Source organism: Hippopotamus amphibius, chromosome 6 (assembly GCF_030028045.1).
Source record: "Hippopotamus amphibius kiboko isolate mHipAmp2 chromosome 6, mHipAmp2.hap2, whole genome shotgun sequence".
NCBI lineage: Eukaryota > Metazoa > Chordata > Mammalia > Artiodactyla > Hippopotamidae > Hippopotamus > Hippopotamus amphibius.
Genome location: NC_080191.1, coordinates 130636153 through 130780331, shown reverse-complemented (window position 1 = coordinate 130780331; position 144179 = coordinate 130636153). Strand labels below are relative to the sequence as shown.

The window sequence follows — 144179 nt, the reverse complement described above, 5'->3', positions numbered from 1 at the left end:
AAAAAGCTAAAAAATGTCCATTCAGATTCTCTGCCCATTTTTAATCAGATTGTTTGGGTCTTTTTGGTATTGACTTGTATGAGTTGTTAATATACTTTGGATATTCACCCCTTTCTGAATATATGATTTATATTCTCTTCCATTGAGTAGGTTGCCTTTTTGTTTTGTTGATGGTTTCCTTCAGTGTGCAGAAACTTTAGTTTTATGTAATCCCATTTGTTCATTTTTGCTTTTGTTTCCCTTGCAGTTATTAAATAAGTCATGGGGTACAATGTACAGCATGGAAAATGCAATCAGTAATGTTGTATTAACTTTGCAAGGTGACAGACAGTAACTAGACCTATTGTGGTGACCATTTCACAACATATACAAATTTCGAATCACAATGTTGTACAACTCAAACTAACATAATATTGTAAGTAAATTATACCTCAGAATGCAATGCAAAACACCTCTTTTTGACTTGTTTTAAGTATCCTGTGAACAAAATTTAATTAAAAAAATCAGAATAAAACATCTATAATACTCCACAGTTAACAGGAATTCATAGAGAGCTGTAAGTTTAATCCTATAGTTTACTCAGTGAAAATGGATATAAGAAAATTCAATTCTTCATCTTTACGGTCTATTTTTTTTGCTATAAAATGACAAATTTAGAAAGTTAAGGAGGAGATTTTTAACACCAATCTGTGAAAATACATTCAGAAGCAATATGATGAAAGAATGTTAAGATCAACAACCAGAAAGAAGCATTTCCAGAAAGGCGAGCTCCTTACAAATATCACACTGTGGCCAGCCCAACTATGTCAGAAAGCAGGGAACTTGAGTTCTAAGGAAAATCAAGAGCTAGAGAACCAAATAAAACCTCCATTCCGTCCTATTCCACATAATAAACATGTTTGGTGGTCCAAAACAAAACTCCACAATAAAATACTGCATTATAATATTATTTTGAGCATTGTATTGATGAGGTAACTGAAACTCACATAATTACTAGCTATATGATCATAAAGATTCCTGACACAATTCCTTCATCTACAGTACAGGCATGGTTACAATTCTCTTCCATGGTTATTGTTTGGGTTAAATTAGATAATGAACTTAGAAAGCCTAGCATACATCAGCAAAAAGTCTACAAATAATAAATGCTGGAGACTGTGTGGAGAAAAAGGTACCCTCCTACATTGTTTGGGTGGGAAGGTAAATTGGTGTAGCCACTATGGAAAACAGTATGGAGGGTCCATAAAAAACTAAAAATAGAGATACGATATGATTCAGCAATCCCACTCCCGGGCATACATCTGGAAAACACAAAAACTCTAATTCGAAAAGACACACGTACCCCAATGTTCATAGCCACACTATTTATAACAGCCAAGACATGCATGCAACCTAAGTGTCCATCAATAGATGAATGGATAAAGAAGATGTGTTATATACACACAAAGGAATATTAGCCATAAAAAAGAATGAAAATATTGCCATCTGCAGCAACATGGATGGACAAAGAGATTATCATGCTGAGTGAAGTTAAGTCAGACAGAAATAGACAAATATTATATATCATTTATATGTGGACTCTAAAAAATAATACAAATGAATTTATTTACAAAACAGAAAAAGACTCACAGATGTAGAAAACTTACGATTACCAAAGGGGAGGGGAGTGGTATAAATTAGGAGTACAGGATTAACAGATACACACCACTATATATAAAATAAATAAACAACAAGGATTTACTATATAGCACAGAGAACTATATTTCATATCTTGTAATAACCTATAATGGAAAAGAATTTGTAAAAGTACATATATATATACATACACACATATATATGAATCACTTTGCTCTACACCTGAAACTAATACAATATTGTAAATCAACTATACTTTAATAAAAGAATATATATCAGAAAAAAAAGCCATAGGTTTTGACACAAAGATAGCCATCAATAAACGGTAATATCATAATGTTATTACTGCTGTTCATTTTACTAATGTTGTTATTAAAGTGAGAAAAGGACACACTCAAGATCCAAGCCCAGGTGCATCTGCACCCATACTGTGTATTTCATCTCCCCATGCTGCTGCCTAGACGGAGGGACTGAGGTACCTGGGAATTCAGCATTTTAATATGTCATTTAAGGATATCATAGGGCTGTTCAGAACTTATAAGAATTGGAAAGGCCATGTTTATACAGTGCAGAAAGGGAAGTGGGAGAAAGACACACTGAATAATGTGTCAAAGACTTAACTTCCTTTATTCCTTATGAAAGAATCTTTTTTATAATTTTGCAAAGAGACAAAAGAGACAATGCACAAATTAGTCCTTCTAAGCAGAATTTTAAGATTCAAAGGAGTGCAGCTTGCACATAAACATGAAGAACTGTGTGGTCCAACTCTGACCACTGTCCACCTGGATCATATTCCTCCTCTTGGAAAACAGGCAGTATAAAAAGAGTTATGCAGGCCAGGCCTCCAAAAGGTGCTGAGGAGAAATGCTTCCTTTCTTTTCTTATGAGGAAATATTGAGTAGAGATAGCATGATGGGGAGTGTAAGGGTCTGGGGGAAAGAACAGGGCATTCAGTGGTAAAGTAGCATACATTTTTTAACAGCTTTATTGAGGTCTAGTTGATATACCAAAAAGCTACACATATTTATACAATTTGATGAGTTTGGACATATTCATACACCTGAGATACCATCACCACACTTCAGGTAATAATCATTACCACCGAAAGCTTCCCTGTGTCCCTTTGGGTGGGGGTGTGTGTGTGTGTGTGTGTTAAGATTACTTAACATGAGATCTACCCTTTTAACAATTTTTTAAGTGCACAACACCATATTTTAAACTATAGGCACTATGGTATATAACAGATCTCTAGAACTTAATACGTCTTGTATAACTGTAACTTCATAACCACTGAACAACACCTCCCCATTTCCCCGGCCCCCAGCCTATTTCTTTGCTCTCTTCCTGCCCTCCATGTAAGGCGTAAGATCTGATTAGACACCATTTCAGATTACAGAAAGCTCCTGGGGTTTCGAACTAACACTATGACAGACCAGAAGAGACTGAATAGACATGACAATTAAACACAATATGGTATTCTGGATTAGATCTTGGAATGGAAAAAAGACATTACTGGAAAAAACAGTGAAATCTGAATAGTCTGGAGTTTATTTAATAGTAATATACTAATGCTGGTTTCTTAGTTTCAAAAAATGTATCATAGTTACATAAGACCCACAACTGGGGAAAACGGGTGAGAAGTATATAGGATTTCTCTGTACTATTGAAAATCTAAAATTATTTCAAAGTAAAAAGTTTACTTTATAGTGGAGAGCAGAAGTAAGGAAGAAAACTTTATCATTTGTGTTGCACTCAAAGAAATGAAAGACAAAAAGAAATCCATTGCAGTGATATTCAGAGTTGCAGTGCCCTGGGGCAAGGGTAAGTGAATGAGGGCAAAGAATAACTCTTTAGTAGTGACTGCTGAATGAAGCCAGTGTGATGACATTAAAAATTAAAACTATACAGCCAACTCCCCTTACTCTGATTTTATACTCACCTCTGATTAAAGTTGGAGAATGAACTGTAAATGGTCATGAGCCTAGGAATAAGAAAGACAGATTCACATCTTTCTTTTGCTGTGTGACCATGGACAAGTTACTTAATCACTGTTTATTTCCCTTACCTATAAAATAGGGATGAAATACTCACCTCATATGGTTATGATGGGGATCAGTTCAGATAATGCCTATAAAAATCTGTATAATGCTTGGCACCTAGTACAGGCTCCCTATTAGCTAAATGTTAGCTGATTTGTCGTTTTCACCGGACTAGTCTCTGGCCAATTGATAATTCTATTGTATTTATCAGTATAAGTTAATGATTTATATTATGATATATATGTAATTTTCTTGTGTGTTTGTTAGTATAAGTCAGTTCTCTATAGTGTTTATAAAAAAAGCTTACTTCAAAAAATGGGAAGCAAATAGGGAGAGTACATGGAAAAAAATTTAACTATTTTCAATAACCACATTGCTGGTGGTGGTGTATTATTCTGGAAATGATTTCTATGTAATGTGGGATAAAGCAGATGAACAAATATATGATATTATGTCATCTCCAAGGTACATGAGAACCAGGAATCTCAGTGTGAAACACATAGAGATGTAAAGCAGAAATGTTGATAAACACCCCATACTCCAGGCTTTGAATTGAAAATATCACTATGAACTCAGGAGGTATTTTCTCCAAGGAATAAACATTATTAGTAATAACAGGCATCACTTCCTATTTACGATTTCAATTGGAAGTGTTTCAGTGATTCGTTACTTGTGATAATCTTTTCTGCTGTGTGCTGGTAATTTAGCCTTTATTGGTTTAACAAATTTTCATTTATTATTTTCCTTAAATTTATATAAATTAGGACCAGTTATTAACTTTTATGATGCCTTTTTCAAATCTCTGATTTTCTTATTTGGTTCTTCTCTGTTCATTTTTGATATAGTAAGTTATGTTGCTATATGCTAGTACTGAGTCATTATGGCATGCCTGAAAGAAAATCTACTTGGTCAAATGATATCATTCTTTTGATACACTGCTGGATTGCTTCTTAAAAAGAACTGGGAGGTTTTTATTGTTTATCGCTTGGAATAATTTCAATAATATAGAAATTAACTAGTTTTAGATAAAATTCAAGCTACTACCAATCCATCTGGTCCTTATATCTTCTCTAATTACGTGTTATAAATTAACTTCCTCATCTGTTTCATCTTTACAAATTGAGGGAGTGTCATTCTCTTTTTTACCTATTTATATTCTACCCATGCCTTCTAGGTGTTTAAATATTTTGTCCTCATTGGCATACAGCAGTCACTCATAATCATTTTAACATTTCCCATGTTCTCTTTTCATTCCTAATATTGTATTTTTTTATTCTATGCAACTATGTGGGAGTTATTTGTCTCACTGGTCATCAAAAATTATCAGCTTTTTTTTAAAACTGTAGGTCCTTGTTGATTATCTATTTTAAATATAGCAAATTGTGCATGTCAATCCCAAACTCCCAATCTATCCCTCCCCCCAACCCTTCCCCCGGCGTAACCATAAGTTCATTCTTAAAGTCTGGGAGTGTGTTTCTGTTTTGTCAATAAGTTCATTTGCATCAATTTTTTTTTGATTTTGCATATAAGTGATATCATATGTCTTTTACTGTCTGACTTACTTCACACAGTATGATAATCTCCACGTCCATTCATGTTACTGCAAATGACATTATTTCATTCTTTGTAATGTCTGAGTAATATTCCATTGTCTGTATGTACCACATCTTCTTTATCCATTCCTCTGTCAATGGACATTTATGTTGCTTTTATGTCCTGGCTATTGTAAATAGTGCTGCAATGAATACTGGGGTGCATGTATCCTTTCAAATCATGGTTTTCTCTGGATATGTGCCCAGGAGTGGGATTGCTGCATCATATGATAGCTCTATTTTTAGATTGTTAAGGAACCTTCATACTGTTCTCCATAGTAGCTGCAGCAGTTTATGTTCCTACCAACAGTATAGGATGGTTCCCTTTTCACCACACCCTCTTCAGCATTTATCCTTTGTAGATTTTTTCATGATGGCCATTTTGACCCATGTGAAGTGATATCTCATTATAGTTTCAATTTGTCTTTCTCTAATAATTAGAGATGTTGAACATCTTTTTATGTCTTAGAGAAATATTCTAATGTCTACATCTTTGTATAACTAAAATGTTACACACACATCCAAATATGTACACATTCATAAAATTACTGACACCAGCACTTTCTATGCAAATATTTTATACACATTTTATGACAGAATTAATGTCCCAATATCCACATTAATGGAAAAGGGTGGAACAATAAATAGCCCAAAGTTGGTGGAATACAAAATCATATACATTTGACCCTGCCATGCATGACATACCTTGTAATATGAAGAAGGACAACATACATCCACCAACGCCTTTTTGAAGTGAGGGGGTTGAGTCGGAAGCCGGCTTTATCCCGTGCAAGCTGCAGGAAGATTAGTGAACAGAATGATTCGAGATGAGGCAAAAACAAGCAAAAAGCACAGGCATAGAATTGGAACGAAATTTCCTCATGGGGTTTACATAACAGCTGAAGATCTGTCACACTGACAGCAGTGGACCTGAATGCTTCTGGTTCATAAATAAACTGGAAGGTAGCAAAATGTCCCTCGCCTTATATTTACCACAGTAGGCTGTAAAAATGGCGCCTCAGTAGCCTCGCGCCGCCGTGGTACCGCCCACGGAGCACCACGATGACCTCACCACGTCAGAGTCGCGGCACGCATGCTGGATGGCGCGAGACGCAGTTTACGCAGACCCAAGAAGGTCCTGCGCGAAGGCGGGACAGGCGCAGGGGTGGAGGCGGGGTCAGGCTGGGGCCCCAAACCTGGGTCTCCAGAGCCCTGGTGGTCTCCCTAATGGAGGTAGTAGGGGTGTCCCGCGCCGCTGCTACTGCGCACAGACGTAGATTGTGAGGGTGATTGCTGATGCAAGTAAATTGAAGTAAATTTCAGTGATGATATTTGTGTATTTGTGTGTTTTTTCTTATATATATTACATTTGAAAATTGCCAAGAGAAAATTTGTATATCGTAAGATGGATCCAGCCACATCCTTGATTTGTGTACTTTCCCATATGTTCCTGCTGCTTTACTTCAATGACTACAAGGAATGTGATTTAAAAAAAAAAAAAAAAAAGGAGAGGACTTCTGCAGATGGTACCTAACAAAGGGACATTCAGATAATCTTTCCAAAACAGGGTTGGTGATTGTGTGCGGAAGTGACTCTTGAAGCACACTTCTGAGAACTCTCCTATCCATAGGCACCTGCTGGAAGAAATTGTCCTGCTAACTGAAATCAATAAGAGACGTTTTGAAAAAACCTCTAGAGTTATGTGAAAAAAACTAAAAATCCTAGTGCATGTAATCCAAATGGAGTAACATTCTGGACTGATCAGAGCTAGATTAAAAAGTTGTGTCTAAAAGGTGATTGATCTCCGCGTTGTGAGTGTACAGTGGGGTAGTTGGAGCCTTGCTTAGCCTGGATCAAACATGTCAGGAGAACGTGGTATGTCTTATCACTGATGTCATCATCCAGGATACTTTGAGTACATGGCAGGCTATGATGTGACTTATGATGTATTCACCTGGAGGCTCAATTCGTCCTGACACTTTTTTCCCCAAAGAGAAGTAGACCGAAGGAAAGTTGATTGGCGTCTTCCTGTCAGTACATCATCAATGGCAGGAGGCCTTTTTTCAATGGACAGGGATTACTTCTAAGAAATTGGAGCATAAGATGTCTGCTACCGGTTGAATTGTGTCTTTCCCCTAAAAGATATATTAGAGTCCGAGCCCCTCAGAATCTGACCTTATTTGGAGATAGGGTCTTTAAAGAGGCAGTCAAGTTAAAGTGAGGTCATTAAGGTGGGCCCTAATCCAAAATGATTGGTGTTCTTATAAAAAAGGAGAAAATTTGGATAAAGACATGTATAGGGACACTAGCTTGTGGTGACTGGATTTGTGCTTCCACAAAGCGAGGAATTACCAGAGGCTAAGAGAGAGGCCTGAAATAGATTCTTCCCTAGTGTCTTCAGAGGGAGCAGGACGCTGCAGACACCTTGGTTACAGACTTCTGGCCTCCAGAACAGTGAGACAATAAACTCCTGTTGTTTAGGCCACTCAATTTGTGGTACTTTGTTATGGCAATCCTAGCAAATTAATACAGTGCTGGAATGGATATTTGAGGAGGAGAACACCTAGATATTTTCTTTAGGATTAGGCACTAATTTACTTTGAATATTGTTACTTACTTATGTGTTGGATATGTGGTTTTGAAATCTACACTTTTTAAAAATTTATTTATTGAAGTAAAGTTGATTTGCAATGTTGTATTAGTTTCTGCTATACAGCAAAGTGATTCAGTTATACATATATATACATTCCTTTTCATATTCTTTTCCATTATGGTTTATCACAGGATATTGAATATATTTCCCTGTGCTATACAGTACAATCTTGTTGTTTATCCATCCTATATGTAATAGTTTGCATCTGCTAATCCCAAATTCCCAATCTATCTCTCCTCCACTTCCCTCCACCTTGGCAACCACAGTCTATTCTCTATGTTGTGAGTCTGTTTCTGTTTTGTAGATAAGTTCACTTGTGGCATATTTTAGTGGAAAGCTGCACTTTATATGTTTCTAGGAAGCACAGGGAACGTTATCATTAAAAGTTACAGAAGACTTGCAGAATTTAGATAGATGAAATCAAGAATTTTCTCTATATAATTTCCCCAGGTGTAACGAAGGTAGGTTATGGAAATATATCAACAAGACTTGGTCGAAGATACAAACTACAATGGAAAACTTTCTCTCGGTACCTAGAGAATATTTATCCTGATTATCAAATTCCACCTCACTATTTCTCTTTGGGAGAGATAGAAAATGCAGAAACAAATCAACATCTGAGAAACATAGCCAAAGAAGAGAATAAAAAGCTTGGAAATTCTAGCTCTTATGGTATGGGATGTAATCAGGTCTTCCTTTGTACTGCCAAAAAAGAAATTAGGAAAGATTACTATTGCTTAGATATTTCCAAACTTAGTGGCTTGATCACAATGGTCAAATGCCACCACGTTAAAGGTGACCAAGTTTGGGAATATGGCTCAGTGAAACTAACCCTGTAGCATGTGAGCAGTGATCAATGCCCAGATAAAGCCATGGAAGAGGAAAGTCAGATACTCATTGTTAGAGACTGCAATGGAAGCCTGTCCAGACTCCTTCAAAAAATCTCTCTTCCAGAAATGTTCTGAGACCAAATTCACAAAATAAATAAATGAGGATGGACTGGCTATCCTAACATACATCTCTTCACACTCTTAAGTAGGAAAAAAAAAATTAACAGGTTGGGGAGGTTGGGGTAGAAAGGTATAAAAAAAAGGAAAATGTTTTTCTGCTCTTTGGGGTGTAAGGTTTTTCAGGAATTAAAACTTAAATTCCTTGAGCTTTTCTCTAGCTGTGGGCCAGCCTTCCTGTCCAAGGATGTGAAACTATATGCTAGTGAGACTCACACTAATGCTCATAAGATTGAAAGAGTATTTCATCAAGAATCACTGTGAAGGGAGCTCCCTGGCAGTCCAGAGGTTAGGACTCGGCACTTTCACTGCCCTCGCCTGGGTTCAATCCCTGGTCAGGGAACTGAGACCCCACAAGCCTCGTGGTGACGCCAAAAAAATAAACTAAAATATTTATATAAAATATATTTGTATATTATATATATATATAATAGAATAAATAAAATGGGTATTAACAGCAACAAAAAAAGAATCACTGTGAAGAATCTTCAGACAGAGGGACAATGAACAAAATGTTCCTTCTGGAGAGCTGCACTTTTCACGGTTTGCTTGCACATCAGGTATTTCTGCTGAATATGCTATCATAATGAGGAGATTTCGAAGAGGTTTTTTTTTTTTTTCCTGGTAAGAACTGGTAGCCAGTATTCTAAACGATGACAAAAAACTGGAAAAAGAAATACTTTTACAACAACTTTAAAAATATGTTTACAAAGAGTTTAAAGGAAATTAAATCAGAAATAAGAAAGTATAATTTGTTATTTTATCAAATTTCTATGTAGATTTTATAAACCACAGTGGGGAAAATAACTGATTACAGTGACTTTTGCTTTCTTATGTGATCGTCATCATGTTATTTTTATCCTTTAGGTGCTAAAACTGAGCTGAAGGAAAATGGCTCTTTGCACATAACTTCTTTCTATATTTAAAAAATGTATGTGTTTTGTAGACTGTTGAAACTGTCATTTTTAATTGCCATCTGAAAAATGTAGGTTTTGTCATAATGTCTGGTCTCAACTGAAGAAGTTACATATCTCAGTTTCTCTTGGGTCAGCTGTGTTGCAGATTTTCTTGCCCCACCATCCAAACACACACAGAGACACACAGACACACACACACACACACACACACATTTCTTACCCATTTTTAACTTTGTAATTTACCTGATTATGCTTAAACCCAAGATTCATACTATTGTACTACAGATTTGTTTTCACAGCAATAAATATTCTGTTTTAATTTATGATTCCACTCAACAAAAGGCTTGCAGAAATGATTTATTATTTGGGTATTTTGAAATGATGTATTTGATGTTTTTTTGGAAAACCCTTTTCACTCCACTCTCAGGTAGGCTACATTGGTGAGTTCATATTTAGATTTGATTGTTATACTGAATTATAATGTTGATCTGTTGCTCTTTAAAAAAATAAAACTTGATGGAAAATGTGAAAAAAAAAATCCTCCTAAAAGATATCTAAATCCTAATCCCTATGAATGCTACCTAATATGGGGAGACAGCAGGGTAGTTGCAAATGTAATTAAATTAAGGATCTTGAGATAGGGAGACTACCCTGGATTATCTGGGTGGACTCTAAATGCAAATGCATGTGTCTTTCTACGAGGGAGGCAGAGGAGAAGGCCATGTGAAGATGGAGCAGAGAGAAGTTTTAAGATGCTGGCCTTCGAGATTAAAGTGATCTGTCCACAGCAAGGAACAGTGGCAGCCAAAGACCAAAGAGTCAAGGAGGCCCAGCTAGAGCCTGAAGAGGGAGCACGGCTCTTGCCAGCACCTGGATTTTGGCCCCGTGATACTAATTGTGGACTTCAGCTCCTTAGACCCCTGAGAGAATAAATTTCTGTTGTTCTAAGCCACCAAAGTTGTAGTAATTTAGTACAATGGCCACAAGAAACAGATACAATTACCTTGCATTTTTCTCCCCCTATTTTTCCTTTTCTCACTCACTACTACGATTGCTGTGCCTATCTGGAAACTATCTTCTCTAACTTGCCAGTAACCTTTCTTATTTCTCAACTTTAATAAGCACTTGTCCCTTTAGAACATACTTACAATAAACTATAAGTAAAGGGAAATAGACCAGATTAGATACATTTTGCCCATGCAGGTTCTGTGAATCAGAAAAATTAGTAACTAGTTCAAAGATATGCAGTGAACATTATAACATTCAAGTCGAGATTTAGACAACACGAATGATATTGTTCTTTGTACTACAACTCAAAGTGTCGCAAATTACAACCCATTAAGTGATGACCGTACATATTTTATATAATATATGTTTATAAATTCTTATCCAGCCAACTAACATACATATCTCTTATTATGAGACCTAGATTTAAATACAGTGGTGATGTCAAAATGATAAAGCTGCACGGAATCCATCCTCAAGATGGTCATGAGCAACTTGAACTCCAACATTTTGAAGTCTTGAAACATGCATAAGTCCATCATCTCTCAGGAGATCGTATTCACAGGTAAGAGTATAAGTTGATGGCAAATTCTGTAACTGGGAATCACTGGCCAACAAGGGTGATACTCTGATATTCATAAGAGCTGGCAATGAATAACTAGACCTTCCGAGAATTGGTTCAGTATAAACATGGTCTTTTCTATACCTCTTGGGTAAGAGAGCGCTCCAGTTAACAAACTTGAACAGATGTCTTGATTCCAAAAGCATACGTTGGTTTCTTCTCATTGCCTGGTGGAATCTTTCATCCTTGGTTAAATGCAAACGTATAAGTCTTATGGCTATGTCCCTTGTCACCATTATACCATGCTCATTTTCTTGGTAAGATGGCAAGTAAGTATCAATTAGTTGTAAGCAAGGGTAAAGTAAAGCTTGTATCTTGATTTTATGTTTTATTTCAAGATCACTCTGCACCTGAATAAAAAAAGTTTGATAATGTTCTGTAAGGTAAAAACTTCCAAAACATCAGGAGGAGGAAATTTAATTTTAATAAATTATGCAATATTGAGATAAACACATCTACATAAGTTGAGGTATGTTATAATTATTTTTACAATATTTATGTCTTTCAGTGACATGAAAAAAGTTTCAAGCTTATTTCAACAGTAAAGTTTTAAAAATTTTGGTTGTGTGTGTGAGAAAGAGAGATACAAACTTCCAGTTAAAAATAAGTCTCAGATGTAATGTATAGCATGGTGACTATAGCTAATAATACTATGTTGTATATTTAAATGTTGCTAAGATAGTAAATCTTGAAAAGTCTCATGACAAGAAAAAGTTCTAATCACATGTGGTGATGGATATTAACTAGATTTAGTATAGTGATCTTTTTGTTTTACATATCTGTAATTTTTGTGTTGTACACCTGGAACAAATATAGTTATATGTCAATTACATCTCAATAAAATTTTTTTCTAGAGGCATATGGCAGGAGGCGAGGCACTACTGGTCTGTACCCAATAGCAATTGGGGAAACTGGGAGCAGCAGCAGCAGCAAGCTTCTCAGTCTGAGGTGGTCACAAAAGTATCAGCAACCTGGCTCCACGACCACAGCAACAGCACTAACTATTGCTAGACTTACTTTAGCAAACTGGTGTCTTATAATCAACTGAGTTGGTGCATAGAATGAGTTCAGTATAGCAGGCAAGGGAGAAAATAAGAGAGAGAGAGAGATACATACATTTAATGGTGTTTCTGTCAAAAATCACCAATGGAAATCATCTAAATATGTTATTCCCAGGGGGTATTGACAGAATGTACAGGATTGTGAAAATTCTTGGCTGAAAGTAACCAAAGTGAATGGAAGAAATCAATATAACTATTAAAATAACCTTATTTTATTTTAAAATTAAAAATAAATGAATATTTAAATGTTTAAAATAAATATTAAAATTTAAAATATTATAAAATACTCTTCAAGTTTAACATATTATTCGGCTATTAAGCAAAAGTTCCCAACATCATACCATACATTTTAAGAAATACTATCCAAATGCAAAAGTGCATAAACAAATATAAAGAAATAAGCCAATGATAGGCAACAGCTTATGAAAAAACAGTGACGTGTTTGGGAAACAAAGGGACACAATTATGGAAAAAAAACAAAACTTGTCGGTATTCACAGGTTTTTTGTGCAAGGAAAAAAGGCAGAATATTTGACAAGAAGCCCTTTTTCCTTTCCAGAGGTAAAGGGTATCCTGAGGTCTCATCTGTTGTCCTGCAGGCTATCATAGACAACCTAGGAATAATGTCCAAGGAGCAAGTATCTCATCTAAAGTGTGGCATCTGAAACAATGGCATCTGGACAAATGAAAAAACCTGCTGCTGCTCCAGGTGAAAACTTAGGACTGAAGGATGGATCTCCAAGTCAACCTCTCACCACAATGGCTAGCTGAACCCAGTGGAGGGAATAAGCTGAAATTCAAGAGATACCTCAGAAAGGGAAGTGCACCTCCAGAATGCTAGATGTTTCAGAAGTTTAAAATGAAAATGAACCAGGATAAAGTTCCCTGACAGAAACTCCCCTAGATCCCAAACCTCTCCCAGTGACCCTCAGGGAGATGATCTATTGAGCAAAGGTCCATCATCAACATTTCACCCTCAATGTCCCACACTAGGGAAAAGAAACAGAGACCACATACATAGGGATGGGGCAGAAAGGAATCCACCAACACCCTTATGTGGCCCTCACCTTCCTTTCCAGAATGTCACATGGAATGAATTGCTTTCCTACAAAACATGTCACTATTTGCCACCTTTATGTCCCTATCATGCCACTTCTTGCTTTGCCATTTAACACTTTTTCCTGTGTCTCTCCTGTCCTCCAAAGCTCCTCTCAACATTAGCCACTTTCAAGATATTGGAAGAGCATCTCTGGTTAGATCCTCCACATTTGGCAATTCTGCCATAGTCTCAATAGCTATGTTATCAGCCTGGTGTGAATCTTTTCAGATATTTTCTATACATTTTGTATATACATATAAGCATATATTCGTGATTATGCATGTAAACACCTGATCAAAGTTACCTTCTTTTTCTCTCAACACCTCTAACTTCCTAAGACCTTTATCTCTTTCAAGCCAATGATCACTTTCCCCTTCTTATGAAAATGTACATTGTGATCTTCCTATTGGATTTTGAATTCACAAACATTGACCCAATATATAAGTTATCATCATATTTCCTATTAGGTATAAGATATTGAAATGCTCAATACAGATTTAAAAATTACAGAAAATGAATGAATAAATATTGCTGTTCAGTTTATAGTTTTTTTTAAAGGACACTATCCTTGGAACCAGAAATCACAGGATGTAAGAAGCAGTAACAAGCAGATAATAAGTAGGTCCCAACAATAACACTGAATTATTGAACTACCTATAGCTTACTTCTTTCCTTCTAGACCCGCATGGTCTCAAACATAATCAGCTAATTAGAGTGCAAAGGTGCAAATAAACATTAATACTGAATCATATATATTAATGCTGAATAAGCCCTGAATGGACCACCCAATGAAATGGACGTGAATATCACATAAATGGATGTGTATTTCTCATTATGTGGGCAACTCATATATACCTGAGTGCAAAAATATATGACATTGATCTCAGGATGTTATCATTTTGGAAAAACAAGACAAAAAGTACAAAGTCAAGAAAGTTGAGAGAACACATTCAGCTCATAGTAATATCCTTGAAAGTTAGACATCAGTAACTATTTAAATTGTCCATTTCACTTTTTATTACTTTTATTTTATTTTATATATATATATTTTTTATTTTTGGGGGAGGTACACCAGGTTCAATCATCTGTTTTTATACACATATCCCCATATTCCCTCCCTTCCTTGACTCCCCCCTGCCTCGAGTCCCCCCCACCCTCCCCGCCCCAGTCCTCTAAGGCATCTTCCATCCTCGAGTTGGACTCCCTTTGTTATACAACTTCCCACTGACTATTTTACAGTTGGTAGTATATATATGTCTGTGCTACTCTCTCGCTTCGTCTCAGTTTCCCCTTCACCCCCCACCCCCTCCAATACCTCGAGTTCTCCAGTCCATTCTCCTTGTTCTTGTCACTGAGTTCATCAGTACCATTTTTAGATTCCGTATATGTGAGTTAGCATACAATATTTGTCCTTCTCTTTCTGACTTACTTCACTCTGTATGACAGATTGTAGTTCTATCCACCTCATTACATATAGCTCCATCTCATCCCTTTTTATAGCTGAGTAATATTCCATTGTATATATATGCCACATCTTCTGTATCCATTCATCTGTTGATGGGCATTTCGGTTGCTTCCATGTCCTGGCTATTGTAAAGAGTGCTGCAATAAACATTATGGTACAAGTTTCTTTTGGGATTATGGTTTTCTTTGGGTATATGCCCAGTAGTGGGATTACTGGATCATAGGGTAGTTCTATTTGTAGTTTTTTAAGGAACCTCCAAATTGTTTTCCATAGTGGCTGTACCAACTTACAGTCCCACCAACAGTGCAGGAGAGTTCCTTTTCTCCACACCCTCTCCAACATTTGTGGTTTCCAGATTTTGTGATGATGGCCATTCTGATTGGTGTGAGGTGATACCTCATTGTGGCTTTGACTTGCATTTCTCTGATGATGAGTGATGTTGAGCATCTTTTCATGTGTTTGTTGGCCATCTGTATGTCTTCTTTGGAGAAATGTCTATTTAGGTCTTCTGCCCGTTTGTGGATTGGGTTATTTGCTTTTTTGGTATTAAGCTTCATGAGCTGCTTGTATATTTTGGAGGTTAATCCTTTGTCCATTGTTTCATAGGCAATTATTTTCTCCCATTTTGAGGATTGCCTTTTAGTCTTGTTTATGTTTTCTTTTGCTGTGCAAAAGCTTTTAAGTTTCATGAGGTCCCATTTCTTTATTCTTGATTTTATTTCCTTTATTATAGGAGATGGGTCAAAAAAGATCTTGCTTTGATGTGTGTTATAGAGTATTCTACCTATGTTTTCCTCTAGGAGTTTTATCGTGTCTGGCCTTACATGTAGGTCTTTAATCCATTTGGAGTTTATTTTTGTGTCTGGTGTTAGGAAGTGTTCTAATTTCATTCTTTGACATGTTGCTGTCCAATTTTCCCAGCACCACTTATTGAAGAGGCTGTCTTTTTTCCATTGTATACTCGTGCCTCCTTTGTCAAAGATAAGGTGCCCATATGTGTTTGGGCTTACTTCTGAGTTCTCTATTCTATTCCATTGATCTTCCTTTCTATTTTTGTGCCAGTACCATACTGTCTTGATCACTATGGCCTTGTAGTATAGTTTGAAGTCAGGAAGCCTGATTCCACCAACTCCATTTTTCCTTCTCAAGATTGCTTTGGCTATTCGGGGTCTTTTGCGTTTCCATACAAATCGTAAGATTTCTTGCTCTAGTTCTGTGAAAAATGCCATTGGTAATTTGATCGGGATTGCATTGAATCTGTAAATTGCTTTGGGTAGTACAGTCATTTTCACGATGTTGATTCTTCCAATCCAGGAACATGGTACGTCTCTCCATCTGTTTGTGTCATCTTTGATTTCTTTCATCAATGTCTTAAAGTTTTCTGCATACAGATCTTTTGCCTCCTTAGACAGGTTTATTCCTAGGTATTTTATTCTTTTTGTTGCAATGGTGAATGGGAGAGTTTCCTTAATTTTTCTTTCTGCTCTTCCGTTGTTAGTGTATAGGAATGCAAGAGATTTCTGTGCATTAATTTTGTATCCTGCTACTTTACTAAACTCATCAATTAGTGCTAGCAGTTTTCTGGTAGAGTCTTTAGGGTTTTCTATATATAATATGTCATCTGCAAAGAGTGACAATTTTACTTCTTCTTTTCCAGTTTGTATTCCTTTGATTTCTTTTTCTTCTCTGATTGCTGTGGCTAGAACTTCCAAAACTATGTTGAATAATAGTGGTGAGAGTGGACACCCTTGTCTTGTTCCTGTTCTTACAGGGAATTCTTCCAGTTTTTCCCCATTGAGAACGATGTTGGCTTTTGGTTTTTCATATATGGCTTTTATTATGTTGAGGTAATTTCCTTCTATGCCCATTTTCTGGAGACCTTTTATCATAAATGGATGTTGAACTTTGTCAAAAGCTTTTTCTGCATCTATTGAAATGATCATATGGTTTTTATCCTTCAAGTTGTTGATATGATGTATCATGTTGATTGATTTGCGTATATTGAAGAATCCTTGCATCCCAGGGATAAACCCCACTTGATCATGGTGTATGATTTTTTTAATGTGCTGTTGGAGTCTGTTAGCTAGTATTTTGTTGAGGATTTTTGCATCTATATTCATCAGTGATATTGGTCTGTAGTTTTCTTTTTTTGTGACATCTTTGCCTGGTTTTGGTATCAGGGTGATGGTAGCCTCGTAGAATGAGTTTGGGAGTGCTCCGCCTTCTGCAATATTTTGGAAGAGTTTGAGAAGGATAGGTGTTAACTCTTCTCGAAATGTTTGATAGAATTCGCCCGTGAACCCATCTGATCCTGGGCTTTTGTGTGTTGGGAGATTTTTCATCACTGCCTCAATTTCTGTACTTGTGATTGGTCTGTTCATGGTTTCTATTTCTTCCTGGTTCAGTCTTGGAAGATTGTATTTTTCTAAGAATGTATCCATTTCTTCCAGGTTATCCAGTTGATTGGCATATAGTTGCTTGTAGTAGTCTCTCATAATGTTTTGTATTTCTGAGGTGTCCGTTGTTACTTCTCCTTTTTCATTTCTAATTCTGTTGATTTGCATCTTCTCCCTTTTTTTCTTGATGAGTCTGGCTAATGGTTTATCAATTTTGTTAATCTTCTCAAAGAACCAGCTTTTAGTTTCATTTATTTTTGCTATGGTTTCCTTCCTTTCTTTTTCATTTATTTCTGCTCTGATCTTTATGATTTCTTTCCTTCTGCTCACTTTGGGGTTTCTTTGTTCTTCTTTCTCTAGTTGTTTTAGGTGTAAGGTTAGGTTGTTTATTCGATCATTTTCTTGTTTCTTAAGGTAGGACTGTATTGCTATAAACTTCCCTCTTAGAACTGCTTTTGCTGTGTCCCATAGGTTTTGGGTTGTTGTGTTTTCGTTGTCATTTGTTTCTAGATATTTTTTGATTTCCTCTTTGATTTCTTTAGTGATTCCTTGGTTGTTTAAGAGTGAATTGTTTAGCCTCCATGTGTTTGTACTTTTTGCAGTTTTTTTCCTGTAATTGATATCTAGTCTCATGGTGTTGTGGTCTGAGAAGATGCTTGATATGGTTTCAATTTTCTTGAATTTGCTGATGTTTGATTTGTGACCCAAGATGTGATCTATCCTGGAAAATGTTCTGTGTGCACTTGAGAAGAAAGTGTAGTCTGTCGTTTTTGGACGGAATGTCCTATAAATATCAATTAAATCGAGATGGTCTAATGTGTCATTTAAAGCTTGTGTGTCTTTATTTATTTTCTGTTTGGATGATCTGTCCATTGATGTAAGTGGGGTGTTCAAGTCTCCCACTATTATTGTGTTCCTGTCCATGTCCCCTTTTATAGCTGTTAGCATTTGCCTTATGTATTGAGGTGCTCCTATATTGGGGGCATAGATATTTACCATTGTGATATGTTCTTCTTGAATGGATCCCTTGATCATTATGTAGTGTCCTTCCTTGTCTCTTGTAATAGTCTTTACTTTCAAGTCTAATTTGTCTGATATGAGTATTGCTACTCCAGCTTTCTTTTGACTTCCATTTGCATGGAATATCTTTTTCCATCCCTTTCCTTTCAGTCTATATGTATCCCTTGGTCTGAAGTGGGTTTCTTGTAGGCAGCATAGAGAAGGGTCTTGTTTTTGTATCCATTCAGCCAGTCTGTGTCTTTTGGTTGGAGCATTTAATCCATTTACATTTAAAGTGATTATTGACATGTGTGTTCCAATGACCATTTTCTTAATTGTTTTGGGTTTGTATTTGTAGGTGTTTTCCTTTTCTTGTGTTTCCTACTTAGAGAAGTTCCTTTAGCACTTGTTGTAAGGCTGGTTTGGTGGTGCTGAATTCCCTTAACTTTTGCTTGTCTGGAAAGCTTTTGATTTCTCCCTCAAATCTGAATGAGATTCTTGCTGGGTAGAGAGTATTCTTGGCTGTAGGTTTCTCTCTTTCAGGACTTTCAGTATATCCTGACATTCCCTTCTGGCCTGCAGAGTTTCTGTAGAAAGGTCAGCTGTTATCCTTATGGGTTTTCCCTTATATGTTATTTGTTGCTTTTCTCTTGCTGCTTTTAATATTTTTTCTTTGTGTTGAATTGTCGTTAGTTTGATTAATATGTGTCTTGGTGTATTTCTCCTTGGGTTTATTCTGTATGGGACTCTTGGACTTGGTTCATTATTTCCTTTCCCATGTTGAGGAAGTTTTCCACTAGAACCTCTTCAAATATTTTCTCAGACCCTTTCTTGTTTTCTTCTTCTTCTGGGATGCCTATAATTCGAATGTTGGTACGCTTAATGTTATCACTGAGGTCTCTGAGACTGTCTTCTATTCTTTTTTCTTTTTCCTGCTCTGTGGCATTTACTTCCCCCATTCTATCTTCCAACTCACTTATTCGTTCTTCTGCCTCAGTCATTCTGCTGGTTATAGCATCTAGAGCATTTTTAATTTCAGTTATTTTGTTATCCATTGCTGTTTGTTTTTCTGAGTTCTTATGAACTGTTTCTTGTACTTTCTCGATTTTGGTATCGAGATTTTGTATCATTTTTACTATCATTACTCTAAATTCTTTTTCAGGCATTTTTCCTATTTCCTCCTCATTTATTTGGTCTTGTGGGTTTTTTTCCTGCTCCTTTGCCTGCATGGTGTTTCTTTGTTTCCTCATGGTTGGCCAAACTTTTGGGGTTGCTTGTCCTGGCGATAGAAGTGTTTATAGAAGACTGTCCAAGCCTCAGACTAATGTCCAAGTATTGGATTAAACGAATATTAAGTCTAGGAAACACATATATGTATAAGACACACAATTACTGAATCCGTTAGGACATAAGGCTCTAGAAAGACCTGACAGAACCCCAGTGTGCTATCAGATATTCAAAGAGAAACCCAACAGAAATTGACAACTGAAACAGAACAAATCAGAGACAAAAGCAAAAACAAACAAATAACACCCTACACATACAAACATCAATCCAGGGAGATTTTGTAAGCTAGGATCAAATATAGAAAAGAGCTAGAGTACCACCAGAGAGAATGGAGATTCTCAGAATGTAATTAGACAACTGTACTAAGAACTAAGATAAAGACAAAAGCCTAATATTAAATACCAAGGCAGTGCGTCATCTGGAGAATAGAGCAAGGAGTCTGAGCAGACCGATAGTGTTGCTTATAAGTATGTTAAGATAAAATAAACTTAAAATGGCTGGAAGAAAGGGGAACAGAAGAGCGTAATGTGGTTGGAAACATGCAAATAAAAAGAAAGGAATAGAAATGTATAAAAGATAGGGATGAAAGGAAAGTATGAGAGATATATTGTCCGTACTACCAAAAACTTAGCTAGATATAGAAGTATATAAAAAGGCAAAAAAAAAAAAAAAGAATAAAAAATATCATTAAAAAATTATGTTATAAAACTTGTAGATCCCTTAGGGCTAAGATCGTATTTAATAAAGAAAAAAAAAGAGAGAGAGAGAGAAAAAGAAAAAAAAAAATCCAGAACTGATCCCAGAATGGACCAGTTCAATAGGTATTGATACTACTATTTCTGTTTCCTTAGCGTCTCAGCTGTAAGTGTCCTTCTCCTTGCCTTGGGTTTTTTTGTGTTATTCTGTGACCAGCAGAGGTTCCTTTATTGTTCGTCTGTAAGCGTTGGTGTGTGGGGAGGGAGAGGGTACAATAGTGGCTCCTTCTCCTGGGAGTAAGTGAGCAGTGGCGCAATGTTGTTTCAGTCAGGCTTGGAGGTGCCTGTTGCAGAGGGACGCTGGTGGCTCAGGCGTACACAGAAAGTCTTAGAGTTGGGCCTCTCTTGGGGTTTTTTTCTTTTTGATGCTGTTGTTGGTTTTTTTTTTTTTTTTTCTCTCGGCAGCTTCCCTGCTGCTGGCGTTGCAAGGAGTTTTAATCTAGCCCCGCCCGAGTGCCTGAGGGTACTTGTTCTCCCTGAGCGCCTTAGGTGGCCCAGGGGCATCTCTCCACTGCCTGTTGCAGAGGCGCCAAAAGAGAGGGAGAGGCTATGCGCGAGGCTCCTCCCCCCGCCCGGGAGCCTGCAGCCTCCAGCCGCCATCATGGCCGGGCAGCTCTCAGGGACGGGCACTCCTCTCCTCTCCGCGGACCTCCTCCCTCCTGTCCTCTCGGTCCGTCACCCTACCGGCAACAATGTTTCTCCCCCTGAACCAGCTCTCCGGTTCCCACGCTCCCGCTCCCGGACCCGCCGTTCAGCCGCGGATCAATGTCTCGGTCCGGGAACGCTGAGCTGCACTGTGGACCCTCCGTATGTTTCTCACTCCCTCCCGTCTGCCACAGCTCCGCCGCTTCACCGTCTTTGAGCCGTCGTAGATGCCTACCTATTGGCTATGTCGGGCTCCCCGCAGCCCTTTCTGGTGTCTGAGGCCGTCTGCTGGTGTTCAGCTGGTTCTCTGTGGGAATGACTGCGTCCTTCTGTGCATTCCCAACGCATCTGTGGAGAGGGATGCACTCCACGTCTCTCTACTTCGCCGCCATCTTTTCTCTCCACTTTTTATTACTTTTTCAGTAAAATAAAGACCTTTGGGTAATCAGTAGTTAAATGATTATGGAAGATGTTCAAGAAAGCCCATTTTTGCTCTTAATTTTTTTAAGTAATTAACATTATTCCAGTGAGAACACAAGGGATATGATGCATTTAAACCTTATATACTTAAACACCATTAATCCTAAATTTATGATATTGAAAGTAAAATTCCCCTGTATAAATTATTCACTCTGTCGCTCATTTAATAAACTACCTAATTTGAATCTCTAATTTTTCAAGTTATAGGCCTTGCCACTGATATTATTGTCATTATGAGAGTAGTTTATTAGCATCATGGTAAAGACTGATCTCCTCAGTCTCCATGTTTGAGAGCAAACTCTGGGACCTGTTCATAAAAGACGTCTAAATTGTGGCAGAAAGCTTGGAGGGACATGTGGGTCAGCGCCATTTTCACTCCTGCATCAATATCTTTGTTCACAACCAACTCGCAGGAGTTGGGAGTCATGGCTGAGGGGTGGTTGGTCACAAAGTCAGAGAAGGAATGATCCATGACTTTCTGCCTTGCCCAGAGAGGCCTGTATCAGTCTATCAACTCAACTGCTTTGAAGCCCACTCAAAGCAGTTGTCTGTCATGAACAGTTGCGCCTGGTATCAAGCCTGCTGCAGGCTGTCTGAAGCATTACTAAATCCTCTCCCACTCGCCAAATGTCCTGAGATCATGTACTAGGGCATGGCACCGTCCTAAAGAATGGTAGGTTCCCCTGCCAATGGGCTATATTGCAGTCCCTGCAACTGAATCCCTCACCACCCACTGTCCCTCTCAACCCATTGGTTCACAAAAGTCCCTTCCATTTCGACTGCTGGTTTGGGAGTGTGTTATCTATCCAAAGCTCTGCACATCCATAGCAACTTATCCACTGCCTGTCATTCACAGAAGGATGGATGGATGCAAAACACATTGGCTTGTGGTGTTCCTACATTGCTGATGTCTTCTTGTTCACCAAACTTAGCAAATCTGCTAATTTTCAACCCTGTGCACCCAGCTTTAGAACAACTGTGCTTGCCCCCCCCAACACCACTGACTAATTTTCCTCACTATTGACCTACCCCACCCCCACACTACACACAATTTTCCCAAAACACAGATAGTCAGTGAGTATCTGGATGAACTATGGACAATAATGAAGGAATCCCAACATGAGAGGCCCTTCAGTCTCATTCGAGGACACATGTTCAAACCATACTGGAAACTGGAGGACTCCTACACCAGGCCTGCTATAGTCTAAATGTTTATGTGCTTCCAAAATTCATATATTGAAAATCTAATGACCAAGGTGATGGTGTGAGTAGGTAGCATTTGAGAAGTGATTAGGTTATGAGGTGGAACCCCTGGTGAATGGGACTAATACCCTTATAAAAGAGGCCTCAAAGAGCTAGCTCTCCTCCCGTCATGTGAGGATACAGTGAGAAACCTATGAGCTGGGAGAGGGCCCCCACCCAACCCCCAGAACTATGTGAAATAAGTTTCTGTTATTTATAAGCAACCTTGTCACTGGTATTGTTATAGCAGCTCAAATGGACTAAGGCGGGGCCCTTTAAAGAGCCCAAGATGACTAACTTACTCTCTTCCTTATGGATTCATCCTGTCCTTTCCTGCTGCTTATTATTCCCAAGAATCTCACCTCCCATTTATGTTCTAGAAGTAGGACAGTGAAACAGAGCATGTGACTCAAAGGTGCCGGGTTCATGGTGACCCATGTCCGGGTGCAATGCCCAGCCAATTGGGAAAGAGGAGTCTGAAATCAATGTTGCTCAACAGTTAAGATTTTCATATCTGGGTCTGAGTCCTGGATTTACAACATATTAGCTCTATGACCTTGGACAAGTTACTTAAACTTGTAAACCCTCAGTTTCCTGATCCCTAATATTGATATAACAATAGGAAGTATGGCATATGGTTTTTGTGGGGGTGAGAGAAAGCATTCATAGTACACTTCTGGGCATACAGTAAGTACCCAGTAAATGCTAACTACACTACTTATTGTCATTGAAACAAATGTTAAAGGAACCCAACAATTTATCTTTGGAATGCTTCAGAAAACATTTGTTGATCTTTGAGCAGGCAAAGCATAGGATATATTGGCCTAGCTCCATTTGTGTTTGAGGAGGCAGAAGTATTGTCTGAACCAGACAAACATCTTAACACCTGTATAAACCGTGGCTCAAACCACAGAAGGCTGCTGAAAAACATACCCTCCCCCCAACCATGTGTAAGTATTATTGTACAACGGAAGAGCACTGTCATATGCTGCTTCTTTTCACCATTTCAATCTCTAGCTTACTCTGGTCCTTACCCAATTCTCTCCTATTTTCATATCCCTTATTTCTCTAGAACACACAGTTTTCACCAGCCCCACCTCCACTTTTAGACACAAGCCTAGCTCCCAGAAGTTCACTTTGGATCGGAACCCACCTACTGCTTGAGAAATCATGATAACTAATATTCAATGAGCATGTACTACAAGCAAGACATTCTGCTTAGTGTTTTATATTGAATTTCCTCTTGTATATATCACAAAACACTCAAATCCACTTCCCCGAGCCCCTCTCTCATCCAAGAGACATCCACCTCGAAATTAGTTTTATTTATCATCCCCCAAGCTCAGTGCTGTAGTTCCCCAGGCCTGTCAGTTCCACTTCTTTTTATTTTACTAATTCATCCATTTTTCTCCATGCCCACTGCCACTATCCTAATCCACGACACTCGGTTTCTTGCTCAAAGTATTGCAATTCTTTCCATATACTTTCCTTTCCCACTTTCCAATCTACTCTCCATTTTGTTTGTTTGTTTGTTTGTTTGTTTTTGTTTTTTAAAACAAAATGCACTTTATTATATTTCATGATACTTTCAGCCAGAAATTCAAGTAGAATTTGGCGGGATTATTCAGGTGCTTCACATGGTATTGACTAGAGTCACCTGGTGTATTCTGGTGAGCTGATTGGAAGACTGGGCTCAGCGGGACCCCCATTCCTCCATACACAGTCTCAGGCTCTTCCAGTATTATCTCTTCATTTATTCTACTCTCCATTTTGTAACAAGAGTTATTTTTGTTAAACACCAATGTGATTGAAACTTTTCAGTGACTTCCTTGTGCCCTTGGAGTGAAGGAAACAAGCCTCACAAGGCCCTTTCATGACTTGCCCCACCAACCTTTCTAACCTCATCACTCACTATACTTTCCTCCTTTCCTCTGATACAACACTTATGGACTTCTTTCATTTTTTCAGACCAAGCGAAAGAAACAAACAGTGACTACATGAACAGGGAGGGGACAAAATGAATCCACCCACACTCTTCTCAGGCAAGTAAAAAGCCAGCCTGATTTCCAAAATGAGCAAGCACTTGCTACCTGTTCCAGCAGTGCACAGAGCAGTGTCTTTATTTAATCCCTAGATTTTTTTCTACAAAGACGTATTGAGGATTACCTGTGAGATTGTTTTCTGTTGCGCAATGGGACAGGTTAAGGGAAGTAGCTAATCAGATAAAACAGGTTGAAGAGAGGAGGAGTTCAAACCCTGGGTTATTCTGAAGGGTGGAGGGAGAAGACAGGTTGCTGCCAGGGTTTGGAAACATAAAGAATTTTTTTTAAAACATTGTTAAAAAAGAAGAAGAAGAAGAAAAAAAAATAAAAAGTATTGTTCCAGATTGCAAAACACTTAGAGTCTAACTGGGAATATACACATGAAACAAATAATATGATAATCCCTATACTGTAACTGTGTATAAACTGCTTCAGGTAATGTAGAGGTGATACAGAAGAGGTTTGCCTGGAGGAGTTTCAGGAGCTTATGCAACAGCCAGGTGGAGAAATCTATTTGGATACATGGGTTTTGAGCTCATGACAGTGGTTTCAATGGAAGGCATGGATTTGAGAGCCTTCAGCATGAATCAGAGCTGAAGCCGGGAGCTCAGGAAGAGTATGGGATGAAAGAATGATCAAGGGTTCAGCGCTGAAAATACCAGATTTAAAGAGAAGGAGTTCATCTCACATGAAGCTGAATGAAAGAGAAGTAAGAGGGGAAAAAGGAGAGTGCTTCTACAGACCTCATTGGAAGAAAGCATTTTCTAAGACAGAAGCTGGCGAGAGTTTTAAATGATGAAAAGAACAACAACAAAAATGCCCTTGGATTTAGAAAACAAAGATGATTGACACACTTAGCCACAGCAAATAAAAAGGAATGGCCAGGACAGAACACAAAGTGATGATCTGAGGAGGGTATATGAGTATGTAGAAAAAGAGTATAATTTGCTTTTAATTGAAGTTGGATACAAAAAGAAAGGTAATGATGGGACAGTAAGTACTCAGTAAATGCTAACTATACTTCTTATTGTCATTGAAACTGATATTAAAGGAACCCAACAATTTATCCAGAAGATTAGATGAACAGTTACGAAAGGCTTATTATCTTTGTCTTTTTGTTTTGATTTTAAGATGAGAAAGCCTAAATAGGATTATATGCTGAAGTGAAAGAACAAATGAAGTTAGAGATTTTGAAGATACCGTAAAGAAAAAAAACAACTTTTAGAAAAAGATCCCTGGAGAGGTGGGAGGTGGGAGGCAAGGAACCCAGAGGACATGGTAAAAGAAATGAAAGAAGACAGTAAATGTGTAAACATACACAGAGGAATTGTGTCTGATGGTTGGTTGGTTGATTTGTCTGTTGGTTTCAGAGATAAGACAGGATTTAAAAGAAGTGCATATCTGGTAGCCATTATCCATTATTTCTTTTTTTTTAATTAATTAATTAATTATATTTATTTATTGGCTGAATTGGGTCTTCGTTGCTGCACACGGGCTTTCTCTAGTTGCGGTGAGCAGGGGCTACTCTTCATTGTGGTGCATGGGGCTCCTCATTGTAGTGGCTTCTCTTGTTGCGGAGCACGGGCTCTAGGTGCACAGGCTCAATAGTTGTGGCTCATGGGCTCTAAAACACAGGCTCAGTAGTTATGGCGCACAGGCATAGTTGCTCTCTGGCATGTAGAATCTTCCCAGAGTAGGGCTCGATTCCGTTTCCCCAGCATTAACAGGCGGATTCTTAACCACAGCGCCACCTAGGAAGTCCCCATTCTTTCTTTTTTTTTTTTTTAAGAACTTTTATTGAGATACAGTTAACAGACAATAAACAGCATACATTTAGAGTCTACAATTTGGTATCCCAGTCTCCCAGTTCATTCCCCCCCAACCCTCCCTGCTTTCCCTACTTGGTGTCCATGTGTTTGTTCTCTACATCTGTGTCTCTCTTTCTGCCTTGCATTTCCTCTTTCATAGTTGTTAGCATTTGCCTTAGGTATGGAGGTGCTCCTATACTGGGTGCATATATATTTATAATTGTTATCTCCTCTTCTTGGATGGATCCCTTGATCTTTATGTAATGTCCTTTCTTGTCTCTTGTAACATTTTTTATTGTAAAGTCTATTTTATCTGATATGACTATTGCCACTCCAGCTTTCTTTTGATTTTCATCCGCATGGAATATCTTTTTCTATCCCCTCACTTTCCGTCTGTATGTGTCCCTAGGTCTGAAGTGGGTCTCTTGGAGACAGCATATATATGGGTCTTGTTTTTGTATCCATTCAGCCAGTCCGTGTCTTTTGGTTGGTGCCTTTAGTGCATTTACATTCAAGGTAACTATCGATATGTATGTTCCCATTACCATTTTCTTAATTGTTTTGTTGTTGTTTCTGTAGGTCCTTTTCTTCTCTTATGTTTCCTGCTTAGAGAAGTTCCTTTAGCATTTGTTGTAGGGCTGGTTTGGTGGTGCTGAATTCTCTTAGCTGTTGCTTGTCTGTAAAGCTTTGGATTTCTCCATCGAGTCTGAATGAGATCCTTGCTGGGTAGAGTATTTTTGGTTGTAGTTTCTTCCCTTTCATCACTTTAAATACATCATGCCACTCCCTTCTGGCCTGCAGAGTTTCTGCTGAGAAATCAGCTGTTACCCTTATGGGAGTTCCCTTGTATGTTATTTGTCGTTTTTCCCTTGTTGCTTTTAATAACTTTTCTCTGTCTTTAATTTTTGTCAGTTGGACTACTATATGTCTTGGTGTGCTTCTCCTTGGGTTTATCCTGCCTGGGACTCTCTGCACTTCCTGGACTTGGGTAGCTATTTCCTTTCCCATGTTAGGGAAGTTTTCAACGATAATCTCTTCCAATATTTTCTCAGGTCATTTCTCTCTCTCTTCTCCTTCTAGGACCCCTATAATGCAAATATTGGCACGTTTAACATTTTCCCAAAGGTATCCAGGCTGTCTTCAGTTCTTTTCATTCTTTTTTCCTTATTTTTTCTGCATCAGTGATTATCACCATTCTGTCTTCCAGGTCACTTATTCGCCCTTCTACCTCAGTTAATCTGCTGTTGGTTCCTTCTAGTGTATTTTTCATTTCTGTTATTGTGTTGCATATCTCTGTTTGTTTGCTCTTTAATTCTTCTAGGTCTTTGGTAAACTTTTCGATCTTTGCATCCAGTCTTTTTTCAAAGTCCTGGATCATCTTCACCATCATTATTCTGAATTCTTTTTTTGTAAGGGTGCCTATGTCTTCTTCATTTAGTTGTTTTTCTGAGGTTTTGTCCTGTCCCTTCATCTGGTACAAAGTCCTCTGCTTTTTCATTTTCTCTGTCTTTCTGTGGCTGTGGTTTTCAGTTCCACAAGACGAAACACTGCTCATACTGCTTGATCCTGCTGTCTGCCTTCTTGTGGAGGAAGCTATCTAAGAGGCTTGTGCATGCTTCCTGATGGGAGGGACTGATGGTGGGTAGGGCGAGGTGGGCAGAGCTCAGTAAGACTTTAATCCAATTTGGTGGGCAGAGCTCAATAAAACTTTAATCTGCTTGTCTGCTGATGGGTGGGGCTGTGTTCACACCTTGTTGGTTGTTTGGTCCGAGGCTACTTAGCACTGGAGACTACGGGCTCTTTGGTGGGGCTACTGGTGGACTCTGGGAGGGTTCACGCCAATGAGCACTTCCCAGAACCCCTGCTGCCAGTGCCCCTGTCTCCTCAGTGAGCCACAGCTGCCCCACACCTCTGCAGTCAACCCTCCAACACCAGCAGGTAGATCTGGTTCAGTCTCCTATGGGGCCACTGCTCCTTCCCCCTGGGTCCTGGTGAGCACACTGTTTTGTGTGCCCTCCAAGAGTGGAGTCTCTGTTTCCCCCAGTCCTGTGGAGGTCTTGCAATCAAGTCCCTCTGGCTTTCAAAGTCTGATTCTCTGGGGATCCCTCCTCCCATTGCTGGACTCCCAGGTTGGGAAGCCTAACATGGGGCTCAGAACCCTCACTTTAGTGGGTGGACTTCTGCAGTATAACTGTTCCCCAGTCTGTGAGTCACTCACCCAGCATTTATGGGATTTGATGTTAATGTGATTGCACCCCTCCTACCATCTCATTGAGGCTTCTCCTTTGTCCCTGGAGGTGGTGTGTCTTCTTTGGTGAGTTTCAGTGTCTTTCTGTCGATGATTGTTCAGCATTTTGCCATTATTTCTTTAAGAAAATATATTTTAATTTATAGGCAATAGACAACAATGAACATGTGAATCAAAACTAATTTCAAGCTGGAGGTCTCTTAGACGAGAGAGGGAGACCAAGGAAAGAGAGACAGAGACAGGGAAATAGAAATTCTTTACATATTATTCTTTATCTGGCTAATATAAATGCCTCTTATCCTTAAGCTTCCATGTTAAAAAAAAAAAAAAAAAAAAAGCAAAACTAGCTTCTTAAGGAAAATAATCCTCATTAAAAATATCCTTAACATAATCATACATGAACTGGAATTTAAAATTCTGTGGCCTTGAAACAGCTATAGTTCATTCATCTCTTACAAGGCAAACATATAAGTTAGTGGCAAATTAATTACATCATAACTGTGAATATCATTCCCACTGATGAGGAATAAAACTCATATCTAAAAAAAAATAAAATTATGATGGTTAAATGGCTCATGTCAGGATGGGACAAAACAGCTTTCTTACCTGCCAAACTGAACTTTATTTGTCACTTTAGAGTAAGACAACTTTGTCATCACAATGTAGAGGTGAACAGCTTTCAAAAGTTAAAAGGTAATGATTTCAAAGCCTTAAAAATGTCAGGCTTAACTTTCTCTATTCATAAAGGTGTTTTGGTTTTACAGACCTGAGGATGTTAGCCAATCTTTTATTTAATCTAGCAATCTTACTGAGATACATCTTTTCCTGAAACCAGGATGTTCCCTTGACATGTGTTCCACTTGATGGATTTAAGGAGAAAAAGAGATTTTGCTAATTCACCCGTAATAGAAGAGTTGAGGAATCTCTCCCAGTCTTAGGAGAGGGTTACTCAGTTCAAGGCTAACAAATGATGACAGACACCATCCTGGGACTACACAGTGGCTTCTGCAGTTCATCTTGATTTGATTAGGACAGATGAATAGAAGCTTCCAGAACAATGGTGATGCAAGATTCAAAGTAAGAGGACAAATGTTTCTGCTTTCAATGGGCTTCAGGTAGTCGGTGCAACACTTAGATATTGTGATCACATGGTGATAAAAAAACAAAAATGGCAGTAACAAGAGTGCTAAATGTCAGTCAACAAAGTGTCATCATTAATTACAGTTTCTGATTAATATGTACTATTAAGACTGTTTTGTAAGGAAAAATTTTTAAATATTTTTAAAGAAGCGTCAAACATGTAAGATCATATGTGACCATAAAAAAATTGTTTTAAATCAGATCACAGCCCACATTACCACCTTATGACAAATGATCCAAATTAGTAGGAATGGTATATTTAGAAAAGCCAAAAGTATAAACTTTAATACATACAGATATCTTATATCAGAGCTTCTTTTTTAAATTACCTATATTGAAACACATAGTTTTTAAAAATTGAACAGAGGGAACTTAATAAATTACTTCAAAATATCAAATCAATTCATACTATTTTCTAAAATGAAAAAGATATTTATATTAAATAAATAAAAAACAATGTATAGATTCCTTTAAAATAAAAAGTTTCCTTGACTATACTGACCATCCAGATCATTGTAACAGGCAAGCAACATTAGTGATTTTAGGACACATTATATAATGTTACCAAAAAATCTCAAAATTGTAGTAACAGTCATTGCCTTTTAATAATGGGAATATAATTGAAAAATGGAAAAGGTCCACAAAAGAAAATTATGTAAGACTCTATTTGCCCTCCTAATCCAGGAGAACATCTTTTTATATTGTGAATTTTATATGAAACAATGAGTCACCTTTTTGTATCCATATAGGAAAAACAAATCTAATATGCCCTCTTGAAGTCTTCTCAGAGTACACAGAAAAATGGTGATCTCTCAGTGGTATATTCTTATTGAAACTGAGTTTTTCAGGCCATAAATCTGTAACATACTATTAAACACAGAATGATGAGACTTTGAAAAATAAAAAAGCTTTATAATATATTATAATGTAGAAGTTCATTCTGATGACCCAGATCAAAAATAATCCTAGTACAGGGAGTAAAACTTTTTGATTAAAATGTCTCGTGTAGAAAGGTTAGCAGACAATGAAGAATGAGTAAGTTAAAGTATGGTCATAAAAATAAACAAGAAAGGGTAAAGGAAATCATGCTTTTATGTTATTTAAGCATACCCAGTTGTGATGCACTATTTCTAGCTGTAGCAATCTCTTTGAACAGATAGATAAGAAAGTTAAAGAGATATTATCTTCTCGAATAATTAATTAATTCAAAGATTAGAATAATGTCAAATTTTAATTCACTTCAAGAAAAACTGTGTACCGCCCTACAAAGTTTACTGAGAATTGCATTTGTTTTTGGTAGCTGTGTTAATATTTAGGATTGCCCTGCTGGAAAGCTATAAGGCAGGTCTTCAGATTTTTATAAGTCTCTATGACTACATCTAATTGTCATTTCAAAAGCTTTCTTCACTTACAAAGCCAAGCAAATATTACAATCTGCAGAGAGGAATTATACGTGTTGCAAGGTGTTGCTTGATCATTACTGGGTAATTGTTCAACAGTTTTCAGAATCTCCTCAGACACAAAACCAGTTTTAGGTAAAGATCGAGATCAGATTGCTGTGTGACTTGGCATAGTAATTGGTATAATAATCACAAGGAAGAGAGAGTTTCAACTTTCATTCTCTATCACACTTCCTACCCCAACGCAGCAAGATCCTTCTAATAAGTGACATATTATTTCAAATATATTGCAAATTAGTTCAGATTGGAAGAGATCTCAGGAATCAACAAGTTTAATGGTTTGCAAAATTTTGGGGGGCGGGCAATGAAATTCTCTTTTCTATTTTTTTCCCCTGAGAAAATTTATATAGAACTCTAAGTATGAAGGGGATCAAACTGGAGCATCTTGAGTTGAAGGGAGGCCCAAGGTGCACAGCCAAAGGTGGGGCTTTGCTACCACTGCCGTCCTGGCTCCACACTAGGGCTCTGTATGTGTATGTGTATGTGATGTCACAGATTGGCTTACATATATAGGTTTATGCATATGTGTATATACATGTGTGTGTATATATATATTTGCATGTGTATATGTTTATATAAAATATAAACATATGTGTATAATCTTCCTTCAAGTACTCCAACCCTGAGTATTTTATTTTCAAATTTAAGAGGAAAGAATTTCTCTTTTCAGGGAGGAGTTGGTAAACTTCCCAAATGATATAATGAGGCCAATAAAACACTTATCTCAAAACCTGACAAAAAATTTTTAATAAATAGGAATAAATCCCTCAAAAGCCACAAAATTTTTGATTTTAGGACGTGAAAACCAACAATATATTAAAATTTCAATTCACCATAACCAAGTGAGGCTCATGCCTGGAATACTACAAGAGTTGTTTAAGATCTGAAAGTCAATTGCTATAACTTACCACATTGAAGGAATAAAGGAGAAAAATCACATCATCATTTCAATAGATGCATTAAAAACATATAACTAATTCAATACCCATTTATGCAAAAACTGTCAGCAAACTAGGAATAGAAGGGACTTTCACTCTGACAAAAGCCAACTAGGAAAATTCTTCAGATGTTTATTAGTGAAGTGTGAACAAAGTCCTGCTAAGATCTAGAGCAAGGTAATTATAATCAATAATGTCGTGGTAGCCTTAGCCAGTACACTAATTAACAAGGGAAAATCAAAGCATAAAGATAGGAAAGGAGGAATTAAAACTGTCTCTGGTTACAGAAGATATGATTGTTTGTGTAGAAAATCCTAGAAAATTAAAAAAAAAAAAAACCTAGAATTTATAAGTGAAACTTTCAAGGATATGATTGGAAACACCAAAGTAAAAATGAAATGTATTCCTATATACTGTCAATAAACGTTTGGAAAATATTATTGTAGATGAAATTTTTCCAAAATAACTCAGGAATAAATTTGAGAAAAGATTTGCAAGACTTCAATACTAAAAAAGTAAACTATTTCTGAGGAAATTGAAGAGGACCTTATGCATTAATTGGAAGTCTCAATAATAGTAAGATGTCAAGCCTCCCCAAATTTATAGATATCATGCAATACCAATCAAAATTCTATTAGCCTTTCTTTTTTAGAAACTGACAAAATATCCTAAAATTTTTATGGAAAAGACATGCAACACTAGAAACAATTTTGAAAAAAAGAACAAAGTTGAAGTCAGCATAGTATTAGCATAAGGATAGACATATAGATCAATGGAACAGAAGAGAGAAGTCAGAAATAGTCACATTATGGTCAATTGACTTTAGACTCAAGCATTATTGTAATCTAATGAGAAAGGATGGTCTTTTCAACGAATGGTGCTAGAAGAACTGGGTGTCTGCATGGAAAAAAAATGAGCTTTGATCTCCATCTCCCAGTATAAAGAGATATAATGTACCTGTTGAGTGACTGCCGCTGCTAAGGTGTCCCCAGCACTGTCTCCTAAAACACAGATTCAGGTTGGATCCAGTGCATATTTTGTAAGAATTTTATCCTGAAGAAAAAACTTGACTGCAGTGATGCTATCTTCAAACTGAGCAGGAAAGTAGTGTTGAGGAGCTAGTCTATACCTTTAAAAAAGAACAATTTATGTAAATAATTTTTGAAAGTACCATTTATGGCTGTATCTGTGCATGTAGCTTTCAAATACCAAATGGATGCAATTTAACACCACACTCTCTAGTTTAATCTTCGAAATACCAAAACTGAGTTCTTTGCTAATTTCTTATATGAAAGACTAAAAATTGGTATTAAGGTTTTCAACCTTGTTTCTAAGGTCCAAGAATGACATTGCCTGTGAGGAGTAAGGAGAGTGTTATAAACTCCCTGAGAATATAAGCATAAATTGTAGTCCAAGTACATTTTGGATTGGAGATGCTCTATAGCTTATACTATATTCTAAATATAACAAGCCATCGAAGCATTAAAAAAAAAAAATAGCACCATGGGTTTTTGAAGGCAGCCGATCTGAGAGCATACTCTAGGCAAGTGTCCTATTTTTTTCAAAGTCATTAGATAAAAATTCTACACACTGGCAATGCACATGCTTCATCATGGATAATGCCCAGGAGTTGATTCTAGATAAAATTTTTGAAATATAAATAATATTTAGATACGCTAGAGAGCTTGCTTGTTTCTGGTAAATTCATTTGTACAGTAAACTATCACATCATTCCTTTAATGGATAGAAATGGATTTCCCCTCCCATATACATGAATCAGTAAAAACAGGAGAGTACTTCTATTAATCTGTTCTCAGGGCTAACTTTTTCTTTTTTGTTCTTCAGAATGCTAAAATTTGTAAATATCTGTACTTAACATTAAATGTTGGTGAGATGATTCTTAAATTTTTATAACTTGTACTTAGAAAATCCTAAACAAAGTATAATTTAAACATAGGTATGTACCAAAAAGATGTTCGTATCTATTACCTTAACTGCAGCACATTTAAACTTTTCAGAGAAAAGAACAAATCATAAGGATTTGATAGACTATATAAGCCAGGCACAAAGTATCACTATTAAAACAGATTTAAAATCTATAAGATTTAGATTACTTCAAAAGCTATGGAGGTAGAAAGAAAAATATCCTAACATTATAAATTAGAAATATCCCTGAAAACAGAAGTTCTTCCTTGTACTATAAGTAACCGTAACGACAATGACTGCAATTACTGTTTAGATCATTTTTTTAACTAAGTTTTCTCTCTAAACTTCCATAGCTTCCACCTAAAATACCACCACCAACAACACAAATGTCACAACTATGTCCCTATGTCATCTAAGAACTGTTGGATTAGCAGTCTCTAAATATGCTTTTGTTACTATGGACCAAGGAAGGGGGGAAGAAAAAAATTCCTCCTGAGAATGTTGGCTTCAGAAATCCAGATTATACCAGCATGAGTGAAAAAACACTGACCTGTCCTAAGACATTCTGGTATGCTCTAGAAAAATACAGAATGTAAGGTCACTTTCCATAAGAGTGGCTTAAAATTCTCAGTTGTTCCCAAACTTTACTTCCTCTATTACTTCTAAACAAGAATTATTCTAACATAAAGCATTCTATTATTAGCCCCAATACAGCCTACCATCCCAACATGTAATGGTTTATTCACTTCTTCCTATCTAGCTAAGTTACTTGGGGCATAATTAGGGCCTTATGGGACCTGAGTTTTATGTGTCTAGAGCAATAGTCTTTTCCAAAAATGCTCACCCTGGGGTGTCACTCAGAAATTCCTTCGATCAAAGGAGAATAATGAGATACTGGACCCCTTTGAGGAATGGTCTGTGTTGCAATGATGACAAATAAAATACATTAATTGAAAAAAAAATCTATCTGAGGCATAACTGACTTGATTTGGAAATCAGACCTATACTTGGTGAAGGCAAAAAATCACAGCAACCAAAAACAAACAAACAAAAACCATTCTCTTACTCCAGTCCCGCAACAACAACATCAAGTTTGTTTGCCATCCATCTGTTCAGGAAGTCAAAAGCCTTCTGCTCTGAAATGAAGAAATAGTGTCAAAGTACTCCCTGTAATTAAAAAGCAACAGAAATGATTATAGCTATGAACTTAGAGAGAAATGTGATTTGTGAGGGCTACACAGGAACTTTATTTCCTACCCCTGTTTCTATGCAGTGGGACCTGAATCAGCACGACGCACTCGGCAGGAGTGTCTCTTCAGTCAGGCTCTCCAGGGGCCAACAAAGATGACTTTATTAATTGGTGTTTTGAGGGAGAGAAGTTAGGTTCAGCCCATTCTACTTTTCTCCTGCCATCTGCTGTCTGCACACAATGATCCTCCCAAGAGCCTTTTGTGGCCTGTTGTGTTTTCTTCTGCTCTGCTCCTCCAGGCAGCAAGTTTCATAGACAAAACAGATGGGTTAATCTAACTGGAGTGACATATATACCTAAATGCACATTCTCCAAAGCCTTCTTTAGAAATAATGGTTATGTTTTCACTTACGTTTACTTGAATTTTGTATATGATCTTTCAACTGGTTCAGATTTCAGGGGAGAAAGAAAGTAATAGAGGTATTGAATGCCTAAAACCACAACACTGAATAATGTGGTTCCTTCCAAACCTCCACATTCTTTGAATATCCCACATGATGAAATGGTCCAAGAACCTTGGCATTTAAGACAGAGTCTAATGAAAAGCAGCTAGACTTTGAGAGAGGTTCTGGCAAGTCAGTGTGTGGACTCAGATGTACACATGCATTTTGGCATGCTGGGCACACAAGCCATTGGCTCTCCTTCCAGTATGGGCACACACACACACACACCTCTCTCCTGAGGTACCACAAATCCACTTTACCAGTGCCCTGGTCACAACCCTTTGGCAAGTCTATGACACTTGCTATTACTTTATTTACCACAAGATCCTAAAAATTCAGAGAATTCTAGAATCGTGATCAAATGCCAAACATTTCTAAGGTGTTTCCTGCACATTAACAAAACTTCAAAGTAAAAGCTAATTACATACTGGCTGTGTAACAACTGTGAAAACAGAAAAGTAAATGCTCTAATCTCTGAGGTAGAAAACATGATGTTTTCATTAAAGATTAAGTTGATAATTTGTAAGACTAGGCAATGCACAGGTGAACACTAAAATATACGAGATATAGAGACCTCTGACCCTCATATTTAAAACTCTCAGTGACATATTTCAAACCTGTCTTCATTTCTTTCTTCCAATATTTTTTACTTATAACAAAGGTCAGTTAATTTTTTTGTTTCCCATTCATTATCTCTAACTGTTCAAACTCATACAATATTTTTTCATATAACTTATTGGCTCATGTTTTTCTCTCTTTTATGTCCATTTATTGAATTTGTATCACTTGTAAAACCACGATACAAAAAAGAAAATAATGGGATAAATGCTGAAAAACAACAACTTCAAAAGTATGTAAAAAGTTTCCTAGAGAAATATTTTCTTATATTTCTTAGTTCTGAAAGCAATTTTCACAAGTTTTAAAGAAGAAAATATGGAAGTCTAGAAAAATGAAGAAAGGAAATTGAAATTTGCAAATACCAGAGAATAGTAGTAGTGTCTGTGTCCTAATCTGTACAAAATAGAAACCATCTAAGACCTTTATAGGTTATTTATATAAGTTCTGGCAAATCTACAAACAAATAATATGCAAATATAAAACCAAGACATAGAAAAAAGACACAACTGGAATTCAGCTGAGCAGAATGTTGTAACATTGTGCTCTGAAAATAATTCTGATAATTTTAGGAACTACTGGTTATAATCATTGACCTTATCAATGAAGGAGAAATCAATCTAACAATCAGGAATACTTCTAAGGATTTTTCAAATCTCCATTTGTGGGTATTTCTCTTGTGGTTACTGAAGTTCCAGGTAATATGTATATGAACACTTACATATTTCATAGACCTTATAAAAATGTTAGTGGCATTAAAGCATCTCTTTGGAGTATTCTGACCACCTTATATCTAATATAAATTAAATTATAGATTAAATTGAATTTATTGGAAACATTTAGGTGATGAAAAAGACAAAATAGTACTGGGAAAACATTGTGGATAATAAACCCTCAAGAAATCAACAACAGAAGTCCCTTTTAGTCATACAATATATTTTCTTTTCCAAAAGACATTTGTTGAACGTTCATTGTATGGAAAGTGCTTTGTTAGATACTAAGGGGTGATGCCACTTACTGGGGAAATTCTAAACAAACGTGCAACACAGTGATGAAACAAAACAAGGATTGTTGGTATCTGGCACATATAAGCTGCAAAGGACACATAGAAACACTGCTAGTCTTTTAAAGCCAGGAAAGACTACACACACGCACACGCACGCGCACACACACACACACACACAATAGTACTTTATCTGAATATGAAAGGGCGAGTAAGAGATTTCTTGAATTCAGTGGGAAGAGCATTCTAGCAAATCACAGTCAGAGAAAGATTTCTAAGAATACATGGAGTGTTTGGGGAATTACAGCAGCTCAGAATGGTAGAAACAAAACTATAGAGAGGAGTGTTTGCAAGAAAAAGTTAAAGAATGTAAGAACCCGGAAATCTGAATGCTATTCTAAAGATTTATTTCATTCACTGATGAGAATCACTGAAGAATTCAGACGAAGCCTTTTTCTAACATGTCACAATAATCATGACATGATCAGAGGCCCAAGTATAGAAAATAAAGTTGAGCAGGAAACAGGAAGAGACATCAGAAAGGAGTATCTGTAAAAGATCATGAAATAACATAAATTGTGTTAATGAGTTCAAGATGTTCAGAAGTGTAGTGAGTAGAAGATGGTAATTTAATGCGAGGGCTAAGGAACAGTAAAAAAACTGACCATTGTTATTTACTGAAAGCATCCAAGAGGATGAGATACTCTTTTGGGTGGATGGTAGTTTCTTATTTGTTTGTTGTCTAAGGCTGTTTGGACATAAGTGTTACATGAATTGTGTTTGGTCATGTTGAGCTTGTGATGTCTGTGGTTCGTCTGACTGTAATTGTCTAATTGGTAATTAAACACATAGACCCAGAACTCAGGAATAGTGTCAGAGAAGGGCATTCAGGACTGGATGTCAGTAGCATGTGGGTATTTGGAGAAGATGAGAGACTGAAAAAGACAGTGTATAGAATCTAAACCGGAAGATAGGGAGAGAATTCTGGGGGAGGAGAGCACTGATGAATAAATATGGAAACTCCATTATTTTGTTTGTTTTGTTTTGAAATGAGAGATGGGTGGGGCAAGGGGAGATTGAGAGAGAGACAGAAAGAGAAGGAGAGAGACTGATTGACTGGGAAAACAATGATGGGCAGAGGAAATCTAGGGGATATTTTGTCACAGAAAACAAAGGGAGGAGCAGCAAATGTCAAAGAGGAAAAAAGAGTGGCCTTCATCAAATGCAATGGCTTACGGAGCTTGAGGAATTCGTTAAAAGCGGGAACACAAGGAGATAGGGAAGGACTAGAGCTTATATGTATGGAAATTAATCTGAGAAGGAAAGGAAAATGAGAAGGGACTAATCAGAGAGAGGAATTCATGATCAAGTAGGGAAATTTTTTTCAAGGTAAGAATGACCATAACGTGTTTAGGGGGAGTCATCTCAAAATTAAAAAACAAAAAACATTAAGACAGAGGATTGATGGACATACTCTGATGAAGTCATAATAGGATAAGAGCCATGCGATATCACACAAAAGAAGAAAGACTAATTATGTCAAGAGAGGAGATACCTCTTCCTGTGAGAGTATTAGAAGGAGGGGAGCTAGAGATGAGGATGGTTGGTAACAAACTTACAGAAGGGGGAACTGAGCTAAGGAAGAAAGGTTCAAAAATTTGAGCGCGTACAATCCCTCATATCCTCTATTTCCTCTGAAAGAGCAATCAGCTTGATCTCTAGTTGACTGGGAGGCACTAGGAACCTGGAGCGATCAGGCTCAGAATCTTCATTGACAGGAATGAGAGAGAGAGAGAGAGCTGCCTGGATACTCTGAACAGGATTTCTGAGCCAGAGTAGGGCCCCCCGGTGGCAATGATCACCAGAGGGAGGCTAGCCTAGTGTGCTGTCTGGACCCACAGCACCAGCAGTAACTGGACACTGATTTATCATTTGAAATGCAAATTATCCAGAGCCCACCGTAGACTTACTGAATTCAAAATTCCACAAGTGAGGACCCAACAATCTTTTAACAAGTCGGATAGCTGATTCTGAGGCACTAAACTTCGAGAAGCACTATCTTAAGACTTCATACCTTACTGACTGTAGAGAATGACTGTTCTTCCCTTCCTTGTCACAGTGTGTGCTTTAGAATTCACTTTTTCAGTTTCTTCCAAAATCATCGGGAAGGAAAACAACCTTTATGAGGATTCCTGAAGGACATATAGATCATCTGCTTCCTGAGGTACTATAGAATTCACCTCTGAATCACAGTCTTACAGAGTCTTTAGCTTTACTGCAACCTGTTACCTACTTCTAGCATTGATATTACTAATTACACGTCTTGGAGTCATGTTATTAGCCTATATGTATAAGGATGATCATAAAAACCAATAGCTGACTGTAAGAAGAGTTTTAAGATGTTCATCATATAATAGAAAGTCTTTTTCTAAGGCCAGATTCTCATCTCCAAGTTTGGAAATTGCCCAGTTTTGTATTTTATTCATTTTTCACTTTATACACTGTAAAAAGGATAAAACAAACATGATAGAGGGTCCCTGTTTCTCTTGGTCTTCTACATTTGCACCCTTATTTTTACTGTATTACTGCCTACCTTCCCTACCATGTAAACTTTGAGTGGCTGGCAAAATATGAGCCTTGCGAAAGCAATAATATTACACTGGCTTTCAGGATTCCACCAACCAAACCAAGCAAGGGACATAAACACAGGTCCCACCCCCAACCATGAGTTTCCATTAAAGTTGAATATGCTGCCTGAACTGAAACTACAAGGACACACACTCAGTTTTTCCCAACCTTTAAAAAAAAAGCCCCACACACCATTATCCTTCCTCAACTGAGGAGTCATGTGCTCTTCAAATGTTCCCTGAGGCTTGACAACTGAATAAAAACTTTAACCTCTATTTGAGTCACACAAATCATTTTCTTTTGACAAGTCACTGTGAAATTGGTAACTTATTATGTGTTTTTTCCAATTGTCAGAAAGCTAGGGAGGAGAAAACCAGAAAGCCAAAATTGCAACCTAATCATTTTAGCATTCTGCATATTAATTTGAGGCTTTGTGTCTCCTTAATTTTCCATGCTTATTTTCCCTTTGACTAATCCTCAATACTAATATTTGGTTAAGTGTCACTTGCTACATTGCAACCTTTATAAGTTTCTCAAACTAATTAGAACCAAATGAGGCTTAGAGAAAGACAAAAGGTAAAATAATAATAATAAATTTAAAAAATAATTGATTTATTACTTGTTTATCTTTCTTCAATTCTATTCATTTGTTTAATTTTGTTTTAGTAAAATAGAATAGTGGCCTCCCATATACCAGCACCATTCTATGATAGCTTTCCAAAGTTTTTCTAAACGTAAATTTATACATGTTTTTGTTTTGAATCTGCTGTATATGCCTCTTAGAATCATCACCAGAGATAAGTAGGCAAACTAGACTTCATGAGAAGAGCTTATTATAATGCAGTTCTATTTTGTGTTCTCCTTTTAGAATCAAGATTAGCTACCATTCTAAGCTTCGCCACTGTTAGCATTATTATAACCAGTACCTACAAACTTAATCTTGTAGCCACCAACAATGTATGCTTCAACATCTGCATCACTTCAGTGTTTATGCTCCTGAATATATTCTTAACCCAAAGATAAAAAGTTTTACTAATCTGTTCATGTTCTACTTTCATTTCATGTAATTTCTTTCAATATAAAAGCTGAGGAGAAGAAAAAGCTTACCAAAAAATAAAACAAAGCCAGAAGTCACAATTTCCACGATATTTTATTGCCATACATGTCTATATCTATCTCTTCATTAGCTATCTAGTATTTATAGCAATACATATACATATTATACACATAAGTATGCACATATGCTTGTATACGTAAGTACGTATATTTATATTAAATATTAAATATTTCCTGTGTTAAAATTATACAGCCAGCTAGACTTTTTCCTCATATGACAAACTGCAACTTCCAAAACAAAGAGCACCACCATGAATGTAGATTACAGCTCGTCTTGGGGTTTCTGACTTTGTCTTTGGCAAGTACAAACATACTGAAATGTCATTAAAAGCTGTGTCAGTCACGGTGATATATTCATTTGAAAGTGGTTGGGTATAATCCAGCTTGATTATCATGGAAATAAGCTCTTCATATCTCATAATTCCCATATTTTCAAAACTCATAGTGTGTAGGAACAAAACAAAATTAAGCATTTTCATCTTGAAATAACATTAAATGCATACAAACAGAAAATTTAAAAACAAAACATAAACAACATAAGCTAACAGAAATAGGAAATTGTAAGAATTATTTCCAAATAATAGATTTGGATCTGTATAGATCTTATTACATAAATCTGTTGCCTTTAAAAATCTCAAATATTCTGTATTTTAGATTAAGAACTATATCATTCAAAAGTTGTCAATTAATTGGCAGGTTTTTTTTTCAACTTTTTATTTTTTTATTTTTTACAATAAACTGTTGTAATTATTTCTTAATTGTAAATTTTTTACCTAAAAAATTTCCATGTCTTATACAATCTTTAATTTTTTCTTGTAGCCGTGCTGTTATATTTTCATTTTTTATTGTTCATTTTATTTAATAAAAAATTTTATGATCACACTACTAATGATTCAAATGTCCTGGTTTTCAACTCCAAATGGATTCATGTCCTTCATACCCCACCCCTACTCCCACAATCCCATATCTGATATCATTGAAAAAAGCTCTTTTTGGTATTTCTAACCAGCATCTCTAGGACCTTTGTGACATGTCACTGTATGGTTAACTCCAAAGAAAAACCTTAAAAGTTATATGGCCAATTGCATATCAAACAGCCTTTATTACTACAATCATTCTAAAGAGTTTAAGGTATTACAGGGACTTAGAGAACATTTAATTCCTATAGTTTAATGATGAGGAAGTTTGCCAAAACTCTAAGTTGCAGCCAGTAAATGTCAAAGCCAAATCTGTGCCCATTTTTCTAGACCAGCTTCTTTTACCATCATTTACTGGCTGTATGACCTTAAGCAAATTACTCTCTGTGCTTCAATTTCTTGATCTATACAATTGTAGTAATAATAATAAATTGTTCAGTGGGTTGTAGTAGGTGAGTTAGAACTTCTCATGCACATAGAAGAGTTACGGTGTCTTTACATTTAGACATAAAATCCTTGCAAGCAAGAATTCTCTCTCTTCTGCACGGATGTAGCAACATTTACTTACTTAATTTTATGTAGTTGATTTATTCTGACAAACAAGCAATGATTGTTTTAAAATAGTAATTAATAGAAAGTTTATAAGCACTGATTTTTAGTCAACAAAGCATCCCAATATCCAGGAGAAAAAAATGTTAATCTTACCACAGATGCACAAGTTTTAGCAACTGCATCCAAGGCCATTACTTTCCAGCATTCTTCAATCTTGCTCATTATGGGTTAATATAAGAGGCAAAGAGAACACACAATATCCCAAAACAGAGAGCTTTGAACCTCATAATATTCCTTTTTCAAGTCTCTTCACAGTGCCAAGATTAAATTTTTTCCATAAATACTGAATAATAACTAGCAGAACAAATGTAGACTCGGGATGCTTTCAGGTAATATGATCATCTTAACAACAAGAGGCTAATTTTCAATTTAAACATTACAGCACCAGTAGAAACTTGTTTTGCAATACATACACTCTGGCACAGATGTCCAATTCATCAATTCTTGTCTGCATTATTAGAGTGCAATTAAAAACTCCCACAGTGTTTCTTCACCCTGTGATAGCATTATCAGCCCAAAGTATTTAAGGCCCAAATCAGAGTCTAAATGACAGTTCTGAATAAGCCATAAAGTACAACTCTGTGAATGGTTGGTTGCAATGTTTTCTAAGAAGAGGTTTTTTTAAAAAAAAAAAAAAAAGGTACCAGATATTTCCTCAAAATCCAGACTCATGCTATTAGCATGGACTACTAATAATGTTAAGAAACCCTGCTTGTTGTAATGGATCAAGCTTTGGGCCAAAAGATAGGGTGTAGGGTCTTGTGCAGTGCCATCATTCATTAAGCTGGAAATTTTTATTAGGCTGAGGTACCACAGGCTCAGTACAGGCACCTCAGAAACATTCTGTTTTTAAAGGATTACATAGTGACTTTATTCATATGGTTAAGCGGTAAATATTTAGATTAATCTACACCAAGATATTAGCCTAGGGTGACAGGAAACATCAAGTATAAGTATTGGACTCATGCTTCCTGCCACCTGAGAGCCCGAGACAGACCTGTGCATAGAGCTGATCACCTGGAGGCGCTTTACAGAATGCAAGAAACTGGAGATTTTCTGTCTGATATGTCAGGACCTAGTAAACAGATGAACACTCACAGATCAATAAACCCACATTTCTCAAGCTCATCAACCAGGGATCAGTACTTAGGGGAAGTAATTTTTAGTGATAGAATTCAGCTCAGCCAGGGGTCCAGTATAAGAATATATTGGGCCTCTTAAAAGCACGAGTGTTAATTCCAAAGCCCATCATAAGATTAATTATTAAAATGCTTATTTTTATTCATCTATATCCCAGTCTTCCCTGAATCCACTGGCACGGCTTTTGGTTTGTGAGGTTATGAAAAACTGTACACATTTCAGGATAAAATGTGCTTATTTTAGTTTCCCCACAGGTTTTCACCACAGTATCGTTATCAGTCAACTAATATCTGTGCAGTGTTCATTGCCCCTTCCCACACCTCAGTTCTACTCAGGTCAGGTGATTGCAAACACCTTTATAGGAAGCGATATTTTCTCATTTCCTTCAGCATAAAATCCAAATTCCTCAGTAAGGCATTGTATGTTTCCAATCATCTTCACAGAGCCTCTCCTCTTACCCTATAACGCAGGTCAACCTCAAATGCTGGACACTACCCTATAACAACAAACCATATCAGCCCTCTGGAGCTTTTGTCACATGTCTCTTCCTAGAATGAGCCCCCTCAGCTTCTCTCTGATCCCACCCCTTCTGCTTTTGATTTTCAGCTCAGTCCCTTCTGTGTTGCTTTTTGTGATCCCTAACAGGTGGGCTTGATCAATTTCCCTTTCTTTATACCATTCTAAAGAAGTGTAGCCTTTTGCCTTTGTCCCAATAACACCCAATAGAATTTACATAGTGGGCATAAAGCTTGACCTCTCACTAATGTGTGCATACAACTATTTCTATAAACACTGCTACCCACTGAATGTTTGTGTCCCTCCCCCTCATTAAGTACCCAATAGGTACCTAATGACCAAGGTGATGCTATTAGGAGGTGGGGCCCTAGAAAGATGATTATGTCGTGAGGGCAGAGCCATCATCAATGGGATAGTGCCCTTATCAAAGAGACCTCAGAGAGCTCCTTCTTCCCTTCTGCATGTGAGGACACAGCAAGAAGATGGCTGTCTATCAACCAGGAAGTAGGCCTTCCACAGATAGCAAATCTGCTGTTGTCTTGATTTTGAACTTCCCTGCCTCCATATATGTGAGAAATAAATGTTTGTTGTTTAAGCTACTTGGTTTATGGTATTTTGTTACAGCAGCCAGAATGGATTAAGACAAACCCAAAACAATATTGACATTAATGCATTACACAAAAGAGGCATTATAAATAAAACATAACTATTGTTTACATACAAAACAAACATTGTATTTTATAATATTGTATAATATATACAATATAAATATCTTTGTACTCTTTTTTTCTTTTTGTATCTCTGTGTTTTAACCTGGGACTACTTTACTTCTGCCTAAAGAACATCCTTTAATATCCTTTTATTGCTAGTGTGCTGGTGAAAAATTCTCTTCATTTTAATTTCAATACAATTATCTTTATTTACCATGATATTGTTGAAGAATATATTGTGGAGAGTGTAGAATTCTGGGTTGACGGGGTTTTTTAGCACTTATTTTATTATTTGTGGGTATTATTGTCTCTATTGTAAGGTCAGCTCTCATCTAATTATTGCTTCTTTGAAGGTTATTTACCTTTTTATCTCTGTGTTTTGTTATTTCTGACTTTAGTTTTCAATAGTTATATTATGATGTGTATATCAGAGGATCTTTATCATGTTTTACAGATTTTATCAGTTTTGAAAGTTACCAGCCTTCATTTTAATTAAATCAAATATTAGGATAAAATTTACCTATTTGAGTGTAAATTATAATAGTTTTCCATAAACTTATACACCTGTGTAATTCTCTATCATAATAAAATATATACCACAATTCCTTCACCTCAAAGTGTGTCTTGAACGCAGTAAGAGAGAGGAAACTTGTTCAAAAAAAGAGAGAGATCCTCAATAAGTTAACCAATCAACTTGCTATTAGAAACTTTGGTACCAGAAGTCATGGGCTGATGTACTGAAAGTGCTAAAAACAAACAAACAAAAAATCCCCCAAAACTATCAACTGAGAATTCTAGATCCAGCAAAAATATTCTTCAAAAATGGGAGAAATTAAGACATTTTCAGATAAGCAAACAGTAAGAAAGTTTGTTACCACTAGACCTGTGTTGCCAGAAATGCTTAAGCCTGTCCTTTGGAGTGAAATAAATGGTCACTAGACAGTAACTAAAGGATATGTTAAAAAATGAAGATCTCTGGTAAAGGTAAATAAATGGGTAATCACAAATGTTGGTATTATTGTAATTTTGGTTTATAACACCACTTTTTGTTTATAAATGTTTTAAAATACAAATTCATCAAAAATTTTTGTTATTGAACACACAATGCCCAAACACATAATCTGTGACATTAATAACAGAAGTAGGAATGGAGCTGGATCTGCGCAGAGGAGTTTTTGTATGCAACTGAAGTCAAGCTTGTACAAATTCAAATTTGATTGTTATAATTTTAGGATACTCAAATGTAACCTCTGTGGTAACCACAAAGAAAATATCTATAGAATATACACAAAATAAAATGAGAAAGAAATCAAGATGTTTCACTACAAAAAAATCAAACCCAAAAGAAAACAGTAATAGAGGAAATGAGGCACAAAAGGGTGTAAGGTATATAGAAAACAAACAGTAAAATCAAAACTAATTTTTCTCAGTAATTACTTTAAGTATAAAAGGTTTAAACCCTCCAATGAAAAAACAGAGATTGGCAGAAGTCATTAAAAAAAGTGATCCACCTGTATGCTACCTCCAAGAGACTTGCTATAGATCCAAAGATGCAAATAGGTTGAAAGTAAAAAGATGTAAAAAGATATTCCATGCAAATCATAACCAAAAGACAGTTGGATAGCTATACTAATATTAGACAAAGTAGACTTTAAACCAAAAAGGTTACAAGAGTAAAGGAAGTTACATATTAACAACAGGTTCATTATAGCAAGACAAGATAAAAGTTATCTTCTCTTTGATAAATTGCCAGAATTAAAGACAGAAGTTGATAGTTCTATAATAATAGTGCCTTCAATAACCACTTTCAAGAATAGAACAAGGGACTTCCTAGGTGGCGCAGTGGTAAAGAATCCGCCTGCCAATGCAGGGGACATGGGTTTGAGCCCTGTTCTGGGAAGATTCCACATGCCACGGAGCAACTAAGCCCGTGTGCCACAACTATTGAGACCCACGCACCTAGGGCCTGTGCTCCACAACAAGAGAAGCCACTACAATGAGGAGCCTGCACACCACAATGAAGAGTATCCCCTGCTCGCAGCAACTAGAGAAGGCCCGTGTGCAGCAACGAAGACCCAATGCAGCCAATAAATAAATAAATTAAATAAATAAATTTATTAAAAAATAAAGAATAGATAGAACAAGATTGAGGATTGTGGACAACATAGCAGAGTAGGAAGATCCTGTGATCATGTGGAAAACTCTTCCCCCATGGGCACACCAAATTTACAACTATTTACAGAGAAACTATCGAGAACAATCTGAAGGCAACCAAAAATATTTCCACAACTAAAGATATAAAGAAGGAACCACAACAAGATATGTAGGAGGGGCTGAGACATAGTATAGTCAACATAGTATAGACATAGTATATACATCTGGGTAGATGACTCACATAAAGGGGGATATTCACATTTGCATAGATTCTCCCCAAGGAGCAAAGAGTCCGAGTCCCACATTGGGCTCCCCAGCCCAGAATATTTGCACAGGGAAAACAAGCCCCAGAATGTGTGGCTTTGAAAGACAGTGGGGCTTGTGTACAGGACAGCTGGAGGAGACAGACACTCCAATCATCAAAGACTCACACAAATTTTCACATGCTCTGAGACCCGGTGTGGAGGCAGACATTTGAAATGAGCTGATCCAGAGGCCCTTGCTGATCTTGGAGATCTTACCAGAGGCAGAAGGCAACTGAGATATCCCCTGGGGAAAAGTTTGCTGGCAGCAGTCATTTTGAATAGGTTATTCTACCACTAGGACACTAGTGCTGGCAAGGGTCCATTTTGGAGCCCTCCATCTAGTCTATTAGCACTGGGGGCCTACCTTCACAGCAGCCAGCTAACACCAGTGCCAGAACTCCCAGGACCAGCAGCAAGCCACATGAGGGTCAGCCCTACCCACCAGCAGGCTGTCACCAGCCCCACAACACACCAGACCCTAAGCCAGCCTGCCCAGACCACAGCACCACCAGAAGACAGACATCAGTCCTGGGACCCCTGGGCCCTATAGCCAATAGCTCTGGGACCCAGTCCCACCTGACAGTGCAAGAACACAAGCTCCCCACCCCAGGACACCACAAATCCCACAGCCTGATGCACCAGGACCCAGCCCACTCACCAGTCGGCCAGCACCAGCATTGGGATGCCCAGGCTACGCAAAAAAAACTGTGCCAGAACCTAGCTCTACCCACCAGCAAGCTGACAGCCTCAGCACAGGGCAAGACCTGGCAGTCAACTGGGCCAAGATCCAGGCTTGCCTACCAGTGTGCCAACATTAGTCAGCCCCAACACAACAGAAGAGGGGCCCCTGCAGCCCACATGATGGGCAACCCTAGAGCATATAGCTCTGGTAACCAGAGGGGAATGTGCTGCTGGGCCCCATAAGATGTCTCATACATAAAGCCACTTCTCCAAGATTGGGAAATAAGACTAACCTACCTAATACATAGAAACAGAAATAAAAACAGGGAATGAGACAAAATGAAGTGCCAAAGGAATTTCTTCCAAACAAAGGAACAAGACAAAACCCCAGAAGAAAAACTAAGCAAAGTGGAGAATAGCAATCTGTCCAATACAGAGTTTGATGTAGATGATTTTACTGCTTTTGTCTTTTAACCTTCCTACTAACTTTATTCTGGGTCAGAGGGAGTGACATGATATATTTAAAGTGATGAAAAGAAAACACCTACAACCCAGAATACTCTATGTGGCAAGGCTGTCATTCGGATCTGAAGGAAAGATAAAGAGTTTTAGAGACAAGCAAAGGCTAAAAGAATTCAGCATCACTAAACCTTTCTATAGGAAAAGTTAAAGGAACTCTGCTAAGCAGGAAAGAAAAAAACACAACTAGAAATATGAAATTTATAAAAGGAAAAATTTCATTGATAAAGACAAATACACAATAAAGGTAGAAGATAAACCACTTATAAAGTTAGTAGGAAGGTTAAAAGACAAAAGCAGTAAAATCATCTACATCTGCAATAAATAGTTAAGGGATATACAAAGTAAAATATGTAAAATATGACATTAAAAACATTAAACATGGGGGAGGGAGTAAAAAATGCAGGGTTTTTAGAATGTTTTTAAATGTAAAAGATTATCAATCTAAAAATAACCACATATACATGTTGTTATATATAAACCTCATGGTAAACACAAACCAAAATATATAATAGATAAACCCCCTAAAAAAGAAAGGGATCCAAACATAATACTAAAGATTGTCATTAAGTCACAAGGGAAGGGAGTAAAAGAAGAAGAAAGTAATGAAGAAGAATTACAAAAACAACCCCCAAACAATTAACAAAAATGGCAATAAGTACATACCTATCAATAATTATCTTAAATGTAAATGGACTAATTGCTCCAATCAAAAGACTCAGAGTGGCTGAATGGATACAAATCCAAGACCCGTATTTATGCTGCCTACAAGAGTCTCACTTCAGATCTAAAGACACACAGACTGAAAGTGAGGGGATGAAAAATGTATTCCATGCTAATAGAAATAAAAAGCAAGCTGGGGTAGCAATGCTTATATCAGACAAAATAAACTTTAAAACAAAGACTCTAACAGTGGGCAAGAAAGGACATTACATAATGATAAAGGGATCAATCCAACAAACACATAAAACAATGTTAAATACGTATGCACCCAAAGTAGGAGCACCTAAACATATAAAGCAAATATTAAGAAACGTTAAAAAAAACGAAAAAGAAATTGACAGTAACACAATAATAGTAGGGAACTTTAATACCCATTACATTAGTGGACAGATCAGCCAGACAGAAAATCAAAGAAGCACTCACTTTAAACGTCACATTAGATCAGATGAATTTAACAGATACATAAAGAAAGTTCCATCCAAAAGCAGCAGCATACACAATTCTTTTCAAGTGCACATGAAATATTCTCCAGGATTGATCATGTTAGGCCACAAAACAAGTTTCCATAAATTTAAGATTGAAATCACATCTGGCTTCTTTTCTAACCGCAATGGTATGAGACTAGAAATCAACTAAAAAAATACCAAGAAACCACAAACACCTGGAGGCTAAACAATGTGCTACTGAACAACTAATATGTCACTGAAGAGATCAAAGAGGAAAGCATAAAATACCTGGAGAAATTGGAAACCACCCAAAATCTATGGGATGCAAAAAAAGCAGTTCTAAGAGGGAAGTTAACAGTGACACCACCCTACCTTAGGAAACAAGAAAAATACCTAATAAACAACCTAAGCGTACACCTAGAGGAACTAGAAAAAGAAGATCAAACAAAACCCAAAGTTAGTAGAAAGGAAAAATAATAAGGTCAGAGGAGTAATAAATGAAATAGAAGTTAACAAAAATAATAGAAAAGATGAATAAAACTAAGTGTTTTTTTGAAATGATGAACAAAATTGATAAACCTTTAGCCATAATCATCAAGAAAAAGAGAGGGTCCAAATAAATAAATTCAAAAATAAAAGATAAGTTACAACTGATAACACAGAAATATAACAAAAGATCATAAGAGACTACAACAATAATGTGCCAATAAAATGGACAACCTAGAAGAAATGGATAAATTCCCAGAAATGTACAATCTCCCAAGCCTAAATCAGGAAGAAATAGGGAATATGAACAGACCAATTACCAGTAATGAAATCAAATCAGTAATAAAAACATCTCCCAACAAACAAAAGTCAAGGACTAAATGGCTTCACAGGTAAATTCTACCAAACATTTAAAGAAGTGTTAATATCTATCCTTCTCAAACTATTGCAAAAAATCAAAGAGGAAGGATTGCTTCCAAACTCATTCTCCAAGCCCCACGTCACCCTGAAATGAAAACCAGACAAAATCACCACAAAAATTACAGGCCAACATCACTGATGAACACAAATGCAAAAATCCTCAATAAAATATTAGCAAACTGAATTTAAAAATACATTAAAAGGATCATAAACCACGACTGAGTGAGACTTATCCCAAGGATGTAAGGATGTTCCATATCTGCAAATCAGCCAATAATATGCACCATTTTAACAAACTGAAGAATAAAAGTCATATGAGCATCTCAAAAAACACAGGAAAAACTTTTGACAAAACTCAACATCCATTTATGATTAAAAAAAAAAAAACTCTCAACAAAGTGGATATAGAAGCAACATATCTCAACATAATACAGATCACAAATGACAAGCTCACAGCTAACATCATACTCATTGGTGAAAAGCTGAACACATTTCCTCTAAGATCAGGAACAAGACAAGAATGTCCACTCTTATCATGTTTATTCAACATAGTATTGGAAGTTCCAACCACCAATCAGACAAGAAAAAGAAATAAAACAATCCAAATTAGATATGAAAAATAAAACTGTCACTGTTTGCAGATGACAAAATACTATTTATATAAAATCCTAAAAACACCACCAAAAAAGCTATATATTAGAGCTAATCAGTGAATTCAGTAAAGTTGCAGGATATGAAATTAATATACAGAAATCTGTTCCATTTCTACACACCTACAACAAACTACCAAAAAGAGAAATTAAGGAAACAATCCTATTTATGATTTTATCAAAAAGAATAAAATACCTAGGAATAAATCTAACCAAGGAGCATAACTATAAAGCATTGATGAAACATTGAAGGTGATACTAATAAATGAAAAGGTATAACATACTCATGGATTGGAAGAATCAATATTGTTAAAAGACTACACTACCCAAGACAATCTACAGATTCAATTCAATCCCTATCAAAATACCAAAGGCATTTTTCACAAAATGAGAATAACTCTTAAAATTTGTATGGAAACACAGAACACCCCAAGTAGCCACAAATCTTAAGAAAGAAAAACAAAGCTGGAGGTAACCCACTCCTTGGTTTCAAATTATACATAAAGCTACAGGGGTCAAAACAAGATGGTACTGGCACAAAAACAGACACATAAATCAATGAAATAGAATAGAGTCCAGAAATAAACCCACACTTATATGGGCAATTAATCTATGACAAAGGAGGCAAGAATATACAATGGGAAAAGACAGCCTCTTCAATAAATAGTGTTGAGAAACTGGACAGCTACATGCAAAAGAATCAAACTGGGACTACTTTCTCATATCATATACAAAAATAAACTCAAAATGGATTAAATACTTAAATGTAAGACCTGAAACCATAAAACTTCTAGGAGACAACATAGGCAGTATGCTCCTTAACACAGGTCTTAGCAATACTTTTTTGGATGTCTCCTTCGGCAAGAGAAATAAAAGCAAAAATAAATGACACTACATCAAACTAAAAAGCTTTTGCATAGCAAAGGAAACTATCAACAAAATGAAAATATCACCTACTGAATGGAAGAAGATATTTGCAAACAATATACCTAATAAAAGGTTAATATCCAGAATATACAAAGACCTCATACAACTCGACATCAAAAAACAACCAATTAAAAAACAGGCAGAGGATCTTAATAGACATTTTTCCAGAAAAGATGTGCAGGTGACCAACAGGTAGAGGAAAAGATGCTCAATATCACTAATCATCAGGGAAACGCAAGTCAAAGCCACAATGAGATATCACCACACATCTATCAGAATGGCTATTATCAAAAAAGACAACAAATAACAAGTGTTGGCAAGGATGTGAAGAACAGAGAACCCTCATGCACTGTTGGTGGGAATGTAAATTGGTGCATCCCTTGTAGAAAACAGTATGGAGCTTCCTCAAAAAAATAAAAATAGAACTACCACACAATTCAACAATTCCACTCCTGGGTATTTACCTGAAGAAAATGAAAACACTAATTTGAAAAGCTATACGCATTCCTGTGTTCCCTGCAGCATTATTTACAGTAGCCAAGATATGGAAGCAACCTAAGTGCCCATCAATAGTTGAATAGATAAAGAAGATGTGCTATATATACAATGGAATATTATTCAGCCATAAAAAGGATTGAAATGTTGCCATTTGTGACAACATGAATGGACCTAGAGGGTATTATGTGCATATAGTAGACTCTTCCTTCTTCCTTGCCACTAACCACTGAGGCAATAAATGAAGAAACAGCTATAAAGAGATAGTCTATACATATGAATTGATGTGCATGTGTGTTTGCATACACCTTTTTTCCTTTATTTCAGTGGTGAATTCTACTGAGAAAGGGACACCTAAAGGTATCATAGAGCAGGTAAGAATCTCTTAAGAAGTGAATTGACAGCTGAATAGGTAATCTGCAGGTGTTTGTATGGAGAGAGGTAACAGGTACCATTTACTTGGCAGAAAGGCTTAGAGGTACATGAAAGTTCAGATTTGATTGGCTGATTAGAGAGAGCAGCCAAGAACACAGACATTTAAGTGTGGAGACAAAGACAGGCTCCATAAGCCATTTGTAGCAATCTGGGCTTTATTCTGAGGGAAGTGGGGACATGCTGCATGCTGTATAGGATGACAATATGTTCCTCTTGCCTGAGACTGTCACATATTATTCCCCTTCATATTTACAATGATCTTAGTGTGACCTCTAGTCGTTAGGTTGACAGGGAAGAAGTATTAGAAAGACAAACACCCACAGAAGATCTGATGACTCTGAATTGTGTGGCAGAGAAACCCTTGAAGAGAATGCAACATGAAGGGTTTTTCTGTTGCTTCATCAACTTAAAATCAGAAGGCAGAAATTCACAAACTAACCTCTAAGACCCATTAACCCTGACCTTTTACTTGAACTTTAGACTCACACAGTAATATTTCAGCAAGAAGGAGAAGTGATAAAAGTTTAAGCCCAACACAAAGCAAAGTGTCCAACAGCTCACGCCCATCGGAAAAATGCTCCTATCTACTGAATCTGCAGTGAGGAGGTGTCTTTCTCTAAACTTAGTATAGGGTGCCTGAGACACCAGGAGAGCATGCAGGGATGAGCCAGAGAGAGCTAAAAGTGGGTCAGAGTCTTCAGGTGCCTTTCATCCCATTTTCTGCACTCCCCCCACCACTGGCCTTTAAAGGTCTGAATTCCACCCCAGTGACCACCCTTCTTGGATCTTCCCTTTCCTATGGTGCTTAGATGCTACCTAAATGACCTCTAATTCTCTCCTAATCAAAAGCTACTTTCAAGAAGCTGATTTGAGCTGTTAAGATTAACAGCAACAGCAAAAACAAACTACAATGGACAGAATATGTCCATATATCAGGCAAACTGGCATGTTCTGATTAATCACAATCATCACTTCACACATCTAACCAGTGCCACCAAACCGAAAAAAGGAAAAAAGAAACAAAGAAAAAAAAATACTGCTGTGTTGGGTATGTAGCTGTTACTACAAATAATGACAACACATGTTCTGTACGGTGATCATATATATGCTACTGTTTCACTTCTCAGTCATGGTCAGAACCATTGGGAGGTAGGAAAACCAATGCATCATTGAAAATATGACCAAACGCCCTTAGACGGTATACCCCATACATCATCACATGCATCTGATTAGGCGTCAGTCCATTAAAAGTAACAGCCATATCTGAACAACACCCTTCTACTACCTGGTTGGGGTGATTAGTCATTGCCTCTTTAATGAAAAGCCTAACAGATTTGGTATTAAATATATCTTTTCCTTCAGAATCTTCGGCATTTTCTGTGAACACTCCAGCATACTTCAGGCAGACTGCTAGCTGCTTATCTTCAGATATCTTCCAAATCAACCCTCCCTTTTCAGGACACTTTTCAGAAATACTGAGAATGTTGTTAAGTCTTCTCATTGATTCTATACTTAAGACAATGCCTCTTTCCACAGTCACATATTCGAGGCCTCCAGATTTTATAATGTGGCCCACATAGAAAGGTTGTGATGGATCCTTTTTTATCAAAAAGCTCTTTAAGTTTTCAATAATAGCAAACGAGCAAGGAAGAACCAGTTGTATTGGTCTCTATATTTATCAAAAGCATATTTGTAAGCTTTTCGCATCATTACCCACATATTGTTTGTTTCCATGTTGACTGATTCAAACACTTCAACATTTTCAGAACTGAAGAACTCTGTTTTGTCACAGTGTTTGGTCCAAATCTCCTTCACTGCAGCCCAGAGACTCACATCTTTGGGTTTTACAAGGATGATACAGTAAACCCGAAAGCTCTTACTGAGTTCCATGCGTTCATCCTCTGAAATTTTCAAGATATCTTCTTTATTAGGAGCTTGTAGGTGATGATGCTTATGGTGGTGCATTGTCTTTCCATAATCAATCCTAATATGTCCCAGCATAGTCATCAAGGCACAGAAACACTTCCAAGGATGACACCCTTCAAAAACGAACTGCTTTCAGAAAGCATTCCCCCGCCTGGGCTAGAAAGACTCAGAGGCGGAAAGCGCAGCCACACAATGCTTTCATCTGACGTTCGCGCATGCTCAGTTACCTTCCAGGCTGCTCTAGCCGCAGGCGGTGTCCTCTCTTTGGTATCGCCTCCGGGCAGCGGGGCGGGGCAGAGGAGCTGCCTTGTGTGTACCCAGGTAAGACAAAGCGTTTCCATTTCGAACTTGGACCACATGTAATTAGGATACTGTATTCTTTCACTATGACTGGATCTAACGAGCCAGGATGATTCAACTCTGCCCACTGGCCTACCCTAGAACCTCATGGAAGATTTTACCCTGAACGATAAACGAGAAAACTCATTTTAACCTATCAAAAATAGATTTCTAGACTCATGTCAGCCTATCCAGGGTGCAAATTTCAAACCCTAATTACGGTAACCAGAAGATACAGCCTCTTCCTAGCATATAAAATTCCTGGAGTTTTCTTCTCAATGTTCTAGCAAGTGTTTCTTTGCCTAACAGATAAAAAGAGTCAGCATTTGTTCGCTTGATCATTGCTGCATTTACAGATTAACGTCTTGATTTGGTGTTTTGATTGTTTTATGGTAAGTTTGTAATTAACCTTAACAGTTTAAAGGGGTTCATTACATTCTTACCTACTTACCTTAATCGAAATCTTAGCCTTGAAATTGTGAACTCTTGAAATTGTGAACTCCTGAAAGTGTTATTAGTCAAGTCTGCTACTAAATTAAACCTGAAAAATTATGATGGTAGCATTCAAAACGTTAACGAATAGGAAATATTTCCTTCCTGTGATGGGAGGTAGAGAAATACCAACCCTACGGTGAATGCTGAAAATGATTTCTCATTCAGTACTCACACAGCTATGGGAACGTTATTACCCATGAAGGCATAGTGTGAAAATCATACATCAGTAAATGTATTTCCAAGTTTAAAAACTCACTTTCTACAGGTAGAATATGACTGGTGGCTATGAATCTGAACAAACTCCAGGGAAGTGACTCTGGGGAAGCAATTCTGCGACTGCAGGAGAAGAGTCTCACATTAAAGCTTATGTCCCTTACCCTGTACAACCCCCATGCCTAAAGGAATGAAGAAATGGAATATATCAAATGCACCAACTGCAAAACTGCAATATCGTTTGGAATTAAAACTAGGAGAAGTCAGAGATGAGAAGGGCCTGGACAAGAGGTTTAGGAAAGATTATGGAAAACAAAATTTCCTAGTTTTGAACTACCTCACAAATAGAGAGAGAGAGAAAGAGAGTGATTTTATGAGGCTACATTGCAGCTGTGGAGATGAAATGGCAGAGGTGAAAGGGTCAGCTATAGAGTTAAAGAAGTTAAGTGTAGGTGTCTAGAAACTTTCCAACCCAGAAGGATATCAGATGGCTGAAGTTTATTCTCTTCAATTTGGAATAAATTTGGAGTGAACCACTGTGGTAGGGAGACAAATGGCCCCCCAAATATGTCCATGGCCTACATGGAAAACAGGAATTAAGCTTAAGGGTGGGATTAAGGTTGCTAATCAGCTCACCTAAAACAGGGAGATTATTCTGGAATGTCGTGAATCACAAGGGTCTCTAAAAATGAAAGAAAGAAGAATCACTATCAGAGTGATGCAATGTGAGAAAAACTCGACTGGCCTTTATTGGTTCAGATGATGGAAAGGGGCCACAATCCAAAGAACACAGGCACCTTCTAGAAACTGGAAAAGGCAAGAAAACAGATTCTCCCCTGGAGACTCCAATAGGGAATGCAGCTATGCCAACATTGACTATAGCCCAGTGAGACCCATTTCCGATTTCTGACCTACAGATCTGTAAGGTAATACAGTTGTGCTATTTTAAGCCACAAAGTTTGTGGTAATTTGTTACAGCAATCACAAATACACACACCAGCAAGTATAACAGCAACTTGGGTTATAACTCATAAACTCACCTGCAGTTATAAAACATTACCACCATAGTATGTTTCATCTCTTCCCAAAGAAAATAAGAGAACAACCCTAAGAAAGTAAGAAAGATGCTAAAATGCATGTGACATGATGACTGAGTTACTCTTATCAGATCATGGGTGTTTGCCTGGCACATAGTAAAGCACTCAGGAACCGTTATTTATTGCTGTTAGAAATATTATCATTTATTATAATGACATTAAAAAATAAGAAACTTGGGGGTATGGGGCCCTTCCCGAGGTACAGGTCTTAGGAGATAATCAGTGGCGGACTTTAGATCTCCAGAAAGTAAGGGTACAAGACCTGGCAGCTGGGGTGTGGACCAAGAGAGAATACACAAAATTTCTGTCCCATTTTGCACTTGGACCCTCGTGTGTGTGTCTGGGAAGATCTCTTATTCTAGCAGTGACATATGTCCCTCCAGTCACCAGTGTTAAATTTAGGGGAGAACCAATTGGTTGAATGAAATGATGAATCAATAAAATTAATCCCATCCTCTTCTAAACCATTTCCCAGGAGCTGTCAGTAGCACTGCTCTGTGGACGGCTTTACACTTTATCATGTGCTATTCAATGAAATGAGAGAAGAATGAGACTTTCAGAAGCTGCACACTCAAGGTAACTTTTTGACTTTTGGCGATGGTTTTTTTGATGATTTTGCAGTTTTATCATTCAAGGCTGGTATTTACCAAGGTCCGTACTCCATCATTTTTGTCCTTCATTTCAAAACACTTTTTTAACCTTGGAGTTTTAGATTTAGGAAATTTGCGAAGCTGATACACAGAGTTTTCATACATCCCACACCCAGAAATCCCTTTTATTAACAGTTTCTGTTAATGTGATACATTTGTTAAAACTTAGGGAACAAATATTGAAACATTATTATTAATTAAATTCATACTTTATTCAGATTTTCTTAATTTTCACCTAATACCTCTTTTCTGCTCCAGGATCCTACACAGGATACCACCTCGTATTTACTAGTTATGTCTCCTTAGGCTTTTCTTGGCTGTGACCCTTTCTCAGACTTCCCTTGTTTTTGATGACCTTGACAGTTTTTGAGAAATATTGGTCAGGTATTTTGAAGTATGTTCCTCAACTAAGACTTTTCTGGTGTCTGCCAGAGGGCAGTCTAAGGGTACCAGCACTCAGGGAGCTGAGAAGAGGGATGCATGCAGAGATAGAGAGATAAAACACACACAGAAATTTTGTCCCACTTTGTAATTCTCTAGACTCAGGTCTGATGTCTATAGAGATCTTTTATTCCAGCAATGAGGCATGTCCCTACAAATACCATCGTTAGAAATTGAGGGAAGAAAGATCACATGCATAACTTATAGAAGGTTTAAAACTGACACCATCTTCTCCCAGACCCAAGAAAGGTGGACATTTCCCTGTTGGATGAGCTTCCAGCATCATTTTTTTTGGGCTATATTTAATCTTTCATTTTTCTTTCTCACTGAAAATGAAAAGGGCAAGAATTTTCTAGAACAAGTAGACAGCTTTTTACTTTTGGTTTGTGAGTTAATGAAGCAACATGAAAGCGAATCAGGGCAGAATGTGCTTATTACGGCTTCAAGAGGTTTTCATCACACAGGATCTGGGTCAAACTAATATCCATGGAGATTTGGAAGCTCTTCAGAGACAGACGTGGATTCCTGAGGTACAATCTACCTCAAGCAAGTTTGTAATAAATAATATTTCCCCCACTTTTCTCACAGTAAATACAAATGCCTGAGTTGGGCATTATATTTGTCCAGCCGTCTGGAGTTCCTATTCTCACCCTATAATTGAGGCCAACATCAACTACTGACAGCATTAACCATGTAAGGACACTGGAGCTTTTGTCACATCTCTCTGTCTGGAATAAAGCCTCTCATGTCCTCTCTCCTCCCACCCTCTGTGGAACAGCTTTTCATTTCTCAGCTCAGACCTTACCTATTTCTGAATCCTCACAGATAGGATTGATCACTTCCTTTTGTGTCCCCCCAACACAGTAGAGACTTCCAGCAGAGTACCAGTATCATGGTGCTGTACTTACACAGCAGGCACAAATCTCATTTTCTCAATGATGTGTGCACAAAATGGCAAGTTTCTTATTTCCTGTCAAAATTTGCTTTTCTCTATAAAGAAATCCATCTCTGGGTTTTATGTTGTTTGCATTTGCAAATAAGGACACCAGTCATATTGGATTAGGGCCTACCCTAATGGTCTCATTTTAACTTGGTTACCTTGTTAAGGATTCTATCTCCAAATAAGGTCACATTCTGTGGTACCGGTCGTTAGGCCTTTAATGTATAAATTTGGAGGGATACAATTCAACCCATAACAAGGAGAGAACACTTCCAAATTCATTTTATGCAGCCAACATTATCCTAATATCAAAATCAGACAAAGACATTACAAAAACAAAAATTCTAGATACCAATAGCTCTCTGAAACAGACACAAAAGTTCTAAACAAAATAATATCATACGGAATTCAACAGCATATAAAAGATGTTATATCTTCACCAAGCAGATTCATTCCAAGAGTTCAAGCCTGGTTCAACATTTAAAAATCAATGTAATTAATTATTTTAATGAAAATTTTTATAAAGGTGATTAAATGGGTACAAAAAATACATTTGACACAATTTAAGGTCAATTATGGTAATAAAGCTCAGTAAACAAGGAACTGAAGGCAACTTTCTTAATCTGATAAAAGGCATCTATAAATCTATGCAGCTAACTTATTGGTGAAAAGCCAAATGCTTTCTACCTAATGATGGTAGCTAGACAAAGATGTCTTCTCTCACAATTCACATTCATCACTATACTCAGAGTTTTAGCCATTGTAATAAGATAAGAAAAAGAAATAAAAGGCATCAGGTTGAAAAGAGAAAAGTGAAACTGTCTATATTCACAGACAGCCTTATTGTCTACATGGAAAATTACAAAGTATCAATAAGAGAAAACTCTCCAAGAATAATAAGAGACTCTAGCAGTGGCAGAGACTACAAAGTCAATATATAAAAGTCAATCTCCCATATACTAGCAATAAACAGTTGAAATTTGCTGTATAACAAAGGGAGTTCAACTCGAGGATGGATGATACCTTAGAGGACTGGGATGGGGAGGGTGGGGGGAGTCGAGGGAGGGAGGGAATATGGGGATATGTGTATAAAGACAGATGATTGAACTTGGTGTACCCCCAAAAAAATAAATAAAGTAAAAAAAAAAAATGAGAAAGGTGCCATTATAATAACAGCAAAACAAATTTAACAAGTACAAATTTAACAGAATGTGTTCAGGAGATATATATATATATAAACTTTACTGAAAAGTATTAAACACTGATGAAAATAATCCAAGAATACCTTAAAAAAGAGGAGAGTTATATCATGTTCATTTACTAGAATAATCAATATTGTTAAGATGTCATTGTAGCCTCTGTAAAGATTACTGACTAGCTTTCTTTCTTGAGTGATACCACAGTCCAGAAATTCTAAGTAATACAATAAAATTTAGATAATTATGTGCAGTTGGCTAAGGAACATTGTTGAAATAATAATCTGTGCATCGCATGTTGCAGGAAAGAATTAGACTGCAGCTATTAAGAATTTCCTTCTACCAAAAAAGCCAATCAATACACTTGAAATCAAAATGTCAAGCTGGTGACAAAATGTCAAGTTAACTTAAGTACATCTGACTACTCTATGACTCAAATTGGTAAGAGAATATGCTCTTCTCTCCCTACATACAAATTCCCTTAAAATTTTTATTTATTATCTTACACCTTCTCACTCATTACCATCCTTGTCACTACCTGAAAAGTATAATCACTTCACTTATTCTCTTAATACAATTGGCCATTTTTGAGAGCTGATCCATCAGAATGACACAGCAAAAGAACAGACACAATTTTCTTCATTTTACAGATGCAGATATAAGATCAGAATAAATAACTTTCCCAAGTCATATAATAATTGCTATAGCTTTGATTCAGACCTAGTTTAGCCAACATTAATTCCATAATTTTTTCCACTTTACTCCAAGATATCATAACTTAATCTTTGGATTACAATCTACTAAATAATGGGCTATATGTACATATTATATATTTATAAATTTTCATCTAGCCTAGTAATACACTTATCCCTTATCCTCTGCTTAGGCGTAAATGAAAAGGATACTACGAAGGTTGAAACTCCATGGAATCTATCTTCCAGGTGGCTAACTTACACTCCACACTTTGAAATCTCTTAACAAACATAAGGTCATCGACTATTTTGAAATCACATTGACAGGTGAAAAAGTAAGTTGACGTCAAATTCTGTAACTGGAAATCATTGATCAAGAAGGGTGATATCCTATTATCAATAAGTCCTGAAAATAACTATAAATAACTGGAAATAAATAACTTCCAAGAGTTGTTTCATCATAACTAATGCCTTCTCTATACAGAAAGTAATTTACTCTAGTAAACAAACAGATCTTGATTCCATTGGCATATGTTGAATTTTCCCCCTATTGTTTGGGAATTGTTTCTTCCTTACTTAATTAGTTCTATTGACAAATCACTTGTCAGAAATGGAATGTTCTAATTTTCTAGGTTGGATGCAGTTGTGCACAAATTGTATTTAAGCCAGGATAAATTAAATCTTGTTTCTCAATTTTGCTTTTTTTTGTTTCAGGATCACAATGCACCTGTCAAAATTATAAGAGTATGTGGGTCAGAGGCTGCCAAAATACAATTAAGAAATTTCATTTCAAGCATAGATAAGGATATGCTATGACACAAATCTATAAAAGTTAGTATAACACTTATTCATATTTTCACAATTTTAATCTTTCAAATACATAAAAAATCATGATAACTTCAACACTAATTTTATAGATGTATCTTAAAGAAAATTATGAATATATATATATATACACACATAGGTATAATCAGGAGTATTTCAAAGTACATATATAATGAAATATATATAATAATGAAATGCACTGATCATGGAAGCTAAGGAGGAATTTCCAAGTTCATATATTGTCCAAATGCAAACTGAATTTCACAAAGAAAAATATAACAATAGATAATAACTTTCCTTCTTGAGAGAGGCTGCAGTGTGGTAGGAAATAAGTGGAAGAAATTATAAAAAAAATTTTGCTAATATCCATGAATTTTAAAGGCAGGGCTTTGTAATTACAGCCTCTTTTTCTTTCCAGAGAAGAAAGTCTTATCCTTAGCTATTGGGCAAGGAGAAATCCCATAGATTTGGCTTTTCTTTCCCTCTGGCCCTGGAAACAGCAGGAGAGAACCTGAAACTAACCTCCCAGGAGCAATAGTCTCAGGTACAGACTGGCATCTGCAACAACAGATTCTGGAAAAATGGGTATACCTGCTGCCACTCCAGGGAAAAAGCTCAGCGTCTGGAGAACGTGTCCCTTAAGTCAAACTGTCACCACAGTTGCTATCTAATTTCAAAGGAGAGAATAAAGTGAAATGCAAGAGACACCTAAGAAGAGTGAAAGGAATCCAACCACCTATCCCAAGGTGATAGAGCTTCCACAAGTTTAAATGAAAATGAACGAAGACATAGTTTTCTGACAGAAGTTCTCTCCAGTCCCCACAACTCTTCCCAGCGACCTCAGGCAGCTGATTTACTGAAGCAAGAGAGAGCATCAGCCATCAACTTCAATTCAGAAGTTATTGGGCAGAAACTCACAAGGAATATATAAACTGGGAAAGCCCAGAGACTCCATCCCAAAATACTGAATTTCTCTCCTGGAATCATAATGGTGCTGCTACAATTCCATCCAGTCAGGGAAAAAAAAAAAAATTGTATTTTGTCCTGAATCAGCAAAAGCCACTTAATTACTAGATCGATCTTAAGGTAATGCTTCTCCTTTTCTTGTTTTTACTTTTAGAAAGGCCTGTGCATACACAGAAACATAAAAAATAAGTAAATAATTTAATTCTAGAAGGAGAATTTAGTGCATTTTTTAATTAATAAAGTGAAAGTAGAACTTTAGACTTGTATGTTTTAGCTGTCTAATATTGATAATTAAATAAACATCAGGAAATATTTGAAACAACAGTGACTGAGAATTTCCCTAAACTAATGTCAGGTACCAAACTATAGGTCCAGAAAGCTCAGAGAGCACTATCAGGAAAAATGCCCCCAAACTACACCTTAGGCATATCATTTTCATACTACAGAAAATCAAACATCTAAAAAATGCTCTGAAAGAAACCAGAAGAAAGGGAAAAAATATCTTACCTGTAGAGAAACAAAGATTTACTGACTTCTCTTGAACTCTGTGAAATTATTCTTTAAAAGTGAAAGAGAAATAGAGACTTTCTCAGGCAAACATAAATTGGGAGAATTCATTGCCAATAGATCTGCCTTGCAAGAAATGCTAAAGGAAGTTCTTTAAAGAGAAGAAAAATAGTACAGGTAAATAACTCAGATCCACATAAAGAGCACAGAAGAAGGAATAAGTGAAAGTAAAATTAAGATTTTTGTTTTTCTTATTCTTGATTGGTCTAACAGATAACAGTTTGTTTAAAACAGTAAAAACAATAATGTATTCAATTATGTATGGTTATGCATATATGATTATATATGCGTGTGTGTGTGTGTGTGTGTGTGTGTGTGTGTGTGTATGAAATGAAAGAAAGGAATTATATATGGGATGAGAGAGGAGTTAGGATTATTTTGTTATTATAAGGTATTCACACTACCTGTGAAGTGGTATAGTGTTATTTGAAAGTAGGCTTGGATTAGTTATAAACATATATTGCAAACTCTAGGGCAACCACTAAAAAAAAAAAAAAAAAGGAAAAAGAAAATATACTATGCTAACACTAATCAAAGAAAGCAGGAATAGTTATATTAATTTCAGACAGAGCAGACATCAGAGCAAGGAAAGTTAATAGGGATAAAGAAGGGAAATACATGGTGATAAAGGGATCAACTCTCCCAGAAGACATGTGTGCATCTAAAACAGGGCATCAAAAACCATATGAAGCAAACACAAAACTGCAAAGAAAAATTGATGAATCTGTCATCATAGTTGAACACTTGAATACCTATCGGAAACGAACAAATGCCAAGCTAAACATATTCTTACTATGTGATCCAGCAATCACATTGTTTGGTATTTACTCAAAGTAGTTAACAATTTATGCCCACACAAAACCCTCCACACAGGTACGTATAGCAGCAGCTGTATTCATGCTTGCAGAACCTGGAAGCAAACAAGATGTCCTCCAGTAGGTGAATGAGTAAATAAACTGTGGTACATCCAGACAATGCAATATTATTCAGCACTAAAAAAACAAAAAATGGGCTATCAAGCCATGAGAAGACATGCAGAAACCTTAAATGCATATTACTAAGTGATCGAAGCCAATCTGAAAAGGGTGCATACAGTATGATTCCAAGTATATGACATTCTGGAACAAGATGGAGACAGAAAAAATATCAGTGATTGCCAGGGGTTGGGGTTGGGGCAGGGGAAATAAATAGATGCAGTGCAGAGGATTTCTAGGGCAGAGAAAATACTCTGTATGATACTATAATGATGGATACAGGCATTAAACATTTGTCCAAACCCGTAGAATGTACAACACCGAGAGTGAAACCTAATGTAAACTATGGACTTTGCATGATTATGATGTGTCAATGTAGGTTCATCAGTTGTAACAAATGTACCACTTTGGGGTGGGGGGTGTTGTTAATGAGAAGGCTATGTATGTGTAGGGGTAGGGGATGTATGGAAATATCCGTTATTCCTCTTAACATTGCTGTGAATGTGAAACTACTCTAAAAAAAATAAAAGCTTTTAGAAATAAACATTGATCACTCTGAAGTTGAAGGACATATTAGATAATCAGGGAAGATAAACTACCGGTTTCTCTATGAGAACATCACTTGCTTATCCACTTCTTCCTCACTCCCTTTCAAATCAAGTTGTAGAAGCATCAGTGAAAGCAAAGATACAGAGAAGGTGAGGCACTAAAAATGATTAGAAAAATGGGACTCGGCACACATTGGGTTTTCAGTAGGAGGTGCCTAATGTATCTGATTGATATACTGCCATCTATTACAGGAAGCAGGACAGTATGTACAGGAACCAACTCATACTGACTCTCAAGAAATGATTGTTAAATATTCAGGTATTTTGCAAGCTGTTTGTTAAATACAGTCATTACAAAAAGTTAGATTATATAAACTTACAACTAAATTAAAAACAAAGGTAATAAATACTCAAAACTGATCACTTCCTGATTGATTTTATTACAATTTCCTATTATCTATGCTCATGAGGTTATTTATGTTTCTTGTATCTGCATGGTAGAAAAAATATATAATGGCGTGCTACTGCTCATCTCTTCCCAACTTTGCATTCAGGTATATCACATCGTTCGTTTGAAATCAGCCATGGTTGTAGTACTTACAGAACAGAACCAGAAAAACTACCAAGTTTGGGCTTTTTTGGAAGGCTAGTTATTAGAGATTTACCAGCACAGGACTCTCCTTGGTTTACTGCCAGGTACTGATCCCTCTTTTAATTGGCATCAACTTCCCATCACTATCTCCTCCTTTTAGTCTCCTATCATCACAATCAAAAAAACCAAAGCCCTCCAGTAATTAGTGTGCTTTGGCAAAAAGGACATGTGTTCATTTTTCTAGCTTTGTGACATTTTCTTCCTCTATAAACTTTCAAATATATTGAGAGACTAGTGGAAAATGGAGAGGGATACATAGAAAACTTGGAATTAATGGAGAGGAGGTAATTTTCAAAGTGAGGTTATCGTTTCTCTTCTCAGATAATGAGAGAGTGTTTTCATAACAAGCCAGGTAAAAAATTCTCTTACGAACCTGCCCCCACCCCCATTTCCTGCTCAGTGGGAGAGCAAGGTCACCACCCAGCCCAGCCATGAGGCCAATCTCAGCAGCCTCCCGTGGCCCAAGCATGCGTAGCCATCAGGTATCCTGGTACCTGGACTAAGGACAGTGAGGAGGTGAAGGCCAAACACTAACCAGAGGTTCCGGCAAAGCCATGTGTGTCATGGGGACTTGAACACCAGCTTCTCCTTCTCTATTGACTCAAGTCTCCATCTGGAACACTTTCCACTTAAGGAAATAATTTTGCATTAAGGAATTCAAAAATATTATTTCTAACTATATTTCCTCTTTATGGGGAGCCTATTTTGAATGAAGCTCTCAGACACTCTTTATTATCCAAATCACAAAATCCCTGAAATCCAGCAACTCAAAATGGAATATGGACAAGAGGAAGACACTAAATAGTAAAGTCACTAAACATATCAAGCAGGATAAAACATAAATAATCTACACATACATGCTATAAGAGAATATCAATGAAACTTTGCATGTAATCAAGTTATTTAACAACTCACAAATTTTCCCCCTTAGACAATACCATGCTATCTTTCCACTCAGTAGTCTACACCACAGGGAGCAAGGATTCTGTTGCCCTCTACATTGCATCAAGTCAAGTAAACATATCACTACAGTTCATGTGCCAGATTTATCCTGAAAAAGACTTTTTCAAAATGTAAATCACTAGAAAGTCTCTTTGTGCTCATCTGTGGTTAACAGGGCCTTCCATTTATAAGGGGGCAAGAGAGGAAATTTACTGTAAGTGCACTAATGTTTAAAAGAGATCAATGACCATAACTCTCCAGCATTCTTTAATATTGCCTGGTATATAAGTATAAATACCATAAGCAGAGAGAACACAAGTCAGTCCAAAGCCCACAGCTTTGCAACCCGGGTGTTCCTTTCTCCAGTCTCTGCACAGTTATTAGTTTAATATCATTCCAGGGCTTCCTAGGTGGCGCAGCGGTTGAGAATCCACCTGCCAGTGCAGGGGACACGGGTTCGATCCCTGCACCAGGAAGATCCCACATGCCGCTGAGTAGCTAAGCCCATGCGCCACAACTATTGAGCCTGCGCTTTAGAGCCGATGAGCCACAACTACTGAGCCCATGTGCTGCAACTACTGAAGCCCACGTGCCTAGAGCCCGTGCTCTGCAACAAGAGAAGCCATGGCAATGAGGAGCCCGTGTACCACAACGAAGAGTAGCCCCCACTCACCACAACTAAAAAAAAAAAGAAAGCCCCGCACACAGCAAAAAAGACCCACACAGCCAATAAAATTAATTAATTAATTAATTAATAAAAAATAAACATAGAGAAATGATTTAGAGAGTGATGACTTTTGAATATTTGTAACTTAAAAGGGTTTGATATGTAATTGACTTATGCATATATTAAAAATTTCAAAAAAAAATCACTCCAAATATCAATATCATGAATGTTGAGTAGCAAGGCAAAAGTAGAATCTTTTCAGGTAACATCATCTTAGTCACCTGGAATTACTGTTCAGTTCCAAGGCTGATAGTGACAGTAGTAACTGGTTCTGAAATTACACACTCTTTGAAACAGAGTCAAGTATGCATCATTAGCAAGCAATTAAAAACTCTCACAGTGAGATTTCACCTGTGACACCAGCCCAGGAGCACTTTTTTTTGGCGAATATAAATAGAGCACTGAATAAACTAAGAAACCTAATTTTATGTTTGGCTTCTTGCAGACTTGAGTAGAAGAGGTTTAAAAATCTGTCTAATAATATCTATCCTCAGGCTAACACCATGGAGACGAAACATTAAAAGTTAGAAACCACTGCTTAGTATAATGAACTGAGCTTTGGACAAGAAAACAGAGAATCCATTCTTATCCAAGATCCATCATTCATTCATCCAACCCAGAAATATTTATTTGATGCTTACCATATGTTGGATATGCAGTACATATTGTAGTTTAATCAAAGGAAAATCAATTATTCTGTAAGCAAATATTCATTATATGCCTACTTTGTACAAAGTCCTGTATTAGGCGAAGGATTACAAAATGAGCTAAAGCTGTCATAGTCCATATATTCCTGGAATTTGGTGTACTTGTTTTTCTGAGTTTCACTTTCCTAAGGTTAGTTTTGGAGTTCTTAATCCTATAATTATCTAAGTAATGCTGCTCCCAGGTTCTCCTACTAATTTTGCAGCAGAATCTGCTGCTGTTATCACTCTTCTTTCTGCTTACTCCCCCACCATATAATTTCTTACTGAAATTCTGCTTTCTTTTCTTTCTTTGCATCAGTTATAAACAGGAAGCAATATCATTGTTCAGAAACATTTGAGGAATACAGATAATCAACATGTGCAAAATGGTAAAGTTAATACAAGTGGATGGATATTTTTTGAGTAACCAAAATATTAATATTTGATGCACTTCCCGTTTTCCCTGCCTCACTCAACACTTCCCTTTTCCTCATTGTCCCTGATTTTTTCTTTTTTTTTTTTTTAAGAAGTTTTATTGAGATAGTTAACATACAATAAACTGCATATATTTAGAGTGTACAATTTGGTATTTTTTTTCTTATTAGTAATGTATATATGGCAATCCCAGTCTTCCAATTCATTCCCCCCAACCCTCCCCGCTTTCCCCACTTGGTGTCCATATGTTTGTTCTCTACATTTGTGACTCTATTTCTGCCTTGCAAACTGGTTGATTTGTACCATTTTTCTATATTTCGCATATATGTGTTAATATACGATATTGGTTTTTCTCTTTCTGACTCACTTCACTCTGTATGACAGTCTCTAGGTCCATCTATGTCTCTACAAATGTCCCAGTTTCATTCCTTTTTACAGCTGAGTAATAGTCCATTGTATATATGTACCACATCTTCTTTATCCATTCATCTGTTGATGGACATTTAGGTTGCTTCCATGTCCTGGCTATTGTAAATAGTGCTGCAATGAACATTGGAGTGCACGTGTCTTTTTGAATTATGGTGTTCTCTGGGTATATGCCCAGTAATGGGATTGCTGGGTCATATGGTCACTCTATTTTTAGTTTTGCAAGGAACCTCCATACTGTTCTCCATAGTGGCTGTATCAATTTACATTCCCACCAACAGTGCAAGAGGGCTCCCCTTTCTCCACACCCTCTCTAGCACTTACTGTTTGTCGATTTTCTGATGATGCCCATTCTCACCGGTGTGAGGTGACACCTCACTGTAGTTTTGATTTGCATTTCTCTAATAATTAGTGATGTTGAGCATCTTTTATGTGCCTCGTGGCCATCTGTATGTCTTCTTTGGAGAAATGCCTATTTAGGTCATCTACCCATTTTTTGATTGGGTTGTTTGTTATTTTGATATTGAGCTGGATGAACTGTTTATATATTTTGGAGATTAATCCTTTGTCTGTTGATTCGTTTGCAAATATTTTCTCCCATTCTGAGGGTTGTCTTTTTGTCTTGCTTCTAGTTTCCTTTGCTGTGCAGAAGCTTTGAAGTTTCATTAGGTCCTGCTTACTTATTTTTGTTTTTATTTCCATTACTCTAGGAGGTGAGTCAAAAAAGATCTTGCTGTGATTTATGTCAAAGAGTGTTCTTCCTATGTTTTCCTCTAGGATTTTTATAGTGTCTGTCCTTACATTTAGGTCTTTAATCCATTTTGAGTTTATTTTTGTGTATGGTGTTAGGGAGTGTTCTAATTTAATTCTTTTACATGTAGCTGTCCAGTTTTCCCAGCACCACTGACTGAAGAGGCTGCCTTTTCTCCATTGTATATCCTTGCCTCCTTTGTCATTCGTTGTCCCTGATCTTTTGCCTATGTAGGCAGCTAAGCTCTTCTTCCCCCATTGTCTCAAAGACAAGACTTTCCTATGACAATTACCTTTTACTCTGTAGGTCAAAGAACCAGTGTGAGAGTTGTTCCAGCTGCTAAAAATGTTCATCTATATTATGATTCAAGAAAGGAAAAGCAATGAGTGCAAATGAATCCATCGAACTCACGATTAGACTTGGGCCAAAACATCAATCGTTATCTAATCTCTATGTTCTCCTCCTCTAATGGGGATGTGAGTGGAGGAAGGGGATGTCATGATGGTGCTTTGGGTCACCAGATGTGTGTCAGCTCAGAATGTGTATCAAATATCCCATGCAATATTTGGATGTTTCCCTTCCCTCAGTGTAGTTATTCAAGTAAATGATCTTATGTCCCTTTGGGCAAGAACTGGGAGATTCACTGCTTAATTCATACACTATCTGTGGTACTGCAGGGTCCTTACAAAAGATAATCCAGTCTCTCCTTCAATATATAGCTTTGAATCTAAAAGGTAGTTAATTAAGCTAGCAATATTGGATCAGGGATTGTGAGGTCCCTTGGAGCAGCTGACATCAGTCTTCTGTACATCTTTATCTTGTCTGAAACTAGATAATCAAGGAAAACCCTATGAGCTACCCACAAATCTTGTGGCTCAGAACTCCTTGGTCTATTGGCCATTACTATCAATTTCTGTGGGACAAGGTCCCCTAGTGACCAAGCTGACATTGCTGTTCATTGGAGTAATTATGTCCTTCCTTCTATGCTGATGAAGTGCTGCCACTTGGCTCCTATTATTCCAGAGTTCCGTCATATCCACTGATGCTATAGAACCCAATATAGTCCTTTCTAAAAAATTCTAGGCATTTTAATAGGTGTAGAGTGGTATCTTACTGTTTAATTTGTATTTCCCTAATATCTAATAATATTATGAAGTTTTCATGTGCTTTTTTTGCTTTCTTCTGTTAGAGCATTACATGATTCGTCTGGTGGGGGGCCCTTATCACAAATCTGTATCCATATTTTTGGTGTAAAATAAGAGAAATGTGACTTTTGATCCTGCTATTCAGGGATAGACCTTTCTCCCAGATTGGCTTACCTAGAGATTCTTCAAAGCTACAGTGAACTGAATATTTCCTTTCCAGTTCAAAACTAAGGTACATATGAAGAGTCTTTGATCAGTTTACTCATCAAGTTCATGACACCAAAAATCACAGGGGACTTCCAACTGTGAATGAATTTAGGACTAAAATTTTCTGAAATGAGATATTGTACATAGGAATAAAATATATCTCTGAGAAGAGAAAATACAAATTATAAAGCCCAATATAGATGCAATATAGTGTTAAATCTTAAACATCACAAATCATGATGATGCTGTGCCAGGTTGAACTACAAATTTTATGATTTAGGTAGTTGTGTAACAGTTGACAGACTTCCGAGTTGGAGGTCAAGAGAGAGCTCTGATTTACAGAGTCCTCCAGGCATTATATTTTTACAGCTGCTATTCCCTTGGGCTTGGCTGTGCTTTCCCTACCTGTGGCACAAAGTTTTCCTCACCATATGGGCTTCTCTCCAGTACAGCCCTTTTAGAAGAGTCTTTCCTTCATCTTCCAGACATGATTTAAGCAATTCTTACCTGTATCTTAGTTACCCTTATAAATTGGCTGATCACATAGTCTTTATCAAAACAGGGACAGTTTTAGAGTAAAAATGGCTAATCACACCAGGAAAATGGTTATAATTCAGGACTGATTTGGCAAACCCGGATTTTGGGTCATTCTAATTGTTGATTTTCATTGCTACATTTGTTCCAGGACCTGCCCTTTCAAGTAAACAGTGGTTTGTTTATAGCAGGTATTTAGTAAACATCTTAATGAAATGATTAATTAGTGTGTAAGGAAGCTAAAGAGGAGAAAATTTCAAATCCACTGATAGCAATAGTGGCTGGAAACTAGAACAAGCAGAGATTAGCGATAAAGGACCGAGGCAATTAGTAAGAATAAAGGATGTCAAGAAGATTCTAAACAACATATGCATGCAACACACACAAATTGTAACAGGTTAAACCATGACTGCTTTTTGTAGAAATAAATTAGATAATAACAAAGTTTAAGCAGATGTGATTCAAGCAACTTAAGAAATTAAGGTTAAATCTTAAAGGCAGAGTACCACATGGTTAGTATTTGCTTCATCTTGTATCTCAAAGGATGGGAAAAGATATGTCAGTAATGAGTATGAGCTACTTTTTTCAGATAACACCAGATTGACTGGTACATAGTAAAGCATTGATGCTAATATCATCACCAAAATTAGTGCTACGGCTTGCTGCTCTGAAAGCAGGAGATTTTGATTACATCAAGGGGAGGAGCCATAATTGGAAGCATTAAACAGATTTCAAAAAGTTGTGGGTCTGAATTGGGTGGAGGTAAAGGAATTTGCAGAGGCAGCCTGGAGGTACCAGAAGCTGGGAAACAGAAGCATACAAAGACATGGAAGTTACTTGAAGAACCTGCCCCACATTATGTTAGCGCAAGTTTGTGTGCCTGAAGCACAGTGAGGCCAAACAACACTGAAATGTTGGAGTTTGGAGCAGAGAAGGGTTTATTGCAGGTCCAGGTAAGGAGACTGGTGGCTCATGCCTTAGAAGCCCCGAGCTCCCTGAAGGGTTTCAGCAAAGCATTTTTAAAAGCCATGTGAGGTTGGGGTGGGATGAATTGGGAGGTTGGGATTGCCATATATACATTACTTATAAGAAAAAAAAATTGAATTGTACACTTTAAATATGTGCAGTTTATTGTATGTCAATTATATCTCAATTAAAGTCCTTAAAAATAAATTAAAAAAATAAAAAGTAAAAGCCAGGTAAGGAAGGGAGGTCGCAGGGTATGTGATCAGCTCATGCACAGTTCTCTGATTGGCTAATGGTGAGGTAACAGGCTGATGTCACAGGGGTTAACATGATCCGTCCTTAGGATCCAGGAGGCCTGGGGCTATGTGCTCACGGTCATCGGTCATCAAGCAGTTAACCTCTTCCATTTGGGGGGGCGGGGGTTTCACAACTGTAAAACCACTAGGGAAATGTGCATCAAATACTGTTATCTAAGTACTTCAAAAAGGTGCTAAAGCAGAAGATATGGGGGAAGGCCTGTCCCAGGAAGGCCCCATAGGGTCCTTCTCTGTTACACTTATACTTTTGTCTTGGAAGATCTTCTGTGCTGCTTGTAAAGGCACAGGCCCTTGGGTCACCAACATTAAGAAAGGCCAAATGCACAAAATGGCAAAAGCAATAAGGCTGACTTTAATGTCTCCCAGTCTCAATAGATGTGGCTATTTTTCTCAGTTCCAGGAACTGGAATAGATATGTTCTGTGGCTGAATTTTACCAGCATCTTTGTGCCTCACTGAAAGAAAGGAATACTGCACAGTTCAAAGGAATTCTGAGGCTTTTTTGGGGAAATGGTAGCTCTGACAATTTGTGGGGTTTTTTGTTTTGTTTTGTTTTGAGTTTATGAGGCAACGTGAAAACAGTGTAGGGAAGAGTACAGCCCTCCACCTCCCCTCTGCCCAGAGATGTTCATCATGCAGTATTTATGTGCAACACCTATCTGCAGAGGGTTGATTTCCCTTCCTGCGCCTCAGTCCTGGAATGCACCCTGTCAGTACCTACACTGTCCCATTGGACTGGACCTCAACACCTTTATAGTAAGTAATACGTTTCCCCAGGTTCTCTCAGATGAAGTCCCAACTCCTCAGTACAGCACATAGTGCTGTTTGTCTCCATGTCTGCTATTACCTGATGACCCCCAACTGCATGCTCTGTGCTTGTCACTCTTCCCTGCCTGTAAAGTGCCACCTTATAGTCTTTCCACCCATTTTTGTAGAGCATGTAACCAGTGTAGGGGAGGAAAAGTAATTTTCCCTCTACCTTTCTGAATTCTTACTTGAGACTCCCTGTAATAAAGGACAGATTAATAGGAGAAAAACAAACAGAAGCTTATTAACATGTATACTTCAGGTATCCATGGGAGATACCCAGGGGAAAATTTGTAACTCCGCAAGGTGGCCTAAGTCACCAGCTTAAATACCATCTTCAGCTAAAGGCAAAATAGAGGAAGGTGTGGGGGATGCCAGTTATGGGAGGTTATTAGGAAAAGCAATGTAAATAGGGTAAGGTTGTTATGCAGACTTACGTTGGTGCCTTTTCCATTGAGTAAGAGTCTCTTGTGTTTTTTTTTTTTTTTTTTCTTTTTTTGGTGCTTTTAAATAGGTTCAGTCATCTTCCTTTATTGCTTCCTAGTGACAGTAACTTTTTTGTTTTAATTGGAGTATAGTTGCTTTACACTGCTGTGTCAGTTTCTGCTGTACAGCAAGTGAATCAGCCATAGGTATACATATATCCCCTCTTTTTTAGATTTCCTTCCCATTTAGGTCACCACAGAGCACCAAATAGAGTTCCCTGTGCTATACACTAGGTTCTCATTAGTTATCTATTTTATACATAGTAGTGTATATGTGTCAGTCCCAATATCCCAATTCATCCCCACCTCCCCTCCCCCTTTGGTATGCACACATTTGTTCTCTACATCTGTGTCTCTATTTCTGCTTTGCAAATAAGATCTTCTACACCATTTTTCTAGATTCCACATATATGCATCAGTATATTTGTTTTTCTGATTTACTTCACATCAGTCTCTAGGTCCACCCAATTTTGTTCTTTTTTCTGGCTGAGTAATATTCCATTGTATATATGTGCCACATCTTCTTTATCCATTCCTCTGTTGATGGACATTTAGGTTGCTTCCATGTCCTGGCAATTGTAAATAGTGCTGCAATGAACATTGGGGTGTGATGAATGGAATACTTATAAATGGAGTATTTCCTGCCATATCAATAAACAAAGGATGTCACAGTAATCAAGGATTGCAGCCCTCGCTGAAAAGAATACCTGCCATCAGACTGTAAGCCACTCCCTGCGGTGAGTCCTGAGGAAACTCAGGATGTGAACATGCAGGCCCCCAGTAGCTAAGGTGCATATGGAAAGAATGATTTCAGTGAGCCCAGAGCTTGCATCTCCCTATACATAGAACAGCACTAAATTCCTTAACTTGTGCCCCCCTCTCTGGGGAATAGGGAGAAGTCTTATAGTTGGGGCTCGTGGTCAGGGGTAGGCAATAAGAATCAAGGCAATAACAGTCCTGCATCCTTCTGATGGGTCGGTGCTGAGCTAAGTAGGAGTCCGCATCATCAACCTTTAGGTCCAACTGGTCTGGGGTCTCCATGCTTGTGGGCAGCATGCCGTCATTCATCATTAACTTCTCCCTCCTGGAGGGGGTTTCCACTTCTGCAAAATAGCTCAGAGATATTGTTGTGTGTGTTGTTTCTGGGGAAACAGGACCTGCCCCAAGGCTGCTCTTGACTGTTTTTCCCAGGTCTCATGCATCCCCTCCCTTCATTAATTAACAGCTGCTTGAATCTGCCCACTGGAACTCAGGGAAGGTCATGGAGGCTGAATGAAGGCTGTTTTCCTATAATCAAAGAACTAGGGAACACAGAAAGCCTTTGTGTCCAGGATGCCCACAGGGCCCTGCTCGGTATCACTGGTACAGAAAGGGAAACACTCTCACAAATAGGGATTGCCTTCACAAGTGTAAATGTCCCCTACAGAAGGACAGCTTCTGTTTCAGAGCTTCTCCTGTGTTTGCTCATTCTCAAAATCATCACCTCCAATAATCCTTATGCCAAAGAGGCATAGTTTGGGGAGGCATATTCTGCTACCCTTCAACCACCTTAGCCGGGTGATTACATTTAGCGTCAACAGTAATGCACTAAAAAGGATACAGCATCATTTCTATCATATTTCTTTCACATGCAAAAAGTATAACCTGGATTTAATAATGAGGAAACATCAAATTCAAACTGAGGGACATTCTCATTTGTCCCGGAGAACATTTGTCAGAGGGAGGAAACTACCAGCCTTTGCTACTCAAAATGTACTGCATGATTCCATTTACATGAGGCATCTAAAATAGTCATACTTATAGAACCAGCAACTAGAATGATGGTTATCAGGGGCTGGGGAAAAGGGGAAAGGAGGAATTGTTTTTCAATGAATATTAGAGTTTCTTATTCAAGATGAATAAGTTCTAGAGATTTACTGTACCACATAGTACCTACAATTTACAATATGGTGTTGTGTACTCTAAAATACATTAAGAAGGTAGATCTCATGTTAAATCTTCTTACCAAATTATACATGCACATTCCCACACATGCATAAGAGAATACAAGAAAATTTTGGGAGGTGATGGATATTGGATATGTTTAATACCTTGGTTGTGGTGATGGTATCATGGGTGTGTGCATATGTTCAAGCTCATCAGATGTATACATGAAATGTGTGCAGTTTGTTATATATCAACTGTAACTTGATAAAGCTTACAAAAACTTTTTTCCAAAGTCATGAAAGGTAGAGATTGAGAAAATGTCCCAAATGAAAGAACATCAAAAAAAGTAACTAAATGCATTGCATGATCTTGAATTATATCATGATCAGAAAAGGAGATTAATGGCACAATTTAATAAATTTGAATAAGATCCGTTGATTAGTTAGTTGTTTTGCATTAACACCAATTTTCTGGTTTTGATAACTCAACTGTGGTTATATAAAATATTAACATTTGGGGAAGCTTGATGAATGATAAGAGTAAACACAAGTGGAAAAATGAAAGAAAAAAAAAATCTTCCCAGTGCAAAGACTCCTGCTCCTCACCCCTTTCCTTTCAGAGCATTTTCTTTGGAAAACTTGCAGCTGTAAATTCTTTCACTATTCCTTTGAGATGTATGCAAATCTTTTTAAAACCTAAATACCTAAATAAGCCTTATGCCAGTTTTACAACCCCAGAATGTCTTTATCAAGGACCTGGGAAGGATCTCTCTGAAATGTAATCAGCAGGGAAGATAGGTCTTCTATCTCCCAGTTTCTATGGGAAGATAGGAGCCTGATTTCTGCCTAGTTCCAGAACTGCCTCCTGTCTTAAAGATAGGAGAATTTATTTTTCCTTTGGAGAAAGCCAATTAGCTAACACGAATGGTCACCCCCAATCACCAGGTGAATTTAGGTGGAGCTGTGTGTAACAAATGGTATCATGGAGTCCTTTTGTGGACTAGTTATTATTTATCTTGAGAACATGTATATAATGTGTGGTAACTGCGTGAGATTTCCTTCTGGGTTTGCAATCCCTTTATCAGATTGACTATAATACATGCCACATTCTGGTTTAATGCTTAGCCAATAATAAAACTTTTCTTCTCTTTTACTGTTGTGGAGAGGTTTTCTGGGTTAGGAGATTTTGTTTTGAGTTATATTTCCCTAACAATTCTGATGACTAGGACAGGATGTCTGGGAGTTCCTGAATGAAGTGTATTGGCTCAAGGTTTCTGGCCACACAACAGTCAGGGAAGATGATACTCCAAATTATAAAAGTCTCTGTTCCAGCTCTTACTCTTATGGAATACTAGTCAAATGAACCAGATGCTACAAAATTCAAGATTTTACTACTGAATAAGCAAGGGTAGTATGGGGCACAACTTCTTCAGCTGGTAATAAATTATGTTCCCTATTTAAGGACACAGGTGTGTGCCCCTGGTGACCTAGGCCTGAGTCTACCTCATATCTCAGCTCAGATCCACCTCCACGAGTCCATTCTCAGCCACACACTATGTAGCTAGGAAAGCAAACATGATGAAGAGGCCAGATAACTAAGAACTTGGATAAAATATTGTGGCTAAATATGAAGGTCACTTGCAAAAAGGCAAATGAACAAGGTGTTAAGCTGATGAATGTCAACACAGGAAGGAAACCAAAGTGCCATCTAATTTACATTTTTCTTATCTTAATATGAGGAAAACCAGACCTTCCTATTTGGATCACCAGCACTGGAAGCTACTCAGGGTAGTTTGAATGATTTTCTCACCAGCTGGTATTATTTATTTAAAGACCTCTTTTCCCAGTGCCCTAGATGTTTGCAGATGTATTCCGTAGCATGTTTCCAGTTTACAGCCTCACACATGGAAATGTGCACTGGCCAAAGCATGAAATTCTGCCACCAGCTGACTTTGCTCCTTTGATGGCACAAGCACATCCAGAAGATCACGTCAAAGAGTATGGTGGCCAAGGGAAGCCAGCTATCCACTGCCCACCCACACACACAACTCTGGAAGATTTAAGGACTTTAGAGACTAGGAAGAGGGGTCGCTAATGAGTGACCTTTGAAGGCTTTCTGCTACAGTTGAGCTCAGAGAAGTTGCAGTGGTGAATCCAGAAGATGGGTACATTCCCTCATTGATTTCCATCAGTGGTTTATTGTGGCTTTCTCAAAAGCTTATTGGCATGGATGCAAGGACGGATCAAAATCACCCTCTGGCCCTAACCACTTTTGTCTTGGCTTTCTTACTGATTATCCAAACTTAAATTAGGGAAAAGGGTAGAAGGATGGACAGTACAGACTACTGCTTAAATCTTAATAATGACTACTTAGCTTGGGGGACAACCTAGAGAAGAATAAAGAAGAAAGGAATACATTAAAAACTGCTATGTCAGCTGCTAAGTTAGAACTCTTTACTAAAAGAAACAATCCCTACTCTGGACAACCTATGAAGAGAAGGAAAGTGAAGAGATAATATATAATCATTGCAAGAAAACGGGATATTGGAAGAAGGACTGTAAAAAGTTACTCTGGAGGATACAGGAATTTCATGAACAAGAGAAGCAAGAAAGGCCAGAGGCTAGGAAATAATTGACAAATGGCTTAAAATTGACAAATTCAGGGATCTCAGAGGCAAAAACTGGTGAAATTGTCATGCTGGTGCTACTTATTCTACAATTTCCTTGAGAATTTCTCACCTCCATTTGGTGATAGATCAATATAAGATATTGGTGTATTGGATCCACCATGCTCCTTTCCTCTGAGGTTCCCATACAAATGGGTCCTCTGACTGCAATGCAAATTTTCTTACTTTCTCCTGATCTTCTGTATCCCCTGGGAAGAACTCTGCTGTGCAACTTAAAAGTCAGCATATTCTGTATTCCAGTAGAACGTCTGTGGAGCAGTATGGGGAAAAAGGTACCTGATTTGGTTACTATGTGCCCTCTGAAAGAAAAGGGATACCGCAGAGAGTGGCAGTGTGACATTATGTGGGAAAAGCACCCTGAGCTGAAACAGGTTGATGCATCACTTTGAGCCCTAGAACCAGTTATAAGAGAATCAGAAAAATGAGAGTTTAAAAAGAATGCTCATTCTGTAATACTCCCATGCCTCTAGTAAAAAAGGAAGGTTGATTTTATACCAATGGTCAATGACTATATGGCTTTGTACAAAATTTCAGAGAAGTAAATAAATTTGTTGTTCCATTATCAGCGTGGTTCCTAACCCTGCAACTGTTCTGACTTCAATACCATTGTTTGCAAAGTTTTTCTTTGTAGTTGATCTATGTTCTGCATTTCTCACTTTCTGTTCCTCTCACAGATAAATCTAAATTATTATTGCTTTTGCTTATAAAAGAATCCAGTATCCAGTATTTCTGGCAAAGGATTCCTAAAGGTTTTGGGGACTCTATTTTTTTTAAATCAAGTACAAAACAAAAAGTGAGAGAGAAATTTGTCCCACCTTCAAAGGGATCTGTAATTATTCAATATGTAGATGATTTGCTGGTAGTGTCCACAACTAGAGAGCAACGCAAGACTGATAACTTGGCTTTGCTACAATTCTTTCCTTCACAGGGGTATAAGGCCTCACAGACAAATGGCAATCTCGCTAAATGTTTGAGGCATCTGTTGTCAGCTCTAAGTATTACACTCTGGGAGTCAGAAAAACAGCTTAACACCAAAAAAAAAAAAAAAAGCAACTTGTGGGACTAGTACAGAATTGTACACAGCAGATTCCAACATTTGCAGAGTAGACAAAACATCTGATGAAAAAACTGCATGATAATTCTCCATGACAATTCATCTTTTGATTTGGTATGAAGAGGCTTTGAACAACTGAAATTGGCTGTGATGCTATGCTATGGTGACTTCTTATGAAACTTGGAAATTTGGAGGGTTATTTGGGGACATGGTATTTTGTTTTGTTTTGTTTTATTTTTTTGGTCTGGAATTAAGTCGTTACAAGCAGCCAAGTTAATAGCAGGTAAAAGAGCTGTAATTCTTGGTTTTGCATTTACAATGAATATGTATACTATTAAAAAAATTAGGTTTGCTCTTTGCCACGCAACAGAGTAATTTTTTTTTTTTAAGGCCTCTGGGGAACCCCAGCCACATAGGGGCAGTCGATGGCCGGGAAGAAACCGGTGGCGCGCAGCGTGGTCCGTCAGGCGGCGGGTCCCCAGCCCAGAGCCGCTGGGGTGTCTCGCAGGCGCTTGGGTCGCCGCCGCCCGAGGGTCAAGGATGACACCTCCGCCATCTTGCTCCGAGTTCGTAGTAAGTTTTTTGAAGAGAGAATTTTTTTTATATGAATGGGAACTTAGATATCCCATAGGAAACTGATAGCTGCTTTATCAGAGGCTTTACAGCTGCCTACTCACATGTCAGTGATTTATTGTAGGACTGGCACAGGGCAGAAGGACAAAATTTCTAAAGGCAATAAATATGCTGACAGAGTTTCAAAAGCGACTATTAACCTATGGCCCTCTCCAAGTTTAGAAGTCCCACTTTTAATACTATAAGAAACTTTGTTCATTTTCAAAAATGTCTCACTAAATAAAATGGACAGACTATAAAAGGGGCTAAAATAAATGTGACTGGACTATGGGAATTACCTAACAAAGTAATTCCTATACCATAGTGCCTATTTGTTTGGTTAATACTGTTGTGTCAACATAGTCATCTGAGTAAAAGAGGGATTTTCTTTTATTTTTTAAAACTTTTTGGTTTTCTTGGGAGGGTTTTTTTTTTTTTTTCTAACATTGAAGAATGTTATGAATTCACAATTTCCTCACTTTTTATTAATTTTAGTGAGTTGTATGAGGAAACTAGGAAAGTGTTGCAGTCCAAAGGCGGGTTGTAAAAGAATTTCCAGACCCGAGGCAGAATGCAAGGAAGATAGAGTTCATTAGTGAGAAGAGTCGCTGCAAGAACAGTGAGCTGACTTCCTGGTATCCAGGGAAAGTCAACAACGAGCATGGGTAGCTTGCATTTTTTTATAGCCAGGGAACCTGCAGTTATCTGCTGACTGGGCAGAGTATGTATACTTTTAGTGTGCTGAGCGGGAGAAAAATGGAGCAAATATCTTTCCTTATATCGGATGGGCAAGGACAGGGCATGCTACTTGGGAAGGCTTTGGGACATTGCAATTGTTGCATTGTACAGAGTGGCAGGAGTCCTGTAACTTTGTTTTGGCAATATTGGCCCTTTGAGTTTATCTTGTTCTCTGTCCTTGGAGCACACCACAGAGTGTATTACAAAATTCTTCGTATCTGAGAAGTTTTCACACACATATGTAAGACTTGCTTTGTTGTTGTTGTTGTTGTTGTTGTAAGCTGAATACCTGAAGGTAGATTTAGTATATTGAGTAACTTAGTGTACACTCAGTACTAACAGGCAGAAAAAGATGGCAAGTAGAATTATTGCGATGCCAAGAAATGTTCTAAAAGAGAGATTTTAAAGGATCTAGACTTTTACTATTCCTAAAAAAAAGATGAAATTATTTAGAATATTAAGGAGATGTGCTGCTTCTCAGTAGAATTCTGAGGCCACTTCCAAAATAAATGCAGGAAGTTTTCCCTAATCAACTTTCCAGGAACCAGGTGTCAGTTGAATTTCATATAATTAAGGCCTGCGAAAGGTAAAAGATTCTGTCTAGTTATGGTAGGTATGATGTTTGAATGGCCCAGGCATCAGTAAAGCCTCTCTTAATACACATAATTCCTACTTTAGGCACATCAGAGTATATTAGACATAGAAGTCATTTATGTCTACTGTTGTCTGGGAATTATACCAGTACAAATGCTTGCAGGTTCCTATAAGCCTTACTCCTCTGCACAAGTAGAGTGAATGAATAAAACTCTAAAAAAAACTTATTGGGAAAGATTTTGTGAGCTCCTATGTTATAAAGGCCTCAAGCTTTACTGCTAACTTTGTTAAAAATTAGAGAGACCTACAAGCAAGCACAGAATCTCTCCCTTTGAACTTATCATTGTCGTGCCTGTGAATTTGGGTCTGGGACTATGTCCTGTGCCTGATTTAACTGAATCCTGTTGTAAACATTGTCCAATACTTAAAAGAGCTTCTATCTTTCCTAGAAACCCTAAGACATAAAGTCATAAGGACCTGGAAGGACCCACTGAAAAAGTGTGCCACCCTTATTAACCAGGATATCTCACCTGTATGAAGGTATTCCAGAGGAAAGATGGGATGTCACTGCCCTGAGAAGGACACACGCAGGTTGATGCTGATCACCCATGGCTATCAAGGTAAGAGAAAAACTCAGTTGGATCTGTGCTTCCTATGAGAAGCATTCCCATAAACAACTTCAAACTTAAGTTTTTTAGACTGATATTGGTACTGAACTCAACTGAAAGGAGGTATTCTAGCAAATTTATTACTATTCTCATAGATTATGTTGCTGACCTATTCACAATAGGGTTATTTCAGATACTTTAAAATCACTTTTCCTAGAAAACAAACATGCTATTTGTTACGTTACTTTTTCTTTAGTACTCCCAGTAATGATGCCTATAATCTGAATCAGTTCTAAATTGTATTCCCAGTATAAACAAGGTCTGGACTTATAAATTCAACAATTTGATAACTGATAGAATTAAACCAGAACAATTTTATTAGTAATTTTTTATAATAACAAAGTAAAAGTAACTAATATGTACCCAGATACTCAAGCCCTAAATTAGACAGGAAAATGTTTTGTTAAATGGTTTGACTGGAAGGATAATGTAGAAAAGAATATCATTGAATTAATAGATACATCTGGTGTTTACAGAGAGGAACTTGAAGTCGACCTCATTCTTTGAACTTTGGGATGCAAGTTGTCTCTAGCTCCAGTATATCCTAATAAACTAAAGTAAATGCCTGTCATTAATGTATATGTAGTTGGCTATTATAAGAGTATAATAATGGATTTAGACCCAGTGCAGGAAAAAAAAAGTGACCTCTAGAGTGAGTTTTTCATAAACATTAATCATTGGAAGTTCAATCTGTACCTTTCAGTGGGTTCCTCATAGTGAGATTTTGATACTTAATGATAGCCATGGGTGTCTTTGTGTTTCTCATCCAGGTAAAATTATTTGGGAACATACCAACTGGTAAATAGTTCAATCAGATTCTTGATTAGCTGTGATGTCTTTAATGCTTGTACTTTCAAATGATCAACTATCTAAGTATTTGGCAGTTCCTTATGAAGTCTTACCCAATCCAAGCCTAAAAAGTAGCTTAATTCTGGAGACCAATAAGCTAAATTTGTAATTAAGTTGTTTCCTTGCAAGGCCCAATAAATTTCTCCTGAGTTTCAGTCAATCACATACATAGCATCGCATTGTTATGACAATTTAGGCTTTTTAGTCATTGTACTACGTTCCCAAATAATTAAGCTTCTAGGGCTGATAAATTGTGGGGAAATGACTAGACAATATACTGGAGGGGAAATAATGGAGGGTAAGGGTTATTTTAGTAAGGTTGTTTATGCAAACTCATCTCCACATAGACTCATCTGCAGTGGTCAGAGTGCTCCTCTTCCTGGTGCAGGGAGGGCACCTTTCTCATGGGACATATCTGCCCTGATTATGGTAGATGGGGGATGGCAAAGACCCCTTCCTGCATCTTCCGTTTCTCAAATACCTTCAGCTCAAAATAATTCTTATGCCATAGTGGCATATTTTTGGATGGCACATCTTAATCCCCTTTCTTTGGAGCCCCAGGATTCTGCTTCCTGTTCAGTTGTCTTCTACTTTGAACTTTCTGTTATGATGCCATCTAGCTCTTTGTTCTTACTGATGAATTATATGCTGATTCCTCTTCCAAATATCCAGATATTTTATGGCAGAAGTAAATTTATTGTCATAAGGCTCAAATATTAAAAAATGTAAATCTGCTTCCTATAATAAAACTTCACTTAGCTCTTATTCCTGTGTAATTGCCCATAAGGGGAAGTTTTACTTTTGTTAGTTCAGGGTAGACTCACTTATTTACAATTTAAAATTCATTTATTTTTAGGCAGCTGCTCAGTCAAATTAGGATTCTCCTTCTCTGATTTTTCCTTTCCTCATCATCATGTGGTATTCCCTGTTCTATGTTAGATGACAGAGGCAGAAATAACTGGTCCCTGGCTGCCTTTTGCCAATACTTACCTATTTCTAATCTACTGATTCTCAGTGCCAAAAAGTGTACCTGGTAAAGAATTACTCAGTGAATTTCCTTTTTCCTAGTCCTTTTCCACAGCACTTTGTTTCTTCAAATTCTAGAACTTTTATGATAGTGAAATCGTATAGACTTGAGTAAGATTATCCTTCAACATATTGCTTGCTTCCAATTCACTTAAGTCTATTTTGAAACTTCTAATTCATTGTCAGTCTTGAATAAATTACGTCTCTAAGATCATAAATCAATCTGACACTTCTCCAGAACCTTATAAATCAATATAAGACATTTCTCCAAAACCTCAATCAGACATCACACTATGGGTCTTCACCCAATATAGAACAGCCCCATAGGTTTTTGAAACCTGTTTTTTCCACTTTATCACTATTTTTGGAATAATATCTTTCAGCAGATTATAAAATTGCACTGTAAAAAGGAGAAATAGTTGATAGTTTTGATTATTCAATCCATTAACAAGTGCTAGGTAATGTTAAGGGGACAGAAGTGAAGTATTCCCTTTTGTCATAACAAATGATAAATTCCTTGATAACGGGAACCAAATTTTATTTGTCTCTGTCTTTCTAGAAGTTCCTGGCTTCTAGAAGTACACACACTCTCAAAGTTGAATTAAGCCAACTTAACAGACAGGGCTCTCAAAGTGAACTTTTAGCTCTCTAATTTACTGTCAGGATACCAAAATATATATATCAAAACTAACTTAGTAATGCCTGGACTCAGAACAATGAATGTTCAGAGAGGTGAGATTTTCCAAGCTAACCATGCCCTCTACTCAGCCTAGCTTGACTGTCTCCTTCATATTGTATCAATGCCTCTTTTGCATGTAGCCTCCCTCATTCCTGCTTCAGGGAAAGCAGACTATGAAACTCTTTTTATAAGATATCATGGCTTCTAGGTGTTCAATCAGTGAGGATATATACACACGTAATGCAAGATAATTTACATTACCATTACTCTCAGGAACTCACTGAAGTAAAAATACTGAAAAATCTGTTACTGTAAATTTTAGGGTTTTTATTTAATAAAACATTTTGTAATTGAAGTAAATATTAAATGAACCAGTGAGGGGCAGTGTAGTCCCCCAAATTATCCTTTCTTCCCATGAAAAGACAGTTTTAATTTTCCTTTTGAATCCAGAGCATACTAACACTACTTTCAAAGATTTTAGTGTATAAAAGGGATGAAGAAATCATTGGCAATATCTCATTTGTCTTACTGCCTCTTTTTCTATACAACCAAAAATCAAACTATTTTGGAAACATGTCCTGGAAAATTGAAAACTGTCCTAAAAAAATGGTTTCCTAGCAAGATCATTAAGTGCATATTTATCATCATTGGAACAGGGATGGATCTAACATTTGTTAAGGATCTTATTTTAGCCAAGCATCTGCTTTTAGCAAGTAATTTTATTGAAAAACATTCAGTGGAAAAACCGAGAAATAAGGATTAAATGATCCACTGTGAAGGTATCAAGCAGATTTATAAAACTAAACAAGACAAACTCACAGTAAAACATTTTAGTTGAACTGATAGAACTTTTTTGGTTCCTGTGATACTGTTACTTACCACATCATATCTGAGAAAGGAAAACTCAGAGGGACACAAACATTTTAAAAAAATAATTTTTTTCTCTTGCCATGTTTTGCAAAAATGACTTCAGAATAACTAGCTATCCAAAAAAAAAGCCAAACACACAGAGAAAGTACTTAAAGTTAAAACCAAAAAAACAAAAGCAAAAAAACCCCCATAACTATTACCACAGTTATAGGTAGTCTGTTCAAGGTGGGAAGATAGTTTGCTCACTTGATTTTCATATCGGCAAGGGTCAAAGGTCATTACATATCTCCAGTCATCAGTATTTCAAAGGTTGGGGAGATAGCAACTTAGAGAAAGTGCTCAAGGCTTTACTTACTTAGAAACCAGTGCTCTAAAAGAGTGCTTTTGCTTTAAGTTTATCTGAGGATACAAATTGCTTTTTTTCTGTTCTGTGAGGCGCTTAGTGAAAAAGGCAGCAGAGCAAGGAGTCCATTTTTCACTCTCAGTCCCAGTTTCTGGTCAAATATCATTCCCACATAAGTAGAGATTTGACCACATATGTCTGTATAGCAATTTCTAATTCACTATCAATAATTTGATGTTTTGTTTATTTGGCCGGTTTTATTTTATTTATTGGAATTAATAAACAAAAATGTTCTTGTAAATATGATTAACATAACTAGAACCATGTGAAACTAGACCATGATATTTAATTTCTCTCTGGAGGCTTTGAAAAGGTCTGAAGGCCATAAGTTAATCACTTTTATTTGCCAGAGGTACTTTTATTGCCCTTATAACTATATATCGCAAGGCTTGTGCTCAGAAAACAACCAATGTACCCCTACTAAGTTTTGCCTGCAATACTTATAAATGTAAAATATTTCTCTTTCTCTAAGACCTCCAAGATTCCTGTCCTGCAAGAAAGTAGCATTCTTTCCTATTTGTAAGGCTGGGAATCCATAAATCATAGAGCAGGAACCAAGGAGTACATTGTGCCATCATTTCCATATGAAAAAAATATTCTTTGTTCCTCAATAGACTTATCATGCCTTACTAAATAAGATTTTTATTGAAAGTATACAAATAATTATAATAAAAAGCCACAGGACACATTAAAGGCATTTTTCCTAATATTTAACCATTGTTGTGAGCAGTTCTGTCAACAGGAACCAATAATGTACCTTTGATTTAAACAAAATCACCTTTCTTAAATTTTTCCAATTATGTTTCTTTTGTATATTAAAGGTTTTATTTTCAGGACTCTTACTGAACTCTAAGAAGTCAATTAAATAGATGTCATTTAAAGAATTTTTGCAGTGTGTAATAGGATGGCCTGTTAAAATTGATAGAGCAAGAAGAAAAGTAAGTGTTCTCATACTTAGTAAAAAATAAAACAAAACATTAAGCACAATTAAATTTTCTCTGTAGAGTCATTCGGTCTGAAGTAGTTACTTCTTACTCATTTGATCTGGAGTTCTGGGGGAGTCTACTATCACAGAGTCATACCAGGAATGCTAGAAGTCCTGTCTGACAGGCATCTGTTCCTGGGAGCTGTATGGTGAAGGTTGTTCCTTATAGAAACAGTAAAGAGTGTGTGGTCAAGTCCTTTACTGAAGTCATCATTCTTTTGATGTTTTTTCCAGTACACTCTGAAGCTTGTAGTAGGGGCCATTAGGCAAGTGTGAATGAAAAGTAGAAACTACTTTTTGATTATAGGATTGAAAGACTCTGGTTATTTTATTATAATAATGAACAAAATAAGAGTGGAGAAATCCCCTACTGAAGTTTCAGACAAATTAACTTTTTCACAATTTAGTAAATGATTACCCTAAGAATAAAAACATATTAATGACAGTGAGATCACTGACAAGTCTACGAGGTCTTTTAATTTATCCTCAGAAATGTGTGTTATAATTGTCATCAATTGGCAAGCTATTTTAAGCCTAGAAACTCTTTATAATCAACTTATTTATAGTTATTGTAGCTGTGTTTGCACACTATGGCTATCTTTGTACATTAACATGACTGTTTCTATTCATCCTAAAAAGTACAAACGTATTAAACTATTTATTCTGCATATAATTATCGTAGGGAAAAAGGAGTTCTTTTTGATTTGTCGACTCTTCTTATATCTTGGGCTTAGCAAACAAGACAGGTTTGACAATAGTGTTGAGCCAATTAAAATTACGGTATGATTTCATATACATACACAATTATTTTTAGCATCCCTCCTTTTATAAAGTAAAAGAGAAAGTTACTGATGTATGATTATTGATTGATCTATTAGTCTTCTGGGTATAAAAGACACCTTGATTTTTTTATTACTCTGGTTTTGAGGGCTGAATCTGTTGCTCTCAGAAGGAGACAATGTGTGTTATGAGATTTTAAAGATAATAAATGGTTATAGGAAACAATTATAATCTTGATTTAGACTGAAAATAAACACAGCAGTAACAAGATATATGAGAAAATATAGCTTTTCAGAAGTGAAATCTTGTTAAAAATATATTCAAAAGCATGAAAAAAGCACACACACACAAATCAGTAGGCTCTTGAGTGAGATTCTGATGAGCATAAGAAACTTTTGCCATCTAAGAATAGAAAAATGTAGTGCTACTTGTCAAGAGTGGCAAATAGATTCAAAGATCAATTTTCCTTTAAACTATTTAGTGGTTTTTCTCTTTATCATTGATATCTGTAAGCTTCTTTTAGCCATTTTAATGTCTTCATATTTATTTTTAAACATATACCAATGCACATTTAGTTAAAGGCTATTTTTTAGATTATCTCAGTATGCAAATTGCTTCCCCCCACCCCGCCCCCCAGTGGCAAGTAATAGGCTTGTTGAAAATGCAAAGAACAATGAGTCAATTTTCTTCTCATCTGGTACACAGGGAAGAAGGGGCTTGACAGCAGAAGTCCAATGTACTTTCTTGTCCAAGAGAAATCATACATGTAAACTCCTAAGTAAAATGTACCTTCTCTTTCCAAAATGAACACAGCAGGCTTATATTTCTATTAACTTGGCAGATGAAGAAAACATGAACTAAAAAATATAAGTGCCAAATTTCTTAACTATTCGTCCTGTTTTAAAATGGTGAGGTTAGAGGTTCCACATAACTGTATAGTTACATCCTATTGTTTAACAAGCTAACAGTTAAGGAAAATGATCTGCCTTAAATATCCCTAGGGAAAGATCAAGAACATTTATTTGGGGGTTCCCCTGGTGGCGCAGTAGTTAAGAATCCGCCTGCCAATGCAGGGGACACGGGTTTGATCCCTGCCCCAGGAAGATCCCACATTGCCGCGGAGCAACTAAGCCCATGTGCCACAACTATTGAGCCTGCGCTTTAGAGCCTGTGAGCCACAACTATTGAGCCCATGTGCTGCAACTACTGAAGCCCATGGCACCTAGAGCTTGTGCTCCGCAACAAGAGAAGCCACGGCAATGAGGAGCCTGCGCACCACAAGAGTAGCCCCCGCTCACTGCAACTCTAGAGAAAGCCCACGTGCAGCAACGAAGACCCAACACAGCCAATAAATTAATTAATTAATTAATTTAAAAAAAAGAATACAAGTGTTATATACCAAAATCACATAAGGGTGTGTCCTTTGAAATTATAACAGGTGAAATACACTGAAATTGGCAAATATATTTAAGAAGGGTTAAAAGAACTTTGGAAGTGGAAGTTTCAAACTTGCTATTTGCAGACCCTGTATTTTGTTAGCTAGCCATAATTTATCTTTAAAACATCCCATAATACTGTTAGGGTTAAAAAAAGGGGGGGGAGGGGTATGTAATTAATTTGATACAGTTGGACATGACCTATACATTTGATTCCTGTCCATCCCACAACACTGCAAGTACATATTTTACTATAAAAATATGCCTGGCAGTTTCAACAAATCATTCAGAGTGACCCAAGTTGTGTCAGAAATTAAAGTACACACATCGCCAGTTTATGGTAATTTTTTGGAGCTTAACATTCCTTGGGGGAAAAAAATGAGGGAGTGGGGGCTTAACCATAGATTTTTTTTTGCAAGGGTGATTGTTCTGTAGAGGAGCTCACTGAACGAGACTTGTTTTAATAAGGAATCTTTAAGCGGGACCAAAATACTAAAAAATCTGTTTGAACATTTTTAGTGCAAAAGAGAATGGCTTTTTTTCCTCATCTGTTATTAATTAACAGAGTAGGACTTGCACAAATGGAAACAGTTTCATTTCATGAACCATCTTCTGAATAAATGTACAACTACAAAAAAAAAAAAAAAGAATTCAGATTAAATACCTCATGTATTTGAGGCAGACCTGGGCAAAAGTGTCTTTCACCAAAAGAAGTATCAGAAAAAAATGCTAAGTGACGTCAAGAAGGCAGTAGAATAGGAAGTTCTAGCCCTAATACAGAAACACCAATTTTATAACTGTCCACAGAAGAAAATACCTTCATGAGATTTCTGGAATCCAGGTAAGAGGTAACAGCACCGAGGTGGAGCACAGAAACAAAAAAAGATGTGTTGAAGAAGGTAAGAATAGTTTCACTTTACATGCATCACCCATCAGAGTGCAATGCCAAGAGAGATCCCCTTGGCCCACAAGTCTCCCACGGAGGAAGGGAGAGTGAAGTGAGCAAGGGACTTCACTGCAGACCCTTACACTGATGGATCCCATCAGCCAGCCCACCCAGAATCTTTGGCTGGGCTGACTGGTGAAGAGCTTTCCCCACAAAGACTGGAAAAATGTTTATTCTTCAAATGGACACCAACACAAGGCCACAAGGATCACGAAGAATCAGGGAAACTGGACACTACCAAAGGAACTAAAATAGAACCCTAGTAACTGCCCTAAAGAAATGAAGATATTACTACCTGACAAAGAATTCAACATAATTATCTTAAAGAAGTTCAATGAGCTATAAACAACCAAACAAAATCAGGAAAACAATACATGAGAAGAACTTTACATAAAAAAAAAAGTACCATATAGATGAGAATCATCTATGCTGCTCAGAAAACAATTTCTTTTTATCGTACATTATTGTACATTTATAAAGTCATGTTTTCAAAGACTGTACAGCTATTTTCAAGATACTCCTAAATCAGAAGCCCTATATAAGAAATAAATTTTGACTCCTTTGAATAAAGCAATTAAATATTCAGTAGTAAAATAAACACACAAAGCATCTGGATTCCAAGCAATATTAATTTGTGATGTTTTAAATTCTAATTTAAGTGAAAAGAGTTTTGCTTTTGTGCAGATGGGAAACTTCCTAAAAACATCTTTCCTCGTGTTTTCATTCTTTCACATTAAGCTAGTTGGGAGCCCGAGAAAAATAAGAGACTTTGAGGAGCATGGATAAACAAAACACATCAGTTCAGAGGAGGCTCGGATGATGTGAGCTGAGATCCATCATGGGAAATAAGCTGTCCTACTTATGGGGGAAAAACACTTGTAAAATCATAGTAAGTGGAACTGTCATTGTAAAGCCACAATGTATTTCATCTTTAAATATAAATAATGCTGTGTGTGCACTCACACATAACATTTTCTAGCTTTGTGAACTAAAAAAACCTAGAAATGATCAACAATAACCAGCCCATGAGTAATAAGCATTTTAAGTATCCAGACTGTGATCTTGAAATAATGATTCAAAGTGAAAGAAACCAGAACATCTTGGAAAACGACGTGATTCCAGTGCAATAAATGTGCTAGTTGAGCCAAGAACACCTTGTCCTACCAGATAGTAAGGAAGCTATCAAATATTATTACAAGGGTCATGTTAAAAGGAAGCAGGAGCCAACTTGAAGGGGCTCCCACTAACCAAATACGGAATAATTTAAATTTTAATATGGAGAAGAAATGCAGTGGGTTGAATTCCATCAGACATGCTTAAATATGTAAGTTCATAATAATATTTAAAAAGTGAATCCAATAAAATAGGTATCTTCCAAGAATGAGAGTGAAGCAGTTTTTCATCTTGAAAACTGTATGTAAAGGGAAAGAATTGAGAATTTATCCTGACTTTCCTATATAAACTGTACTACAGTATTACTAAACCTAGGAGTAAGCAAGAGGAAAGGCTTTTTATTAACATCATTACAACTACTAAGTGAAAAAGAAGTGATGCAATTAGAATATCACCTTTTTTCAAACCCAACTGAGGTTAACAGGTTTAGGTACTAAGCATCAATGGTTATTAACACCAAAAAAGAGCAAAAATCAGGCAGCATGTGTCTTCTGATGCAAGAACACAGCCTCACCTACAGAATGGCCAGAGATGGAACCTGAGTCTGATCAGGACTTTTAAACCTGTATTTCATGCCAATTTGCATGAAATACAGAAAAGAAAGAAACATATTGAACTACATAAATGTGTAAGGTGAATATATAAAGATCAATTGTATTTCTGTACACTTGCAGTGAACAATTAAAAAATAAAATTGAAAAAATAGTTCTATGTGTAACAACATAAAAAGGGATGAAATACTTAGTAATAAATTACTAGAAGTAAAAAACAAATTCTTTGAAAACTGCAAAACATTATTGAAAAAAATTAAAGAATACCCAAATAAATAGAAAGGCATCCTCTGCCCATACATCTTTTCTCCCTCCCAGCTTAGTCAAGAAAGTGCACAATCCTGTTCTTTATCTTTGAGAATGTCTTCTAACATAAGAGATTAAATAGAAAATAACAGAGTTCATTCCTCATAATGGCTCCTACAAATAAAAATGAAAGCTCTAAGATCAATAGATTTATAAGCAAACAGATAAAAATTTAAATGAGGCAAAACATACTGCCTGTTATTGAAGAAGACCTAAGAATTCCCATTGCTAATATGAGTGCAAATTAGTGCCATATTTTCAGAGAAAATGATTGTATCGAGGCTGACAAATATTTTTATTCTTTGATTCAGTAATTTACATGTTCTTCTTGGTCTTCTTTAATAATGAGAAGGCTTTAAATACAAAGAAAATTATTGTGTGTAATGTTCATCATAGCCATATTTATAAGATAGAAGAATTGAAAACAGTTCAATAATAGGGGAATGCAAAAGCAAAGTATGGTACAGCTATGCAATACAATACTATATAGCATTAAAAAAATTTCAAGGAAGTTTAGCAATGTAGGAAAATATCTAGGTTAAACACTAAGTGAAAATAATCAGAATGAAAATATCTTTACAGAATCACAATGATATAAATGTGCATAAAAAAACAAGAAAATGTTAAATTATTAATAATGGTTACCTTTGTATGATTGGAAGAAATCCATGTGATCATTTTTCTTCTTTCCAATGCAAGCACTTTTATATAATGAATGTATACTAACTGTAAATAAATACACAGGATTTTAAAGAAAACAAATGACATGAAAAATAACCTACTAAATCATAAAACAGGCATAGTATTTTTTAAAATAAAATTTTCTTGACTATTTATTGGCTGACCTGTTGCTTGAGTAAATATACAGGGATCTGTTTTTCAAGTTAATTTCCTTAACTTTATGCTCAAAGTGACTTTTAGTTTATAACTCTGAGAATCTAAGGGAATAAACTTTCTTTAGCAAATATGACCATTAAAGGAATATACATAATTCTTAGGCATAACTCCAGAAATGATTACTAAAAATTCAAAATGTGTTTTAGGCATAATTCCATTTTTCAGTAATCACATGCAACTTTAAAAAATCAAATCCAAATGTTACTGATTCATTTACACTTACATCATCAAATAACTGAATCCACTTTTTAGGGAGATTTAGTAGTTTAGAAGCATTTAAGTCTATTTCATGAGCTTATATTTTCCTTTTAGTATTATTGTACTACCTCAAACTACCACCACTTTCAATCTCCTAGTTACAAAGAATTTGATTTATGGCTGAGCATTTCCCTCTCAAAACATGATTTTCATTATTCAGTCTTAATTTATCTCAGTGAAAAAGAAAAGGCAAAGGTCAAAGTGCAAGAAGAGTAGAAATTGTCATATTGGTTGATTTATATTATAAAAGATAAATATACAACAACTATATTTTGATCAGAGTCTCCCAAAGCTTGAGAGAGGCACAACTTTTTCTTTTTTGCTGAGGCTACCAATATTTTTATAAATGAAGACGTGCCCAAACAAGTCTGTAAAAACTGGATTTTATTTGTTTACATTTAACACAAAAATTATAATTGTGCTATTCTCAAGATAATTAGGAGATTTACAAAAATATTAATTCAACGTATAAGTGTAGTATGTTCATAATAGACACAAACATGATAAAGCCATCTTCTTTTATACTGTCAGAATATCTCTGGAACTGTGTGTAAAACTTAATTGCATGCAAACCTTTAACCCAGGATTTCTGACTCTAAGGCATTTGCACTTTTCACTGATGATGCAGAAGACTCTCAGGCAGTAAAGCTCTCTGACCAACACTGACATTGAAAATGGCACTAAGACTCTCTTAATCAGCTAGTCTAATAGCTGGAAGGGCAATAGGAACTACAGCATCCAAGGCTTCCAAGAAGACAGAAAGTGAAAAGACCACAGAATAATGTGATAAGGAAGTAATTGAAGTAGACTAAAATAGGGGTCCTGGCACCTTCCAATACCAGTGGAGCTCCAGGAAATGCCAAAGGATGACACCACACAGGAAGGCCTGGTCAAGGTTCCATAAATTTATTTAGATAAAAGAAGAAAGCATCAAGAGATACAGGAGAATTTTGTGGACTTCTTACATCTCAGCTCAGATGTTACCCCTGCAAGAAGGCCTTCCTTTACAGAAAACATTAGAGAGGTACAAAGGTAGCAGATGCATCATTTGAAACCAAATAAACAATACAAATGACAATTTCAATTGCATGATAGAAGCCTGAAGCATACAGCAGCAATACTTTGCTATTCAAAGTGTGGTTTTCAGACCAGGATGGGCATCACCTGGGAGTTTGTAAAATTCCAGCTTATAGGCTACCCCAGACCTACTGAATCAGATTATGCATTTTAACAAGATCACTAGTTAATTCATAAACACATTAATGTTTGAGAAATTGTGCTAGACAGATACTCCTTCACCTTGTTTAATGGGTAGATGAATGGAATCATATAGACAAAAGCTAAGGAATATTTTAGTCTTAGAACTTCAGAGCAAGGTGATCAGTATTTTGATTGGTTACTTAAGCTGTAGTTTGCAAGAGTCTAATTGAACATTTTCAGAGGAAATAATTATTTGAATTACTAAATCTATAGATATAAGACTATAGACCAGTTATATTTATTGAAAGTCTAGGGTAAGCATAACATATGCTAAATGTTGTAGAAAAGATTAAAAAACAAGTTTGGTAGCCTCAAAAACGTGATTACCATGATCAGAAGGCTACAGACACCCAGAAAAAAACATTCTATATAAATAGAGATAAAGATAGAGGTAGAAAGAAGAGTAAATATACACAAATATTTGAGGATAATAAAACCACCTTGAATCAGAAATGGAAATAAATATGGGGAAAAGAGAGGGAGAAATAAAAAAGAGTTGCTTGAACTCAGGAAAGAAATGGAAGTAAAAGACAAAATTACCTCAGAAATGAAAAATATGTTATAGGATGCTTAAGGCAGAATTGTGTCAAATGAGAATGTAACAAAGGCATAAGAAAGGCAGGAAAATGACCAAGAGAATGAAAATGACATAAGGAAGTAAAAAGAGTGGAAATGGAAGACAGATAAAGTAGGAATAATATTTAAATTATCAGAGTCACTGGAAAAGAAAAAGAAAACAATGGAACAGAAGTAATATGTAAAACTATAGCCCAAGGAAAAGTTTCAGAAAGCTTTAAAAAATCACCTAAATCTACGCATTGAAGAGGTTTACTGGGTAGCTGGCAAAAAGGATGAAGGCATTTTCTTAGTAAAGTAATTAGATTTCAGTGATAAACTTAAAATCTTCAAGACCTTCAAGCAAAAAATTCAAATAATTTACAAAGTCAAAATAGATTGACAGACTTTTCAAAACCAAATACAAGACAACTATGAATCAGTCTTTATAAAAAAATGAAGTAAAAGAAAATGTAAAAAAAAGATTTTATGTCCAACTAAGCTGTCCTTTGAATATGAAGCATAGTAAATTCGTTTCTAACATATAAAAAGATAGGAGATTCTGCACTCAGCAGCCCTTCTTGAGGAGTTAACTAGAGAATGAATTTCAACCAAGCAATGATTGGGAAACCATCAAAAGGATCAACAATAAGTGTATTAAAATATATAAATGTGTATATAAGACTAAAACAATATAGGATAAAAGTGGAAGAGTAAGATGCAAATGTTACATGCTGTGACATGGTAGAAATTAAACAACTAAAAAAAAAAGAGTAGAACAAAGAAGGAAAGAGGAAAACAGAAAAAGCTCATTGCTGTATAGGCAATAGGTGAGCATTAAAGAATGCTGAAAAAAATAGTATAAACCAGATAGTAAAATTTTGGTTAAAAAAAATGAAACTAAATATATTTTTAAAAGGAATAAATACAAAGGTAACCACAAGAATAAAAATACAAACCTTCCTAAACACAAATAATAAATGAATAAAGAGCATAAAGAATATGCATCTCATAGATGAAGACACATAGCAAATACAACAAAATATTCATAATTACAAAGTATCATGACAATTGAAACCAAATATATCAGTCACATAAATAAATGTGAATGGATTTAACTCATTTAATAAAAAAGAAACAATTTTCAATTTGGCTCACAAAACAAGACCCAAATATATGCTGTAAACAAGAGAAAACCCTAAATCAGAGTAATTTGGAGATAAAAGAATTTCCACTTATAGGAGGATAGAATAGACACACTTTTCCCTATGTCTCCCACTAAGTAAAACTAAAAGTCCTGAATATTATACATAAAAGAAACGTGAAAGGTGGAAGGAAGGCAGACCAGCTGGGGTGCTCTGGCCCTAAGGAACAAGTAATGGTGAGTTTCTTGGGTTTTCTGTTTTGGCTCATGAGTCCTAAATTTGGAGTTGAAAAAAGCAGCTACCTCAAAAAACCAAGGAACACAGACAAAAATAAACAAAAAATCTGCTCTCTTTAGCAAAGGACTAGGAAAGGAGCAGCTTAGCATGATGTAAATATATAGATAATAACAACCCTACTACAGTCAAACAACACAGAAGAAAACTGTGGCTCACTCCAACCCATGCCAGAAAAGGCCAAGTAGGCAACCTAGATTTCCACCATCATGCTTGCTTTCCACATAGCAAAGACTATAAAAGAAAAGCAATTAGCCTGTCACTGCTATTGGGCCTCCAACATTCTGGACCGCTCACCTATGTGTACCTCTGTGTACCTCATGAAGTTGGCCTTCGCACTAGATCTGTGAGATGTGACAGCCAGTTTTGGTCTTTGCTCTTCAGACTGACCTTGATGCCCTCCACATTCCAAAATTACACAAGAAATTATATAAAGTCTCTAAATGGCTTTAGCTTTTAATTTCCCAATTGTTTTTAAAGTTGTTGAAACAATATCATTTTCACTAGACTACTTGTTGAAAGCAGAAAAAAAAAAACATGGAAAAGAAATAAAAGCTAATATTTAGCACATGTTGAAAACCACTACCACTAAAGATTTGAAGTTATTCGCTTATGTAAGGGGAAACTTCACCCAAGCTACTACAAATACTTTTCAAATGATATTGCATAATATTACCAAAAATTGGTCATTAGAATAAAATGCTTATTTTCTGATCATATGAGATTTCTCAAACAGATCCAAACACAGTATAACATAATGTAACAATCTTCAGGAAAGATTATATTAGAAGATATTTTTAAAGCTCTCAAAAAAATCAGTCATATTTTATATCTAATAGAATAAAGTATTTCTTGAATTTGAAAAATAATGTATTATCTGCTCAAATATGAGATGACTTTGGGATAGTATCTTTATGAAAAGCCAAAAACCATTGCTTTATCATTTATCCAATAGGACACCAAAGGCGCAGGTCATAAGAGAAAAAAACAAACAAATTGGACTCCATGAAAACTAAAACATTTGTGCACCAAAATACAGTATCAACAGAGTAAAAAGACAACCCATAGAATGGGAGAAAATATTTGCAAAATTATATATCTGATAAGGGATTAATATCCAGAATACATAGAGAATTCCTATAGTTCAAAAATTAACGAAAGAACCTTATTCAAAAATAGGCAATGGGCTTGAATAGACATTTCTCCAGAGAAGATATACAAATGGCCAAAAAGCACATGGAAAGGTGCTCAACATCAAAACTTTAACAAGATACTATCTCACTCACATTAGGATGGCTACTAAAAAACAAGCAAACAAACAACAACAATAACAAAAATCCAGACAATATCAAGGGTCAGCAAGGAGGTGGAGAAGTTAGAACCCTGTGTACTATTGATGGGAATGTAAAATGCTGTAAGATGCTGCAGCTGCTGTGGAAAACAGTATAGCATCTCCCCCCAAAATTAAAAATAAAATTATCATAAGATCCATCAATTCCACCTCTGGATATAAACTCAAAGAATTGAAAGTAAGGTCTCAAAGAGATATGTATAACCATATTCATAGCAGCATTATTCACAATAGCTATTCACATGGAAGCAACCAAGAGTCCATGGATATATAAATGGATAAGCAATATGTGCACATGCATATACAATGGACTGTTACTTGGCCCTCAAAAGGAAGGAAGTTCTAACATATGCTACCACATGGGTGAAACTTGGGGACATTATACTAAGTAAAATAAGCCAGTCTCTCTCTCTCTCTCTCTTTCTCTCTCTCACACACACACAGTATGATTCCACTTACGTGAGATACTTAGAGTACTCAAAATCATAGAAACAGTATCTGTGGGACATCCAGAAAGCAGTTAGATGTCAGATTGTCAGAGGAATGGACTGGAATAGAAATAAACTTTAAACTCAATAGGTCCCCAAATAATTCATTTATCCCCCAATTTATTCTTAAACCTATTTTCTCTATCTTGATTTTAGTATCTCATCTATTCCATTTTCCAAGAACAAAACTTTCTCTTTCCCTTCCCCAAACCCAATTGATTCCACATTTAACTATTCTGTTCTGGTTTCTCACCTAGTTGGTATCATCAATGATTCTTCATCACTATCAGGATAAAAATGTGTATTTCTTAGCATGATCTTGTTTACTTTTCTAGACTCATCTGTTGTTCCTTCCCCCTTAAGGACAGGAATGTTTTTAATTATCTTTGTTTCTCCTAACACAAAGTATGCTAAAAGCAGGCACTTAGTATTTCTCAAGTAAAAGAATTAAGGAGTATTTCCTTTAACAAACAAGATTATTTTGTGCTCCTTGGTCTTTTGTACAAGTCTAGAAAACCTTTACACCCCATACCACACTGCTGCTCTCCACTGTCTCTATCTAATGTTCACTTATTTGTCCTTTTATATTCAGTTCAAGTGTCACTTTCTTCAATATATCTTCACTCACTTCTCCCTACCAAATAGAGTAAATCAATTTCTCTCTGATATACTTTATCATGGTGATACTATTCCACATAGCAACAAGCAATTATAATTAATTTGTTTACATATATTCTTTCTTAATAGGCTTGAGGATAGTATTTCAATCAACTCATACATTCCCAAAGTTTGGCATAGAAATTAGCAAGTAGTAACATAGAAAGGGTACCACAAATGATTTTTTAAAGAATAAAGGAATAAAAGTATAAGTCAAAATATAAGCAATTTGGTAAGGGAGATATACAACATGTATCATTATAGTAGACCTAGTGTCTATTAGAGTAAATATTTTCAAATATTCTAACTATTAACATAGGTGTATTCTTGATGTGGTATGCTACACTTTCAAGAAATAATGATTCATGATCGATAAACTTCCAAGCTAGGATTTTTGAAAAATATTCCAAAAACCCAGAACTAATCACAACAAGGAGAGTGATACCAACAGAAAAGAATAAAAACAAATAGGAAAGGGAGACATTTCTCTGACAAAAACAAAAAGACTAATTTTATCCAAAAATAGAATTAAAACATTTTTCAAATTCAAAAGTCTTGGTTTTGACTTCTGTTGCTTATTTTTCTAAATTTCTTCTCTTCTCATATTATAACAGAAGTCTTAGTGTACCATTTTGTGGTCTAAAATAGCCTGAACAATTTCTAGACCAAACACACTTTGCCAAGCTTTAGATCAGGATGCAAATGCTTGCCCAAAGTAACTCTTAACTGCTCATCCATCACATATCAGTGGGTAATAAGAAGTATTTGGGATCTGTGTATGCATAAGCTTTGCTCTGAGAAGGCGAAGATTTGATTTTAAACAGGACACATTCCTTCAGTGGACTTAGAATGTTCTTATAAGAAAGGAGAGAGGGATATTTATAGGGTTAAGAACAAAAGGGTATAATAGTGTCTGGCATATAGTAGATGGTGGATAAGTGTTTGTTAAATAGGTCTGTTGATTATTTATCATTGAATAAAGTAGAATATATTTGTTAATTCCTATTTACTATCCCTTACATAGCTGAGGGGATTTGAGAAGCAATCCTTATCTTTAAAAAAGTGTCTTTTTCCTATATTAAGACTCAGTAGTATCTCCTTCTCTGACAGATGAACACTATGAAATTATTCTTATGAGAACAGATTATTTCATGTGAAAGCTATGAGGTTAAATGTTACTTGAATTAGTAATGACATTACCCCACACACACACATGTATTCCATATATAACTAATAAGTTTACCCCTCAAATGTTAAGGAGAAAATGAGAGTTGAGACAGTGCCTAAAAGGGGGTAAAAAAGTATATCCAGAGTCGAAGAAAGAATGTTTCTTGAGGAGACACCATGGACAAACAGGGAAGAGAGGACTCCTCTGCTGGGGAGGCTCCTATAGCTGGAACAAATGTGAGACAACTTTCACATCTCATAATTTTGCCTAATTGAGAATGTAAGACATTGATCACCACCCCGAAATCTCAACCACGCCTGCCTTAAGTTGAAGCAGCTTTATATGGACCCCTTTCACTTTACAATTCTCTGAAGACCATACCTTATGAAGCTCCAGGAAGCCCCTTAGTCTTGTTTAGTCACCTAGGGCATTCATTTCTTAGTTACCTCTCTAAGAACCCAACACCAAAAAGGGGTAATTCCTCCATCCCACTCTTCTGCCATCTGTTTTCTTTCTTCCCATCCTGGGAAAAATGAGAAATTCAAAACATAATTTAGAGCCCCTGCTGTAATTTTTAGTTTATCTATAAATAGCCTTAGAACAAAATGATCTACTAGAAAGAAAATAGGTATTTGACATCCAAATCAGAGTCTGCTTATAGCTTTTCAGAGCTTAGGAGCCAAGTTCTAAGAAGAGTCAAGAATGGCTTTTCCAAAATCCCCATAACAGACAGATAACTTCCCTTCAGCCTGCACCTGATTACCATTCAATGTGGAGGCCCTTCTTTTGTTCCTTAAGCTTTGTTCCATAATTTGTTGAGGGTTTACTGAGTAAAGACCAGATGCCAGGAATTTCCCTTGTGGTGCAATGGTTAAGAATCCACCTGCCAATGCAGCAGACATGGGTTGGATCCCTGGTCCAGGAAGATCCCATATACCCGAGAAGCAACTAAGCCCATGCACCACAACTACTGAGCCTGTGCTCTAGAGCCCTCAAGCCACAACTATTGAGCCCACGTGCCACAACTACTGAAGCTTGTGCACCTATAGCCCGTTCTCCACAACAAGAGAAGCCACAGCAATGAGAAGCCCGTGCACCACAACAAAAAGTGGCCCCAGCTCACTGCAGCTAGAGAAAGCACACACAGCAACAAATACCCAACACACAAAATAAATAAATAAATAAAAGAGAAAACATAAAAAAAAAAAAAAAGACCAGATGCCAAGATATAAGCTTTACATATGTTATGTCTCCTGTTTTGTAGGAAAATTTTTAAATGGAGTTTTTCCATACCTAGGCCAAAGATTTTCTTGGTATTTATATTGCTACTATTCAGTGAAATTAGACAAAGCATTTTAGATGTGTATAGATATCCACATTTATGAATCAAGATATTTTTCTTTCTACCACTGCATTAGTTTAACCCGTCTTTGGAACATACACAAACAGATCATAAAAATTATTGTCAACAGAAAAGAAGACTAAAAATTTAAAACCAGAAAATAACCAAGGCTTGCTCTAAAGTTTATTTTGGTCATTAACAAGTTTATATTTTGGTGCCAAGATGACTGTGGAGGGTATGGAGGAAAAAAAGAGTAATGATGGTATATGTTGTTTTTTTGTTTTTGACCATTTTAATTTCATTCCTCAAATTGCTCCAAAAGCACATTCCCCCTTTATCTTCAAAATACCTTTCTTTTACATTCTGTTTATTGTCCCTCCTTGTAGCCTTCATTTTCCATTTCTACCTTCAAATGTGTGAGTTGATAGGGAGAGGAGAAAAATGAGGCTTAGAAAAGCTTATTGATGATAAGTAAAAATGATTTCAGAGCTACTAAATTAATTTAGTTTTGTCCATGCAAAGGCCAACTGCAAAAATTATTTGGGTTTCTATGAAACCCGTTGTATTAGTCATGAGAAAACTTTTATTGAATAAAAATAAGGTGAAATCATCAAAATGACTGTATAGGAGTTTTCTACCATCTTCTTCCCCAGAGAAAATAGATTTTTGACAATCATCCATAAATGAAAGAGCCTCTGTGGATTTCCAAAGTTCAGCAGAAAAGATCCAGCATACCAATGGAGCAAAAAAAGTCTGAGATTAGACACATCGAAGAGGGTAGGAGCAGCAGTTTTACTTTACCTGTGCCACTTCCCCTAGGGTGTGCGAAGTGCCAAGAGAGAACTTCTTGGCTCATGACTTCTGCCACAGGGGAAACTGAGAACATGTGAATGAGCACCTGATTTCCTCAGCTGTGTGGGTCACTGCCATTTCTTTCTTACTTCACCCACGTTACTGCATCATGAACTGCATAGCTGGGGGGTCAGTGAGTGGCTAGGAGAACAGCAGCTTGAGCTATGAATGAAACATATCAAAGAAATTCAGATCCTACCAACTGCTTTGTAGACTCCATCAGGAAGCCCACCCATGAGCCTCTGGGGCTGCCTTACCTGCAGATCATCCCAACTGGCCCATCAGTTCCTACAACACTCCACATGTCTTACTGTCCCCCCACCCCCCACGTACCCCAGGCCAGCTCACTATGTGTGCCCCTAACAGCAGTGAGAGTGAGCCTTTGCAGATAGCTAGTGTATGTGTACAGAAAGAGGCTCAACTCTGCAGGTTTGGGAAAAAAGTACACAAACCTGAGCAAACAAGACACAGTGAGCACCTGGCCTGGCTTGGCAAGATCCAGAGAAGGCATATAATCTTGAGAATTCCTCCTCAAGAGGGCACAAGAAATGTAGAGCTGGCATATCCATATAAAAGGTCTGTGAAAGCCTCAGAATCCTTAATCAGGAAGTACAAAAGAGTTTTTGTATGAGATCAAAGTTAAGTTGCTATCATCTTAAAACAGACTATTTTGTCTATAATATGTTTTATGTGAGCCTCACAGTAACTACAAAGTAAAAACCTACAACAGATACACAGAAGATAAAGAAAAAGGGAATCAAAGTTTACCATTACAGAAAATCATTAAGTTACAAAAGACAGCAAGAGTGGAAGAAAGAAACAAGGGAACTACTTAACAGTAAAAAGCAATAAAATGCCATTAGTAATTTCTTAACAGTCAGGAATTTCTTCAAATGTAAATGGATTAAATTGTCCAATCAAAAGGTACAGAGTGAGTGAAGTAAGTCAGAAAGAGAAAGACAAATATTGTATGCTAACTCACATATATGGAATCTAAAAATGGTACTGATGAACTCAGTGACAAGATCAAGGATGCAGATGCAGAGAATGGACTAGAGAATATGAGGTTTGTGGGGGGTGGGGGGTGAAGGGGAAGCTGAGATGAAGCGAGAGAGTAGCACAGACATATATATACTACCAACTGTAAAATACATAGCCAGTGGGAAGTTGTTGTATAACAAAGGGAGTTCAACTCGAGAATGGAAGATGCCTTAGAGGACTGGGACGGGGAGGGTGGGGGGGACTCGAGGGAGGGGGGGGAGTCGAGGGAGAGAGGGAATATGGGGATATGTGTATAAAAACAGATGATTGAACTTGGTGTACCCCCCAAAAAATAATAAATAAATAAGTAAAATTTTTTAAAAAAGGTACAGAGTGGCTAAAAGGATTTAAAAAAATAACAAATGACTTTATGCTGCCTACAATAGACTCATTTCAGCTTTAAGAACACATATAGTTTCCAGTTGGGAGAATGGAAAATAGTATTTAATGCAAAGGGAAACCAAAGAGAACAGGGGTAGCTATAAATATTTAGATATTTATTTATTTATTTGGGTGCACTGGGTCTTAGTTGCAGCATGCAGGATCTTTAGTTGCAGCATGTGGGATCTAGTTCCATGATCAGGGATTGAACCTGGGCCCCCTGCATTGGGAGCATGGAGTCTTAACTACTGGACCACCAGGTAAGTCCCACAGGGGTAGCTAATCTTGTCAAACAAAATAGACTTTAAGTCAAAAACGATAACAAGAGACCGAAAGGTCATTATATAATGATCAAGGGGGGATCAATTTATCAACAGAATATAACAATTCTAAATATGTATGTATCCAACATCAGAACACCTGCATATACTAAATATAGTAAGCAAATACGTACAGATTTGAAGGGAGAAATAGACAACAATACAATAATAGTAGGGGACTTTAGTACTCCGCTTCCAACAATGGATAGATTATCCATACAGAAAATTAATAAGGAAGCATTGAACTTAAACTACACTTTAGACCAAATAAACCTAACAGGTATATACAGAATATTCCATCCAACAGCAGCAGAATATATATTCTTCTCAAGCACACAAGGACCATTCTCCAGGATAGGCCACAAAACAAGTCTTAGCAAATTTAAGAAGATTGAAACCATACTAAGTATCTTTCCTGACCGCAGTGATATGAAACTAGAAATCCATAACAGAAGGAAAGCTGGAAAAATTCTCAAGTATGTGGAGATTAAATAATATGCTATTGATCAACCAAGAACTCAAAGGGGAAATCAAAAAATATCTTGAAACAAATGAAAATAGCACACCAACACTTATGGGATACAGAAAAAAAAGCAATTCTAAGAGGGAAGTTTATAGTGATAAACACCCACATTAAGAAAAATGAAAGATCTCAAGTAAATTATTTAACTTTGTACCTCAAGAAACCAGAAAGAGAAAAACCTACTAAGTCCAAAGTTAAGAGAAAGAAGGAAGTAACAAGGATTAGAGCAGAAGTAAATGAACTAGAAACCAGAAAAATAACAGAAAAAAATCAACAAAACTAAGAGCTAGTTTTTTTTGAAAGGTAAATAAAATTGATGAACATTTAGCTATACTAAGGAAAAAAAAAGAGAAAAAAAATTTTTATCTAGGATCAGGAATAAACCAAAGATGGCTATTCTTGCCACTTTTATTCAACACAGTATTGGAAATCCTGGCCAGAGCAGTTAGGCAAGAAAAATAAAAATTAGCCAAATTGGAAAGGAAAAAAAATTCAAATTGTCTCTGTTTGCAGATGGCATGATATTATATACAGAAAACCCTAAAATTTCCACAAAAAAACTACTAGAATTAACAAATTCAGGAGATTTGCAGAATAAAAATAAACATACAAAGATCTGTTGCATTTCTATACACCAACAAAAAATATCTGAAAAAGGAAACCATCTAATTTACAGTTGCATTAAAACAATTGTTAAAAACCTTTGGAACAAATTTAATCAAGGAGGAGAAAAATCTGCACACTGAAACATGAAGACACAGATGAAAGAAATTGAAGAAATAAGTAAATGGAAAGATATTTCATTTTATGAAGTGGAAGAATTAATGTTGTTAAAATGTCCATACTACTCAAAGCCATCTCTAGAATAAATACAATCCCTATAAAAATTCTAAAGTTATTTTTCACAGAACTAGAACAAACAATCCTAAAATCTGTTTGAAAGCACCAAAGACCCTGAACACCCAAAGCAATTCTGAAAAAGAAAAGAAAAGCTATGGGCATCACACGTCCTGATTTCAAACTATACTACAAAGCTACAGTAACCAAAACTGTATGATACTAGTGTAGAGACAGACTCAGAAAAATGGAACAGAATTGAGAACCCAGAAATAAACCTATGCATTTATGGTCAACTAATACTTGATAAAGGAGCAAGAATATTCAGTAGAAAAAGGATAATCTCTTCAATAAATGGTGTTGGGAAAGTTGGGTATTCACATGCAAAGGAATGAGACTGGACCCTTATCTTACACCACTCACAAAAATTAACTCTAAATGGGTTAAAGGCTCAAATGTAAGACCTGAAACTCTAAAACTCCTAGAAGAAAACATAGGGGAAAATCTCCTTGGCATTGGTCTTGGCAACAATTTTTTTGGATATGACACCAAAAGCACAAGCAACAAAAGCAAAAATCAACAAGTTAGACTGTTTCAAACTTAAACCTTCTAAACAACAAAATAAACAGTCAACAAAGTGAAAAGGCAACCTCTGGATTGGGAGAACATTCTGATAAGGGGTTAATATCCAAAACACATAAGAAACTCATATGACCCAATAGCAAAAAGAAAAAAAAGAATTCCAATTAAAAAATGGTCAGAGAAACTAAATATACATTTTTCCAAAGAAGATTATATATATATATCTCCAATAGGCAGATGACACTTCGCTAATCATCAGGGAAATGCAAATCAAAAACACGAGATATCACCTTACACCTGTTAGGATGGCTGTTATCAAAAAGACAAGTGATAACATGTTGGCAAGGATGTGGCAAAATGGGAACCCTTGTGTCTTGTTGGTGGGGATGTAAATTGGCACAGCCACTATAGAAAGCAGTATGAAGATTCCTCAAACAGTTAAAAATAGAATTACCATATGATCCAGCAATCCCACTTCTGGGTATATATCCAAAGAATGAAAACACTGACTTGAAAAGATTATCTGCACCTCCATTTTCATTGAGGCGTTATTCACAATAGCTAAGGCATGGAAACAACCTGAATGGGTAAAGAAAATGTGAGATTTATATAAATATTATTCAGTCATAAAAAGAAGGAAATTCTGCCATTTGTGACAATATAGATTGACCTTGAGAGCATTACACTGAGTGAAATAAGACACAGAAAGACAAGTACTGTATGATACCCCTTATACATGGAATCTTAAAAAGCCAGCTCACACAAAGAGTAGAATAGTGGTTTCCAGAAGCTGGGGGTGGGGGAAATGGTGAAATGTTAAGTCAAAGTGTACAAACTTCTAGTTACAAGATGAATAAATTCTGAGGATCTAATATACAGCATGGTGACTAAAGTTAATAATATTGTATTATATACTTGAAAGTTGCTAAGAGACTATATCTTAAATGTTTTCACCACACACACACACACACACACACACTCACATAAAGGTAATTATGGGAGGTTATAGATGTGTTAACCAAGATTATTGCAGTAATCACAGCATATACATGTATCAAATCATCACATTGTACACTTTAAACTTACACAATGTTATATATCAATTATATCTCAATACAGTTGGGAGAAAAAAGAAATGCATATATATTTTCTTTTCATCAAAAGACTCAGTTACTTGTGAGAAAGTTTTGCCCTTTCAAATTAATTAAAGACAAATATATTAGGGTTCTAAAAATAATAGTTGCTACCAGGTGAAGGGCACATTAGACCTCTTTGTAAAATTTTTGCAATTTCCTATGAATCTATTTCAAAATAAAAAGTTAAAAAAAACATAATGAAGATAAAGAAAGCAGTATGCAAAATATTAATTCTTCTTGAATATAATAATGGGTATACAGGTGTTCATTTTGTTATTCTTTTTACTTGTCTATATGGTTGGAAATTTTCATAATAAAATTTGGAAAATAAAAAGAGAACTTTTATTTAAAAGAAGTAAAAATTATTACTCAGCCCTGGAATTCATTCATTTTAATTGTGTTTACATATATATTCTGTTGTAAATTGACTTGCACCCATTTAACTTCTGTGTATATACCATATTTCTCCAAATGGATGATTGCGGACAATTAATACTCAGAAAAAAATAAAAGAAAAATTATGAGGGAAAAGAAGCACACATAAGAAGTCGATTTAATTCTTCAAAATTCACTTGAAAATGGCTTTCTCAGGGCTATTTTATGAAATGAGTTTCCTCTTATCCCCTTTCCGGCGTGTAATTTTCAGTACTTGATCCCGTTTTTTGCCATTTTCAAGGCTTCAGGACACTAAATCCAAGTGGATTTAGTTTGGCTTTAGTTAGAAATTTCAGGCTAAAGTGGTTTGCATCCTGCTGAGCTTCTTTCTTTCTTTCCTTCTTTCTTTCCCTTTCTTTTTTCTTTCTTTCTCTTTCTTTCTTTCTTTCTTTCTTTCTTTCTTTCTTTCTTTCTTTCTTTCTTTCTTTCTTTCTTCCTTCCTTCCTTCCTTCCTTCCTTCCTTCCTTCCTTCCTTCCTTCCTTCCTTTTCTTCCTTCCTTTCTTCCTTCCTTCTTTTCTTTTTCTTTCTTTCTTTCTTTCTTTCTTTCTTTCTTTCTTTCTTTCTTTCTTTCTTTCTTTCTTTTTCTTTCTTTCTAACTTCTTCCTTCCTCCCTCCCTCCCTCCCTTCCTTCCCTTTTTTTCTTTTGTCTCTTCTTTTCTCCCCCTCCTTCTAAGAATGATATTTGACTCTAATTCCTAACAACTAGAAAAAGATTTGATTTTCATTTGTATGTTAAAATACTTGGAGATAATGACAAAGTAACCCAGGACTAGGTAATTTTAGAGAAAGGTGGTATATGAATGTTAAGTTACTCAGCAAAGTATACCAAGATTATATCAATACTTTTAGTGGGGCCTGATGTAGAGGCTCTGTAGGACTTCTAAATGATGCTAAACTGCTTTAAAAACCTAAAGCACCTGAGCTATGTTCATCAATCTTACTCATCACACAGAAGACTGATAAAGAAGCCCTTGAGATCATAAATCAAAAAACAAAGATTAAAAAATACACTCAAAAGGTCTGGGAATAATCAGTTTTCCTGTATCTTTGTAAATAAGACATGCTTGAAAAAACCCAGATTAACTGCAGCTCCCCCTGGTCTAACCACTTCTCAGCCTCTCTCAACATTCATGAAAAATTCATTCATTCCATAACACAGAAGACCTACTTGACTTTGACAAAATTGTTCATCTCCCATATGCAAATAATATTTTCCAAAACATCACTGTAAAAGGATAACACATGTCAAGGAAAATGAAATCCTTTAATTAACGTTTAGAGACAGTGCAACAGGATAGTCCCAGGAATGCAGAATACTCATATGTTTATTTTCTGTGGGTCCCTGTCAGTTTTGCCTTGCTGTTTGCTTGCAATAGTTTGTTCTCTGAGAGATGTAACTAAAGGATCAAGAATATATTCATGACTTCTTTTGTGGTCTGAGTTTAAAACCCTGAATGTCCTGCAGTTACTCTTTTTATAGCATTTTATCTGTACAATTGCAAATGTGTGTTTGTCAGTCTCTCCTCTTGAAAGCAAGAATAATAATTTTTAAGAGCTTTAGAACAGGGAAAGTAGGTGCAGATATCAGAACATTTATTACTGAATAGGAAATTGACTAAAAAAAAACTACATTTAAAGAGAAGTTGAAAAAAAAAAAAGCTGTTTTAATATAGCAGATCCAGTACCAAAGTCAGCTGAGTGACCTGGATTTCCTTTTCTTTTTCACATAAAATTTGTTTGTCAATAAAAAAAACAACCATAATCATTATTATAAGGAAATGAAAACAAATTCTCAGAACATAAAATCAACACATTAATGAAAAATAAACTCTGAGGAAGAGAAGGTTAACAAAGCATGTGCCTTAGCCCTCATTTATATCCATACCTGGAAGTTACATTATTAGTGTTTCCTTTTTATGAAAGGGAGGGAGGGAAGGAATGAGCAAGGAATTAAGAAAGAAAGAAGGAAATAATGACTGTTATGATTGTAATCTAGAATTTTGTGCACACATTTAATGTTCAGAAAACTACAGACTCCCTATTTTACACCTATCGCTAATATCAACCAGCTAGGAGTTAGTATTTTTAGCTCATCTTTTCTTACTTTAAAATAATAGTTCTTGTCCTGGGTAGGGCTGAGAATTACCTACAAAGCTATATAAAATACAGATGTTCAGAACCCATCGCAAGATTACTGAATCTCCAAAGATAAAAAACAAGAACTTGTGTATATTTTTTAAATTTAATTTTTAATTGCACTGTAGTTGATTTATAATGTTTCATGTGTATAGCTAAGTGATTCAGATATATATTATTCTTTTATTTTTAAGATTTATTTTATTATTTATTTGTTTTATTTTTGGCTGCGTTGGGTCTTCATTGCTGCGCACGTGCTTTCTCTAGTTGTGGCGAGCGGGGGCTACTCTTTGTTGTGGTACACGGCCTTCTCATTGCAGTGGCTTCTCTTGTTGTGGAGCACGGGCTCTAGGCATGTGGGCTTCAGTAGTTGCTGTGCATGGGCTTAATAGTTGTGGCTTGCAGGCTCTAGAGTGCAGGCTCAGTAGCTGTGGCGCATGGGCTTAGTTGCTCCGCGGCATGTGGGATCTTCCCAGCCCAGGGATTGAAGCCATGTCTCTTGCATTGGCAGGTGGATTCTCAACCATTGTGCCACCAGGGAAGCCCCAGGTATATATTATTCTTTTTCAGATTCCTTTCCATTATAAGTTATTACAAGATATTGAATATAGTTCCCTGTGCTATACGGTAGGTTGTGGTTGTGTATCTATTTTTATATATAGTAGTGTGTATCTGTTAATCCCAAACTCTTAATTTATGCATCCCTCCCTGCCTTTCCCCTTTGGTAGCCATAATTTTGTTTTATATATCTATTGTATATATTTTTAAAAAGAAAAGGTAAAAGCACAAGGGATTCAAATATGCATCTTGGTTAAAAACCCAGTGCTACTAAAAAGAACCAAATGAAAAAAAGTAACACATAAGAGAATTCAGCAAAGTAAATGAATATAAAATTAGTGAAATTTTTAAAATTTCATGTATCTTTAAGGTATAATATTACAAGTTGGGAGATTGGGATTGCCATACATACATTACTAATGAGAAAAAAAATCAAATTGTACACTTTAAAAATAAACAAATAAATAAAAGAAAAAGGCAGAGAAAAAAGATATAATATTACAAATAAAATAAACAAATAAAATAACAGCAAAAATATAAAACATCTAGGCATAAAATTAAATAGAAGCCTTCAAGATCTCTCTAGAAGAAACTTTAAAATTCTCCTGCAGGACACAAAAGAAGACAGAAACAAATAGAAAGTTCATGTCCTCAGGAAGGAAGATTCAACACCCAGCAGGATATTTTAAAAATAAACAAGGTGATTCTAAAGTTCATGTAGAAAACTAATAAGGAAAAATCACTAGCGAAATTCTGAAGAGTATTGAGAGGTTTTCAGTTTTTCAGAAGTCAAAGCATAGTATAAAACTATAATAATTAAGCCAGTAAATGAATGCCGTAAAGTTACAATAAAAAGCATATAATAAGGGACAACTATAATAAGGGACAACTGATAGTGGGAAAAGGAAATCCAATAATAGGTGAAACATACAAAGATATATGGTATAAAGTGACATTTCAAATCAATGAAGAAAATACAGTTTATTCAGTAAATGCTGTCATCATCAACGATGAAAAATGTAAATCTACTAGGTGAAAATATGGGAGGAGCATGTAAAATTAACTTGGAGTAAAAATTTTCTTTCTAAGTGTAACACAAAACTCAGAAGCCAAATAAAAATATTAATTCAACTATCAAAAATTTTATCAAGGCCAGGAAAAACGTCTATAGAAGGAAAATAAAATTCAGAAAATTATCTACAACTCATATCACAGACAATGTGTTAACTTCATTAATTGATAATAAACTGTTACAAATTTAAAAAGGGTCAACAACGCAACTAAAATTTCAGCAAAGGCTATGAACAAAATGTGGAAGAAAAAAAATTAATAAAATAAAACCTCAAATAGCTCTTAACCATGTGCAGCTACAGATATTTTCCTCTTGTCAGACTGGCAAAGATCACAAAGTGTTATTTTCAAAAAAACAAAAAGTGCTGGCAAAAGGTGCGGAAAAACAGGCATTTTCACACATCACCAGTGGGAGTATAAATTGAAACAGCCACTGAGAAGGGTGATTTAACAATGGCAATTCAAATAAAAAATATGCATATCCTTTGACCCAGAAAAGCCATTTCTATAAATATAACCTAACTTATACTTGGAACTGATATATGCAGAAGTTATTCATTTTAGCATTATTTATAAGATTAGAAAGTTGAAAACAACCTAAATCACTGATACTAAGGGTCCAGCTAAATAAATTGTGGGTATACATGAAATAGCCTCTGTTTAAAAGAATAAGGTGTATCTATGTAGATTTACAGTGAAAAATCAAGGTGCCAAGTATTGTGTTTATTCTGCTAAGTTATTGTCACATGGCATATATACTTTTTTTGTGAAATGGAGTATCTCCAAAATATACATGAAATTGGTACTTGTGATTTCCTCTTGGGAGAAGGATTTAAGTGGCTACAGAGAAAGAGTGGGAGGAAGGTTTCCTATTCATTGTATATGATTTTTAATACTTTTTATTTTTATAACATTTATTCAATGAAAAAAATGAATCAGAACTCTGAAAACCAACACCATAATCCTGCCTGAGGGTTTACCAGTTTGTTTTCCAGACACAGCTCCTTTAAAATGAAGAGAGACAACACCGAAGGCAGAGCTGCCCAGGAAATGCCAAATTGGCCTGTTAAAACAATAATCTTGAATTACACACTTTTAGCTACTGTGCCTGACTGGTTCCATTATTGGCTGGCCGTCTTTCAGCTCTCCTGGCTGAAATGACTTCCATTGCTCCTGGCTTCTTGCTTGCTTTAAGCAGGCATGTCTGGGATCCCCGTCAGCTTATTTACTCCCTTCATTCTCATCTACATCCATGAAGGACACAAGCAGTACTTTATCCCACCATCTGCTTTGGATTTCTCATCACAGTCCCGTTGACCTAGCCCCAGCTCAGTTTCTCACCTTATATTCCTACATCTACAGATTAGTTAGGCACACCTCGCAGGCAGTCACCTCCTCACCCCACCTCTCGGTTTAGTTACTAGCCTTGCCTCTGCCTCCTCTTCCCTAGGGATAGATGTCCACTTCTCAGTTCAAAGGAGAAGAATTTCATGCTGGGCAATGATATGTGTACAGTACGGACAATGGATCAAAAAGGGCAGGGGTGGGAGGAGCAAGAAGAGGTGGTAACTTCAGAATTCTTCTACTAAGGTCCAGAGAACAACAAACAAGAACTTGGTTAGAGAGTTGAGGGTGAATATGAAGAGAAGTGAGTGAATTTTTAAAATTTTCAAGACTGAGAGAATTCTCTGACATCTAGAGTACCAGGGGCAAGGATAAAGGAGGACTATGATCCCTCACTTCTGGCTTGATAACTACATGGAAGTCGGTGCTTTCCTGATATGGGAAAAAGCAAGACACAAAAGGGTAGAGCGACAACAAGAGTTTAAGATGCTTTGATATAACCTGACAGAGAAGTAGCGTAGGTATTTGGGTATAATAGCCAATAGTTATTGATGACTTAACTGTACTCTAGATCTAAGAGCTTTATGTATTGTTATGGACTAAATGTTTGTGTCCCCCCCAGAATTCATATGCTTAAGTCCTAACCCCTAATATAATGGTATTAGGAGGCAAAGCCTTTGTGAGGTGATTAGACCATGAAGGTGGAGTTCTCGTGAATGGAATCAGTGCCCGTATAAGAGACACAAGAGCTTGCCTTCCGGTTCTGGTCTGGAAGATACAGGAGAAACACAGCCATCTGTAAACCAGGAAGGGGTTGCTCATCAGACAGTGGCATTTGCTGGTATATTGGTCTTGGAATTTCCAACCTCCAGAAGACATACCTATCACCAATACTGTAAGAAAGAAATATTTGTTGTTGAAGCTACTCATTCTGTGGTATTGTATTATAGCAGCCCAGTCCGACTAAGACATAAGTAATTCAGGCCACATAACAACTCCTGGTGTTTTAAATCATTATTAAGCCCATTTCTCTGCATTAACTCATTTAATACTCAGAACAATCTTACAAGTTTTGTACTATTGTTAAACACTTTTCACATGAAAAAAATATAGCATATAGAGGTAAAGAAATTTGCACAAGTCCATATAGGCTGATGAGGGGCAGAGCCAGGATTTAAATTTGGCAGTTCCTAAGTTGAGCTCAGAGAAGAGCTCTGACACAGAGAAATCCAATGTGGAGTCGGTCAATAAACGGTGTTTACAGCCATGAAAATGGATTGACACAGCTTAAGGAGAGCATGCTGTTAAAGGAGAATGCAAGTCCTGTGGAAAGCTAATGTTTTGAGGGTAATTAGAGAAGGAGGATTCAGAAAAGGTGACTAAGGAAGAAAGACCAAAAAGGTGGGAAGAAAACTCAGAGATCTGATGCCCTGCCGCTCTCTCCAATGTCTTTGTGTGTTCAGAATCGTCAGCTTTGTTAAAAAGTTTCTAGGAGAAGGAAAAAGAAGAGGAAGGGCAAAGGAAAGAAATGCATAAAAGTATAATCAAATCAAATATGATTGTCATAATATGAAGGGGGAGCAAAAGTGGAATCAAGTCTCAAGTAACGAGTTGGAGTCTTATTTTTCAGATAAAAAGCTGTATGTTTAGCATAGATCTAGTAACCAGAGTTTCCAAAATATGGTTGAATTTATAGGACAAGTGAATTGAAGGGTATTCCAAAAACTCCAAAGCACAGAGTGGCCATTATCACACAAAGAATAAGGATCATAGACTCCTTCAAGGAAGGAGTTTCTCTTTTATTCCCAAAACCTGGAACACAGTGGACACTCAAAAAGGGCTTCATAACATTGGACATAGCACAGAAAGATTCACTTAGAAGAAAAGTAATTTTGAGGAAAAAAGATACTACTCTTTTATTTTTAATGTCACTAGATTTGCAAAGTTTGCAGTCTCAGAATTAGACTAATTTTACAAAGTTTTCCTCACTTACTCTTGCCCAATACCATACAAGTCAAATAAACTAAATCTTCAGTTTTGCTAACACAGCTTGAACTGTGGATTTAGGTCTTATTTACAGAGCAGAGTTCAACCTTTGAGTTTTACTACTACATCATAAAGTAACAAATGTGCAGTAATGTTTGACATTTAGGAAGCTAGTACATAAAACTATAAATTTCAGATTTGTAAGAAGGACATGTAGATTTTTAATTATAACAGTGTCATTAAATTCAAGATGTGTATTTAACTACACAGAAACATTTCTTTCTTATAGTTATTTGGAAACAAAAGAAATACATATAAATTTCCACAATCTTCTTTAAAGGCAAATTTCAGGTTTCTCAGAGAGAGAATGCCATCTCTTATGTTTTTTAAGTATGGAAACATTTCACTGATTTTCCACAAAATGTTTTCATTAGAGTCAGGGGAAGCTTGGATTTTTAACCTGTCCTCTTCTAAAAACAAATGGAAAAAAATGTTTCCTGCAAGACTATTAAGAATTTTGCAAGAGACTTTCACCACCAATGTTTAAAGAATTCTCAAATGTCATTTATGTTAATAAAATGTGGTACCTTTTTTCTTTGACATGGGGGAAAAGGAAGTGGCAGAATGGGAGAAACTAATGAAAATAAATAGACTGAATCTATGCTTAGCCCATCTCCAGGTTGTCGGGTTGAGATGAGAGCCCCAAGAGCGTCCCCAAGAACCCCACACCTGCGTGGGTTCTCAGTACACCACATGTGTCCAAGGGAAGAGAAAGAAAACTTATGAAGAAATAGAAAAATGTGCAATTGGTCATTTTTTTTTCTTCTAATGAAGACAGCAAATAAGAGGTATTTTCCTCCACTCCTTTCCTTGAGGCCCACTGAATGGGTCCATACAGTGAAAACTAGGGAAGGAAACATCATCTTCAATAAGTCAAGGAAATGGCCATGTTTTCAATGCATGATTCAGAACACATATCTGCTAAATTGTGAAGGATAATCAAAGAAAATATGCACTACATCAGACTTGGAGAAGGATACACTTCTCTATCAAAAGGAGTGTCATGGCCCAGTAGGGCTTCTCCAATAATTCTGTCATAGGTAAATGAGTGATAAAGGCACGATCAGGCCATGGGGACTGAAAGAGTTACGGGTTGGGGTTGATACAACAGAACACAGGGCAGAGCTGAAGGAGAAACCATGTTGACACACCATTTTTGTTCTTCCCAGTTGGGCCTCCCAGCTGAGAAAGATGGGTAGAGGGGAAGCAGGGTGGAATGGAGTGCGGTAAGACAACATGCAAAGAGCATGCACCTTTGTTGTGAGAATGCCAGCTTCTGAAATGCAGAGCAGTACTCGGCAGAAGGGAAGTAAAATATTGGCTGAAAGGGTGTTTGCTACTACACATCTAACTAGTAACTAAGACCTGTCTTATAAGTTTTTACAAAAGCTTAAATAAATTTAGTTTTAGAATTAACTGCTCTATAGGAGAACAGGCTAACTTGGGATAGGCACCTGGAGAGCACTGCTTTTTAAGGCTATGAGATAGTTTTCTGATATAAGTGACTTTGGGGTAACTGGGAGGAACAAGACATAAATGGGGGGCACCACAGCCTGGTTCCCCAGGGCGACCCAGGTTTTAGCACAGAGTCCTGAATCCTGAGAAACCCCTCAGTCCTGGGCAAATGTGGTTGGTTGGTCAGCTGAGAAAGGAACCACAGTTCCTCTAAGATTCCTCAGCAAAGGGGATCCTAAATATAGTATTCTGACTTCAGTTTGCGAATTACATTAGGAAAGAGGAATCAATCGAGAATATGAGTTGGGAAGATATGGGACTCAGGTAAACATCAAGGCCAGAAATATCAAGGTTGCAGAAATCTGTCACCACACTGGGCCCTTCAGCTTATCCATCGGTAGGCAGTTCAGGCCCTGAGAAGCCTTGTGCTTGTAGTAAAATAATCAGCTGATTTCTAAGCAGTTTTTATTTTTTTATTTTTTATTTTTTATTTTTATTTTTTATTTATTTTTTGGGGGGGTACACCAGGTTCAATCATCCGTTTTTATACACATATCCCCATCTTCCCTCCCTTCCTTGACGCCCCCCCCAAGCCCCCCCCACCCTCCCCGCCCCAGTCCTCAAAGGCATCTTCCATCCTCGAGTTGGACTCCCTTTGTTATACAACAACTTCCCACTGACTATTTTACAGTTGGTAGTATGTATATGTCTGTGTTACTCTCTCGCTTCATCTCAGTTTCCCCTTCACCCCCCGCCCCCTCCCATACCTCGAGTTCTCCAGTCCATTCTCTGTATCTGCATCCTTGTTCTGGTCACTGAGTCCAACAGTACCATTTTTAGATTCCATATATGTGAGTTAGCATACAATATTTGTCCTTCTCTTTCTGACTTACTTCACTCTGTATGACAGACTGTAGTTCTATCCACCTCATTACATATAGCTCCATCTCATCCCTTTTTATAGCTGAGTAATATTCCATTGTATATATATGCCACATCTTCTGTATCCATTCATTTGTTGATGGGCATTTAGGTTGCTTCCATGTCCTGGCTATTGTAAATAGTGCTGCAATAAACATTATGGTACAAGTTTCTTTTGGGATTATGGTTTTCTTTGGGTATATGCCCAGTAGTGGGATTACTGGATCATATGGTAGTTCTATTTGTAGTTTTTTAAGGAACCTCCAAATTGTTTTCCATAGTGGCTGTACCAATTTACAGTCCCACCAACAGTGCAGGAGAGTTCCTTTTTCTCCACACCCTCTCCAACATTTGTTGTTTCCAGACTTTGTGATGATGGCCATTCTGACTGGTGTGAGGTGATACCTCATTGTGGCTTTGACTTGCATTTCTCTGATGATTAGTGATGTGGAGCATCTTTTCATGTGTTTGTTGGCCATCTGTATGTCTTCTTTGGAGAAATGTCTATTTAGGTCTTCCGCCCATTTGTGGATTGGGTTATTTGCTTTTTTGGTATTAAGCTTCATGAGCTGCTTGTATATTTTGGAGGTTAATCCTTTGTCCGTTGTTTCATAGGCAATTATTTTTTCCCACTCTGAGGGTTGCCTTTTAGTCTTGTTTATGGTTTCTTTTGCTGTGCAAAAGCTTTTAAGTTTCATGAGGTCCCATTCATTTATTCTTGATTTTATTTCCATGATTCTAGGAGGTGGGTCAAAAAGGATGGTGCTTTGATGGATGTCATAGAGTGTTCTGCCTATGTTTTCCTCTAGGAGTTTGATAGTGTCTGGCCTTACATGTAGGTCTTTAATCCATTTGGAGTTTACTTTTGTGTATGGTGTTAGGAAGTGTTCTAATTTCATTCTTTTACATGTTGCTGCCCAGTTCTCCCAGCACCACTTATTGAAGAGGCTGTCTTTTTGCCATTGTATATTCTTGCCTCCTTTGTCAAAGATAAGGTGCCCATATGTGTTTGGGCTTACTTCTGAGTTCTCTATTCTATTCCATTGATCTTCCTTTCTATTTTTGTGCCAGTACCATACTGTCTTGATCACTATGGCCTTGTAGTATAGTTTGAAGTCAGGAAGCCTGATTCCACCAACTCCATTTTTCCTTCTCAAGATGGCTTTGGCTGTTCGGGGTCTTTTGCGTTTCCATACAAATCGTAAGATTTCTTGCTCTAGTTCTGTGAAAAATGCCATTGGTAATTTGATCGGGATTGCATTGAATCTGTAAATTGCTTTGGGTAGTACAGACATTTTCATGATGTTGATTCTTCCAATCCAGGAACATGGTATGTCCCTCCATCTGTTTGTGTCGTCTTTGATTTCTTTCATCAATGTCTTAAAGTTTTCTGCATACAGATCTTTTGCCTCCTTAGACAGGTTTATTCCTAGGTATTTTATTCTTTTGGTTGCAATGGTGAATGGGAGAGTTTCCTTAATTTCTCTTTGTGCTCTTCCGTTGTTAGTGTATAGGAATGCAAGAGATTTCTGTGCATTAATTTTGTATCCTGCTACTTTACTAAACTCATCAATTAGTGCTAGCAGTTTTCTGGTAGAGTCTTTAGGGTTTTCTATATATAATATCATGTCATCTGCAAAGAGTGACAATTTTACTTCTTCTTTTCCAATTTGGATTCCTTTGATTTCTTTTTCTTCTCTGATTGCTGTGGCTAAAACTTCCAAAACTATGTTGAATAATAGTGGTGAGAGTGGACACCCTTGTCTTGTTCCTGTTTTTAGGGGGAATTCTTCCAGTTTTTCTCCATTGAGAACAATGTTGGCTTTTGGTTTTGCATATATGGCTTTTATGATGTTGAGGTAATTTCCTTCTATGCCCATTTTCTGGAGAGCTTTTATCATAAATGGATGTTGAACTTTGTCAAAAGCTTTTTCTGCATCTATTGAAATGATCATATGGTTTTTATCCTTCAATTTGTTGATATGATGTATCACATTGATTGATTTGCGTATATTGAAGAATCCTTGCATCCCAGGGATAAACCCCACTTGATCATGGTGTATGATTTTTTTAATGTGCTCTTGCAGTCTGTTAGCTAGTATTTTGTTGAGGATTTTTGCATCTATATTCATCAGTGATATTGGTCTATAGTTTTCTTTTTTTGTGACCTCTTTGCCTGGTTTTGGTATCAGGGTGATGGTAGCCTCGTAGAATGAGTTTGGGAGTGCTCTGCCTTCTGCAATATTTTGGAAGAGTTTGAGAAGGATAGGTGTTAACTCTTCTCGAAATGTTTGATAGAATTCGCCTGTGAACCCATCTGGTCCTGGGCTTTTGTGTGTTGGGAGATTTTTCATCACTGCCTCAATTTCCGTACTTGTGATTGGTCTGTTCATGGTTTCTATTTCTTCCTGGTTCAGTCTTGGAAGATTGTATTTTTCTAAGAATGTATCCATTTCTTCCAGGTTATCCAATTGATTGGCATAGAGTTGCTTGTAGTAGTCTCTCATGATCTTTTGTATTTCTGAGGTGTCCGTTGTTACTTCTCCTTTTTCATTTCTAATTCTGTTGATTTGCATCTTCTCCCTTTTTTTCTTGATGAGTCTGGCTAATGGTTTATCAATTTTGTTAATCTTCTCAAAGAACCAGCTTTTAGTTTTATTTATTTTTCTTATGGTTTCTTTCCTTTCTTTTTCATTTATTTCTGCTCTGATCTTTATGATTTCTTTTCTTCTGCTCACTTTAGGGTTTCTTTGTTCTTCTTTCTCTAGTTGTTTTAGGTGTAAGGTTAGGTTGTTTATTCGATCATTTTCTTGTGTCTTAAGGTAGGACTGTATTGCTATAAACTTCCCCCTTAGAACTGCTTTTGCTGCATCCCATAGGTTTTGGGTTGTTGTGTTTTCGTTGTCATTTGTTTCTAGATATTTTTTGATTTCCTCTTTGATTTCTTTAGTGATTCCTTGGTTGTTTAATAGTGAATTGTTTAGCCTCCATGTGTTTGTATTTTTTGCATTTTTTTTCCTGTAATTGATATCTAGTCTCATGGCGTTGTGGTCTGAGAAGATGCTTGATATGATTTCAATTTTCTTGAATTTGCTGAGGTTTGATTTGTGACCCAAGATGTGATCTATCCTGGAAAATGTTCCGTGTGCACTTGAGAAGAACGTGTATTCTGTCGTTTTTGGATGGAATGTCCTATAAATATCAATTAAGTCGAGATGGTCTAATGTGTCATTTAAAGCTTGTGTGTCTTTATTTATTTTCTGTTTGGATGATCTGTCCATTGATGTAAGTGGGGTGTTCAAGTCTCCCACTATTATTGTGTTCCTGTCGATGTCCCCTTTTATAGCTGTTAGCATTTGCCTTATGTATTGAGGTGCTCCTATATTGGGGGCATAGATATTTACCATTGTGATATGTTCTTCTTGGATGGATCCCTTGATCATTATGTAGTGTCCTTCCTTGTCTCTTGTAATAGTCTTTACTTTCAAGTCTAATGTGTCTGATATGAGTATTGCTACTCCAGCTTTCTTTTGACTTCCATTTGCATGGAATATCTTTTTCCATCCCTTTCCTTTCAGTCTATATGTATCCCTTGGTCTGAAGTGGGTTTCTTGTAGGCAGCATAGAGAAGGGTCTTGTTTTTGTATCCATTCAGCCAGTCTGTGTCTTTTGGTTGGAGCATTTAATCTATTTACAGTTAAGGTGATTATTGACATGTGTGTTCCAATGACCATTTTCTTAATTGTTTTGAGTTTGTATTTGTAGGTGTTTTCCTTTTCTTGTGTTTCCTACTTAGAGAAGTTCCTTTAGCACTTGTTGTAAGGCTGGTTTGGTGGTGCTGAATTCTCTTAACTATTGCTTGTCTGGAAAGCTTTTGATTTCTCCCTCAAATCTGAATGAGATTCTTGCTGGGTAGAGTATTCTTGGCTGTAGGTTTCTCTCTTTCAGGACTTTCATGATATCCTGCCATTCCCTTCTGGCCTACAGAGTTTCTGTGGAAAGGTCAGCTGTTATCCTGATGGGTTTTCCCTTATATGTTGTTTGTTGCTTTTCTCTTGCTGCTTTTAATATTTTTTCTTTGTGTTTAGTTGTCGTTAGTTTGATTAATATGTGTCTCAGTGTATTTCTCCTTGGGTTTATTCTGTATGGGACTCTCTGTGCTTCTTGGACTTGGTGAATTATTTCCTTTCCCATGTTGGGGAAGTTTTCCACTAGAACCTCTTCAAATATTTTCTCAGACCCTTTCTTGTTTTCTTCTTCTTCTGGGATGCCTATAATTCGAATGTTGGTACGCTTAATGTTATCAGTGAGGTCTCTGAGACTGTCTTCTAATCTTTTTATTCTTTTTTCTTTTTCCTGCTCTGTGGCAGTTATTTCCCCCATTCTATCTTCCAACTCACTTATTCGTTCTTCTGCCTCAGTCATTCTGCTGGTTATAGCATCTAGAGTATTTTTAATTTCAGTTATTTTGTTATCCATTGCTGTTTGTTTTTCTGAGTTCTTATGAACTGTTTCTTGTACTTTCTCTATTTTGTTATCGAGATTTTGTATCATTTTTACTATCATTACTCTAAATTCCTTTTCAGGCATTTTTCCTATTTCCTCCTCATTTATTTGGTCTTGTGGGTTTTTTTCTTGCTCCTTTGCCTGCATGGTGTTTCTTTGTTTCCTCATGGTTGTCCAAACTTTTGGGGTTGCTTGTCCTTGGGTTTTTTTGCGTTATTCTGTGACCAGCAGAGGTTCCTTTATTGTTCGCCTGTAAGCGTCGGTGTGTGGGGAGGGAGAGGGTACAACAGTGGCTCCTTCTCCTGGGAGGGAGTGAGCAGTGGCGCACTGATGTCTCAGTCAGGCTTGGAGGTGCCTGTTGCAGAGGGCGCAGGTGGCTCAGGCGTAAACAGAAAGTCTTAGAGTTGGGCCTCTCTCGGGGGTTTTTTTCTTTTCTTTTTTTTTTTTTTTTTCTCTCGGCAGCCTCCCTGCTGCTGGCGTTGCAAGGGGTTTTAATCTAGCCCCACCCGAGTGCCTGAGGGTACTTGTTATCCCTGAGCGCCTTAGGTGGCCCGCAGGGCGTCTCTCCACTGCCTGTTGCAGAGGCGCGGAAAGAGAGAGAGAGGCTATGGGCGTGGCTCCTCCCAGCCGCCAGTGAGCCTGCAGCCTCCAGCCGCCATCATGGCTGGGCAGCTCTCAGGAACGGGCACTCCTCTCCGCGGGCCTCCTCCCTCCTGTCCTCTTGGTCCGTCACCCTACCGGCAACAATGTTTCCCACACTGAACCAGCTCTCCTGCTCCCACACTCCCGCTCCTGGACCCTCCGTTCAGCCGCGGATCGATGTCTTGGTCCGGGAACGCTGAGCTGCGCTGCGGACCCTCCGAATGTTTCTCACTCCCTCCCGTCTGCCACAGCTCCGCCGCTTCACCCTCTTTGAGCCCTCGTAGATGCCTCCCTACCGGTTATGTCGGGCTCCCTGCAGTCCCATCCGGTGTCCGAGGCCGTCTGCTGGTGTTCAGCTGGTTCTCTATTTTTTTATTTTTAATTTTTTAAAATTTTATTTATTTATTCTTATTTATTGGCTGTGTTAGGTCTTCATTGCTGCCCATGGGCTTTCTGTAGTTGTGGAGAGCAGGGGCTACTCTTCGTTGCAATGCACGGGCTTATCATTGCGGTGGCTTCTTTTGTTGTGGAGCATGGGCTCTAGGCATGTGGGCTTCAGTAGTTGTGTCATATGGGCTCATTAATTGTGGCTCTCGGGCTCTAGAGCACAGGCTTAGTAGTTGTGGTGCACAGCCTTAGTTGCTCCGTGGCATGTGGGATCTTCCCAGACCAGGGCTTGAATCCATGTCCCCTGCATTGACAGGCGGATTCTTAACCACTGTGCTACCAGGAAAGACCCTAAGCAGTTTTTAAAATATCATCCTGTTGCTGAAAAGTAGTAAGAAAGACATGAGGAAGCAAAGAAGACTGAAGTTCAGGTTCCAGAAAGGCGGCTGCCACGTCCCTGTGTGGCGGCAGAGGAAATTTTGGCAGTGAAAGCAGTGAGTTTTATGAAAATGTCCAAAAATATTGTGCCTTGTGTGACTAATTTTATTGTTCCATTAGCTGCCTCCCTAGAGCTCTCCTCTGGAGAAGTATTAGTCATCATTAAATAAAGCCAAAGCCCTGATGCTCCTTCCCTGTAGCACATGACATGGAGCAGCTCACATGACTGACAACCCATGCCTGCATTTATGTACTAGTAGGGGTTCAGCCAAAATTGTAATCCACAAATTTGTGATGACACCAGTTAAGCCCAGATACATGCTTTCTTCAACACATGTCAATCCGAGGAGAAAGGGTTGTTTGGTGGGCTCTGGGGTGAGCATCACAGTGGCAATGAGAAAGGGCTTGAGGAGTTACTGGGAAGGAGGTTGAAATGACTGACCACAGGGTCCTGGCTGGGGAGGGAAGGACCTGAGGGAGCTGAGAAAATGGGAGTGCAGCTAACAATCAAGACCACCACGCAATGCAAAAGCAAGTTACGTGGGTCAGAAGTTTTGACCAAAGGATGGGATGTCAAAGTTTAAGGTTTCAAAGATAAAAACAATTAAAATTAATTAAAGGTCCAGAGTATTGGCATGAAAGTGCCTTGCTAAAATTGAGTGAAGAAAAATGTCCTTGAAGTATGATTGAAGGAATTCCTAAGGGATTGGATGGGTCAGTGTGGGTGCTGAATTTTTCCAGATTTACATCAAAAGGCACACTGAGCCATGAAGGACTCCATGGAATTTGGAGAACCATCAAGACAGTTCTGTCTCTGTCACAAATTCTCAATGTGGTTCACATTGAAATTTTTATTAGAGCAACTCAATTTTGTGTTGGGGGGAAGAAAGATGATAGATACTGGAAACCTAAATTTAGGGGCTATTTTAACCTACCTATTACTATACACAGTGCTCAGAAAACTGCATTAAATATCAAATGCTGAAATAATTGCTGACACTCAGCGTGCAAGATTTCCTGGCTTTGGGATGGTTGAATAGAGGCCTCAAGGATAGGACAGCCAAAGAATTACTTAACTGCTTAAATATCAACAAACCTGATCTTGAAGTGAAGCCAGTCACTTCAGCCACAGGATAAAAGGAAGTTTATGGGAAAAAATGACTAAATGATCACCATATGAACAGCTTGGAAGCAAAAGACAGAAGTATCATCTTGTTTGTGTATGTGTGTGTGTGCACATACGCTTGCAAATGTGGTTGTTGTTATTCTAAAGTTGGCAGCATGAGTTAGGGGTGGGAAGAGAAGCAAATTCACTTTATTTAGACTTGGATCTTTCAGCTTTTCTGCCTAGTCTAGCCTGGATGTCCATGTAACTGATTGTCCTCAAGTCTTGTACCTCTTATCTTGTTTCATGTAATTTGTTCCTATCTTTCATTATGCCCTCAGTGTAAATATTAACCAAAAATTGCAGGCATTAAAATAGGACTTTTCCCAGAAACTGAGAATCACTGTAACTTTTTCAAAAAGGCTGTCTTAACAAAGCATAACAAGCATATTTACTGTGTGCCAGTTTTTATCAATTTATCTAATTCTCACAGTGAACTTTTGAAGTAGATACAATCATTACCCTCATTATATCAATATGGAAACCAGGCATGGAGAGATAAATAACTTGCCCAAGATGAAGCCTTGACTTGAACCTGGGCAGTCTGACTCCAGGGTACCTGTTCTTAACCACTAAACCAGTGCTTTTCATAGGGTGGTCCCCAGATCAGCAATAGCAGCATCCTCTGGGAACTTGTCAGGAATTTAAATTCCTGGACACCACATCGGACCTACTGAAACTTTGGAGGTGGATCTCAGGAATTTGTGTTTTAACAAGGTCTTCAGGAAACCCTGATGCAGGCTCAGTTTGAGAAACACAGCAACATACCTCCCTGCTTAGAAGTAACAACGTGGTAACAAACATGCACAGATTGAAAAGGCTGTGCTGGTAAATTTCCACCCATACCTGGGAGGGGAGGGAGAGAAATAACTGTTGTTTCAAAATTTCTGGATTAGATACCCTCAGGCCCTGAATTCTACTGAAAGGAATTCACTTCAGAACCACAACAGGGTAATGTTCGAGGCGCAAGCTGTCAGTATGTGGCTTAGAGTAGGAAAATACAAATTCCTTTTTGTCCAGCATGGTTTCCACATCTGCCCATTTTCAATTTCAGTTGCAACGGTTTTGGCCAACAAGCAGTGTGTTTTGAATCACAGAGTGTGGTCCAGGTAAAAAGTCACCTAAATTTTTCAGAGTGGCAACTATAGACACAGACAGATCCATCTGGCAGAACTTGTGCATTGTAACCCCAGGCAACACTCTGCCAGATCATTACAAATTTTGCATTTCTGTCACTATGAAAAAGTGACTCTGTGTCATTTTCAGAGCTTCAACAATGTGTTTCCAAATCATATTAAGAGATAAAATGTCATTGCCTCTGGCCCAGGTCCTATATATTTTTTAAATATTCTTTTTTGCTCAAATAATATATCTGCATTAAAAGACTGAGAAATAAACCAGCAGTTAAGACTGTCTGCTTCTGGCAAATGAAATTATGGGAGTATTTTTCTTCTTACACTTTTATATCTCATGTCTTGACCTCTGTCCTGAACTCCAGACTCAAATATCTAACTGTCCACTCAACATCTACTTAAATGTTTGCTAAGCAACACTAAAGTAACATGTAAAAAAACAACCACTTAATTTCTAGGCCCTTTTAGCAAAATCCTTCCCCTTTCTTTCCCATTTTAGTTAAAATAACAAAACAAAAAATCATCTTACAAATGGCAAATGCTTGAACCAAATCTTGTTCTTCATTTTTATTCCCTTTCTCTCACAAACTATATCCAATCTGTCTGAAATCCTGTTTGGCCAAATATATCCAGAATAAGACAACTTTTCATTAATATTGCAAAACCACCCTGATCCAACCTACCACCTTTTCTCACCTGGATTACTGTGGTTGTTTCCTTGGTGGTCTCCATTTTCACTCTGGCCCCACAAGTCTATAGTCCACTGGGTAGTCAGAGTGACCCCTTTAAAACATGAGTCAGATCATGTCATTCTATTGATCGAAAGTTTACAATGGCTGCCAAGAACAGTGAAGAGTCTGAAATCTGATTTTATCTTACAAGTTGATAAATTAGCCTATTACTGTTTCATGGATGCTGACAGAAGACACAAGACTCCTGGTCCAAAGCAAGGATTTTATTGCTCACAGCCTGGCAAGCAGCATGAACATCAGCATATATGCAACAGTTTCTCGTATCCTCCAAGTTCCAAGAGGGCAACACAATGGCCCTAAATGGTTATGTGCATAGACACTGGGTCTCACTGTAGGAGAGGAACACTGAGGTCAAGAAGCCCATCATTTTGTAGGAAGTACTGAGCAAGCCTGATTTTTGTCCTGGAGGATGATGTCATGTCCTCTCTCAAGGTTGCTTATTACAAACACAACCCTGAAAAATGGCCTGGGTAGAGTGGTCAGGACCTTGCATTCTGGGCATACTTGGCAAGACATATAGGAGCACAAGAAATCCATGGAAGACAGTTTCTCCCAACAGTAGCTCCCCATGTTAATCAGAATAAAAGCCAAGGTCTTTGTAATGATCTACAAGGCCTTATACTATCTGCATTTCTCCACCCCCATGTCTTTGTCTTTGCAAACTATCTCTGCTAATCATTCACCCTACTTTAGTCATACCTGCTTCCATGCTATTCCTCACACATATCAGGTACAATCCTGCCTGTGACTCTTGGACTTAGTGTTCTTCTGCCTGGAATGCTTTTCCTCCAGATGTTTTCAGGGGCTTGCTCAGATGTTACCTTCTCAGTGAAACCTTTCCTGACCATCATATTTATAACTGCTACTTTCAAACAAACCTCTTAGCACTCCATATCCCCCATCCAACTTTATTTTTTACTTTGTTATCACCATCTGACATATTATGACATACTATATATAATTTATGTATATGTGTATTCATATATGTATGTATATAACTTGTATATGTCTATTTTATTATATTTCTCTCATCTAAGAGGAGAGGGACCTTGTTTTGTTCATTGCGGGATCCCCAGTGTCTAAAACCAGCGCTACAGCTCACAGTAGATGCTTAATAAATATTTGTTGAATAAATTAATGTTTTTGCATATTTTTCAAATTTTCTAAAATAATCATTTTCATAATAAGAAAAAAAATTACTTTCTATATATAAGAATTTTCTAAATACAGCAAGTTGTTTCTGTACCCAAACAACTCAGTCTGACCCCGGTCACGTCCCTGGCTGAGGCAAGAATTGCTGGTAATCGTCAACTTACCAAGCATTTTCCATACTTTGGGCACTTTATAAATTAGTTCATAGAGTTTTCACAACATCTTTTTACCTATGAGAAAACTGAGGCTCAGTTGAGTAACTTGTCTAAGATCACAGAGTTTATAAGCAGTAGAACTGGGACTATGAAGCTGAGCAGATCTGGGAAAGGAGGGCCACTGCTTGAGGCCCTGTGCTTTGGCATGCCTACCTCAAAATGCTCTAAGTTCCGCTCAGGTGCCTGGGACCAACTGGGTCCTGCAGTGCTGTCTAGGAAAAATGCCCTGGGCCTGGATGGAGAACCACATGGATCCCGAACCTATTTCTTCTCTTCCAAATGCCCTCCAACTCCCTACCCTGCATTGGGATCAACTGGATCCTGAGGAGCTTAGACATGGGTTCCAGGACAGCGGCTAGACAAGTGGATCACTCCCACTGGCTTTCATTGGATCTCATGAGATTGGGCCACAAGAATGGCAGACTCAGATGACCCTTAACCCACTCACAGGCCATGTCCGAGGTTCAGAGCTACTGAGGGTTCGCTGCTGACACTTGGCCTTGAGCCACATGTTTGAGTCCTTGCATCATCACTTGCCTGTTTGTTTCAACCATGGTGTCACTTAACTGTTTACAGCACCTGAGGATGGTGTGGGCAGTGGTCTTTAGCCACCACCACCCACACCCTGTATGCCTCCACCCCTTCCTTAGTGTCTGTATCCTGCATCCAGCTGTATCAGAAAAGCTACCACAACTATCCAACATTGCTCCAGGTGATGAAACAAAATCAGCTGCTACATACAACTCTGCTAATACAGTTGTGTGCATTTGCTATGATGTTACAACATGAAGTCTGTGCACATGTTGCCCTGCAACCTGAATATCTTTTGTACTCTTGTTTAATTTCCATGTCCTTCTCATCAGACTCCTCAGGAAAGCCTTCCCTATTTCCTTCTGCATTTCCCTCCACAGGCCTGGTCTCCTTTGGAGTCACCCTTTGTTTATACCTCTTTTGATAGTAATGATGACACTGTATTTCTAATTACTACTTCATGAGACTGTCTTACCCTACAAGCTATGAAGTTCTTCAGAGCTATCTTTATTTCTCCAACAATTTATCACCACACTTGGTCCATACTAAGTACTTAATAAATATTTGCTGAGTTAATGAATGAAGAAGAAAACCAAGAAGCACAGACCCAAGTGATTTTGCAAAACAAAATGAATAACTTCAAATCATCTATAAACAATGCCTCAGAACGAAAAGTGTTATTTGAATCTACCCCAAATGTTATTGATTTCCTTATGGCAAACACATGCTGTGTTCAGAGTCAAAGGTGCTTTAAGGCAGGGTCAGATCCTCCTTCATAATCCTTTGGAAGTAACATTGACAAGGAGGAGATGGTGAAATGTTGTTACATTATAAATAAGGCTAAAAATATATTCCTGATGACATTCAGAGCTGGGTCCTCTAAGGAACCAAAAGTAGCCATGTGTGGCATTGAAACTTAACATCTGCTCTTTCAGCCCCTTCAGTTGGGCTACTTATGAAACATTCTAGTTTATTTTTTCAAAGTAAAGTGAGCAGGAGTAGGATTCCTTTGTTGAGAGCACTTTTGTTAGGCCATAGAGGTGGGGTTGTCTGTGGAAATCAGATGACTGATGGTGGCACTGGAGGAGCACAGGTAGGTGGAGAGAATAATTTGGCTCCCCTGTGACTTTTCCTCATGGTGACCTTCCTTCTCCTGAGCTGGGAACTCCTGGCATAGCTTCTGGCCCCCCCTCCCCAGGCAGCTCATTCTTACACTCTAGTGTATTACCTTCCCAAGCCCCACCACAGCAGCTGTCTTTAACTGAAGGGAAGTTTGGTTTTAGGCATCCTAAAAATGAAGATGCTCTTCTGAATAAAACATCCTCCAAGTAACTGTCAAAGAAAAAAATACTAAATCAAAAGAAACACCAAACACTTAAAACAACTGGAATTTTTCCCCTGTGGAATTAATGGTTTCTGAATTTTCTTCTAAATTATATATTTTCTTCAGAGAAGTTCAGATCATCACCTTCCAGGGTCAAGGCAAGCTTTGGTGGGAAGACTGACACTGTCTAAAGAAATTCTTCTTCAGCTAACTCCTTCATGGCCTACATCCCACAATTAGATGTCCATTTGCTTAAAACTTTTGTAGATGTTTTTGTCTGTATAAAAATCTGTAACCTAACAGAGGTAACAACCTAACAGAGATACCTCAGAGTGAAGAGATATCTATTTCTGAGACCAGAAGACAGTGGTGGTAATAGTAGGGTGCTGAATAGAGGATGGGGGATAAAAAAGATGGGGAGCTATCTGGGCTACTGGGAGTGAGATAATTAAGAGAAGTCTTCAGGCCAATTTCTTTTATCTCACAATTTCCCTCCTTCCAGTCCTACTCAGAGTTTGTGCAAAAAAAGCACGGCTTTTCACCATATGCTCTTTGATTCCTTTTGCTAGCAGCAGCCCCCAAATATCAAAATGTTTGGGTATTCTTTAAGATCTTAATGCTCTTTAAAGATATTTTTATTAACTGTAGCATATGAATCCAAGTTGAGACAGAGACCTAGAGTCATGATGGGCATTCTCAGTGAACGCAGAATAGGATTGACAGACACAGTGAAAATGGGAGGAAGGAAAAGCTGCATCACTCATGTCACAAGGTGTACACAGCTACATGTTTTCCCATGGAAATAAATTCTACCAACCATTATGTGTCCGCAAGCAGAGAAGGGAAGCATGAGTCAGAGACTCATTTTTATCTAATTGTTAAACCAAAAACTCCGGTGTGATACAGTTATCTACACTTCCCTATTCCTGATATCAGGAGTGCATTCAGCAAATCAAGGCCTTGAAAATGTATTTGCTGCCCCTCTGAAGTCTTTCCATTCTTCCTCTTCTCTCTTCCAACCCTCTAGTCCTACGTTCCTTCCTTCTGTCTATTCATTACTAGGGCTAGTGCTTTAGTGTTCTTTATTATCCATGAATTATCTGGCAAAAAAACTAGGTATGGTTAAAATTAAGTTCCTCTGAAACAGTTTTAAAATACTACATATAGAATTTAATTAGGCTAATAATACTTGGAATATCTACCATCTTTAAGATATTACAAATGAAGGATACAGGAACGTATGGTCTAGTGAGGAATTTACCATCTAGAAGGAAATGATAGAAAGGCAAAGCAGTGTGGCTCTGCAATGGAAGAGGAACAAAGTGCACCAAGAAGATGGTGCTATTTCTGTCAAAAAGGAGAAGTCCTCCTAAAGAAGGGAGATGATGGCTAATAGAAATAACCACTGGTTTTGAACACTACTGCTTTGAATAATAATTTTAAAAAGTATTTATGAACTAAATTCTTCTCTACATGTAAGTTTTAACAAAACATTAAATGTCAGGGAGGGAGGCTACCTAAACTACTAAGTGAAGACTAATTTATCCTTGCTGTGACATCTGTTAATAATAAAACTTTTCTGAAAGGCCGTGTCCAAGTTAAATGCCTGTAGAGGATGAGTTAAAAGGTAATATACAAGTAAACATTGTAGACTTATACAACAACATCAGCATCTTTGAAAACTGTTCCAATGTCAAAGTTAAGTGCCAAGGCTAAGAGAGGCAGCAGGTGTCCTGGCTTTGCCAATGGAGGGATGTGAATTCAAATCCCAGCTCTGCCACTTGTCAGTCCTGTGACCTTTTCTCAAAAGTTTAGTCTATATAACATTTTCTCCTAGTAGAGAGATGTTATATAGACCTTACTATTGTACACACCTAAATACTTACATGCAGTTTCCGGGGGGAAAAGAATCACTGTTTAGTCACAACTAACTTTGTTAATTTCTTTCATTATAAAAATCAATCTCCCTCCCCTCACTCTATAAATTGCAATTATATGCACAGGAAGATTGGTTTGTAATCCTACTGAGTGAAAATTTTACTAACAAATTTCTCACATAATTCATAGGTAATGAACATTAGAGCACTACCCTCGGAAATGAAGGAAGGAACTGGTGCTGGGTCTGAGGGTTGGAGGAGAGACTAGGAATTATGAAAAGCCTTGAGAGAGGCAGCAAAAGAAACTTTTCATAGGTCTTTTAAGGTTTTTTTTAATGCCCGTAATTTTCCTAAAGATTTTCTATATCCATACTTGCCAAATAACGAATTTCAAGCTGGTCTCTGTGTGCTAGTGTTCTTGATTTGTGTGCCTGTTTGCCTCTTCAAGGGCTTTCATATTTATAATCACACTCATGATACCACAATGAATCTGGGCAGTGATTACTACCACCCACCTAACACTCTACCAGTAAACTAAGTCCAAAGCAGGCTGTTTCCCTAGCACTGAGCTCACTAGTAGAAGAGCCCAGTCTTAACTCAGATTTCATAATTCCAATTGCTAGGCACTCATCTTCAAGCTTGTGAGTTTCCCCTCCTCACCTTTTCTAATGGCAATATCATCCACTTTATCCTGGACATAATGCCAAGTGCTTTTTACGCAGTCTCTTAAATACCTAGAACCTCACTGCAAGTTAGGAAAGAGTATGCTTACTTTACAAATGAGGAACTAATGAGGCTCAGAGAGACTAAAAAGCTTGTCTGAAATCACACAGTTAGTGAATGCCAGAGCCAAGATGCAAACCCAGCTATATTATTCAATATACATTTCAAACATCTTTTCTAAACCAGTCTTGCTGCAGTTTTGTTCTCCATTAAAACTCTCTAGCTTTCTGTGTCTCCTCTTTGGAATGAAGTCTACAAATGCCCTCTCTTCCCTACCTACCATTCCACTATAAAGTCCTAAAGACCAGTGGTTGGCTTACTCTACTTTTAGTACCATGCCTAGTGCTGTAACAGCTCAGATATATTTTTAAGTGAGTATCACTGTTCTTCAGAAAGTCATTCCAAATAAACCAAAGCCAGGCCTGTGACTCCAGCACTTCATTCCTGTTGAAAATTAGTAAATAACAGGATGCATCTGAATTAGTAGGATGTTCACATCCACGGGAAGCAAATAGGTAGCCTCCTTTTATTTGCCAATGAAATGAGAAAAAGTGATGGCATACTTCCTTTAATGCTCATTCTTATCAGTCTTTGAGGTTGGCCTTCTACTTAAAGAGTCCAGGGCTAGTATGACTGGGCAACAGCAGAAACTTCTAAATGGTGATACTTTTTAATCATTATTTGATAAAGAAGATTAAAGTAACTCATGGTTTCAAAACTTGTTTACAGCCTTGAGGTCCTCTCAACTTTCATCAGTTCAGTCTCTCCTGTGGCTCAAAGGGAAATTCTGGTTAGGGCCGATCTCCCTCTGGATTTAATCTCCATATGCTTTTCTTCCATTAATGTTCATAGGTGTCTACTGTTTTTCCTGGAAGCTCAGAGCAAGAGTGCCAAAGTCTCAGAGGTGGCAAAAGGTCATCATTTGAACATCCCTTTTCAAGGAAAGGAAATAAACTCATGCTAACAGAGTATCCTCTATCACAAAGTTTCAAATGGTAAGTTTCAAAACAAAATGAAAAGTTTTCATTGTTTCCTGAAGAAATAAATAAGGTCACAGAACAATCGTTCATTGGTCAGATGTATTTGAGGATGTATATAGATTTGTCTCAAATGCTTAATAATCCTTAGGCACCGGAAACTTAGGATAAGCTCTTTTGATGGGCTGACATTTGGGCTGTGATTCACTGTCTCAAGACAAGCAGACCATCAGGATGAATTTCTAATGTATGCTAAATAAAGATGATGGAGTCTGAAAATCTGGAGAAGCATTTAGCACTACTGTTCCTTAAATGTCAGGATGTGCCCAAGTCCTCTCTCTGGAAATACCACAGGTGAAAATTCCATCAGTGATTGTTCATGTCTGCCTCAGTGCCAAGAATATATAAGCTCTCATTCATTTAGACAGTTCTCTTGGAGAGAAGGAAACTAATTTCGAATGGTTTAGTAATCACCTCAAAAGCATATTTGTCAAAAGTGAATCAGGCTGAAGCTTTAGAAAAATATCTGTTGTTATTGTTGTTTTGCTCAGATAAGAACTCTTTCCCCCAGAAATCTGAAAGGCTGGCTCCCTCACATCCTTCATGCCTCTCCTAAAAGTCACCTTCCCAATGACACCTTATCCCACCACCCTATTTAAAGCTGTAAACCTTTCCCAACCACCATCCACTTTCTTTCCCTGCTTGCTTTTCTCAAAAGCACTTATTACCAGCTGACAAACTACATATTTTACTATTTTGTAGCATCTCTGATCCCTTCAACCAAAATGCAAGCTTCATGAGGGCAGGATTTTTTTTTTTCTGCTGTATCCCTCATGTCTAGAATAGTTGCTTTGGCAGATATAGGCACTCAGTAAGTATTTGAGTGAATGTGTTAGTGAATAAATAATGTAGTATTGGAATCTTATTAAAAGTGAAGCCATAAATTCAGATATGTCAAGAAATAATAGCTTTTCCTATAATTTTTATGGGCCAGAATTTATCTTTAGTAAAGCCACAGATTGCTTTTTTAAAATGTGTATACCTGCAGTTCACACAGTTGGGGAGCTGTATACCAAATATACAGAAGTGAAAACATGGCTTGTGAAATTTATCCTTTCTCTTTTTATTATTATCTCTCAAGCAGTTGCTGGTGGTGAACGACGTGAGTATTCAAATACATGATGCTTTCTATGCTGGAGCTTAGGAAGAATAGCTTTTTGTGGAAATGTAGGAAAAACACTGTAGGACAGAGAGAAAAGTCACTGTAAAATTCTGTGCCTGAGTTTGTCAGGTTGTAAAACCCTTTCTCTGGAAAGGGGATGCTGTGAGAGTAAAAGTAAAGAGTGAACAAAAATCAACTTGAAAAATATAAATACTAGATATTATTGCTGCTAAGTTTTACACTTATTAATAAAGTTATGTGCTTTGGCAATATGTTAACCTTTAACACTTAATTTAGGAAAATGTTGGACCATAGTGAATACTATCCAATGTTTGAAAACATTTGGATAGATATGCTTCCACTGACTTTGTCTTGAAGAGAAGATGGAGAAAGGCAACTTTGACTTTCCTATGGTTGGATTTTATGAAAATGATTTATCCAATCTACAAATATAAAAAGAATTTAACATGTCAAGTACCATCAAAATGAATGGTAAATAAAGTTAGCTATCAATTTAAGATTTAATCCACTATTTTAAATAATCAAACTATACAGTTCAGATTTTTCTGTGAAGATTCTAAAATAATAGGGATCTATCTATACATCCATCCCTGAATAAAAATGACCCTAGAATTATAAATTGTAGTATATCTATATCAAGAAATATGAGAACTGACAATTCTAATAAACACATTCACTTGTTGCCATGCCATGGTGGGAAGCTTAGCTGACTCTGGTAGACAAATATTTTGGGTTTCCTGTCTCCAGTAGAATGGCCGGCTCTGAGAAACCTCAAAATGTGCTGGGGCATTAATACCACCCCCTACCTTCCAGATTGGTTCTGCGACAAAAAACTACTGCATGTGGTCTTGGCCAAACTGTATTCTCTGGGACTCAGTTTTCATTTATGTAAAAGGAAACAGATGAATTATCACAGAAGCATCAGAGAATGTTAGAACTAAAGGAGATTTGGGGAATATTTAGTCTAACATGTCTACATTATAGAAGAAACAAATTCTGAAGTGCCTGTTATCTGTTGGATGTGCTAATTCTATTGCTGATCTTTCCACTCAGATTTTTATAGTAACTTCTCACTCCCTCCCCAAAAATGAAATGAAATTAAGCTTTCTATTTAAAAAACATCACAAAAGATATTATCCAAAATAAGAAAGATTATCAGGAGTAAATTTATGACCTATGACTAGCAATGTTATTCTTAATCATTCCCCTAATTTGAAATATTTTTCACTTGCCTATGAATGCAAAATGGGTATACATTAAAATGTAATCATATATCATATATACTCCAATTAATACTTCTTAGGGAGCAAGTGTTGATGGCAAAATTTATTGAACCTCTACTATTTGGGCAGCACTTTACATTCATTTAGTCCTTTAATCAATGGTAACTATCATCATTTCTATTTTGTAAATTCGGTATCATGGGAGTTAATTTGTCCTAAAATAGATTACCAAGAAAGTGAATTGAAAAGCTGGGATTCAATATCTAGTCTTAATGTCCTCCAAACTTAGGAACTTTTCACCATTCGTCATGGTCTGATTAGAGAGAAAATTTTGTTTCATAATTTTTGGGTAGACTAGAGTTATCTACTTTTGGATAAAAGCCGCTTAATAACTTAGTGACTTGACAATGCACAGAGAGAGTGGAATGCCTGGGTCAACATGGAGCAGTTCCTTATTTGGATCTCTCTTTACCACCAAAATAGAAATAAGAGATAAAATATTTAAGTGTTGAAAGGTATAGGACCACACTCAAAAATAGAAAGTGAAAATCTTCATGTTGCAGAAGCAGAGGGAGCCCAGAGCAATAGCAGAGATTACAGTATTATAACCCAGATGACGCTATAACCATATATGTGTACTAGAGATGGTTCTTTAGGGACTGTAGGTGTGGAAGTCAAATCGGCCACACATAGCAGGGAACAGGAAACAGCTCCCCATGTAAGCCCAGGAAGTAGGACCATACTGCCTGCCTAGTTAAAAGAGCCGAAATAGGTCTACCCACTCACACAATTACAATTAGAGACGTTCCATTTGAGTGCAGAAAGACTGCGTGAGATCTGCACCCACACTGATGCACAACTGCCGTAGTTACTGAAACAACATTTGATAAAATTTAATATCTATTCTGGGTTAAAACCATTCATAAAATAACAACAGATAGATATTTTCTAGTTATTTATAACTACAGAATCCATCAGCAAGCTTAATAGGAAAACACTAGAAGATGAAAACTGGGTTCTAGCTAACATACTTAGACAAAGAAGAAAGAGAGAAAGAAAGAAAAGAAAGAAATGTACATTGTAAAACTTGGAGGAAAAAGGCAAAATTAACATTACTTGCACATAATGGGTTGTAGTACTTGAAAAACCACAAGATTCAAAATCAAAACTATTACAAGCTATATGAAGTTTTAGGCACAAATATAAACAGCCTTCAATAAAAAAAAATCACAACCATTTTAAAAGCGTAATATGTACAATATGTTTAGACAAAGATAATATAGCTACATCATAATTAGCAAGAAAAATGAAAATCTTCTAAGGAGAAAACTTTAGAATGCTCCTGAGAGACAAGAAAACACTTGATCAAAAGAAAAACTTACCTGTCCTCACACAAGGTTCATAGCATAAGGTTAATAATTTTCCCAAAATTAGTCTGCAGGTCTAAAGTATCCCAACAAAATAAGAACTTATTTTCTTTGGAAATAAACAAACTGATTCAAATGTTCATGTGAAGAAGTAAATAAGCAGTAAAAGTCACTAAGTCATAATATTTATGTTATGGAATTAACTATGTCCTCCCAAATTCATGTTCATAGGGTCGAAGCCCTAACCTGCGGTACTTTAGAATGTGACTATATTTGGAGACAGAGCCTTTAAAGTGGTAATTAAGTTCATATGAGTCCTCTAGGATGGGCCCTAATCCAGTCTGACTGGTGTCCTTATAAAAACAGATTAGGACACACAGAGAGACACCGGGAATGTTCATGTATAGATGAAAGGACATATAAGGACAATGCAAGAAGGTAACCATCTACAACACAGGAGAGGGGTCTCAGGAGAAAGCAAACCTGTCCACACCTTGATCTTTGACTTCTGGCCTCCAGAATTGTTAAAAAATGAATTTGTTGTTTAAGCCAGCCACTCCCTGATCTTCGGTTATGGCAGCCCCAACAGACTAATACAATTTAACCCACAAGCCCCTCTGAGTTCAGTAACACTTGTTACACAAATATTTATTGACAATCTTAGTAAGAGGCATATACAGGGATTGTTTCAGTAAGGAAAGCTTATCCCTGCAAGATTTTTAAGACCTGACAAACAGTTCTTTAAGGAATTTAATAATCTTCCATAAGGAGAAGTCTGGAGCTAGGAAGCCCAGAATCGGTTCCTCAACTCAAAGTCATCAAAAACCCAGCCTGTTCATAACCTCTTGCTCAGCCATCTTCAGCTTTTGGGCTTTTTGATGTTTGCTATTGTAACCTCAGTGAAACAACTCAGCTACCAGAGCTTCAGGCATGACTGTATCACATCAGCATCATAGACTACAAGAAAGAAGGAAAGCAAATCTCACAGGACTATCTTTTTAATGCATAAAGAAAAGCTTTCCCCCAACCCTCAGCTGACTTTCTTTCATGCTTGGTAATATTAATGTGATATACACATACATCCGTTCTTTCCACGTGAAATTACTGCACATAAGTATCAGGCAAATACTCTTCTTATGAGTTATTAATTTTAGTAATGTTATTAATAATCTGGCCCTGAATATTGGAAACAATCATAAATTGTAAAGCTGAGGAGAGCTTCTTACTTGAGTTACCATAGGAATCACCCAAGTGTCTTCTACCCACTGAAAATCCTCTTAAAATAACAGTAATTTGCCAAACTGGTTAAAGTAAATAATCCAACTCATAATTTTTTTCCTCCTGGTCTTCTCAGTTACCATACATAAATAGAGTATTTATTGCTCATTCTCTAGATATAGATTTAGGTGACGAGGGATTTAAAAAGATTTTCCATGCATAAGATCCTTTTAAATTTATTAGGGAAATAAGATGTATTTTCAAAAGAAAATGTGAGCAAGAATGAAATATTTCTATATAAGTAATACTTACAAATATTTTAAATTGTCATTCTGTTTAGTTGGCAGTTTCCCAAACTTACAAACCTGTTCCTTTAACCTACAATTCCCTTCCTTTCTATCCCTCTCTTCCTCCTTATTCTTTGAAACTCACATCAGACATTAGCTCCTGTATAAAACTTTGTCCAACCACCCACACCCTCTTTGTGTACCCTCTGAGAAGTGTGTCCATAGCACAGCTATCAATTGTCACATGTATTTGTCTGCGTGCTTGTCTCATCTAAGATTACACTCATTCAACTTTATGTACCTGACACCTAGCACAACACTGGAAACAGAAGAGATTAAACTGAATAAGTGAATAAAACAATGGGAGTTTGACTATTTAAAAATGAGACAGAATACAATATTGTAAGGACCAAAGGAACTAGAGGAGCCCAGGAGTCATCTGAGATCCCTTCATGATGAAGGAATGAACTAGAACTAGAAGCGTGTTTATCCTAAAAGAAAAACATCTGGTCTTTGAATTAATTTTAAGTTATTTGCAGTGAGAAAGAAAATCATACTTTACTGTTCCTGGGCTAAAAACTTTGAAGACTAAAAATACTCTCCTGTTTCTGTGCTAAACAAAACTGGGAGTGGGCAAAAGCAGCTTTAGCAGCTTGCTGTAGGAAATACTTGCTTTGGAAGATAAATTTATGAACCAACTGAAATAGCTTACTTATAAAGATTAATAGCTCATTTCAAGACCTTCTCCTTATCATGTGCACCAAACCAAAGCTACTTTGTTATAAATTCTGTCAATCCCAGTTTCGTCCCTTGCAACATATGCCTTAAAAATCACCTAAGGCCCTGTGTACTTGCTTCTGGGAATTCTCCCTTCACAGACCTGGCTAAAAATCTATCACACTGGTGTTCTCTCTTACTGTAAGTCTAGCAAACTCAGATTTGCTTGATCAACATGTTTATGGTGGTCTTTTGGTAGAGCTAAAGGCCAATAGCAGCCTTAAAATGAATTTGACACGTATCCAGCTTTGAAGAACAGCATATCTGAGGTAGGAAAGCAACTTTTGTGTTATTTTTGTTGTTGTTTTAAAATTCATTTATTTATTTATTTATTTATTTATTTTATTGGCTGTGTTGGGTCTTTTTTGCTGTGCGCGGGCTTTCTTTTTAGTTGCCATGAGTGGGGGCTACTCTTTGTTGTGGTGCACAGGCTCCTCATTGCCGTGCCTTCTCTTGTTGCGGAGCATGGGCTCTAGGTGCGTGAGCTTCAGTAGTTGCAGCACATGAGCTCAATAGTTGTGGCACACAGGCTTAGTTGCTCTGTGGCATGTGGGATCTTCCTGGAGCAGGGATTGAACCCATGTCCCCTGCATTGGCAGGCGGATTCTCAACCACTGCGCCACCTAGGAAGCCCAACTTTTGTGTTATTTACCTTAGATTTTATTCTTCTCCCCAAATACGGGGAGGCATGAGTAATTTATAAAAACACAAAGTATTTTTGTTCATTTTTAAAGTGATAGCTAAAGTTATCAATGTTTTCACTTGCTTCCTCTGATAAGAGTTATTTCCTCATATTTTCATACTCAGTTTTATTGACTGGTATTACCTTAAAAATAACCATTTATTTCATTTATTTTTAACAGCTTTATTAAGGCCCAAGTATTTACTATAGGAAATGTACATTTCCTATAAAAGAATTCCCAAAACATAAAACAACTCCCTCCTTTTTAAAATGTTTTAACCTAACGAATATCCATGAAAAGGAAAATATACTGTCACCATTCAATTACAAGATGTTGTTTATAGACGTTTTATATATTTCAGTTGCTTTACTATATCAAATTACAACTAGTTATCATCTCTGAAATCTGTAATCTATGTTGGATGAATGAAACAAAAATGAAAAAAAAAGTAAAATAAATGGTAAATAAATAAATGAAAAAATGAATGTTTATAAATTGACGTAATTCCAGTAAGCCACAGGTGCCTAAGTAGTTAAATGGATATTTTGCCATTTTAAGAATTACTGACTGCCAATATTTCTTTATCTATTATCCTTCAAAAGACTCATTCCATCCACCTTTGTGTGCTATTTTAATCACTGTTTTTTATAGCCCATGTTTAATTTTCCATTTTCCTTTGCTGTTTCCTTTTTGCATTATTTACATGATTCCCTTTGTTGTTTATTTGATCCATAAAGATCTTATAAAGTATTTTTTTATTAATCCTACATTGCTAGGTTCTCATTAAGCTTATTTCATGTGCTTAGCATAACTTTGACCTCATTCCTTTAGTACAAATTTCTTCACTTTCTCGGAGTTTAAGTAAAAAAAAAAGTATACAACATTGTAAATCAACTATACTCCAATAAAAATTAATTTTCAAAAAGTAAAATAATTAAAACACAGCATGGAACAATAAGGGGGAAAAGTACTATTTTTAGATACTAATTGTAATAAGTGATAAAGAAATTTTTAAAAGGAAATTCTATATTTATGTAGATGGGATAAATATAAAAATTCTGAAGGAAAAATACTAAACAAGAAGAAAGTGATGCATACATTAAGGACATATGAAAGATTCCATTTAGGTGAATTAATTGTCATTACGTTAAATCACAAGACAAAATTTGGCATCCAGTCTTCTAAATAAAGTGGGCTTTAGTTATGTCTTGATCAAATGTCACATTAGAGACTAGAACACCGTATGGCTCATAATAGAGGCTCGATACATATGTTTCTTCAAAAATATCTAAACAAACTTATCAAAAATTGTGGTGTTACAATTTTCAGTCCTCAGCAAATGTTAACAAATTGCAGAAGGCCACAGGCTTCTGGAGTAATGTATCATTAAGAGAACAGCTGCCACTATTTTTAGTGAGGTTCCTTTTCCAATGATGTAACCAAAATTATTAGGTTATAGGTTTTCTAATACCCAGTATCAGCCTGCTCATTTTCACTGATAAGAGCAAAGTATTTACAAGTCCCCCTTCACTGGAACCATCAGAGATTACAATGACTACCCCTAACTGTTAAGGCCATTTGGAAAGCTGATATGTCTCAAAACCTCAGAAAGAATACTCCCATAGGTAATGGACTTTATTCAAAGAAGTCTGATTTCACTTCAATACAAAAATCATTTCTTAGTCCTCATTGTGTGCAAAACTTTGGACCAGGCACTGAAGGGCTGTGGAGACCAGAAGACATAGAGGGTAATCTTGAGGAACTTGCCCTCAAGGAGCTGGCCTTCAAATAAAAGCATAAGAAACAGAAACAGGCAGTGCACTCAGCAGTTCCATGGCTATGTCCCTTGCTTCAACAGTTTGAACAGAACAGAGCCAGGGACGCCCCTTGCTCCAGCCTCCAACCACCCTCCAACATTTTTCCAGTTGCAGCCTTTGGATCATCTACTCAGCTATCCTCGGTCACCGGGACCAGCCAGCACCATTTTTTAAGCTTACCTCCTTATTACCGATCACCTGTGAGTTCCCAGGTTCGTCAGAATTATTCCACCGAGGTGGAGGCTGCTGCCAACCACCTGCTCAACGTGCATCTGCGGGCCTCCTACACCTACCTCTCTTTGGGCTTCTACCTCGCCTGCGACTGTGTGGCTTTGAAGGGCATGGGCCACTTTTCCCGTGAATTGGCCGAGGAGAAGTTTTAGGGCCCAAGCGTCTCTTGAAAATGCAAAACCAGCCTGGTAGCTGTGCCCTCTTCCAGGACATGGGGAAGCCATCTTAAGATGAGTAGGGTAAAACCCAGGATGCTATGGAAATCACCATTCTCATGGAGAAGAACCTGAACCAGGCCCTTTTGGATCCGCATGCTCTGGGTTCTGCCAGCGCAGACCTCCACCTCTATGACTTCCTGGAGAGCCACTTTCTAGATGAGGAGGTGAAACTCATCAAGAAGATAGGTGACCATCTGACCAACCTCCGCAGGTTGGTTGGTCCCCAGGCTGGGCTGGGCGAGTATCTCTTATAAATGCTCACCCTCAAGCATGCCTAGGAGCCTCTGGAGCCCAGCAGCCTTTGAGGGGCTTCTCTGGTGTCAGGGCTTCTGCCTGAAAGGCCCTCTCTGCAGCCACTAGACAGCTTTTTAACTACCCTGGAGCCCTCTCCCAAGCGTTGGACCAAATGGAAACAATAAAGCTTTTTGCAGAAAGAGGAAGAAAGAAAGAAAGAAAGAAAGAAAGAGAGAGAGAGAGAGAGAGAGAGAGAGAGAGGGAGGGAGGGAGGGAGGAAGGAAGGGAGGGAGGAAGGGAAGGAAAGAAAGAAAGAAAGAGAAGGGAGGGGAAGGGAAGGAAAGGAACACAAATAACTGTAATTCAAAGTAAAGTGACCTATTTATACAAATGGAGATGAAAGAAATATGATAGGGAGACACAGGGAGAGAGGTTATGATCTCCAAAAGTGAAACTAGAAAAGCCTTCAGGATTTTCTAGTTACTGATTAAGTAGTATGTCACATACAATTGTGAGAAAGAGAGAGAAGATATTTTAGGCTAAACAGAGACAAAGATGTCTGTAAATGCATGGCCTGGTCAGAGATGGTGAAGATTATGGAAGGATTTAATGCAAAGGAAAACTGGAAATGTATCAGGGACAAGACTGTGAAGGCCTTGAATATCATGCTAATGAATTTGTATTTATACCCTCTGCCCCACATACATGCTGCAACAGTAGCCAAGATCCTAGCTATACTTGAATTGCTTCAGGAAGATCATACTCTCCAAGACTCCTTTATTCGATGCATTTTCAGAATATTCATTCTTGGTTGCTTATTCATGCTTTCAGGTTAAAAAACAAACAAATAAAAACCCTGGTATTGAGCTCACCTTTAATATTCTGCATTTTTAATTTTATTACTTATAGCTAAACCCTTCTCACACTTACTGAGCCACTGGCCATACGATGTCTAGACATTTCCCCATCTCAGCCCTGTGCAGAAAATCTACATGTTTCTCATGAAAGTTATGTGGCAACAGCAACTCACATTTATATAGTGCTTTATTGTTTGCCACCCATTTTCAAATACATTGCAACTCTGTCACATAGTGTAACACTTATTGTGCCCTTATAATTTGACAAACATTATGCCAAGCTCTTTATATTCAACCCATTTAGAAATGAGAATATTAAGGGTTATAG

At 37.0% G+C, this 144179-nt stretch overlaps 1 protein-coding gene and 3 pseudogenes across 1 annotated transcript; 2 read left to right on the top strand and 2 right to left on the bottom strand.

Annotated features, from left to right (window-relative positions):
• Positions 1–6328: 6328 nt before the first annotated feature.
• Positions 6329–8884, top strand: LOC130854972 (polypeptide N-acetylgalactosaminyltransferase 1-like; annotated as a pseudogene).
• Positions 8885–11218: 2334 nt separating this feature from the next.
• AADACL2 (arylacetamide deacetylase like 2) lies at positions 11219–43270 on the bottom strand. The gene is given in 7 exon segments (XM_057737801.1): positions 11219–11295; positions 11298–11820; positions 33492–33663; positions 35527–35596; positions 41738–41952; positions 43081–43219; positions 43222–43270. Coding segments are annotated over 7 exon segments (1245 nt in total).
• Positions 43271–54773: 11503 nt separating this feature from the next.
• LOC130856000 (C1GALT1-specific chaperone 1-like) lies at positions 54774–55719 on the bottom strand (annotated as a pseudogene).
• Positions 55720–80689: 24970 nt separating this feature from the next.
• On the top strand, positions 80690–143120 carry LOC130854970 (ferritin light chain-like; annotated as a pseudogene).
• The last annotated feature ends 1059 nt before the right edge of the window (positions 143121–144179 follow it).